Source organism: Lycium barbarum, chromosome 12 (assembly GCF_019175385.1).
Source record: "Lycium barbarum isolate Lr01 chromosome 12, ASM1917538v2, whole genome shotgun sequence".
In the NCBI taxonomy this organism is placed as follows: Eukaryota; Viridiplantae; Streptophyta; class Magnoliopsida; order Solanales; family Solanaceae; genus Lycium; species Lycium barbarum.
The window spans coordinates 70,659,401-70,803,579 of record NC_083348.1 but is presented as its reverse complement, the minus strand read 5'-3'; the positions used below and the strand labels follow the sequence as shown (position 1 = coordinate 70,803,579).

The 144,179-nt window shown below is 36.1% G+C and overlaps 9 protein-coding genes, 1 long non-coding RNA gene and 1 other non-coding gene across 15 annotated transcripts; 5 read left to right on the top strand and 6 right to left on the bottom strand.

Moving 5' to 3' along the window:
• Window positions 1–22,880: 22,880 nt before the first annotated feature.
• On the bottom strand, window positions 22,881–27,483 carry LOC132624019 (importin subunit alpha-1a-like). The gene is made up of 10 exons (XM_060338839.1): window positions 27,283–27,483; window positions 26,899–26,995; window positions 26,729–26,817; window positions 26,503–26,649; window positions 26,229–26,414; window positions 25,922–26,085; window positions 25,768–25,846; window positions 24,308–24,517; window positions 23,446–23,579; window positions 22,881–23,355 (listed from the first exon to the last, which is right to left on the bottom strand). The coding sequence occupies exons 1-10, from the start codon at window positions 27,466–27,468 to the stop codon at window positions 23,076–23,078; spliced, it is 1,572 nt and encodes a 523-aa protein (XP_060194822.1). The 5' UTR covers window positions 27,469–27,483; the 3' UTR covers window positions 22,881–23,075.
• Window positions 27,484–34,191: 6,708 nt separating this feature from the next.
• Window positions 34,192–39,590, bottom strand: LOC132622305 (protein DJ-1 homolog D). Its single transcript, XM_060336890.1, has 5 exons — window positions 39,420–39,590; window positions 39,186–39,302; window positions 37,746–38,186; window positions 34,770–35,132; window positions 34,192–34,549 (listed from the first exon to the last, which is right to left on the bottom strand). The coding sequence occupies exons 1-5, from the start codon at window positions 39,474–39,476 to the stop codon at window positions 34,361–34,363; spliced, it is 1,167 nt and encodes a 388-aa protein (XP_060192873.1). The 5' UTR covers window positions 39,477–39,590; the 3' UTR covers window positions 34,192–34,360.
• A 50-nt stretch (window positions 39,591–39,640) lies between these two features.
• Window positions 39,641–39,722, top strand: TRNAS-AGA (transfer RNA serine (anticodon AGA)). Its single transcript has one exon. It is a non-coding gene; the product is annotated as a tRNA-Ser (tRNA).
• Window positions 39,723–41,001: 1,279 nt separating this feature from the next.
• LOC132623416 (uncharacterized) lies at window positions 41,002–45,452 on the top strand. The gene is made up of 9 exons (XM_060338166.1): window positions 41,002–41,621; window positions 41,919–42,533; window positions 43,264–43,345; window positions 43,828–43,924; window positions 44,055–44,118; window positions 44,210–44,266; window positions 44,381–44,418; window positions 44,502–44,583; window positions 45,116–45,452. Exons 1-9 carry the CDS (start codon window positions 41,172–41,174, stop codon window positions 45,203–45,205), a joined length of 1,575 nt encoding a protein of 524 aa, XP_060194149.1. The 5' UTR covers window positions 41,002–41,171; the 3' UTR covers window positions 45,206–45,452.
• Window positions 45,453–46,918: 1,466 nt separating this feature from the next.
• LOC132623414 (uncharacterized) lies at window positions 46,919–56,198 on the bottom strand. Of its 4 annotated transcripts, none has more exons than XM_060338163.1 (9): window positions 55,999–56,198; window positions 53,477–53,599; window positions 51,927–52,487; window positions 50,342–51,736; window positions 49,938–50,262; window positions 49,587–49,848; window positions 49,286–49,502; window positions 47,605–48,004; window positions 46,919–47,261 (listed from the first exon to the last, which is right to left on the bottom strand). In XM_060338163.1, exons 2-8 carry the CDS (start codon window positions 53,594–53,596, stop codon window positions 47,639–47,641), a joined length of 3,246 nt encoding a protein of 1,081 aa, XP_060194146.1. In that variant the 5' UTR covers window positions 53,597–53,599; window positions 55,999–56,198; the 3' UTR covers window positions 46,919–47,261; window positions 47,605–47,638. The 4 variants fall into 4 exon arrangements, with proteins under 4 accessions (XP_060194146.1, XP_060194147.1, XP_060194145.1 ...); XM_060338164.1 differs by lacking the exon at window positions 55,999–56,198 and adding an exon at window positions 55,844–55,979; XM_060338162.1 differs by lacking the exon at window positions 55,999–56,198 and adding an exon at window positions 53,883–55,821.
• A 5,784-nt stretch (window positions 56,199–61,982) lies between these two features.
• LOC132622900 (uncharacterized) lies at window positions 61,983–65,735 on the top strand. Its single transcript, XM_060337581.1, has 4 exons — window positions 61,983–62,263; window positions 62,560–62,635; window positions 62,901–63,073; window positions 65,405–65,735. The coding sequence occupies exons 1-4, from the start codon at window positions 62,151–62,153 to the stop codon at window positions 65,478–65,480; spliced, it is 438 nt and encodes a 145-aa protein (XP_060193564.1). The 5' UTR covers window positions 61,983–62,150; the 3' UTR covers window positions 65,481–65,735.
• Window positions 65,736–67,452: 1,717 nt separating this feature from the next.
• Window positions 67,453–70,029, top strand: LOC132623020 (uncharacterized). The gene is made up of 2 exons (XR_009576076.1): window positions 67,453–67,859; window positions 69,686–70,029. It is a non-coding gene; the product is annotated as an uncharacterized LOC132623020 (long non-coding RNA).
• Window positions 70,030–77,323: 7,294 nt separating this feature from the next.
• On the top strand, window positions 77,324–80,159 carry LOC132623889 (uncharacterized protein At1g65710-like). The gene is made up of 2 exons (XM_060338698.1): window positions 77,324–78,638; window positions 79,087–80,159. The coding sequence occupies exons 1-2, from the start codon at window positions 77,535–77,537 to the stop codon at window positions 79,981–79,983; spliced, it is 2,001 nt and encodes a 666-aa protein (XP_060194681.1). The 5' UTR covers window positions 77,324–77,534; the 3' UTR covers window positions 79,984–80,159.
• Window positions 80,160–80,827: 668 nt separating this feature from the next.
• LOC132623448 (NDR1/HIN1-like protein 6) lies at window positions 80,828–81,990 on the bottom strand. The gene has a single exon (XM_060338203.1). The coding sequence runs from the start codon at window positions 81,787–81,789 to the stop codon at window positions 81,004–81,006; it is 786 nt and encodes a 261-aa protein (XP_060194186.1). The 5' UTR covers window positions 81,790–81,990; the 3' UTR covers window positions 80,828–81,003.
• A 4,947-nt stretch (window positions 81,991–86,937) lies between these two features.
• LOC132621870 (gamma-tubulin complex component 2) lies at window positions 86,938–99,306 on the bottom strand. 2 transcript variants are annotated; one of them, XM_060336338.1, is made up of 21 exons: window positions 98,965–99,303; window positions 97,953–98,008; window positions 97,753–97,798; window positions 97,217–97,351; window positions 95,275–95,406; window positions 94,329–94,412; window positions 94,135–94,233; window positions 93,010–93,101; window positions 92,404–92,476; window positions 92,177–92,329; window positions 91,939–92,058; window positions 91,766–91,819; window positions 91,167–91,250; window positions 90,993–91,067; window positions 90,772–90,903; window positions 88,892–89,017; window positions 88,686–88,793; window positions 88,128–88,190; window positions 87,911–87,985; window positions 87,424–87,626; window positions 86,938–87,347 (listed from the first exon to the last, which is right to left on the bottom strand). In XM_060336338.1, the coding sequence occupies exons 1-21, from the start codon at window positions 99,025–99,027 to the stop codon at window positions 87,221–87,223; spliced, it is 2,100 nt and encodes a 699-aa protein (XP_060192321.1). In that variant the 5' UTR covers window positions 99,028–99,303; the 3' UTR covers window positions 86,938–87,220. The 2 variants fall into 2 exon arrangements, with proteins under 2 accessions (XP_060192321.1, XP_060192322.1); XM_060336339.1 differs by lacking the exon at window positions 86,938–87,347 and adding an exon at window positions 87,794–87,840 and having other exon boundaries at window positions 87,484–87,626; window positions 98,965–99,306.
• Window positions 99,307–117,630: 18,324 nt separating this feature from the next.
• Window positions 117,631–120,305, bottom strand: LOC132624912 (rust resistance kinase Lr10-like). Its single transcript, XM_060339672.1, has 3 exons — window positions 119,482–120,305; window positions 119,338–119,379; window positions 117,631–118,912 (listed from the first exon to the last, which is right to left on the bottom strand). The coding sequence occupies exons 1-3, from the start codon at window positions 120,182–120,184 to the stop codon at window positions 117,777–117,779; spliced, it is 1,881 nt and encodes a 626-aa protein (XP_060195655.1). The 5' UTR covers window positions 120,185–120,305; the 3' UTR covers window positions 117,631–117,776.
• Between the last annotated feature and the right edge of the window lie 23,874 nt (window positions 120,306–144,179).

Here is a 144,179-nt window from a genome sequence, read left to right as displayed (position 1 = left end):
AAATCCACCTGCAGCCAATAGGCTTCTTTCCTGGAGGTAAATCTACCAAAATCCAAGTTTTGTTGTCCTCTAAAGTAGAAATCCCTAACTGCATTCTTACACCCATTGAGGGTCAGCAGAGGCTTTTTTAAAAGAAGAAGGTTCAGTATGAGCTGAATAGGCAGACAAGGTATGCTTATAAGAGGGAGAGAGATGGTCATATGACACATGATTCGATAAGGAGTATAGACAAGAGTTGCTTGTGGATGTGGTTATATAGTCTTGCATCCATAGTGTTGGTTTGACAGTTCTAGAAGGCTTTCTGGTTGCTATAGGTAAAGGTGGTGAGATAGGATTTTGAGCTGGTTCTTTATGTGAAGGTAAGAGCGGATCAGGTTCTGTAGTTTGAGGAGAATTTGGTTCAAAAGGGTCTGTAGGACTAGGAGAGGGTTGATCTTGGTGTGATATAAGACTGGAAGACTCAAATAGGCTAGGTGATGGTTGAGGTGATTTAGATAGAGTGGAAGACAAGAGGTTTGAGACAGGAAAAATTGGATTGGATGAGCTTTGCATGTGTTTGAAAGGAAACAGTTCTTCATGAAATACAACATGCCTATTAACAAACAAGTTTTTATTATGAAGATCATATATGAGGTAACCCTTTTGAGTTAATGAATAGCCAAGTAGAACAGGTGGTATAGCTTTGGATGAGAACTTGTCAAGGATTTTGGGACAGGAAGCATATCATAGACATCTAAAGACTCTGAGGTGGCTTAGTGATGGAGGATGTGAATACAGTAGCTCAAAAGGAGATTTGAATTTAAGTAGTTTAGAAGGAAGTCTATTGATAAAATAGACAGCAGTTAAGATACACTCACCCCAAAAATTCAAGGTAACAGAAGCCTAAAACCTATGAGCTCTAGCCATATCAAGAATTGTTCTGTGTTTCTTCTCAGCAATACCATTCTGCTGAGGTGTGTACACACATGATGACTGATGGATTATCCCTCATAACTAAAAAATTCTCCCCCATTATCAGTCCTAAGAGTTTTCACAGAAGTAGAAAACACATTTTTAACTTGAGTTAAAAACTGTCTCAGAACCACAATAGTATCAGATTTTGAGGTTATCAAGAAAATCCAAGTATATCTAGAGAAATCATCCACAATGATTACGAAGTACCTTTTATTATTATGAGTAGGAACTCTATAAGGTCCCCAAATGTCACAATGCACCATCCCCAAATGTCACAATGCACCATTTCAAACACAAAATGTGAAACATGAGTAATCATTAGAAATGACAACTTTGGCTGTTTTGCTATAGGAGAAATAGTACAATGAGAGTGATTTGCAGATAGTGAACTTCTAAAGAGCGCATGCTTCTTTATTATATCAACTGGAGCATGTCCTAATCTCTTATGCCATAAAGAACTAGGCTCAAATATACCAGCAGTATTAGCAACTTCCCTTATTGGTTGAACTTGAGACTAATGAGATACTCCTTCCCTTAGTATGTGAAGTTCACATTCTTCTTTACTAATCCTCTTGACCTGTCCAGTATAATGATCCTAAAAAAATGCAAAAATTAGGAAAGAAAAATGCTGAGCACTTTAGTTCTTTTGTGAGTTGAGATGCAGATAGAAGACTGTATTTGAACTCTGGAACAAACAGAACATTGGTGATGAGATGATCTTTAAATATCTTTGATTCTCCAACAGGAGACACTGGCACCACACTATCATTAAGTAAGTGAACTGTATTCCTATTAGTCTTTGGAACATGTTTACATTTATCTAGCATTCCAACTTTTGATATCATGTGATTAGAGGCTCCAGTATCAAATATCCACTATTTTTTCACATATTTTGACGCCAAAGTAGTTAAAATACTACCTGTTGCTGCTTTATCATATGTTTCTAGTGAAGCACTATCACTTCCCTTTGACACCATCTGCAAAATCTGCTTGTATTCCTCCTGAGTGATAAATGCAGCAGGTGGAGCCTGTGCTGAACTTGCAGCCATGTGTTCCATTCTTCCTCTTTGTTTTCCAACTTGGTGGATATCCAACTATTTTGAAGCATTGCTCCTTAGTGTGTCCTTTATAACCACACATTTCACATATCATGAACTGTTTCTGTAACTTTTTCAAATGGTTTCCATAGTGACCATTGCCTGGTGCACCACCACCTTTTCCTAGACTAGTACCACCTACATGACCACCTCCAATCCCACTCCCTTTGTGACTAAAAAATGTTGTTCCTTCAATATTACCATATCTCAGACTTACATGAGAATCACTAGCCAGACTTGTTACACCTTAAAAAATTTCTCTATCTTGTGACGTAAGCAAGCTGGTATGAGTGGGACAAGTTTCAAGAATTTCCAGAGTTAAGAAAAGATAAGATCTTGCTTCATTCCTTTCCCGTACTTTGAGGTTCCATAATGATCTTAATGATTTAGACTCGTGCTGAAAACCTGTTGGGGAAATTGTACAAGTAGCTTACGAGCGTGTCTTAAAGGAAAATATAATCATCAACTTATCTCTTGAGAATGTGAGAGTTGGGAGCTAAGTGAATCAAGAAAGAATACGCTACGCCTCTCATTTGTTCCATTGTTGTATATGGTACACTAGTCATTTTGGTCTCGAGTGTTAGCCTTCGAGGTTACGAGATATTGGACATGTTATCCCTCTTATATAAAGGTTTGAGTTCATGGGTAACAAGTATTGGAAGTTTGGAGGTTAAATGAATCAAAGGAATTTAGTTGTCGAGACTTTGGAAGAACTTGGCAGATTTTCGGAAAAGATTTTTGGGCCCACTTGTGAGGGGTATATCTCTTAGAAAACGAGGAGTTACAAAATCCATAAACTATGTAAACGTAAGTTCAGAGATTCTTCTTTCCAATTCAACTAATAGATCGCAATTTGAAAATGTATGGTGGAAGTTATGAACCGTCGAAGATCGATGGTCCGTAAATGCACAAAGATGAACCGTCAATGTACATTGACGGTGGTGTCAATGTGCAGGATTGTCCTGTGTGGTTGTATATATATGTGCATCACGTTTATCTCCTTCATTTTCATATCCCTCTACTTCAGAAACATTCCCAAACCCTCTCTAAACACTTCCAAGCTAAAATTATAGAACTTAGTCAAGAAATCATCGTAGGGACGTGAATTAGAAAGTGATAGTGACGTGCTAGTGATGTTCATTGCGTGGCTGCTTGTTTGAGTTGAAAGCTGGGGATTTTATTTGGTGATTCTGAATATTCAAGGTAAGAACATTAATTTAACCTTGTTATTAGGTTGTTTACGGATGGATTTTCTAGTTTAAGTGAAGGAAAAAACATATTATGAAGCTTATAAAACAAGTTGTTGAGATGGGTACTTTGTGGACTGATTTTGAATGGAACTTGGAGGAGATTTGCACTTGTTATTAATGTTGTATGTTTTTTTCGTTGTTGTTGATGATGTTGTGGATATTGTGGCTTTTTAGAGTTGAATTGGAGTAAGGATTATAGAGGAAATGCTGCCCAAGTTTCATTAAATCACCTACATGCTTAGAATAGATTGTAAGGATTGAATATGATCTGATTATGGTGTATATTGCCTTATTTGTAGAGTTACAAGCTCGGGAAGGGTTAGCTCTAGTACTCAAAATGCTCAATGAATTTCTTTGATTCAGGACAAGGACAACCAGGAAAAGGCATGATTGCATCAAATTCATTCTACAAATCACTTTGTTTTGAGAAATAATATGAAACTTAGATAGTTCCTTGTGTGCAGGTGTGGATTTCTTTATGCAGATAAAAAACTTGAGATCCATTGACCTAATCAAATCTTTCGTTCAACTCACACCGGACCTTGTGAGCATCAAATGCATATACAACACTACTAAGCAAACAAGGTTTGACAACACTCATGATCCATGAGAGTACTACAACATTACACTTCTTCCACAGATTATGCAGTTCTGCATAGAAACTGCTTTTTGGATATCTACCATCAACAATGTCACGCCCCGAACCATGACCTGGACGTAACACAACACTCGGGCCTTGCTTGTATGTGTCCGAGCGAACCTCATGGCTTGCTTGTCAACATGGGCATCAAAACAATATAATCTATATGATGCAATTTAAATAAATCATGAAAATGTAATTTGCGGAATAAAGTCTTGAAATTATCTCATAGCATGAAATATCATGAAAACACAATAGTTTGCAAACATAAAAGCATAACTGACTCTGTGAACTAACATCTGTCTATGAAACCTCTAAAACATGTCTGAATACTAACTACCAGGACATGGCCCTGGACTACCATAAACTGAATACTAATGCAGACTCCATGTTGAACCCGAGAGAAGTGGGGCTCACCAATAAGCTGATAACTGAAGTGATCCTACTGCGCAGGTGTATGCTGCTGAAAACCGGTATCTGTACCGTGAAGTGCAGGCCCCGGGCAAAAAGGACGTTAGTACATCGTGAATAGTACTAGTATGTAAAACCTGCTGAAATGAAGAACATAGCACAACATAGGTATAGGACATGAACTGAAACTGAATGTAACTTGAACATGAGCATGAAACGTGAGTAAAGTCTGAAAACAGTAAATCAATGGAAATACATGTATGAAAAAAAACTGCTTGTAACGTGGGGAACGCTATAGTATAACCGACAACATGATCTGGTACTTGCGTCCTACCAGCAGAACACTCACACCTTGCCAGGGATATGAGATTTAAGTAATAATAAGCATGTAAGGATCCAAACTGCATAATGAAGGTGTTGCCTCCTTGCTGACAACCCTTATCCTACGGTGGCAACGTAGTTTCAGGCTATCTGAGCCTTCTCGGTTAACTAAGCAATTCCCAAAAACATGAACATGATATAGTTGGCTAAGAAGCCCATGATTTTCATGAAATAACTTGTAATCATGGTTTCACGAAATAACTTGTAACATGATTTCTTGAGATAAGTTGTCAAAGTCTTGCAAACATGTTCTTGATTCATGAGTAATAACAATAATTCATAATTATATATATAATTGACTTGAAAACATGTTTGGAACTTGCTAGGGAAAAATCATTAAGTTTCATATAACCATAATGAGAACACATGAGGAAGAATTCATGATTCATGGATTAAGCTAGGGTTCCTAATAACCGTAATGGAAGATTAGGAATACAACAACGAATATAGATACAAAATTCATGTACATAAATACATAAATACGGGCTACCAATATGTTGGGTTTAATGCCCTAGGATTTGAACTTCATGGATATCAAGAAACGGAGCATGGAGAAGAACGTAGAGGTTCCCACATGTGGATGGAAGTTCTACATACCTTAATTGCTCCAAAACTTGAATTAAAGACTTGAATTTTGGAGAAGATTTCCTAAATCTTGATTCTTGAATCTTGAGATGGGTTTTCTTGAAAAACCCTTGATTAGGAAGAATAATTTCTTGTTTATATTACAAGGATATATGTTAGAATTGAGTTGGAATAATTAAAGTGAGCTTACCTTGATGTTCTTGATGATGGAGGAGAGTAGGAGGTCGTTCTAGGGTTTGAAGGAATGAAAAATAATGAGTTGAATTGATATGGACGAATATATACTGTCCTATGAAATTGCAGTTTACGTCCTGAATAGTGCTGGCCGTATTTCAGTTTACGGGTCGTAAACTGAAATACGGTCCGTATTTTACAATACGAACTGCACTGCTTCTCTTCAGTAAAATGGCCATAAATCTTTGCATAAATGCCCGTTTGACCCTATAATATACCGTTGGAAAGGTATTTCAAAGCTCTATAACTTTCATCAAGGAAGTTTTCCCAAATTCCAAATACGTTTTGAAATACGGGCCGTAAATCAAAATACGGTCCGTATTTAATCATGTGACATCAAAATGCCAAATTCCAGAATGTTCAGAAATTCTTGGTTTCAGTTTACGATCACTGTTCATGAGCGTAAACTACCATCTTACAACTTAACAGAGAAATTCTAACTCTCACATTCTTTATCTGATATTCTAAGTCTAGGATCATGATCAAAGTTTAAGTTAAAGGTACGGGGTGTTACAATATCTCCCCCTTGGGATCATTCGTCCCCGAATGATGGGTCATGGTTAAGAATATGGCTGGATATGGCTTGAATACATGAACATGAATGAAACATAACATAAAACATTACATAAAACATAACATAAAACATAAGAGCTTGACATGGATACGTGGGAGCATGATCATGGATCATGAGAACTGAATGTGTGATTACATGGAAACATAGATACTGAAGCATGAGACATGAAACATGAGCGTTGGATACATGACAGGAGCGTGAAACATGAGACATAACATGACATGGACTACGGAAAGTTACCTTGAAAGTTCTCTGCTTGCTGTTCAAACAAAAATGGTACTTGGATTTCATATCCTCCTCGGCTTCCCATGTAGCTTCCTCAATTTTCTGGCTCCTCCACAAGACTTTCACTGAGGCTACTTCCTTCGTTCTCAACTTGTGAACTTGACGGTCAAGAATGGCTACGGGGATCTCCTCATAAGTCAACCCATCCTTAACTGTTATAGTATCAGCAGGAACAACCAATGACGGGTCTCCTACACACTTCCTCAACATGGACACATGAAACACGGGATGTACAGCAGCCAAATCTTGTGGCAACTCCAGTTCATAAGCTACTAGACCAACCTTTCGTAGAATTCTGTAAGGTCTAATATATCTGGGACTGAGCTTCCCTTTCTTGCCAAATCTCATGACACCCTTCATAGGTGAGACTTTAAGGAACGCCCAATCATCAACTGAAAATTCTAAATCCCTTCGTCTCACATTTGTATAAGACTTCTGGCGACTCTGAGCCGTTTTCAAACGCTCCTGTATTAACTTGACTTTCTCCATAGCCTGATAAACCAAATCTGGTCCTAACAACTCTGCTTGACCAACTTCGAACCAACCAATTGATGATCTACACCTTCGCCCATACAGAACTTCAAACGGTGCCATTCCAATGCTAGCATGATAACTGTTATTATAGGAAAACTCAATAAGAGGCAAGTGATCATCCCAATTACCTTTGAAATCCAAGACACATTCTCTCAACATGTCCTCAAGGGTCTGAATAGTACGCTCTGCCTGGCCATCTGTCTATGGATGAAAAGTTGTGCTGAGGTTCACCTTGGTACCCAATCCTTTCTAGAAGGATTTCCAGAAGTTCGCTGTGAACTGAGCACCACGGTCTGAAATAATGGACACTGGGGTCCCATGTAATCTGAAAATCTCATTAACATACAACTTGGCATAATCTTCTGCTGAATCTGTGGTCTTGACTGGTAAAAAGTGCGCCGACTTAGTAAGCCTGCCAATGATCACCCAAATAGAGTCATGTCTCCTGGCTGAGCGAGGTAGACCTGATACAAAATCCATATTGATCATTTTCCATTTCCAGACAGGAATATCAATATTCTGAGCCAAGCCATCAGGCCTTTTGTTACATCCCGTGTTCTCATGCGTTGGAAAGTGTACGAGTTCAATGATATTAGTAATGGACACGAGGTTATCCCCCAAGGTTATAGGTGGTTAGATTGATGGTACAGATGTGTTGTAAATATCAGAAGTTAAACAAATAGAAGAAAATAAGTTTCGTCGAGGTTTACAATTTATTTGAGTGAAATACGGTCCAAGCTATGATATTCCGTATTTTTGGACTAGGAAAGTGAACCGTCCAACATGAGGAAATTTATCCGAATCCGGAGAATTTGGTTATATTTAAGCATGAAAAACAAGAACTTGGTATATGTGAGGAATGAAGTCCAAAAATAATTTGGGCCTTAACAAGTGTAACGACGGTGATTGAAAATTATATTTTATGTATGGCAAACGAGGCTATGGACTAGTGTTATATTACATGGTCATGATAATGGGTATATGAAGTATATAAAAAAAAAATGAATGATTACTATTTAAGTAAACTGAGATCAAGAAATTAATCATGCGGATAAATTATTAAGTGTTGGATTTTAACGGAATATTATTAAGTTGACTATCAAATTATGGATGGGCATGGGAAATGGGCATCCACGTAGGGGCCATGGAAATGGGGTACTGGTGACTAATACATATTATGAGGAAGTAGGTGGCATCTTTATCAAAGAATGTATTTTTTATACAATATATGTAATGATTAAGGTTTGACTCCATTATTATCCAAAAAAAAAAAAGGGATGGTGCATTTAAGATCTGACTTGGGGGACAAAATGGAATTAAGTAGACATTAAATTGGACAAGTATTAAAGTACACCTTTCCACGTGGGCTCATTTCATGAAATAAAGGAGATGACTAATATATATGGCTGTACACACGGATGAAAATATTTTGTTTCCTTTAGAATTAAAATGGCACCATTGAGTGTAATAATTAAGGTGGGCCCAATTTGATTTAAAAGTGGTCACATTGATGTCTTATGTAAATTTAAAAGACACGTACCAGCAAGAAACAAATACAAAACTTTTACATTTCAGATGGTTCTTTCTTCCACTTTGGGAAATTTTACATGAACTTTAAGTAAATTCCTTGAGCATGAACGTTTCCAGCAATTTAACCTTGGGGAGAGGTTGTTTTGAAGAGGAAACGTGACTAGCAATATAAGGTAAGAATTTTCCTATTCTTGATATATTTAAATTCATCTTGGTCATAGCTATATTATGAGATGAGAATTACGAAATTAATTGCGAAAAATCGGATAAATTATTATTGTTATGATGTGGACTGTTTGGTGGTTGTTATAAATTGTTTGGTGTGCTGGAATATCGTGGGATTGGCTGTAGTTGTTGTTGTTGTGTTTATTGTTATACTATGGATTACGGAAATAAAAAAAAAGTGTATACAAGCACTGGCACCCGAATGTATTTTGGAAGTAATTTAAGAATGGATTTAATTCTAGTTTGATATGAAATTGTTGGTATTGTCGTTGTTGGTATTTTTATTGATGTTTGGCTAAGTTGGAATTTCGAGGATTGTTAAGTTTACAGGGGAAATGCTGCCCAATTTTCTCTAGAATTTACGACGCGTTCTTATAATCGATTAACTAATGTTAATACGAATTCTCCCGTGAAGGTAACGACGTGACATTGGGGGAGAGCAAGTGAACAATAATATAGCTAAACGACAAAGGTATGTGAGGCTAGTCCTTTCTTTCTAATGGCATGAATCCTATAGCATAAGTTCTTTTCCTCTTCATGAGTTCCTATTTTCCGGAAAGCTAGAAGCCTAAGTCCATAAATGTCTATATAAGATAAGAGATATGATATGATGATGCCAAATTGATAATGATGCTATTTATTGCTTACACTCACCTTATGTACTAATTCCTTCAAGGTGAGGCAGAATGACAATAATTGCTCCACAATGAAATCAGGGGATCACGACCTTACACCACCCCGATAGAGTATAGTTGATCTTGAGTCTTATGCATGTACTATGATAAGCATACTATGATAAGCATATTATTACAAGTATTTTTGATGAGCATGTCATGATCATATTACACCGCGCCTAGTTGGCCGGGCAGTCACCGCCAAGGCGGGCAGCTATACGGATACACCATGACCTTTTGTCATGGGCAGACACCACTAGTGGGCGGCATGAGATGGTACCCCGGGCGCGGGAGGCCTGGACGTGGGCAAATGTTATTGATTATCACACCGTTCCGATATGGACGGGCAGCTTGCATATTATACATATATGAGATTATGATGAGTATGAGTAAGACAACATACATTACTTCTTTTATGATTGTCATTCAGATTCAGATGTTTCATATTGATGTTCACATTATATTATCACTGTCTTTCTTCATTGTTTATGCCTCTCATACTCAGTACAATATTCGTACTGACGTCCGTTTTCTTTGGACGTTGTGTTTATGCCCACAGGTAGACAGGGAGGTGAGCTTGGTCCAGACCCTTAGTAGCTGTCAGCTGATTGAGAGCACTCCATTGTCCGGAGGTGCTTATGATTCTTCTTTTGGTATATAAGTATATTTTGGGCACGACGGAGTCTTGTTCCGTCTATATGTTTAGTATGTTAGTAGAGGCTCGTAGATACGCAGTGTGGGTCAGATGGTCTCACAAGATGTTATTATTATGTATAAATTATTTTGATGGCCGAGAGGCAAATGCATATAAGTATTTATGTTTCTATATAAAATATGATTTTCCTACAATTCGTGTATAAAAATGGTAAAAGAGCATTAAATGAGTAAGATGAGTATTAGAGCGAGTGGTGCTCGGTGGCTAGCCCCGGGTACCCGTCACGGCCCCTAGCTGGATCGTGACACCTTTGATGTTCGGCTTTCACTTGCTGACAATTCGGGCACTTAGCTACAAAATCTGCCACATTCTTCTTCATATCGTTCCACCAGTAAATCTCCTTAAGATCATGATACATCTTAGTGGAACCTGGGTGAATGGAATACCTGGAATTGTGAGCTTCTGACATGATTCGCTCTCTGAGCCCATCTACATCTGGAACACACAATCTACCTCGGTACCTCAAGGTACCATCATCTCCCCCATGTTCGAAAGCCGTCGTCTTATGCTTGTGAATCCCCTTTTTCAGCTACAACAAGTAGGGATCATTAAACTGTTTCTCCTTGACTTCCACGATTAAAGAGGAAAGAGCCCTATTCTGAACAACCACACTACCATCCTCGGAGTCCAAAAGTCGAACTCCAAGATTGACCAAACGGTGAACTTCCTTTGTCATAACTCTCTTATCCATGTCCACGAGGGCTAAACTTCCCATAGAACGCCGACTAAGAGCATCAGCTACAACATTGGCTTTCCCCGGATGATAAAGAATGTCCACATCGTAATCCTTAAGCAATTCGAGCCATCTCCTTTGCCTAAGATTCAGCTCCCTCTGCTTGAAGATATACTTCAAGCTTTTATGATCTGTGAAAATATCAACATGCACTCCATACAAATAATGACGCCATATCTTAAGTGCAAAAACTACAGCTGCCAACTCAAGGTCATAAGTCGGATAATTCTTTTCGTGAACCTTAAGCTGACGAGATGCATAAGCTACAACCTTACCATGTTGCATTAAGATACATCCGAGACCAACTCCTAAAGCATCACAATAAACCACGAACCCTTCAGTTCCCTCTGGCAGTGTCAAAACTGGAGCAGAAGTCAATCTCTTCTTCAACTCTTCAAAGCTTCGCTCACAAGCATCTGACCATTGGAACTTAACTTTCTTCTGAGTCAACTTAGTCAACGGAGCAGAGATAGAAGAAAATCCTTCTACGAAGCGTCGATAATAGCCTGCCAAACCCAAGAAACTTCTTATATCAGAAACTGAGGTGGGTCTGGGCCAACTCCTTACGGCATCAATTTTCTGAGAATCAACTTTAACACCTTCACCTGAGATCACATAGCCTAAGAATGCCACTGATTTAAGCCAAAACTCACACTTTGAGAATTTTGCAAAAAGCTCGCGATCTTTAAGAGTCTGCAACACTATTCTGAGATGTTCTGCATGATCAGCCTCATTACGGGAATACACCAAAATATCGTCAATGAAGACAATGACGAATAAGTCGAGATAAGGCTTGAAAACCCTGTTCATAAGATCCATGAAAGCAGCTGGCGCATTTGTCAACCAAAATGACATAACAAGAAATTCAAAATGGCCATAACGGGTTCTGAAAGCTGTCTTCGGAATATCAACTTCCTTAACCTTTAACTGATGATAGCCTGATCTGAGGTCAATCTTGGAATAACATTGGGCACCCTGCAGTTGGTCAAATAAGTCATCTATTCTAGGAAGAGGGTACCTGTTCTTAATGGTGATCTTGTTCAGCTGACGGTAGTCTATACACATACGTAAGGAACCATCCTTCTTTCGGACGAATAAGACTGGCGCACCCCAAGGCGAAACATTGGGCCTAATAAACCCCTTATCAAGAAGATCAACTGGGATTTTAACTCTTTTAACTCAGCTGGAGCCATTCTGTATGGCGGAATAGATATTGGCTGAGTATCGGGAAGTAGATCAATTCCAAATTCAATCTCCCTGTCACGAGGGACTCCTGGGAGATCTTCGGGAAAGACTTCTGGAAACTCATTAACAACAGAGACTGTCTGAAGAGTTGGGGTCTGGGAAGCTGAATCCCTAACTCGAACGAGATGATAAATATAACCCTTAGACACCATTTTTCTTGCCTTGAGGTAAGAAATAAACCTACCCTTAGGACTCACTGAATTACCCTTCCACTCTAAGACTGGCTCATTAGGAAACTTGAAATTTACAATTTTGGTTCTATAGTCAACTGACGCATAACATGAATATAACCAGTACATGACCATGATTACATCAAAATCTACCATTTCTAACTCATATAGGTCAGCTGGAACAACATGGTGATAGACTCTAACTGGACAGCCCTTATAGACATGTCGGGCTATGACTGACTCACCAACTGGAGTTGACACTTCAAAAGGTTCTTTTAGCTTTTCAGGTTCAATACCAAATTTCCTAGCAACATAAGGGGTGACATAGGATAGGGTGGATCCAGGGTCCATGAGAGCGTAAACATCGAAACTGAAAACGGTGAGTATACGTGTGACAACATCAGTACGGGCATCGATATCCTGGCGCCCGGTTAAAGCATACAAACGGTTTGGGCCACCGCTTGTGTTACCGGATATAGCTGGTACACGTCCTACCTGAGTCTGGTTATTATGAGGAACTGATGAATTTATTGACTGAGTCCGATTACCTCCTGTGCCCTATCTGATTGAAGGGCAATTTCGCTGAATATGGCCCGGCTAGCCACACCCATAGCAAATATTCGATCCAGAGCGGCACTCCCTAGGATGCCTCTTCCCACACTAGCACAAATCGGATTGGTGAAGTTACTCTGTGTCACACTGGCCTGAGACTAGAAGCCTGACGACCTGAAATTCTGTTGACGGTTATCTTTCCTGAACTTGGAAACTGGAGCACTTTCCGCGGACAGAGTAGGTCCTGCTGGCTTGTTCTTAAAGAATTTCCTGTTACCATTCCCGCTGAACTGTCCGGTAGACTTGACTCTCTTATTGAACTCCTTGTCTTTCTCTTTCTGCAAGGCTTCCTCCTCCTTTAGCCTTGTCTCATTGCCCTGTACGAAAGCAACTATCTTGGAGATGGTCATTCCCCCACTCTGTGCAACAATGTTGTCCCCATCATACAAATGAGAATCAAGTCCTCCAATAAACCTCCTCACTCTTGCCCTCATATCTGGTACCATATGTGGAGCATGTTTAGCCAGACTGCCAAATTCCAGATAGTAGTCCTGAACTGACCTGCTATTCTGCTTAAGCTTCAGAAATTGCTCAGCCTTAGCCTCTCTGACTTCTATTGGCATGAAATGGTCCGGAAATGCGCTTGTAAATTCATCCTATGTAGCATCAGGTGCATCCTCACCTCGGGATAATTCCCAAGATTCATACCAAGTGTTAGCAATGCCCTGTAGCTGATGAGCTCCAAAAGTAGCTGCTTCGATTTCTGTAACTGTCATAATCCTGAAGATCTTTTGGAGTGCATCCATGTAGTCCTGAGGGTCCTCATCTTTCTTTGTCCCCATAAAGACTGGGGGATTCATCCTGAGAAAGTCCTTAGTCTTAGAAGACTCTACATTACCTCCTGAACTTGAGCATGTTGATAGCACTTCTAACATCTGTCGCACCCCATTTTAACCGGGAAGTTAAATTTAGGGGTATGACGTATTGGTGATTCCTATTTATTTTATTTTAAGGAGTCGCCACCTAATTAATTTAACGGTGAATTAGGACACCTAGAGGTTAACTAAGGCAAAGTTAAAACTAAACCTCAATTAATAGTCTGCTTAACCAGTGTGATTCTAGGTAAGGGCTCTATATTATCCTAAAGGGAAGGGATTAGGCATCCTTTAGAATTCGTTAACTTACGGTTATCCGACCAAACTTAGGTTAATTAATTAAGATTAAAGACGCAAATATAATATTTAAAATTTAAGAAAATGGCTTGTAAATATGAAAAGTTTTGAAAGAAAATGTAATAATGTTGTTTAAAAACAGGACTAACAGATGATAATAGTTTTCATAAAAGATGTCTTTAAATACTATTTAAAATAAGATTTAGAAAGGTTGTTAAGGCTTTAAATGAGAATATATAATAATAATACTATATAAAATGAGATTTGCAAAATATGATAATTTGTATATAAGCAGGAAAAAAAAATGCAAGTTTGTGCAATATTTTAATAAATATCTGAAACAACCCAAACGATGAGATATTAATTGCGTTTTAGGAGTATATAAAAATAGCTAATGTGAATTTTATCTATCACTTTTATTATTTCTTATTAAATATGCTTAGCTAAAAATATGTGTGATTGATTCAAACTTGAAGAGTTATTTATAAAATATACTAGAGTTTATATTTGCATATTAATGACGTTTGAAATTTTAAAGTAGTAAGGATAAAATATGATTCCCTTTACTTAAAATATATAGTCAAGTTGTTTTGCAAATCAATTGTTCCAAATAAAAATAAATATTAGACATTATAAATAGTTTTAACATGAAAAGAAGAGAATAAAACTTATGAAATTAATTGTTAGTTTCCTTGGATTAACTACCCATTACTAAACTAACCCCACTAATTTTGCTAAGGTTCATCTAAGTTAAGGAAATAACAAAGTATTAGTTGCACAAATACAAATCAAATGCATAAAAATGAATAAAGGAGCAAGTGATATTAAATGGGCTCAGCCCATTTTAGGACTGCTGATGCTGTTTTTCTTTTTATTTGGGCTTTAACCTAGAACTCCATTTTTATTCCCTTGGCTGCGGACAGAACTGGACACGGAGGAGACGTCGTTGGGCTTTTAGCCCAACACAGAATGCAGGAGAAGAACGAGTCCCTCGGACTCGTATGCGATGGTCATGCAGAAAACGAAAGGAAAAGGATTAGTATATAATCAACAAATGAGGTTAAACATATAAAATATAAACTCAAAACAGATGGGTAGATTACGTATATGCTGTGTACATTTAAGTATATCTCATGTATACACATTCGTAGGGATGTATAGAAGAGGTGAAAAACAGATTTTTAGTAATTCAGGCCGAACAAACTTACGTTTACTATCATACCAGAATGGAAATGAACCAACAAATTCATGCTTGGCATACATGTACAGTAATAGATAAAACCAAGACCTAAACTTATAAAAATGGAAGCTCGGTCGTGCTAAGAGAATAAATGTTAAACCTTCTACACCAATCAATCCAATGGCAGTTAACAACATTGTTCTATATCTCACATTAAAGTTAAGAACTTTCTATTTGAAATGCTGCGGTTTAGCCATAAAAAAAGGAAGAAGCAAACTTACTCAAATGGAATATAAAAACATTACTATACTAAACTCAATATATGGATTGAAGGGAAAACGAGAGAATAACTCATACATGCCGAAAATTAGAAGAAAAAAGTAAATATCTAAACTCGACCATGCTCAATTAATACCAGATTTTAATAAACAAACAAGGCTAGAGATTAAACACAACATACGAACCGAACTAGAAGTAAGCAAATCATCCTACAGTTGGCGCAAAGAGAAACCAGATCATAATTTATGCAGAACCAAAATCAGAGAAAATATAGAGGAAAATTACCCTTTGAGACAGCAAACAACAAATCAGCCAACATAGGTTTCGCAGGGAATGCACTCAGTTTCCCTACTTCAACTAAACATATCTAGATCATTATGAACAACCTTTAATACTAGAGCCTTTTCAAACATATAGCAGGAGCAGATCTGTCTTTTTGGTTCCGAAGTTAACCAACACATATAATTAATGAGCAAGTTATCCTATGCCTCAAACACATAGTTATTCTACTGATTTATACTTCTTTGATCAAGTCATATCCAACCATGTTCAAACAGGCTAACAAGCAGCCTAAGCAATCATAAACAAGCTTAAATTAAACCAGACCATGCCAAGAGTGAAATTATTTAAACACATCAGTTTCATTTCATTTACTTTATTCACCCATTCAACTTCAATATTTCCTTATTCCATCGAAATATCCTAGATTCATGGATCATAATTCACAATCACGAAGGCGACAGTAATGACTATTCTTTCGATACTTCTTCCAGTATCTCATTTTCTTCAGCATTTAAAACTCAAATGATTACCCAAAACTAATACCAAAGTAGTAATCTTTTAGCTAATAACGTTTCAACACAAGAAAAACATTTTAAACACGACAAGACAGCTTTATACTGATGCTTCAAAGTACTAAACAAGAACACGCACGGCCATAAACTTGTCTAATGGTAAGGGTATACATCAAGTAAAGTAACAGGGCACTTCAATTTTCAGAGGAACCCTTTTTTAAAACAGAGGAAAACAACGTGGTCCTGGGCTTCAACGTACTCGAATAGCACACACGTATACATACATGCTTGCTTAATTATAAGAGTGTAAATATGATTAAGCAGTGATCATTTTTGGAACTTAAATCACCTAGTCTCTTGATTATGTTCATATAAACATAATAATCCAAAACTAGACATATGATATACTAATTGCTTTACTAAGCCAATACGTAAGCTTGAAACTATACTTTAATCTCTAATCTCGAATTACTTGACATTACACCACTTTAGACTAATCTAGTTCGAACTGAACAAAACAACAAGGAGACTTGACATATGAGAGTAGAATAAATTAATTACTTAACTGTAATAAGATTACAACTAAACATTCCGCACATATTGATAAATACAGAATTAAAATGATAAACACAATGTTAAGACGAAGAAGAGAATCACACACTACAAATCAGCAACCCAACATTAAATCAAACTAAATTAATCTAGACAAGTAAAATTAAGACGAAAGGGAAGTTACCTTTTTCGAGTGCAGCGAAGTGGGTACGGGGCCTCGATATCCACTCGAACACTCTCGAAAGCAATACCAATGCAAACGAAAGCAGAGAAAACTAATTTCGTGTTCTTAACTCGATATTCAGAACTATTATCAATACAGATTCAGAATCCCCTTTTTTTAGGGGGATTTTTGGCCACTGGAAACTTGTCTTTTTCAGAGAATAAACGGGGGTTTTTAGATCTGTTTCCCAGACTTTTCATTTTTTTCAACAGATTTTTGATCACTCGAAAACTTGTCCTATTCTAGGGATTTCGGGTTCAAGATTCGTCCTTTTGCAAGGGGATTTTTTTAGGGGTTTCCAAAACCTCCCCCTAAACGATTCAACGCGCCACCATTTATAGGGTTTTGGCTCTTTTGAGTTGAAGAAAAAGGAGAGTGGAGCGGGGGGACAAGACGAAGCTGGGGAACAGAGGGAAGTGGGAGCGGGGCAGAGGCGGCGGTGGTGGGGAACAGGGACGAGTGGGGGGAGCGGAGAAGAGGGGAGAAGAGAGAGGGAAAGAAGGAGAGAGAAGGGAGCGGGAGAGGGAGGCCTGGAGAAAAAAATGAAGAAGGGAACCCTAGTGGTTCCCTTATTTGGGACGGGAATTGGGCTTCCGGGTCGGGTTGAAAAATGGGCTGGTTTGGCTAAAATATGGGCTGGGCAAAATTAAAAGAGTGGGCTGGTCCGAAAATGGTGGTTAATTATTTGGGCTGGGGTGAATTAAATGATATTAGGTAAATTAAAATGTGGACTGGTTTTGTGAATTGGTCCGAAAATAGTATGAGTTGATTGGGCTACTACATTTAAATAAAAGACCTATTTAATAACTTGTGTTAAAAATATTACTTAATATAAAATATGCAATTATTAGTGCTCAGATAAAAAATGGCGTTGTAATAGCCATGCAATAATATTTCGAAAATCCACAGTAAATAAACACTATTATTTAATTATGCAAATATAAATGCGATGCGTGTGCGTAAGCTGGTAAAAGATGCTAAAATGATAAAGATGTGAATAATAATAATAATAATAATAATAATAATAATAATAATAATAATAATAATAATAATAATAATAATAATAATAATAATAATGATAATGATGGCTGGTAACTGTAATAGAATAATGAAATGCCGGTATTGATAAGAGGCTAATAATTATAGTAAAAATATAAATATATATTTTTTAATTTTCCAAAAATATTAGAAGCGTAAATAGGTATTTCGGAGGAGAGGCGGGACAAAATTGGGTGTCAACAACATCCCCATCTGAAGCACTAGGAGGTGTAACGGTAGGGGCAGTTGGAGTTGTTGCCTGAGTCGGAACGGTCTCTTCGTGAGCTGCTTCCACGGTAGCCCTTTGGCTGGTGGCTGTGTTCCTCTTCTTGTAATTTATTTTGTAAGGCATTTTCTGAAAACACGTACACGCACGAATTAGGAAGCCATCCTAAAACTACTGCTCTAACTGCACGATCTAGAATATGAAAGAAGTGAGACAATCCTAAATGTCTTGGTGGTCAACTATTTATATGTATGGGGCCCTCACACATATAAAAGTGACCCCACTGGAAACGGTTTCATAGACTCCCTAAAGACACTTGAACCTAGGGCTCTAATACCAAGCTTTCTCACGCCCCGAACCATGGCCTGGACGTAACACGGCACTCGGGTCTTGCTTGCATGTGTCCGAGCGAACCTCATGGCTTGCTTGTCAACATGGGCATCAAAACAATATAATATATATGATGCAATTTAAATAAATCATGAAAATGTAATTTGCGGAATAAAGTCTTGAAATTATCTCATAGCATGAAATATCATGAAAACACAATAGTTTGCAAACATAAAAGCATAACTGACTCTGTGAACTAACATCTGTCTATGAAACCTCTAAAACATGTCTGAATACTAACTACCAGGACATGGCCCTGGACTACCATAAACTGAATACTAATGCAGACTCCATGTTGAACCCGAGAGAAGTGGGGCTCACCAATAAGCTGATAACTGAAGTGATCCTACTGCGCAGGTGTATGCTGCTGAAAACCGGTATCTGCACCGTGAAGTGCAGGCCCCGGGCAAAAGGGACGTTGGTACATCGTGAATAGTACTAGTATGTAAAACCTGCTGAAATGAAGAACATGGCACAACATAGGTATAGGACATGAACTGAAACTGAATGTAACTTGAACATGAGCATGAAACGTGAGTAAAGTCTGAAAACAGTAAATCAATGGAAATACATGTATGAAAAAAACCTGCTTGTAACGTGGGGAACGCTATAGTATAACCGACAACATGATCTGGTACTTGCGTCCTACCAGCAGAACACTCACACTTTGCCAGGGATATGAGATTTAAGTAATAATAAGCATGTAAGGATCCAAACTGCATAATGAAGGTGTTGCCTCCTTGCTGACAACCCTTATCCTACGGTGGCAACGTAGTTTCAGGCTATCTGAGCCTTCTCGATTAACTAAGCAATTTCCAAAAACATGAACATGATATAGTTGGCTAAGAAGCCCATGATTTTCATGAAATAACTTGTAAATAACTTGTAATCATGGTTTCACGAAATAACTTGTAACATGGTTTCTTGAGATAAGTTGTCAAAGTCTTGCAAACATGTTCTTGATTCATGAGTAATAACAATAATTCATAATTATATATATAATTGACTTGAAAACATGCTTGTAACTTGCTAGGGAAAAATCATAAAGTTTCATATAACCATAATGAGAACACATGAGGAAGAATTCATGATTCATGGATTAAGCTAGGGTTCCTAATAACCGTAATGGAAGATTAGGAATACAACAACGAATATAGATACAAAATTCATGTACATAAATACATAAATACGGGCTACCAATATGTTGGGTTTAATGCCCTAGGATTTGAACTTCATGGATATCAAGAAACGGAGCATGGGGAAGAACGTAGAGGTTCCCACATGTGGATGGAAGTTCTACATACCTTAATTGCTCCAAAACTTGAATTAAAGACTTGAATTTTGGAGAAGATTTCCTAAATCTTGATTCTTGAATCTTGAGATGGGTTTTCTTGAAAAACCCTTGATTAGGAAGAATAATTTCTTGTTTAGATTACAAGGATATATGTTAGAATTGAGTTGAAATAATTAAAGTGAGCTTACCTTGATGTTCTTGATGATGGAGGAGAGTAGGAGGTCGTTCTAGGGTTTGAAGGAATGAAAAATAATGAGTTGAACTGATATGGACGAATATATACTGTCCTGTGAAATTGCAGTTTACGTCCTGAATAGTGCTGGCCGTATTTCAGTTTACGGGTCGTAAACTGAAATATGATCCGTATTTCAGTTTACGGGTCGTAAACTGAAATACGATCCGTATTTTACAATACGGACTGCACTGCTTCTCTTCAGTAAAATGGCCATAACTCTTTGCACAGATGCCTGTTTGACCCCTATAATATACCGTTGGAAAGGTATTTCAAAGCTCTACAACTTTCATCAAGGAAGTTTTCCCAAATTACAAATATGTTTTGAAATACGGGCCGTAAATCAAAATACGGTCCGTATTTAACCATGTGACATCAAAATGCCAAATTCCAGAATGTTCAGAAATTCTTGGTTTCAGTTTACGATCACTGTTCATGGGCGTAAACCACCATCTTACAACTTAATAGAGAAATTCTAACTCTCACATTCTTTATCTGATATTCTAAGTCTAGGATCATGATCAAAGTTTAAGTTAAAGGTACGGGGTGTTACAAACAAATCCTAGTATTCCTTTTCCTACCAATCCAATCCTCACATATACACTCTATAAAGCATAGTTTCTGAACCAATTAACTGCATAGTAATTAGAGAACTACCTAGTGTACCTGTTGACTACAAATACAAAGGATAAGTGTGATGTATCACTGGAATTGATGCAGCTGTTGCTCCAGTGCTTGTAATTCCATTTGTTTCATTTGTAGTTTTGTTCATATTATTGTTTCTAGTTTCCAGAGTTTGTGATCCTTCTATAGTTACATTTGTCATGATTTTCTCCTTCGAATGAACTTGAAATCAACAATTCTAACTGTTTTATGCTTGTTCTTTGACTCGACTCAATTTGCTTCGAATCTAAGCAATTTTGGAAACTATGAACAACGATTTTAACTTGATCTAATCTACAATCACGAATAGGCTGTGATACCATGATAACTCCATTGAAGGAGCTTTAGTTACTAAGATGAAATGTAAAGGAAGCTTAAGGAAGAAGGAAGCTTGAAGAGGAACCTACTGTACAAAAATGAATGAGAAGAGGAGAGGAGAGAATTCTGTTATAGAGAAAGAATTTTTACACCTTACATTGATCTCGATTTAACTTGACTTGAATATACTCAACTTACATGTATATATTCACTTTCCACTTGGCTTGAACTACCTTGAGTTAGTTAACTCTAACTACCTAATCATCTAGTGTAGCTAGTTCTAACCACCTAACCATGATAGCTTGCCCAATGTATGCTCGTGTTAACAGCAACAACTTGACTCTGTCAAATGATTAGAAAACTGGAACAGGAACTTCACTGTGAAAGTTTGCTAGACGGACTTCTTTTCACCTCTTAGCAGCAACCAATAACCATAGAAGAAGTTGTGGAAAACAAATGCTCTCGCTAAAGTATTAGCTCAGACTAATTCACAAAGGATCTGTGTAACGCCTTGCGCCAAACGTTAGCTATGCTGCGAGGCTATGGAGGAGAGTGTGATGGGATTTATGTTTGCAAGACAATGGCTGGAATTTATATTTGTTTTGTCATGTACTGTCGCAGTAGTGGGATTTTTTTTCGAACACTTCAAAATTTCGTTAAACTCTGCCGAAGTCAGTCAAAGATCTTTCTTCACGGGGGAACATGAGAAAATTGGACAGAGAGAAGATGATGATCTGGACAATCATTGCACTCAACATTTGTGGTGCAACTTCAAGAATGCATATGATAGACATTTTTTTCAATTTCCAAGCACCTATACAGGAACAATGTGATACAACCGGACAAACTTTTGTATCCCCTGAACTATCTCAGTGTTTTTTTTTTTTCATTAATAAAAGCTTTACTTATCCAATAAAGAACGAAAGAGAAGATTCTCGCCTTTACTTTTTGTTCTTATTTAGTCGTCATAGTTAGTATTATGTTGTGATTAAGAGTTCTTACGCTCATAGTAATGTCTAGTCTATTAAAATTTCATTACACGACTTCTTGTTGGTGGCAATGCAATGATTCCTTGGTGTCAGAATGTTCGTTACAGTAAAGTTTCAACAATTGACGTTAGTTAGCACCTCTATTGAGCCACCAAAATTCATTAAAATTCAATTTCAAGTTTTGTCCAATTCCAACTTGTAGTAGCTTGTGTATGACTAAAGCACCATCTTGGTATCTCATTTAACTCTATCTTCTGATATTTCATTGCTCTTAGGTTTAATTCATCTATCTTAGTTGAGAAAGAACAAAAAAAATTTATGTAAATAGTTGAAATTGCATGTTTATGTGAGTGTTCCTTTATAATATCTAATTACTAACCCCAATAACCGTGAAAAAATGGTTGAAACGGTTGCTAGGTAAATTGTATAATAGTTGACAACCAAAATTACATCCTAGACTAGAAACTTCTTGTTAAAGATAACAAAGGAATGTGAATACTTGCCGGGCCAGAAATTACAAAAAATAACGCATTAATGAAATTGCACGTTTTTCCCTTCAAAGGGGCTGGGTCTCTAATTTTTGCCCTTTAAATGTGCTGATCTTTAGCGAAGCATGAGGGCATACCTGGTAACAAGAGATACTACGATGCGAAATATAACCTATGCCCCGCAAAAATATTGTTCGTTATGAGAGACAAAATATTGAAGACCAAAACAAAATAGGGGCATAAAGTGCCAATGAATCATAAAGAATAGCATAAAATAGATTGTTCAAACTTCAAACTACTAAGGTCCGCTTAGAAATTAGAGAAATACAATTATCAACAAATGTAGGGCCCAGGCTCTAGCATGGGCCTACGTCTATATAAGAGCAAAAGAAACTATAAATAAAGTTATGCCTGTGATAGGATGATGGACGGTACATCAAGGAACAGGCTATTTAACATCATATTTGTGCTTGTAACCATACCTCTGCAAGTTAGCCATTAAGGTGCAAGCCTTCTCACATAGGTTAACGTTAACAAAATAACAACTAGTCTTATAAAACTTCCCAAAATCACATTCTAGGAACTTGTCGGCACAAGAAAAATTAGAGCGTTTTGCAGACTCCATCACTTTAACCAATCCTTCTAGAGCGACACTGATAGTCATTAAACAATCCAAATTGAGCAAATCACACATAGGCTTTAAGCAGTCCTCCATTGTCACTAGGTGCCTAAATAAAAAAGCACAAGAACACACCGAATTCAGTAAAACATATCAGCAATATCAGAGAGGTGATTAACCCGAAAAAGAAGTTACATACTTAATATGTTCATCAGTCCCATCGGTAATAGCAATTGAAATTGCCCAGGCAGCCATATGCTTTACACGAGGTTCGGTGTCTCCAGTGCTAATCAATTCGACCAGAGGAGCTATTAATCCAGCATCAATTACAGCCTGGTGGAAATTTACAAACTATTTAGCTAGCCACTGTTAAAAAAAAAGGGCAAATCAGATGCCACGAATCTACTCTTATTTTTCAATTAAAGATTATGATCTCATATTTCTCCAGAGTGAATGTGTATTTTTAACCAAACACCATGTCCCGCAATCTGGATTTCAGATTAATAGCCTGTTTGGCCAAGCTTTTAAAATTTGCTTATTTTAAAAAGTATTTTTTTTTAAAAGTACTTTTCAAAAAAGCACTTTTAGCGAAAATGTTTGGCCAATTAATTAAAAAAGTACCTTTGAGCATTCATTAGTGTTTGGCCAAGCTTTTAAAAAGTGCTTTTATTTGTATTTTTCTCAAAAGTACTTTTCAAAAAAATGCTTTCGAGCAAAAGCTGTTTTTTTTAGCTTCTGAAAAACTGCTTCTGCTACTCCCCAAAAACACTTATTTTCTCCCAAAAACTTGGCCAAACACTTCACTTTTTTTCAAATAAGCACTTATTAAAAAAATAAGTACTTTTGAGGGAAAAATAAGTTTGGCCAAACAGGCTATAAATTGATCATATGACTCATTCAAAATTTCCTGTTCTATTTCCAACACACCGGCTATTTAACTCTCTCATATTCACCTACTCAACCCCCTCACGAACCATAAATCTGTTAACTTGGAAGACATGCAGATAATGTACGCAAGAGCTCAATATAGTTTGCTTTTCTTTTAAATCATGAAGACATACCTGTATGTGCTTGCTGTTCCCTTTATTAATAATCGCTATTATCCGGCAGGCATCGTATTGTATCTTCTCAACAACATCAAACTCCTCACCGTTCCGAGCGATAATATGCTTTGTAGTCTTGCAGATCTCAATTTTCGGTCTTTTTTTCTCAAGGTTCTTTCTTAGCAAGAACTCCGACACACGATGAAGGACGCCACGGTCAATAATTTGCTGGGTTGCGAAGATAGTTGACATTAAATCAAAAATAAAGTAAAATGCATGGTTGACACAACATTTTAACAGAAGATTGAAAGAAAAACCTAGGAAAAAATATCCATTTTTCAATTGTGTCCTTTGCACAATGCACTTGCCCGACCAATTTAGTGCGTTGAAGGAAGGACGATGTTATGGGTAGCTTAACAGGTTTATAGCAAAGGAAGCCAAATAATTGACTGTCTCCAGCAAACCAATCCTAAGACACTGACAATTTTACAATAACGAGTCGAACTCTTTCCATTTCCACACCTGAGAAGTGCAAGAAAACTTGAGGCGTAGAGCATCAAACGAGGTTCAATCAATCAAGATTGCATTAAAAAGTCAAGCAGCTAGTGCTTCATACTAGGGAATTTGGTGATAAATCGATAAAATAATGCACCTCAACTATGAGGTTATTCAATACTACTCAATGGCACCCAGTGGTGGAGCTAGTATTTTCATTTAGGGGGTTCAACATCTATTATATATACATAATAAAATAATTTTAACTTTGAAAATACACTGTAATTTTTCGCCAAGAGGGTTCGAATGAACTCCCTGGAGCTAACGTGGCTCCGCCCCTGGGCAAACCAGTGGGATTAGACAGCAGGACCCTCCTCTCTCACCTTTTCTTTACATTATTGCCATGGAGGGATTAAGCAAGTTGGTGGACCTTGCAGTTCAGAGACAACGGATTAAGGGTTTCAGTGTTGGGAATAGAGCAAACAATATCATTTCTGTTACACATTTGCTCAATGTGGATGGTGCATTAATATTCTGTGGGGCACATCATGAGCAGATGCTATATTTAAGAGTGATTCTCCCTATATTCGAAGCACCAGAATTAGGTCAAGATATTCCAGGCTTACAGCTTGATAATCTATTTTCCCCTATATTACATCCACCGTAAACACATGCCTTTTGTTTCTGCCTTGCTGGCAATCTTTTTGATTTAGTGTGTAATACAGAATAAAATGATAATGGCTCATATGTCTTGCTGCACAAACAATAACGGTAAATTTTAAATACGCTATAAATAATAATAAATAGAAGAGTATTAATCTTGCCCATTAATCTGTAAGCTAAGCATAGCTGTGTAGGAAATAGAAGTGTTAGCTACCAGTGTAGCATGCTACTAGATGGCTCAGATGCGTAGAAGAACAAGACTAAATTTAATTCCTCAAGAGTTTGGATTCAACCACAAAAGCACCATAAGTCCAACATACCTGTTTAAGGATGCAGCAACTGAAAACAATATTTCCAATTGCACGGAGGGCAAGTATGAATACTGAAGAAGACGGATACCTGAAACATCAACTGACATATATATGAATATACGAAAAAGAAGGTTACGTGGGGAAACTAAAGCATTCCACTCACGTGAGGAGATCAAGCAGCCGCTGACAAACATCTGCATCAATGACGTCTTGAATATTGTCATTTTTACCCCGAAAAAGGATACAAAGTACTCCGCATGCATTTATTAGCACTTCATCTTCATTTGAACAAACAAGGGTACGAAGAGCTGTGAGTGCTGGCTTCACCTGACAAATGAGTTGTATTTGGTATATGTAAGTCCTTTCTTTCATTTTACCAAATCAGGTGACCCACAGTAAGAACTTCAATAACTTAAGAAAATAAATATTATGAATTAAAGAACTGCAGGCATAAAGACTTTTCAACCAACCTGCTCAAATGCAGGTTGTAGCTTGTCCTTGTAAAACATCAATAGAGTCCACGAGGTTGATCTCAGCATGGAAAGCTCCTCATTCCCCTTCAAGCCACCCAGGAAAGAAAGCAAATCCTTCTGGTGAAGAACATGGTCACGGCAATCATTATCGCGAGCAGCAAAATGTCCTAGTGCCAAGAGAGCCTGTAGTAGGAAAGAAAACACGATCGTCCTGTTAATCAACATGGCTTCAGTCTATACAGCATAGACGTTTGCCAATTTTAAAACACACCTGAGCACGAATATCATCATCTGGAGAGTTCAGAAAATCTACAAATTTTTCCACCAGGTCGTATTCAATCACCACCTCAGTAACCAAACGAGGATACCACGACATACAATGAGAACCAAGATTTGTGAGAACCCTAGCAGCTTCAAGCTATGAAGGCCAAACCAAAAGAATAAAGCGAGTGTTAGCTAAAGAAGGCACAAAAGTTAATCAACACATCACACTGTACCTGGAGCTGCACAGAATGTCCCGCCTCTAGAAACTTAACAACTTGACTAACAACACCACATTTTATGAATGCTTTAAGAGGAAAGCCTCCTGTGAATCAAAATACTTATGAGTAAGTGATACAAAAATTGACTAAAGTCAGCAGAAATGAAGCTGGAGTAGGCTCAGTACTTTCGTCACGGAACAATTCCCCGAGAGCTTTGGTCGCCTTCAGCTGCTCCTCGACATCACGTGAACTAACCCGCACAACCATTGTTTTATGACATTCCTGTATACCAACAATTAATTATCAAACCAAACCACATTCACAAGTAAATGTGCACAAAGTAGAGTACTGCACGACCACAAACCCAAAGAATGACGTCCCAACTATGACACAAGTAATGGATTTTGGTTGAAAAAGGGGTCATTTAGTACACGATCAAAAGAGCTTTATTTCTGATAAAAATTAATTTAAGAAATCCAGCCTGAAATAAGAATAAGAGAGCTTCTTTTCTCCTGATATAGACATATATATGCACACATTCATACACCAGAAGATAGTCGGCCTTAAACCTCTAACTGCTTAATAACGTATTGAAGGGATAAAGCAAGCTCCCCCTTTCGGGCGCTGATGGCACTCTCCTCCTGCGGCAAACTCCCTGCCAGTTTGCGGATTCGGCTGGAGCGCCGCAGCACTCCTCGGGTGCTGATGGCATCCTTCCTTGGTCTCCTATGACTTGGTGCCCGAGCACTCTTCATAGAAATACTTTTAAAAAGCGAAAACTGCAACAAACAAAAAAATATAAGAAAATTAATAATAGATATTACTGATTGAACCGAGAGAGAGGAAGTAACAACAACAACATACCCAGTATATTCCCACAAGGTGGGGTCTGGGGAGAGTAAAATGTACGCATACCTTACTCCTTATCCCTACCTTGGGAGATAGGAAGACTTGTTTCCAATAATCGAGAGAGAAAGTAGATAGAGAAAATAAATGTACTGTACTATACTAGTAAATATTTTGGAGAGAAGACCTTGAACAACCGTCACTTAAACAGTTTATGTACTTACTTTCACTTGCATAGTCATAATCTAAACACTAACATATTTGGGAGAATAAATTCAGCGTGTACACAGTTTTATTAACTCGATCTAAATCTGGTTTAAGCACGGAAAGTATTCATAGATATTACTCGGGCATGGATGGAATTTAAAGGTATTGCTTCATACAAGACAGATAATCTAATGGTTAAACAAGTAACTTGTGAAATTAACAAGCATGCATGCATGTAACCTAAAATGATGATATCTAGAACGCATTGACGGACAAATCAGTATCGCAGGGGACATGATGATTTCTTAGTATATGAACAGAGGTCTAAAAGTGCAGTGAACAGATGTCTAATAACCGACCTCCAAAAGTGCAGTGAACAGAGGTCTTTTCGTTCACACCAAAATTCTAGTATATGAAAACAAAAGAGGTTCTGCAAAGGACGGATATTAGGATTGGGGTTTAACTTGGATTTCTTTCCGAGTTATATAGAAAATTCGAATAAGGTGGGGAATACTCTCGAATGTTTTGTTTTAGTTTTGGGCTCAATTCTTGGGCTGCTGAAAACGGGGATAACACATGGGAAAAATTTCGCGTACATGTGTTTATTTTTTCGGGAAAGGACACATATAGCCGGTTGGGTAAAACTAATTCCACTTGGTGACCTAAACTCAAATTATACCCACTAAAGTAATTTCATCCATTAGCCAAAATTTAAATAAGACAATTTTCAAATAAAAACTCAAACACAAAAATGTTTGAGGCGATTTTTATATATGTGTCATTTGTGTATAAAATATGTATCAGTATCTATCTGTAATGTATAGAAACTGTATAAAATATGAATCACTAAGGTATGTATCATTTTTGTATATAATATGTATCATTTGTGTATATAATGTATATCAGCACAGTGCAACTGCCCTGTATAGAATAGAAAATTGTATCATTTTTGTATAGAAAGTGTATATATATAATTCCAGCATGTGTATATAAACTGTATCAGTCTTGTATAGAAAGTGTACCATACGTATAAAAAATGTATTATAGAAACTGTATCATTATGGTATACAATATGAATCATTATTGTATAATATGTGTATAATAAATGTATAATTAACGTATAATTTATATATAATAAATATATGATTAATTCCAGCATATGTATATAAACTGTACAATTCTTGTATATAAAGTGTATATATAATTCCAACATATGTATATATGCTGTAGCAACCCGTCGCCACAAAAAGTCTTTTTTTTAAGCGCCTGGGCCGTTGGGCCGGCTAGCCTTGGCATTATTTTGGGCCAACCGGTCATTTTTTGGCATTAATTTGGGCCAACCGGACACCTAGTGGTATTAAGCCCAAACAATAGTTAAATGTGGGATTTGTTTGGCTGAGTGGACACACAGTGTCATTTTCCCTTAATTCTACACTTTCTAAGACATTTTGTTTTTGGGAAAAGGTTCAAAAATGTCCCTTAAGGCTAAAAATATCATCTATTATAATTTTGGATCATTTATGTCCCTGACGTTATAAAAATTATTCGTTCTGGATAAAAAAAAAAAGTCCACTTAGCCATTTACACACCACTTAAGAAAATATTAACTCCTAGGCAAAAATAGGTAATTTGACTAAACCACCCCTAATTAAATACATTGGGATTTGATCATATAACACTTAATAGAGGCAAATATGAAAAAACAAGGTTAATTCTTTCTTGATTTGCTAAGTGAACTCTTTTTTTTATTCAAGAAAAAAAAAGCTAAGTGGACTCTTTTTTTTATCCGGAGGGAGTAAACATACCCTTCATTTGACGAAAATTCCCAATTTGATCTAAATAACCCGATTTTACACACACAAAAAAAAAAAAAAAAAACTCATTCCCATATTTTACCCGTCCCGACCTACCTCCTAAAATAACTCATTCTTCCTATGAAGGGTAAAATAGGGGAGTGATTAACTTTTTATGAAATCGAGTTATTTGAATTAATTTGGGGATTTTCATCAAATGAAGGATATATTTGCTAACTTTCATAAAGATGGGGTATAAATAACTCAAATTATAACGGAGAATATTTTTAATCATTAAAATAAAGTATAGGGATATTTTTAACCCTTTTTTTTAATATCAAGATAATACGTGCAGATACATCATTGGAACTTCTGAAGACAATTTCATTGGCATAACAACAAAATTAAAACTTCAACTCCATAAAAAATTACTCCCTTTATTTCAAAAAGATTGTGTTCCTTTCCTTTTTAGTCTGTCCTAAAAAGATTGGCACCTTTCTATATTTAGAAATAATTTAATTTTATGAGATAATTTACAGTTACACAAATATCTAAGGCTTGTTTTGAATCACATATTTTAAAAGTCTTTTTTTTATTTTTTAAATTTTATATCAAGTCAAATTAAAATAATCTTTTTAGGACGAAGGAATTATAAACCATTGAACGGAGTGCAATACCCATGAAAAGATCATTAATCAGCACTCACTGCGCAAAGCATTTTTCGAGAGTTTGGAGAAAATATGGGGCCACTTGAGATGTCCCATCAATTGGACCCACTCGTCATTTAGGAAAAGATGCCTGGTTATTTTGTCATTAGACCATTTATTATGACTAAAGCTTTGAAACTGTAGCAATATAAGTAACCCATGCAGGAATATTTATGAAATGTCTATAATGTCCTTGGTTGCAAGTAGACGAAACTGCCACTGAACACGTGAGGCAGAGGCAGAGCACTTTTCTAATTGATTGAAATCGACCTACATTTCTCCCTTGGACGACCATCTTCACCTTTCTATATAATAGAAAAAAAATAGTAGAATCTAAACAAGCTCGTGAGATAAGAAAAAAGATTCGTCATCACTTTCTTTCTTAACTTCCCTTCAAGTATTATAAGTTGTCAACAGAGAATTCCTTTGCACAAGTTGGAAATCGATATATACTTAATTACATGAATCGTCCTCGTATGTATAAAAACTCTCAAAAAATTACGCATTGTTTTTTTTCCGATTAGCATATTGAAATCTTTTGATAGTGTAAAAAAAATCGTCTTGACAGCTATTATCAAATCAATATAACAAGAATTAACTCCGCAGTAATTCTCATTACCAGCTTGCCAAATTGACTCACACTATCAAAAGTTTTGCTGACAACTTGTAACAGGCTCACGTTCTCCATTATGTAGTATATCTCTTTTAGGAGCTCATCTTCTTGGAGTCTAGCTAATTAGAATACCCATGACTTTGGCCAATTTTCTTGAAATTGTTTTCTTAAAAAAAATAATTTGGTACTTAAGGTAGGACAAGCAGAACATAGAATATAATTGCTCAGTTGTGGCATTATATTATAATAAAAGTTAAAAACGTCTTAATAATATCCAATTATCTTTGACTACACTCAATGGATTAAGTGCGTGAATGCATATTTGCTTGGAAATCACAAAGAACCTTCTCCTCGTTATCAATTTTATTGTCTCGGCATATTGTTAATAATTAAATGATCCTTTTTTAGAGATGACGTAATGATTTACTTTATGGACGAGGTATTTGATTCAACTATTCTGAAAATTCTACTAACATGTAAGAGCCAATTTGGATAGGCTTATAACTTACTGCTTATAATATAAAAATAAGTCATAAGTTAGGAATCCTAGCTTATAGCTTTTGACTTATTTTTGTGATTTGAACTTAAAAGTAAAGGGCTTAAAAACACTTTTTAATCTTTATTCAAACACTATAAAAGTGTTTAAAAGCACCCGAAATAAGTCATTCCAAACAGGCTCTAAGTGGACAAAGTTATGCTGAAGTAACTCTTTTTTGGATTCTAAAGGAGTTAATATTCCTCTATTATGTATCCCTTATGTTTCTAATTATATGATGTAATTAACTCGCAGGATATGTGAAAAGAAAGGAAAACTTTAAAAAACGGTGATGAGACTTCTATATATACTTGCATTGTAATCTTGAACATGTTATAACATTTATTGTCTCGACAGTTCTTCTTATGTATAATTAACCATATGTATGGTATTGCTACCGAATGAGAGTAATGAAACATATCTCACAAAGAGGACTGGGATTCACAATTTCATGTAATCTATATATAATATAAAGCTAGACATAGACAATCCTATGTGGCACCTCTCTATGACCTCCATTGACATTTATCATATGTAATAATGACTATGCTTTTCATCTTCTCTTCATGTCCTACGGATTTTTGGGTTTTCCCCATTTATTTGCATTGAAAAGAAAAAAAAACTGTATCATTTGTTTGTTTGTCTTTATGGTTATGAGTCATAATTTATGAGTTATGACCTTTCCAAATCCATTCAACAATTAAATATTAATTCCCCGTAAACAAAAGGTATTTTGGTGCCGGAGTAATCTACTTGCTCCTCCTGTCCTTTTTTTGGTGGATAATGCTCCTCCTCTCTTTCAACTACAAATGTTTATAATTGTACTATCATTGTGCTTTGGATGTTTGTTAGGCTTTCTGTTAGTTTGTGATAATTCTTTTACCTTTTTTGTTATAACAATTTTCACATTTTATTGACTTTAGATTTTTCTTTTTGTAGCTTGACTTCCTAACTTTTTGCAACTTGGTGATAATTGATGCATCAACCATAACTTTTTGAGAAGAGCAATTTGTTTCTTATTTCTCCTCGGTTTTTGTTTTTATTTTTCCTTTCTTATTTCTTTCTTAATTTCCAAGCAATAGAGTTTTTGTGTATAAAGTAATATTTTAGGTGATGCATAGTTTGAAAGAAGAGAACCATTGAATGATTGCTTATTGTGAATTATGGTCAATTGTTGTAGCTTATGCAAAATAATAGAATATTAATAGAAAAATAAAATTGATAATTAATCATAATTTATTTATTTTATAATCGTTTCTTTTCACTCATTAAACTCTTGATGTCCCCCTGTATTCAAGAACTATATGTGAGAGATTTATAGATAGTATCATTAAAGAATTTTTTTTTTCAAGTTTTATTATAATGTGGTACTTTTGATTTTGGAAGTATGTTTTTGTTGAAAGCCTTGAAATATTTATTTCTTTTGCTGCTAGAGACTTTAACATTGCTATAATAATATTGAGCTCTATATTTATGAATTCAGGGAATTTGAAATAATAACGTTTACTTCTTTAATAATGATGTGCATGTGCTAGAAAAAATTACTTGAAGGTGGATAATACTAAAAAAAAAAAATTAAGCGGGAGGACTTTTATAGATTTTTTTGCAAATAACTTCCTATTTTTTTTATTTTATTTGTGGGGGGGGGGGGGGGGGTTTCCTATCCGGAGGCCTGATTGTATCCAGTCTCCCTACTAAGGATTTTTTTTATATATACACAGGGCTCGAACCCGAAACGTTAAGAAAGAGCAACCTCATCCGCTGCACCACATTCTTTGAGGGTTCTATCTTCTTCTTATAGCAAAAGTAAAACTACATGTTTGTTATTTTAACGTTTAGCGTGCAATAGCATGACACTAAAACTTATTCATCATTTCTTTTGTATTTATTGGTTGAAAATTTTAGGCAAGTAAATAGGTTTAGTCGCTGGTTATGTTATTTGATATAAAATATATTATTTATGCTCCATTAATGTTTCATTCTTTGAAAAACGATGTATATTTGTCTAAACGGATTATCCTTCAAATCTAGCATTTTTTTTCCTGATGAAAATTATAGCCATTTGAGATTATTAGAATTTAATTTATTCAAGAATTATTATGGACGTTCTTGAAAAATTAGGATCTTCCTCCATGAATTTTAGTTATTGACTTTGAAATGTTTATATATAATAATAACAAGGGCATCGGAGCTAGATTATACGCAATTTCTTTAAATGTGTATGTAATTTAATTAACATCTAAAAATACTTTCATATTGCTTATTCAATCTCCAATTTTTTATATAGTAATGACTTTCTTTTCATGAATGAATGACATTTGTGTATGAAATATCATTGGTTCTCAATCTAAAACACTAATTATTTTTCCTTTTGATCAATTTCTAGGGTCTTAACTCATTGTGAGAACTCCTTTTTATTTTATTTTAATTAACTCTATTATTGGTAAAACATGTCTAGGGGCTAAGCAAAAAAATTATCATTTTATCCCCAATTAATTTATAAAAAGTTCATTCTAAATTTATTATTATGCCGCACGAAGCGCGGTCAAATTCACTAGTTATACATAAAAAATGCCCCTCAAGTGACGTTGTACTAGAAGAAAAAACTGAAATTATGTCAAGAAACATATATGCAAAGCTGCAAAATTACCACTTCCTTTCTTACCATAGATGGTATGGTTTAAATAGTTTCTACAAGCGCTTAAATACTATTAAAGGCCTAAGAGAGGTTTTATTAAAGCTAAAAGAACTAAAAGAATCTAATTCAGAATACACAATGTCAAAAGTTCCTTACAGTTCGTGCTTCAAAGCAGAGAACCATAAGTAGTTTTATTGATTCTTTTACAGGCAAACGTTAAGGTACATTAGAAAAGCACTTCTTGTTCTGTTATCTGGATACATCTGAACTCACAGAACATAACATGCTAGACATATCAAACATGTAGTCTAAAATTTTACATGCACTCCAAGCAATGCCATAAACTGAGAAACAAACTCAGGATGACCTGGCCAAGCTGCCCCTGTCACGAGATTTCCGTCTGTGAAGCAACGATCTATCGGTTCTGGTTCTAACCATGTCCCCCCTCCTAGTACCACGTTAAGTTTCACAGCAGGGTATGCAGTACACTTCTTACCCTGTAGTTGTTTAATGAGATACATATTAGAGTATGTACACACCCGTGAACAATGCATGTTTCTATTTTGTTAACATGCTTTAGTTAGTGCATAAGATTATTGAGATGAAATTTCTCATAGTATCAGTATCCTTGTCTTTGGTCGAAAGGGGGAATAACTGAAACACCATGCAAGCACCAAGCTTTTTAACTGCAATTCTAAATGATGTTAAGAGAGTTACCTTGAGAACACCAGCAGCAGATAAAATCTGTTGGCCATGGCAAATTGACGCAACTGGTCTCTTGGATTCCATAAATTCCTTTACCAACTTAATAACACTGTCATCCAGGGCAAGATACTCTGGAGCTCGGCCTCCAGGAATAACGAGCCCATCGTAGGTTGAAGGATCCACACTTTCAAAATCGGCATTTAGGGTAAAATCATGACCTGGCTTCTCACTATAAGTCTGGTCACCTTCAAAATCATGCACAGCCGTGGGGCATTTCTCACCGACTTTCTTCTTGGGGCAAACAGCATCAACATGGCATTCAAGAGCTTGGAGGGACTGAAAAGGAACCATCACTTCATAGTCTTCCATGAAATCCTACACCCCAAAGAAAGTAGACACAACGGCGTACAAATTAGTTGCTAAACAAGATGTCATCAAATACAAGTTTGACAGCCTTAGACCAGGAGAGAAAAGAACTCAAAATATGAAATCTACACATATCCGTGATACTGGTCGCTGACTCAAATGAAAAAAATAAGCCTCTCGTATGGTAGTTTCAAGCCTTCGGTTCATGGAACATCTTTCAGGACATCCAACTCCCAGACCACACCACAGACCCACGGATTCAATTAGATAAAGTAACAGGAAGCATGAAAACATGATCCATAAAGTCGGGAAGAGTGACTCAAGGGAGATAAGAAGATAGAAATCAAGCAGTACACCTAATCTGATAGTGCAAATAGTTTGGCAGAGGAGTACAGGTAAGATAAGGGAGTTCTGAATTGAATTTTTTTTTTTTTAAAATTTTATATCCTGTTAAAAGCAAACCTCACAACTTCTGGAAGGAATAGGCTTTCAGAAAAATAATCTCAAGGAGTCAAGGGCCCAACTATCAGTGATTTGCATAGATTCAAAAGGTGGAGGAAGAGAGAGTCGAGGCTTTCCTTTCTTTTTATTTTCTACTTGAAGGACGCATTTACCAAAATGTGCTATCTCAGGAGCCAAAAGTACAATCCCCGAGAGAATGACAAGAACTGTCACCCATGTCCATACAGAAAATGGAGGACAGAGTATCCAGAAATAATAAATATTGTACTCTAACAGTTAGACACCTCTAATACCATGTTCCTTAAAAGAATGAGTTAGGTAATCCTATACGATAAGCTAGGTAATCCTATACGATAAGCTGTACAAATGGTTAAACTTTTCTTTATAGAGGTAAAAGGTGCTTTGCAATTGCTTAAAAAGAAAAAAACACATTTAGGATATGGCAGAAGGAAGAGATTATCCTAAAACTGTGCTATGAAAGTTACTAAGCTCCCTGGGTGAATTTTTAATATGAAATACTGCTTTTTTTGTTTTTTGTTTTTGAAAATATTGTTTGTTTTTAACAACAGAGAGATACACCACTTCCTATTATGGAGGATATGTAGCGCTTTGAAAGAGCAGCCAGTTGGGAATAAGAGCCATTTGCCTCTACCTTTGCCAGCTCAATCATAGGTTAACGTGGACCTAGCCAGGGACATAAATAGAATATAATTCCTAGGAAATTTGATGAGTCGCTTCTGGTGGAACCAGTACAAACAAAGAGCACCAAGCAGGCAACACAGCCTCTGCCATCCTCCTGACATCACGACCGTACAGCTGACCAAACCGAGAGCATCTTCTTTTTCTTTTCCCTTTAAGTAAACCAAACCAAGAACATCTAATTCTTAAGAATTTACATTGAGTAAATTATGGAGAAGAGAAATAACACACAGTCCAAGTAGGAATTGAAGGGAGCTATTGGCTGTATCATCCTACCTAACTCCAACCTTCACACGCGCGCACACACGCACACACAAAGAGAGCAGTAGGAATCAGGTCAGATTATGCCTACTTGCTACCTCCCACCAGCACACGGGGTAAACGGGTAACTCTATCCACCAAGGCTTATAGGTTCTCTTTTAAAAGGATTGAAGTTGTTGTTTGCCTTTTGCACCTTGATCTGTCTAGCTCTGTTTTGACTAATCCGAATCTGTTTACTGGGTAAAAACGAAATATCTTCTCTCAATTCTTGGCAGAGGGAAGCCCCCATGACCACCGAACCCCATGACCCACCGAACCAGGCTGGGGTAGATAGAGGAAGAGAAGATTTATTGAATGCTCTCGGGCATTTATTGAGGTAGTAAAATATCATGTTTCAGAAGGATCGGGAAGAAATTAGCTACCTTTTTTGCCTCTACTGATATTTGAACCTAGTCTCACATGGTACATTCCAACTTCATTGACTGCACCCTTTTTTTTTTTTGGGAAACTGGTAAATTTGACCACACCCTTAGGTTCACCTACTTAGCTTCACTCTTACAATTCCTAAATGTTGATTACACCAGAAAGTGGTACATTCTACTTTTTACAATACTCTGACAACTACATGTATCTCTTACACAGTCATACATCATGGAAAGCTCTTATCAATCTCTAGAATCTATGACAGTCAAATCTCCTCTTCTTCAACAAATCCTCCATGGGACTAGGAGCACACAGTACCAGAACTAAGTAACAGCTTGATAAGTGATCAATCCATATTGTCGAACTGAAGATGACAGATTAAACTGGAGGCTCTTTCTTATCTATGCAGGCATGGCATGCCAAACAATATCAGGTGATTATCTGATGCCTCACCAGCATGTGGCAAGCAAAATATGACACAACCTTGCGAATAAACATAATGAGAGAATCTTTTTATGGCACATATCGGAAGTTCAATAGGGAGAAAAATTTCTGTCACCTTTATACCAACAGAACCAGCTATATTTAGGAGGATTACATATGTCTGTTGATCTGTTCTACCATAATTGGGAAGAGCAGTTGTTTCAAAGGTCATAAGTCATACCACAATCATTACAACTAATTCATATACAAACATTTACCAGTAAAATGCAATTTAAAAATAAGCATTTCAAATTCTCTCAGCTTAAAAAAATAATGCTACAAGTCATTACTTACCCCACATAGAAATAGGACTCTTTTGCCAGAACCAGTTATGCTGCCACCAAGTGCCTTGACAAAGAGTCGGATGAATTCGGGATGCCCGTCATAAGTAGGTCCAGTGATGAGATTACCGTCGACGGTACATGAGGCCATCGTTTCTGGTTCTACCCAATGGGCACCAGCAGCAAGAAGTACTGGCTTCACAGCAGGAATAGCTGTGCACTTTCGACCTCTGACCACATCTGCAGCAGCCAGGATCAATTGCCCATGACAGATAGAGGCAATTGGCTTTTTCGCGTTGGCAAAGATTTTCACCAAGTCCAAGACAGATTCATTCAAGGCCAGATATTCTGGAGCACGTCCTCCTGGTATGACCAAGCCATCATATTTTGTAGCCTCGATTTCATCAAAAGTTGCATTAAGAGCAAAATTGTGTCCGCGAGACTCTGAATAGGTCTGAAACAATTTTGAATTAAATAAGACTCTGATGCCACAAAAACATTAATACCATCAAAATTTCAAATTCTATAATAAAACAACAGGAGAGTACTAGTGTGTTGCTTAAAGACATTTAAAAAGAGGGTATAGACATAGCAATTTGGTTAAGGAATGTTTAAGGATCACACTCCTTGATTAAGAACTCATCCACCGCATCTCTTGCCCTCAGCTGTAAATTATCCTGATTTAAGTGGTCTGTATATAGAGACACATCATCCAATCGCTTAAAGCTAAAAAAACTGCAATTAAAGATCCCAGTATCATAGCTTCTATGCCCACCAGCAATGAAAGCTCCTTTATTTCCTTGATTTCTAACTCACAATTCATAAAGCACGAACCTTTTGAGATTTGGATTAATGGGTATCCATTCTTTAAACAGAAAACATTGAGTAAAGCTCAGAAAAATAAAAGAACACAATTATCTAACAAGTTTCAATCTTTAACCACAAACCAATACTAATCAGTGAAGCACACACAGAAGGATAAGTTCTAATAGGTAAACATCTAAAAGTCCACCCAAAAGCTACTAAAGAAATATACTACTATGAATAACAACTTTGCAAATTCAAAAAATCATACTCTAGTAATTCATAAAGCAAGAACCTTTGTGGGTATCAAATCTTCAAACAGATAACATAGAGTGAGCTCAGCACAGTGAAATAAAACATTACAATCAATCCAATCCAGCACGAGTCAACTCGATACACACATAACAACAAAATTACAATCATTTCTCAAACTATACTCAACTCCACTTCAACCCCAAACAAGGTGGAATCCACTATATAAATCATCTTTATCCCTCTCTAATTATGTTTTAGGGTGACAGTTGACCAACTTCAACCCTCTCTTCACCAAGAATCTACTCTAAAATACTAGTAAATAATCACATTACATGCCAATTATAAGAACTATTCAGATTAAAATTAACATGAAAGATAGAGAAAAGAAAAGGACCTGATGACCAGAAAGCTGATGGATAGCAGTGCGGCAAATGTCACCTGCTTTCTTTCCAGGACAAACTGCATCAACAGCTACTCCATAAGCTAGTAGAGCTTGAAATGGTACCATCACCTGAAAAAATAACAAATAAAAAGTAAATTCAGTGACCCATAAATCATTGTTAACATGTATACACAGAGACTTGAAATCAAGAATGTGAAAAAATGTTATAAAAAAAAAAATGAGAACCTCGTAGTCTTCAACGTAATCTCCACATAGTAAGAGAACCCTTTTCTGATTCGCCATTTTTCAATGTGTGCGGAAGAGGTTCAGGAATTGATCCGAATATAAGAACACAAGAAGCTGACGAAATGTTGCTCTAGAAACGACAAGTAGAATTGTAGAAGGTTATCCACAAAAATACTCCTATTACTGTTAACTAAAAGAAGGAGAGTTCGGTATCAAAGAAGGTGGACGTGCCGGAGTGGTTATCGGGCATGACTAGAAATCATGTGGGCTCTGCCCGCGCAGGTTCGAATCCTGCCGTCCACGTTTTATGTTTTTCTCTATTTCTTTTGGTGACAAATCTGCAAAAATTGAAATTTGAGAGACTTTTTATGGTTAAACTTCTTTTTTTTCCTCTTTAAAAGGTTGAGTTTTTTTTTAATATTAACCGCCATTTTTTCGTTAAGAGATGTCATTAGCTTATTACAGCCTTATTCTTTTATCCCAAATATGGCTTGCAAACATTAGTGGAGTTCTAATCTTCAATTTAACCATGTTTTTCTTTTTTATTTCTCACCTAATACCTTATACTAAACTCACGTTTTATGTTTTTCTCTATTTCTTTTGGTGACAAATCTGCAAAAATTGAAATTTGAGAGACTTCTTTATGGTTAAACTTCTTTTTTTTCCTCTTTAAAAGGTTGAGTTTTTTTTTTAATATTAACCGCCATTTTTTCGTTAAGAGATGTCATTAGCTTATTACAGCCTTATTCTTTATCCCAAATATGGCTTGCAAACATTAGTGGAGTTCTAATCTTCAATTTAACCATGTTTTTCTTTTTTATTTCTCACCTAATACCTTATACTAAACTGAAATGCCGATTAAATTTAGATACACACCGGGAATTTTAACCATAGAAAAATAAAATGGACACTTCGCCACGCAAAAAAAAAAAAAAAAAAAAAAGAGGGGTTAGGAAACAACAACTTGCTGCGAACAATCACATTTTACCGTCATGTTCAAATAGCTGTGCACTTACACTATAAGATTAATAGTAACTCTATATCAAGGAAAGTTAAGAATCCGCAACTCAAAATCTTGAATCCGCCACTGGTGATATACATGTATGATTTTATGTTATACTCAACCTTGTCGTCTTATTTGGACTATAATTTGTTTAGGATGCTTTAAATATCGTTGAGTTGAACAATAGGAAGTATTTAGATAAAAACATCAAATATGATATTTTGATAAAAATAATTAACAGAAGGAATTTATTATTATAAAGGGGCAGATTTGTCATAAGTATGTGGAGGTCTCTATAATTATTTTTAAAGAAGTTCGAGGGTATTTTGTAAACAAACAATTTTTTAAAAAAAATTGTGCAATGCAAATCATTTTTAATACACCAAATCAAACAGTTAATAAAAAATAATCTCAGCATAACTAATAAAAGCATAGTAATACACACTATTCAGCCATGTTCTTACACACCACCGAATGCCCCGAAGCCCGAAGGGGCAAAAAGGTTAATCGGAGTTCTATTTTTGCAAGGTATTCTGAAACTGAGATACCCCTGGGGACTCCCCGAGCAATTTCCACGGATTAGAGGTGTAGAAGTATCAACCAAAAACATAAAGGGACTGCAAAGTGTTAAACCAGAATTAAAGAAGGGTGAAAAGCCCAAAAAAACAATTTGTGTGAGACTTCGAACAAGCTCTTCTACTGCTTACTGGTGAGCTAAGCCAAGGGTTTTACCTGAAGAAAAAAAGCTAATGGAACCACCAAAACGCAAACGAAACGACGACGACAATGACTACAACACCTTCAAACCACAACCAAACGGCAACATCGACTTATCCCTACTCGAAGCCATAGAAAAATCACAACAAAACCCCGTAGAATCACTCGACATCAAAACAGTCAAAAAACACATCCTCTCATTCGAACGTCGTTTAAGAGAAAACATCTCATCACGTCTTAAATACCCAGACCAACCCGAAAAATTCGCTGATTCTGAAGTGGAGCTCCATGAAGAAATCGAAAAGCTTAAAATCCTCGCTGGTGGACCCGAATTCTACCCGGAACTTGTTAATCTCGGTACAATCGCGTCGATTACAAGTCTCCTTAATCATGAAAACACAGACATTGCTATTGATGTTGTTGGATTATTACAAGACCTAACTGATGAGGATGTTCTCGAAGATAACGATGAACCTGCACAGGTATTCAAGGAAAAAATGTTTTAGGAATAATTTCAATAATATACAATCCAGGATAAAGTATTACATCTACGTAGCCGTATTTTTAATTTACATCCGCATTGCCAACTTACTGTAGACAATGTATAAACCTTGTATAAAAGTGTATAATAATGTATAAAAGGGCCATTTTGGGTAATATTAGAAATATGGGCTATTTCGGGTAAATAGTTTATCCAAATAGACATACGATGTTATTTTCCAAATGTTACCCTAACCTATTTTGGTTTCTGACAACTTTGAGTTATTTTTTTTCAACAGGTATTAGTTGATGCGTTAGTTGAGAACAATGCGTTAGAATTGCTCATTCAGTTACTAGGAAAATTGTCTGATTCGGATCCGGATGAGTCAGCTGCGATTTATAGTATACTTGCGACTATTGAGAATTTCATTGAAGTGAAACCCTCGGTTTCGGAGCTTGTGTGTGAAAGGACTAAGTTGATGAAGTGGTTGTTGACTAGGATTAAAGTTAGAGAATTCGATGGAAATAAACAGTATGCGTCGGAGATTTTGGCGATTTTGTTGCAGAGTAGTACGGTGAATCAGAAGAGATTAGGGCAGTTGAATGGGGTGGATGCGTTGTTACAAGCCGTAGCTATGTATAAATCGAAGGATCCTAAGACGCCGGATGAGGAGGAGATGGTGGAGAATTTGTTCGATGCGTTGTGCTGTTTGTTAATGCCGTTGGAGAATAAGGAGAGGTTTGTGAAATCTGAAGGAGTAGAATTGATGATTATTATAATGAATCAGAAGAAAATGTGCTATGGATCAGCTATAAGGGCGTTGGATTTTGCAATGACTAATTATCCTCCAGCATGTGAGAGGTTTGTGGATGTAATGGGATTAAAGACTGCTTTTCCTGCTTTCATGGGTAAGGCAAGTCATGTTCCCTTTTACTTTAACTTTTGTTACATTTGATGTCTAGCAGAATTATATAGAGGATACATGTAGTCACCCGCAATTTTGATTTGGGGCTGAGATATAGTTTTTTATTGACTAATATGTTAATTTTTTTAGTTGAATGCATATAGAGGACTCATATAGTAGACCATAGCTGGTTTATGACTGAGACATAGTTGATTGCGCTTTCAATGATTGGCTAATTTCTTTAATTTTTCGAGCAAAATGGATGTAAAAGATTCATACAGTGGTTCCCAACTGATTTGGAACTGAGACATACTTGTTGATTGGCTAATTTGTTAATTTTCTCAAAGATTGTCTCATAAACAACTCTTATGGTAGGATTAAATTTCTGTATGAATGGAGTATGATGTTAATTCTTCTTTATAGATATCATGTTTTGATATCTAAATAAGGACATGTTGTTGTTTGTATTCTTCCCCTATCAAGTTGTGACTTAGCTAATAACTTGGCTGTTGGTTGCATAACACCAACTCTGGTATCATCTTTATGGTAATAGCAGCAGTTTTTTATGAGATATAGTAGTTAAAAGTTAAAACATAACTGAAAAAAGTATCACAAGTTCTCAAAATGGACGAGTTTCCATTGCTTGATTTCAGTGAGCTGTTTGGATGGTATGGTGTTTGTACACCTTCTTCTATCATTGACTCATATAACTTATTATGCTAACATGTTTTGTTGTCAGCTTCCTCTGAGCAAAAAGAACAAGAAACGCTACAAAGAAGAACTGGAAGAGCGTCTCGTATCACTAGTTGCTTCGTTATTTGGTAAGGAGGCTTAGTTAACTGAGAACAATCTATTTGAGAAGACACAATTTTGCTATTGTTGACTTACTGAATGTGGAATTTGTGTGCCTGCATATGTGGTAAAAGAGAGATATTATTTCCTTCGTGATGCCAATTTCCTTTCAGATTTCTACCCAACTCCCTGCCATGGCCCAAAACCATTTCTTTTAGCACCTTCGGGTAGTCCAAGGTATGTAGTGGGAAAATTTTACATATGACTGCTCAAAATAGCAAATCTGTAATGTGCATGGGGTGAAACAATAGTTTAGTTGATGCATCCCTAAGCTGTATATAACACAGTATCATCATCTCTTGTGGGGTTCTTTGGGGGTGGGGAGAAAAAGAAAAAAATGCTGCCTTATATTAATATGTGACTGCATTTTTTTAGGGTAATTCTATCAATAATGGGGAAATCTCCCGTATACCTTGGATGTGACTGCCTTAATTTCAGTTTGCTGTTACAGGAGGAATCTTAAGAGGTTCTAGAAGGGATAGATTGTTGAGTAAGTTCGTGGAGAACGAATGCGAAAAAATTGACAGGCTAATGGAGCTCTACATGAGGTGATTGTTCAGGCAACATATGCCTAAGTACCCACTCCCTTTCCTTCTGCTAGGCAAAAAAAGAGTGCTGATAGTTCTATTTTATTACCTTGTGCTGGTTTTCAATATTTTATCCTTGGGGCGATTGCAGATATTCCAATAGAGTAAAACTTGAGGCTGAGCGGTTTGACCAACTTGAACTTGATGATTTGGAGGTCTATTTACTTCTTAGATTTCTCTCATCATTATGTCTTTCACTATAGCATTTTTTTTTTATATTGCCATTATGTTTTAACATGTTTGTAGATGGATGAAGACGAGAAGTACAATAGGAAGTTAGAAGCTGGACTTTACACTCTTCAGGTCAAAGATCTGTTGCATTTTAATTTTTCTACTTTCCATCTCTTTTTCGTGCACATTTCCACTTCAGATCTTGAATATTCTTATCGTCATTTCTTTTTCTCTCTGATCCTGCAGTTGATAGCTGTTATTCTGGGTCATCTTTGGACCTCTGAGTAAGTTCTGGCACCTGGCATACTTTTCTGTTCAGGTGGGATGTATCTAAGTTGCTCCCGCTTAATTGCTCTTCTTAATGCAGGCATCCTCGAATCAGAGCAAGGATTGAACTTCTGCTAAAGCAACAAAAGCTGACTAATCAAGATGTAAAAGATGTTCTTCAGGTTTCTGCTCATGACCCTTTTTTTACCAGCACCATTCTCTCCTTTTCAATTGCTTGGGTTTGCTTTGAATTTTGTTATTATATTATGCATCAAGTTTTCCTGGATTCTTCTGCTTCTCCTGAAAAAAAGTGAAAATTCTTTTATACATTTGGAGACACAGTTAACTTGCGAGAAACAATACCTTTAGGACTTGTAGCCCATTAATGCAAAATCTAATTATAGCAGCATTTTATTATCTTTCACTTTTGATTTTCTTTTCATCCTTGGTTTATTGGAATGTAACACTTTGGTGTTGTTGTGGTAATTTCTGAAGATAGATCTGGGAGGAAGAACTCCTTGAGGACTTTCCTTATCCCTCTTCTTGAGTAGTCTGTGTCGATCTCCTTGATGAAATTCATACTAGTTTTATGTGAAGCGTTTTCCTTCCCATTGCATAGTTCACTTTTTCATCGTCCTGGCCTAGTCTTTCCCTTATTCTGAATAATACTCGATTAAGTCTGTTATGATATTGAAGTTTATTCTTGCGTCGCAGGAATATCATGACAACATAGGAGATCTGGAAGGGCCTGAAGAGAAGGAGAGAGGACAATCAAAGATTCAAAGGTTCATTTCGGCTTTTTGACCGTAATGTAGTTAAAAAATACAGGCCATATCCTTAGAATGCTATGTCAACTTTGGCTATTTAAAACGTGTATTGAGATGATGTCCTCAGTTGTCTACAGTTAGTCATGTCATTGTATTCGTTGATGTAGTGTGTAAGAGCTCAGAGCTACCACCAGTTATTGAGGGTTTACATTTTGACTGAAAATTTGTTGGTACTGAATGCAATTCAGTGTAATTTGCAATGCTTTAATTAGTAGTTTTACCCAGTGTAAGTGCAGTATTTTGTGGAGCATGTCCACATGTCATGTGAGCTTTCACCATCCCAAACCCCTCACTGCCGATGGTTATGCTATTCACTTTAGAAAATGCCTTCAGTTTTAGTTTAGACTGTTTGTTCGAGGTGAATGAGCTTTGCCTAGTGGTGAAAGGCTATTACAAAATGCTCATTTCCATCATGAAGTTTGTTGCTACTTTTACCAACTTGTGCATCATTCACGCAAACCACAAATATTGCAATAGGAAAAAGCAGACGTGAATGAAGCTCAGAACTATGGGTTGATGTTTTTGAATAAAATATAATGACTGAAATAGTACCAGTTTTTAAACTTGAAGCTATGATTTGTTAGGTATTGAATTTTGTACAGTCTAGTGCTTGTTTAGCAATTTATCAAATTCAAGAGCTTATTAATATTAGAAATCCTGTATTCTTTTGGATCTTTTTTGATGCAAGAACAAAGTCAAACCAGATGTCAAACCAGATGGTTCTCATTTGTCGTTGAAGTTCATACCCATTCGATATTTACAGTCTGAAATACATGATATATATGTCACAATACTTGGCACTACTGCATCTCTTTTTGGAAAAATTAATTCTAAGGGATAAATTTGGCCAAAAAGGTCTACGAATATCCTTAATTTACATCTATATTTACAAAACAAGAGTTCAAATACAAATTCGACTCAACTAAATTTAGACTAGTTAACCATCATTTTGTAATGGTTTCCATGACCCCTTGGCCATATGTATATGCAATAATGCAAACAAGAAAAAGCTTCAAAATTATATACCGTATACAACATCCACTTGACTCTAAATCCTAAATGTTGAGTTGTATTAAAATGATATAGCAAGTAGAATGAACATTTACGGACTAAAGACGGTTAACAAGAATGTGTGTGAATCAATTAAATAAGAACGCACTCTTATTTGCTTTAATTTCCCAAACATAAGAATAGCATTAGTCACTCAGGATATATCGAAAAGGCTTCCAAGGAAGAACCAATTTGACACGACTTACAATGTTTTTAGTAAGATTAATCTTTAGGTCTATCATATTTCCAGTGTTTGGGTTGAAGAAAAAAATATTTCTAGCGTTTGGGTTCAAAAAAAGAATCCAGTGTTTGGGTTGAAAAAAAAAAATCACTGTTTGGTAGATAAATTTGTGTAGGTCCTATAATTGGGTTGCACTTGTAATAATGTATTTTGAAAATGTATAAATGTTATCCATCAGTTGTACATATGTCTCCTACGAGATTTATAATGTTCAGAGTAAAACCATCCATTACATAACTGTTTGGGTTTGAATCTCATGTGCTTTGTCTCTTCTAAGTTCTAAATAACTTTGCTTCTAGATATGTTCAAAGATATGACAACACATATTAGCAGAAGCTCGAGCTATTTTGGCTGGAAAGGGAAATATAAATGAGTACAAATGGTGAGATCATTGAAAAATGACATAAATGCAAAACCAAAGACTTGGTTAATTCCATTAATGGGATAGCTTCAAACTGAAAGTATACTACAAAACATTCTAGCCCCTCAAAAAGATTTCCCCTATTAACATTTTCCCATTCTATAATTGCATGAAATCCTATCTATGCACATTAAGAAAATCCTTCCCCATTCTATAACTGCATGAGACTAATCCTACCTATGCACAATTACAAAAGAAAGTCTCAAAAAGTTGTATCATTTCCACATCTCTACAAAAAAAAGCTCTTCCAATCTTGATATATCATGTATGCACACTTCAATGACTTCAAGCCATCAGATGCTCTTACCTCAAGATTGTTACCTGCATAAAAAGGTCATTAAATAGCTAATTCAGCTTTTAGGCAATCAAAAGATCAATTCGGATTCAATATACTTAGAGTTGTCGCATGCACTGTCTTTGGTGGTCAAACACCTACATTATCAACTTTTTTTTTTTTTTTTTTTTTGTAGCACGTTCATTCTCAAGCTTTTCTTATGTTATCATTTAGCAGTATAGTGTGTTCCATAATCAAAAGATTTAATATATTTCATCATAAACAAAATGTATGGACATTAACATAGATTTGGGCTGAGAAGGGAATTGGGGTCTCATAAACACATGCTCCGACATATGCGAACACACGCACTCTTCAAGATAAACATACCTGATGAACTTTCAGCAGATGGCTATGACTCATCCTACAAATGAAAAGCATCAAGCTGCTTGCACAAGATAAACATAGGATCTAGGTCTGGTATCTCTGTCAGTGGTCGAATATCCCAAACCCGAATGACGTCTACATAGCTTGAGGTCTCCATAATCGTCTCAAGAGTCAGAACAATATGAAGTATCCCATCAACAGGACAGAGCTCAAAGGGTTGATTAGACATCCCACTTGAGACAGCAATATGTTCAGTGCGAGGCCATTGCCAATCACTAGAAAGCTTCATCAATACAGAAATTGCTTTCTTACGGATTTCTATGCTTTTAATTCTCCCCATTGCTTTCCAAAAATTATCATCAACACTTACCTGTAATGAAACAGATGAAGCCTCAATTAGTCCCTGCAACACATCAGGGATGTCAACTTCACCAATGGGAGACAGATCAAGAATAGGTGAACAGCAGAGATCAAACAACTCCCTTCCCTCTGTCTGTCCTAATTACTGGACCCAGTTCCTCAAAACGAAAACATCTTGTCTCGATGAATTCAAACTTGGACAAACACCACCTTATATCAATTCAATTTTTAAGTAAGTCCTTGATAAATCTACTTCGCTATCCCACAACATGCAATTACAACAAGGTGGTGTTTATAATTCAGTCAATTGTTTGTTAATGCAATATGATGCAATAACAAACAAAAAGAAATTATAACTTAACTCGATGTAATTACTCAATTCTTCTTCGTATAGAGAAAGGGATTGCTTTCACTGGTCTTTATCTATTACCTTGGCTCTAATCCCAATGGAGGGACACATTTTGTTAAAAGAAATTACAAAAGTAAAAAAGGCCTACTAACCTCCACCTCTTTTGATATTGCATTCTTTATACAGTTTCCATTATTCCAGTATTAATTTACATCTAAAAATGTTGGACATTATTCCAGTGAGAGCTTATTTTATACAGTTTCCACAAAGTTTTAAGAACGTACTCTATTTAGTAATCAAGTTTAAAATTGATGCAGTTTTTTCTCAATTAAACTAACTTCCATTGAAATATTTCCCTATCAGATTTTCAAATATTACTATATATTTTCTGCTACTCTTATTTTTTGATGACAAGGGAACCCGCAGCCCCTTTGGGTGCGCACAAGGTAAACCCCGCTCCTGTGCAATAGCCCGCAAAGCACACAGGAGAGATAACCCGCACTAGGCAAGCCATCTGCGACGAACTCGACCCAGAAGGCAAATCCCCTACTTTCTGTAGGCAGGGGGTTTCGAGCCTGAGACCTCCATTATGAAAGCCCCATGCTCAACCAACTGGGCTGGGAGAGTCCAGCCTAGTAGTTGTAACTTCACTCTACATTACTTAGGTTAGGGGCTCCATTCAAGGCTTCCTTCTTCTGCCTTTCCTGCCCCACTATACATGGGCATACCCATCCCTAAAAATTATATATAAAAGAAATAAACTTCATGCAACGTCAAATTGGACTTAGTATATACTCATGCTCTGTGAGAATTCTGTACAAAGAGAGGTTAGGAAAGTAGCACTGATAGGAAAAGCTTGCTTTAGCATATCCAGAGACAATGAGTAGAAATACATTTTTTAATGAATATAAAATAAGTAGAAAGGCATTGCCAGTTGATTTAAGAGAATTTCTGCTTTAAACTCAAGGAGCATACCTTCCACCTTGTTCCTTGAAAAAGTACAGAATAAAGGTGTATTTTAATGTCAAGGAGATCAATATCTATCAAAGCAGCTGCCATAGCTTTCACCAAGTCCTTGTCATTCTGAGCATCATGGCAGCAGCCCCTAACCCTGGCATCATGTACAAGTATCTTCCAAACAGAACCACTGCTTTTTAGGGTTGGTTCATTGCCGAATATCCAGAGGCAGTGCCTGCAAAAAGCAAGAATTGTTACAGAACCACAGAAAATTCCCTGGAGAGTGGAGACTTAGAAAGTATCTTGAAAAACAGCATACCTTGCTCTAGTTAGTGCTACATTAACCCTTTGACTGTTAGAAAGGAAACCAATTGATCTGTTTGCATTGGAGCGCACCGCTGAGATTATTATTACATCCTTCTCACCTCCTTGAAAACCATCCACAGATCGGACATCCACAGAGAAGTCACTCTCATCATCAGTGCTATACTTAGTTCCAAGGTTCTCTTTAATTGCAGCAATTTGAGCATTGTACGGTGATATAATACCAATACTGATCTTTTCTCCCGAGGAAGTGCATCCTGTAACAGGAAATAAAATCAGAAATTTCGGAAAAATGATATAATGTTCATCTTCACTTGATAATGCCGTTAAATCAATCTTAGTGTACCTTTGAAGAGGTTGGCAACTACCTCACAAACCACTGCTACCTCTACCATGTTCCGGATGCTATGCCCATCAACGACTTCCTCATTTCCACATGCTACATTGATAAAAGAATAAGCACCATAAATTTCACCTTGAAGGTAATGCTTCTGATATCCTGTACTTCTGACATTTGGAGCATCTGTAATCTGATTCTGGTAGAATTCCCTGTTCGGAAATGAGGTTATTGAGGGGTGCATCCTATACTGAAGATTAAGAAGATGTTTCTTGAATCGCAGAAGTGCCAGCCTCTCAAACAAGCTCCGCCCAAACTTGGCCTCCTCGCAAACCTAATTAGAAAAGGACATCTTACTTTCTAACTGTGCAGAATTTTAAAATTAGGTATCATTTAGAGTAGCACATGACAACCTTGCTTTTAACCATGGCAGGCAGTTGCCACTCGTCCCCTATGAGTATGGCATGACGGAGACCAGGAATCTGTAAGGGGATAGTTGACTCGCATTCTTTAAGCTGAGCAGCTTCATCAATAACCAGCAATTCAGCATCTGTCTCATGCAATTTGAAGGAGCTTGAAGCAGTACAGAAAAGCAGGTATGCATTTTTCAAAATTTGATTTTTTATTGAATACTCATCTTCAGGTTCAAAAAAGTTGTTAGGAAGGGATTTGAGTATCTTAAGACACTCTTTTTTGGCCAATTCTATATCAAAAGAGCTGTCAATCACTCGCATCTCTGCTTCTTTGTTTTTAACAAAGACTTCTTTCAAACTTCTACCATTAGAGATAACACTTTGCAATAAACTACTAAGTGAATGTAGTAAGTTTACAGCTCTGATCATGTCTCTTGCCACCACCACAGACAGGAGTGAAGTTGGCAAGTGCATGACAAAGTTAACAACATAGAAAGTAAAAGCCTCCAGTTTGCAGTTTAATCTGCTTGTCACAAAGTCGTCAAAATTTAACCTTGCTTTAGTTTGATGAGAATCATTACAACCCTTTCTTGGAACAGGCCTTGAATGTTTCTTGTCCCGCCCAAACCCTCTGCCACGTCGACTTTCATCATTCAACTTTATTGTTTTGGCAATTACTTGCCCAATTCTCTTGTTCCACTCGTCCTTGAAGCCTTGAGCATACAACCTTTGCGTTTTGTCCTCCTTGTTTCTCAGGCTTTCTTTGCGAAGAACTGCATTCCCTGAATCATTATCATAATTAGTATTATTATCAGATTTCTGATAAAGTTCGGCATCAGCATCTTCCACTTGACCATTCATGGTATAGAGCTGGTACAGCAGTTCAGTGTCTTCAAGTAGTGTTATTAAATACTGCAACGCGTATTTCCAGCCAGAGGCAGGAGTAAAGCACCTTGCTAGAATTTTAGCACGATGATCAAGAAAAATATGAAGTAGCTCGTCTTGGTTATCGATATTCATTCGTTTTCTGTTTCCAAACAAAACTAAATCTCCTAGACCATAAGTCAAAAATTCACATGATTCCAGCACAAGCTTCAAAGCTCGTCCAGAAACTTCTAGGACTGCAATATTAGTTGGAGCACAAGTTACTGTTCTACAATTGAGGCTCAGAAGTAGAAACAACAGTGCACTAACTGTCTTCGTTTTCCCTGTTCCAGGAGGACCCCAGATTAGCTTAGTCGTCTTGTCGTGATGGCAATACTTTGTCGCGAGACAGTTCAGAACTGCTTCTTGTTGGGAATCATTAAGATTGATTAACCAATTAGACGCAAGGATCTTTGATCTGCAAACTCTATACACTTCCCCTTGCAAACAGAGATTACACTTTTCCTTACCCTGCAGAAACAATAGACAAAGTCAAATATTTCAAGTTATGATATACAGAATGAAAAAGTAACAACTTGAAGAATTTGGCGATAAAAGGTAATCTAATAGTAACGTGAAAATTCAGAAGGAAATGTGAAGATTTATCATTCTGGTAAGACTGTTTGAGCAGAATAACAAATGAGAAAAGTACGAAGCTTACAGTCACATAAAAATCAGGTTCCAGTATTTTCTGAATTACTTGGGAGTTTTGCTTTTCCACCCCAAAGCTCAATGAATTCCAGATGCGTGTATTTGTTGTCGTATTTATAAGAGAAACCAAGAACAAAGAGTCCTTTATATGACCTTCCTGAATGTCTTGTTCCACCAAGAAGGGTCTCGATAAGAAGGCCTGGATCTTGATATAATCTTTCTCATCTGTCACTCGCTGAACCAGAGCAATTATATAGGACGTTATGGGTCTGTTTAGATCATCGACGCATGTTGGTTTTACATCTGTAATGGCCAAAAGATCTCCCGGCTCAGGTTCATATGCTCTGCCATCACTACTAATCTCTTTCTTTTCCACCTCAATAATGTATAAGCATTTAGCAGATGGCTTATTGCTCTCCTTTTCCTCAATAGACGATATTTTGCATGTAGATGCACGTGCCACTTTATCAAAGCTAGAAGACAAATCAGCATGTGTTTCCTCTATAAGAGGGAAGACGAATGACTTCATATACAAAGGGATGGACTGAAATGTCGAAGGGATGTTCTTCACCTAAAAAATAACTCAAGATCAGACAACTAGAATATACTTGAGATAGAGATCCAAAACAAATATGCTCAAACATCACGGAAGCTAAGTATATGAAATCTTCATCTTCTACATTCAATGTGCAAAATTAATAACATCAGTTATTACGAGCAATGCTACCTCAATCACACATTGATAGACAGGTTTTTATTTCATCAAATGCAGCCCATTGTCCACATTCATGACTAACAAGTACTATAAGTACCAAAAATGTTAATTCCCATATAGCTGCTCTATGCGCCAACCTCCATCATAAAAAATGCACAACATAACTTGTGAAAAATAAAAAGAACAACTGAAACGTCAAAACGAGATACCTATCCAGTCTAACAAACAACCAAATTACAACAAGTATCATGTAGCAGTTACGAAATTTACAAAATAAAAAGGAAATGATGTTAACTTGAAGTCAGGGTTGGATGTAGTATGAACATTCCACACATACATACACGACACGTAGATACAAGGGCGGATTTAAGTGGAGGTAAGGGTGTTCGCCTCGGCAAAAAATTACAGTGTATAAATAGCATAGATTTTCTGTGTCTATGTACATATATTACCTTTTGAACACCCTGAACATCCGCACAAGGTTAGCTCAAGCGGTCCAAGGTGTTCAAAATTGTCTCTAGCATCCTAGGTTCAATTCCCATCAACAACATTATTTTTTATATTTAGCTTTTGTTGTTTTTTTCAAACAACTGAATGAAAATCCTGAATCCGCCACTGCGTAGATACATATATGGATGCATTCACTGCCACAAAGCATGGTGGATGCAATGATACTCCACACCTACTGACTTAAAATCTGGATAATACTAAGTAAAGAGTGAAAACCCTGGTAACAAATGCCACCAAATGAAACAGGCAAGACATAGAATTAATAACTACAAAAAAACCAAACACCGACAAAATTAGACAATGAAAGACAAGGGCAAAATAGAAGTAAAACAAACCTTGTCCTTGTAAAGGTCTTTGTTAAGGACATCCTTAAAAGACCAAGAAAAAACAACGTCTATAAGTCTCTTTTCAAGAAGAATGGCTTCACTTTCGTCGTCAGTTTCCATTTCTGTCATATTCTGCAAAACCCCATTTCATGATCACAACAAATAATTCAAACTAGAAACATTCTAAGCATATAAAACCATTTCTATCATATTCCACAAGACCCCATTTCATTTTTTTTCCCCTTTTTCTTGCAAAACCCCATTCCAAAAAACAAAAAAATCTTGCAAGACCCCATTTCATTTTTTTTTTCTTTTTCTTGCAAGACCCCATTTCATGATCACACATTCTCAATATATGAAACAAACTAGCAATGTTGTAAAATAGACAAATATAAAGAGAGATGAAGTAGTTTACTGTAAAGTTCGAATGATAACTGCTCCGTCCAAATAGGGGTTTAGCAGTGATTCTTGGAAGAAAGGAAAGCGCTTTGCCAGTAAAGCGGCCAAGGCACAAATTATAAAAAGGTTTTCTGGCCTTCTTGGATAAAGTGCAAACTAGTCCTTAACTTTTACCACAAACTTTTACCACAATTGCGATTTTATCGTCAAACTGTAATGTCCGGTCTAACACAGGCGCACATAAGAAAATTAAGATGGGGCATGTCCATATAATGGAATATGGATATATGTGTATATGACTCTGCGTAGAGTATGAGAGCAATTATGAGCCTAAAGTTGGAAAATAATCACAATTCTGTTGAATAATTATACTGAAGAGTAAATATAACTTATTTGTGTTGTTACAGGGGAAATCTGACCTTTTTCCGTATGTAAAATGTATTAAAATATCTTTTAATCTTGTAGTTTTAATCATGTCACGTAAAAAGTTTAAATTAAAGAGTTGATAAAAATAGAAAGAGACATTCTTTTTTAAACGGATATAAAACTAAGTGTTATTCCTATTAAATCCTTAAACTCGTCCTCAAGTGTGTCTATCAAACACAATCTGACTTATATAGTATTCTATCTTTAATGTAGCAACATACTAATATATATTCTAATTTAATTATGTCATTTTTTAGCTAAGATTAGCAGCAATTTAGAGGGAAAAAAAGAGTAATCTCTTAATTAAGCTGACAGTAGGCGAGCAGAACCAGCAAAAGCTGATACATCCATGACCTAAAGAATAGCTTACCACACGTCTAAAACATTACTTCACCTTCATTACCACAGTTTAATTTTTACTTCTAATAAAAATCAGATTTAGAGGGTTTGATGACGAATTCAGGGGTTCAATAGGAACAACACTTTGTTGAGGTGCCAAAATAAAAAAATAAAAATAAGTTTAGGGGCTGCATATGCATTAAGCCAAAAGAAAAATAAGACTAATAAATTAAAACGCAGAGTATCGTTTAAGATCATGTTGGAGTTACACATTGTCAAAATATCTTTGTACGATTATCAATTCTGCTACATTGGCAAAATCAAGAACAAAACAAGTAGGAGTATTTAATTTAATACTTCATATAACTTGTAGAATTCACCCTTCTCATAACAAAATACTTCTCCGGTTGGATTGATATGTATACTCCACAAACTTCAACAAAAGTCATTGAATTAAGCGTAAGGTTTCTCGGTTAAATTATGCAACATAACAAATGTAATCGAAAATTAAACATAATTTTAAGATCGTGGAACTTAATGATTTTCACAAGATATAATACAATATTAATTTAATCCAATGTTTTAAAAGGCGAGACGTTTTGCACAGTATGGGGCGAGACATAAGCCCCGAAACACTTATCGTAAGTCCCATGAGTCTACGGGACGTAAGTCTCATGTATCTTCAATTTTATAATTTTAGACTAAGAAAATAAGTACAAATAAAATTTTCATTAAAATTATGCGAATAATTCACCAATAATATAGAAAAAATTATTATAATTATTATTTGAGAAAAGTAACAACACAAAATGATCATCGCTGAGATAATCTTTAAAATGAAATCATCATCCAGTTCATCATCGATCTCCATATCTACTAGTTCTTCCCACCCTCAACTAATATTTGCACTGACTTTCGTTTATATATTTCAGAAAAGGAGAAGGGTAAAAGTGTAAGACCAATTACAAAAATGGATAAAGTTGCCTAAGACAATGTTATCAATTTCAGGCATAATCATCTAAAAAACTATTTATGGCAGTGTTATTTTCTATAAGAGTTGTTTTCTTTATTTATATATTTTAGGAAAATTCACTACCACATGAAAACATGATAGTATAAAGTATAAATATCATTACACCAATAATAAAAACGTGATCTATAGCAAAAATACTTTTAAAACAATAAAAATAAAATTTAAGGCTCGGGGCATACACTTTTACGCTCGGGGATTATGCTTTTGGGTCTAGAGCTTACGCCCCAAATTCTAGGGTGTACGTTCTATGGAACTACGCCTTTCATTTGCTTCTCGGAGCGTTTTTTGTACGCCCGTTGCAAAACTCGCCTCAAAAACGCTTTTGAAAACATACCTGAATTCATAACGTTTTCTTGAATTATCTTAGCAGAAGTGATTGATCTTTTTGAAAAAATGATTTATCTCCTTTGCACGGTGCTCTTTCTCACGTTACTTGATGGAAATAATTGTGAATCGCAGTTGAGAGAGGATTAGTTTCTTAAGGCTACTTTGTACTTCAATAACACATAGAGTAGATGTATATGACTAAGATGCTTTTTCTTGATGCATAACAATAAAACATTTAATGAGTTATTTATAGATGGAGAATGATTGCACAAGCATTACACAAGCGCGGCACAGGCTCAAAAGGAAGATTGCCACTAGATTACCACCTCTCATGCATGTTTGACAAATGTCAAACATGCAAAGCTACACCTTTTAATGCATGTTTGACAAGTGTCATTCATGCAAACCCTTCTAATGAATATGTGACACATGTCAGCACAGAGATAGATTCATGATTTAAATTATATGGGATCTATCTTAAGATTGTAGGTATTAAACTCATTATATTTTTAAAGTTATGAATTCATATTTACTATTTAATATAATTTTAGTAATTTTTTTATGTTTCGCGTTGAAAGTCAGGGTTTCAATTGAACCCTGCCTACAAGGCAAGATACGCCTCTGGCCAGACATGCGTTACACGTGTCATGTGGGCTGGCACGTGTTGTGCTGATCAACATGTTTCACATTTCTCAATTACTTTTATCATATATGAATATCTCTTGATCATGAAATTGCCAATTAATTCTCCACTTTCCATCAAGTGGAAAGTTACTTAATTGTCTCAAAAATTACCCCATAAATTCTGATCAATAGTTTTTAATTAGATTTTTTATTTATTAAACCCGACTAATCACCCAGGACATATATCTTATGTGAAGTACAAGCTCACTGATAGAAAATGGAAACTGAAAAGCAAATGAAATATCAATTGCATTTTTATTTAATGCTTGGAATTTTGTAGGAAATATGGAAATCCTCTTTGTTTCATTAAAATAGCTCAATTTGGAGCTGCCTGCATTTGCTTTGTAGAAGCCGCTTGCATTGTCCCTTCTATTTGTTGTCCATCAAGTTATACATTGTTTGAGAATTTGGGTGCTAAATTGTTTTTCAAGTTGAGGCAATGTATTTACCAACTTAAAAGGGCAGCCCGGTGCACTAAGCTCCCGCTATGCGCGGGGTCCGGGGAAGGGCCAGACCACAAGGGTTTATTGTACGCAGCCTTACCTTGCATTTCTGCAAGAGGCTGTTTCCACGGCTCGAACCCGTGACCTCCTGGTCAACTTCTGATAGAAATTTGGTTAGTATGGCCAGAGTATTAATATACTTGATGTCAAATGGACAGGTAATCCGCCCAAAAGTTATTTGGATTGTCATGGACTGAGTTAAAACGGGCTAAATAATAAGTTAATACTCAATTCGTGTAGCATTTACATAATTTTAATATCTTTATTTATTATAATTTTTTTAACTACCTAATAATTTTTTTAATAGGCTATATATAGCATATGCAACAAAAAAAAATATTATCAAAAATATTGGAATAAATTTTCTCATGAGTCAATTTAGACTACACATTTAGCCTAACTTTTAACGGTGACTCACTTTACTCGGTTAAAATGAATTACGCTAATAAATGAGTGGGTCACAAACCCACCCAAACTCAAACGATTTGGATGAATCATGTTTTCATAAGCTATTTTTATCATCCCCATTATTATCTATAAAATCGTTGTCATAATGCTACTTACCGACATGTATTTGGATGACATTTTTCTTTTAGTTTGATTAGTGTACAAATTGTAATAACAAATTTGATTATGATATTTTGTGAACAGAAAAGGAGAAACCGGATTAGGTAATAGCGAGCGCCGAATTCATTTATCTTACGTGATAGACCGTCAGTATCTTTTTTTTTTGTTTTGACGAAGAAGATAATCAAATTCTCATATAAGGTAAACCAGTCCCGGTAGTCGACTTACATAGCATAGTTGGAGCATATTTAATATGAATATTTACAACAGGAGCATAGATAGTTAGACACTGATTATTACAAAAAAGAACATTTTTCCTTCCTTTAGCCTTTCTACGGAAGGATGTCCATATTTTATTAGCTTCAAGTATATCAGCTGCAAACAACGGAGGTTATTCAAAAAGTTGTAGCGTAGTTGCAGTAGTGCATGCTGAATCCATTCCTATTTGCGCTAGTTTGTCAGCCAAAAAGTTCTGCTCGCAATATACATGCATATTGAATTTGTGGATCATTTAGCAACGTGATCAAGTACCTGCAATCATTTAGAAGTGTTAGTAAAGATCATTATCAGTTGTAAGCAGTTGAATTACCTACATTGAATCTGTTTCAATTTCAAGGGGAGACAATCCATATTTGTAAGCTATATATATATATATATTAAGACCTTGCAGCAGTGTTCTTAACTCAACTACTACTATTGAGTGACATTGAATAGATTATGTAAATCCCAATAGCCAATTACCTTGATTGTTTCGAAATACCCCACCAATCCACAAGAACCGGAGGCAGTGAATAATGAACCATCAACATTCAGTTTAATAGATGTACCAGCCGGCGGATGCCATTTAACACAAGTTGTATGCTTTGGAATACAATTATGAGCATTAGTTTTTAAATAAAAGAATTCTGCAGCTTGCTTATAAACGTGGGAGAATTCGACGACCTTGTCTTGATTTTCAAAGATGTTTTTGTTTTGCACACACCAAATATTTCAAAGACAAACAAAGATGAATAGTTTGTGAGGTATTATAAGAAGCAGGTAGTTTCAATTTACGACCTATAACGTCCTCCAAGAACTTTTAGCCCTGAATGCTACAACAGCCTCTTCAGGATCTTGGATTTGAAAAAGTATAGTTTGGGGCCGCGAATTATTAGAAAAAGAGCTACGATGGAGCAGTGGCGGAGCCAGGAATTTAGTGAAGGGTATGCAAATTTTCTTCTTACTTGTGTTAAGGGTGTGCAAAATTAAATATATACGCATTGTAGCTAACATTTAACCTATGTACACCGCGTAATTTTCCGACGAAGGGTGTGCACCTGACCACCCTTCGCCAAAGGTGGCTCCGCCCATGCGATGGAGAGTTGCGATTAGTGAGGAAGTTTATGTTTGGAAAGATCCCTGAATTGCTAATGTCACTGGTTTTAAAACTCATAGAACTATTGTTTCAAATTATTTTAGATTTAAAAATGTTTGATCTTATTGATGTAGAATCCAAGACTTGGAAGATGGATGAATTAGATTTGAATGATGTTAATATTGTTTTGACTATTCCTTTATCTACTAAGGTTCTAGGAATAAATTAATTTGGCTCTTTACTAAATTAGGTACTTAGATTAGATCGGATTATCAGCGAAATATTTAAGCAAGCAGGGGTTACTAGTGGTAATATTGCTCAATCTAGTAGTTATGCTTTTTCTAAAGCTTTTTGAGATTTAGGGAAATGAATATAAAAATAAATATAAATATTTTCTAAGAAGGTGTGTGCTTAATACCTCACCAGTAAACAATTTTAGTGGAAAACGAATGTATCATGTGAGAAGTATTTGTAAGAGACATAGTTTAGAAGATGAAACTGTGGAACGCATGCATTTTAAGAGCCAAGATTCTCAAATAATTTAAAAAATGAGCCCTATTAATTGGAATGATCTTGACAATATTACTGACTTTTTTTTGTGGTGGAATGATAAGATTACTATGGCAAAAAAATGTTCTAATTCTGCTAGTATTCTGAATTTGATAGTAATAATAATGTGGCATATAAGAAAGTCTAAGAATGCTTGGTGTTTCAATAATAAATCAACTGATCCTCCAGACATAATGACCAAAGCTTTATTTGAGTATAATGAGTTTCTTGAAATAACGCATGGTGACTGCTCAAATGGTAACTTACAAGAGAACTATGAATATCAACTAATAGTGTCCGAATATGGAATTTGTTTATTTGTTAATGCAGGGTTACAAGTTAGTTCGAAGAAGGCGAACATTGGTTTGGTTGCTACGGATAGCAAGTGTGTATTGCTTCATTTCCCTGGATCCCCACTTTGGTTTGTTGGGAAGTTCATGATTGTTGAAGCGTTTGCAATTAGAAAAGTTGTGGAACAAGCGTTACAACATGGATGGCGGAAACTTTATCTCTTCTCTGATGGTAAAGATGTAGTGATTTTGGGAAAAAAATGTGAAGGCTACTTGGGACGTGAATGTAGCTTGTGAAGATATTTGAAACATGTCTTTATGTCTAGATCGTGTTGTGTTTTCACATATCCTTAGAAGGTTTAATATTGTTGCTTATAACTTAGCTAAGTTTGCAATTTCTTTATTACACGAATTTCCTTGGCAAAGAATATTCTCAAGTTAAATTGTGAATGATGATGTATGCTATTTTGGACATATCATCTCCTTGATGAATTAATAGATGAAGATTTCTGCTGAAAAAAATAATTATATTTGTACTCACTGTCTTCGATTTTTTATATACGACCTTAAAGTTAGTACTAGAAACTAGAATATGATATTCTAAGGCCCAAGCTCATATTCTTTTAGTCTTTTACAAAAAATAGTCTGTACTGATTGACTAATTCAAAAGCTTTTGGTAGTTGATTCGGAGGTGAGTTATACAAGTATTAAAATCTGTATAAGTAATATCATGTTTGATAGTTCGTTAGGAGGTAAGTAATTCATTTATAAAATTAATACGATGTTTGGTTTATAATTTAGAAACCCACATAACTATTATGTGTTGTGTATAAGTTATAAGAGAATCTATGTATTATTCTATGCAAGAAAGAATGTGGAATAACTAATACGTGAATAACCATACCCTACATAAGATATTACCTAAATTTCCTCATAACTAATTCATATATTATGATTACATGCAAAACTCTAACCAACTACCAAACAACCCCTAAATTCCACCAGTACATCCGATCACAAATCACATTTTCAACTTTTGCATTCTCACGAAAAAGGAGTCCGCAACTTAAATGATCCTAAAAGTGGGATTTTGATCCAAAATAACCCACAAAAAAAAAAAGTTACAAAAGTACCTCTTGGGCACAAAATTAGTGCGCAATAGGAGTTAATTGTGACGGCCACCGTTAACTCCTATTGCGCACCAATTTTGTGCGCAATAGGGGTTACCATTTCTTGACAAGAGTTTAACTTTGTCGAGAGGTATACTTGATGTTAATATCAAAAAGTTAACCCCACGTCCTAAATTAATATTTTAACAAAATTTACGAAAGATTTAGCTACCTATAATCACGCTTGAGCTTTCAAGTCCACCCAAACTCTTCCTATTTTCTCGTTTAATAATATGACGTACTCGGATAATTATGGTATGTAGCATATTTAAGTAGCAATATTTATTATGTAAAGGTACAATAATGGAATATAATTAATTAAAATAACTCTAGTATAACAAATATTATAATTATCTAGTACTTTGCCGTACTAGAGTTATTTTAATCAATTATATTCCATTATTGTACCTTTATATAATAAATATTGCACTTAAATATGCTACATACCATAATTATCCGAGTAAGTCATATTATCAAACGAGAAAATAGGAAGAGTTTGGGTGGACTTGAAAGCTCAAGCGTGATTATAGGTAGCTAAATCTTTTGTAAATTTTGTTAAAATATTAATTTAGGACGTGGGGTTAACTTTTTAGTATTAACATCAAGTATATCTCTCGATAAAATTAAACTCTTGTCAAGAAATGATAACCCTCGTTGCGCACCAATTGCACAATAGGAGTTAATGGTAGCCGTCATAGTTAACTCCTATTGTGCACTAATTTTGTATGCAAAAGATATTTTTGTAACTTTTATTTTTATGAGTTATTTTGAATCAAAATTTCACTTTTTGAGATATTTTTAGAAGGGAGCGGCCGTGCAGGCTAATTACTCCCATAATAAAAATGTAGGGATACAAATATACAAAGTCAAAATCCATTGGAGCAGTCTTGGCAAACAAGACAAGAATTAAGTACATTCTTATTTTTTCCAATCTAGAGAGATCTTGAACAAGTCAATATAAACCCGAACCCCAGCACAAACCAAAGTATTATCATTCACCAAAATATCCCACTCTCTCAAAACCCAAATCAGAAAAAAAAGCCATGGCTGGAGTTGAATTGCTCCCAAAAGAATATGGATATGTAGTTCTTGTTCTTGTTTTCTACTGTTTTCTCAACTTCTGGATGTCCTTTCAAGTGGGCAAAGCTCGCAAACAGTAAGTTTTTTCACTTCAAATTGTCAAAATCTCTTCATATTTCTTGATTTTCCCTTATTCTACCCAACCCCATTTGTGATTTAAAGCTAAAGATTCGTTTTTTAAAAGAATTATCCCCAACCCCTTGTGTTATTTTGAGATTTGGAGATAAAGATTGGTTTTTTTAAAGAATTATGCTCAACCCCTTTTGTGATTTGGAGATAAAGATTGGTTTTTTTAAAGAATTATCTCAAACCCCTTTTGTGATTTTGTGATTTTAAACTAGAGATACTGATGAATAATGGAAATGTTAACAGGTACAAGGTTTCTTATCCAACAATGTATGCTATTGAAGCTGAAAATAAGAATGCAAAGCAATTTAACTGTGTTCAGGTTTGCTCTCTATTTCTTTACTACTAGTATTTGCTTTTTGTTTTGACAAAGAAGTAAAATTAGTTCCCTTTTTTTAGGTGATGACATAGTTTATGGTAATGCTTTTTGTGTGTGTATATATATTCTTGATGTTGTTTGGTAATAGATTAGGAAATGATATGAAATTATAACTATGGTAATGTTTTTTGTGTGTGTATATATATTCTTGACGTTGTTTGGTAATAGATTAGGAAATGATATGAAATTATTGGTGTCTTAATTGCAGAGGGGTCATCAGAATTCATTAGAAATGATGCCAATGTTTTTCATGCTGATGATTGTTGGAGGAATTAGGCACCCTTTGATTTGTGCATCTCTGGGAGCTGTTTATATTGTGTCTCGTTATTTCTACTTCACTGGCTATGCCACCGGTGATCCCCAAAATCGTCTTACTCTTGGGTTAGTCTCTCTCTTCCTTGAATGATTTGCTTAATTTTCCAATTACCAACTATCATTTAGATTGAATTTCACTAACAATTTTGAGTATGCAAAAATGTCAAAGTAAGAAAAGAACAGTGTTTTGTGTATGAACCTTTTGACCTTTGACAAGTGAAGTGAGTCTTTTACTAGCTCTTGCCTAATGCCCAGACTAAGAACATTAATTGAATTATTATGATCTTGTTACGATGGTGGGCTAAAATTTATCCCGTTGTTTACACCAGATCAATGAATGGAAGTCAAGTGTCTTTCATACATACATTTATCACTTTCATGGTTAATATTTTACTGGTACTGGCCGTTGGTTCAAGGTATTGGGTGTGTTATCCCGATATAAATTTTGTTTGGAGGTATTACGTCACCCCCCCAAACTAGGGTCGGACGTGATTGATACCCAACTCTTATTACCCGTTGAGTGATCCCTGTACTAACTAATTGAAGGTCTGAACTGAACTAGTAGTAGAAAGAAAACCAACGTCTTGATTAAACATTTTCTAGCAAACTAAATAAGGAACATAATTTCAAAGTGTCTATAAAGCTAACCCACTGTCAAGTCATGAGCCTCTAACTTATATACGAATACATACAGCTTCGAGGCATTCCTCGGGATAATGTAAATGGCTAAAAGTAAATAAAAGACTGGGAAGAATTTTCTACCGCTGGGATGAATCAACAGAGCTTGCTAATTGAGTCTAGAACGTCTGCCTCTAGCCATGTGATTTGTTACCTGCATACTCAACATCTGCCACACGACGTGGCAGGCCCAAACAAGCTAAGTATCTCCAGGGTGCCCAATAAGTCTCATAGACTACCTCCTAAAAGGGTGGATCTAGATTTTTTTGGGATAAGAGCGTAATAAACAAGGACAAAACATGTTTCACAAGAAAGTGTGAAAATCATATAAAGTCTGAAAACTAACATAAGCTGATACTTCAGGTTGAGGTTGACGTTGTAAGCTGAAAAACTAAGTTATTTTAAAATAGAAATAACTTTTTTGGGTAAAAAGGTATTTTCCACATAATGGCCCTATGTGGGTAAAAAGGTATTTTTCACATAATGGCCCTATGTGCGTGAGGATCTGGCAACACGCACGGGGTAAGTGTCGGCCTATTTCCCCAACAAACAATTGGCACCAGTGAGCGTGTGGTAGCTAACCCTACCTTCATGGCACTAACGCAAGGGGAGTTTGGCCACTTCTCCCAAACTGAATGGAGTTTGGCCACTTCTCTCAAACTGAATGTGATCACATTAATGCATGAAATGAATACTGGTGTTGAATGCTGAACTGAACGTAACATAAGTATCACAAATACAGGCACATAACAAGTTGTGATACACATAAAACATATAATGTTGTTATAATTTAATATAAAGTCATACTGAATAAAGATGGAGTAAACTGAGTACCTATGACAAGAATTCTTCCTAGGGCATTCTGTCAAACATATAGAGTACATAAGTAATACTAGATTTCCTATTGGAAGAGTAAGCCTTAACTTACCTTGAATCGCAAGCTTAAGTTCAACTTCATGTATCCTCCAAGCAATCCCGAATCATAATTTCTGAATCTACATGTTTAACCAGGTTCAATTTACGTCCACACAAGCCCAACGAATATAACTTTCACTTTAATTTAGAAACATTAGCTCGGGTCCTCTCTGAACTGTGAGTTTTTTCACCAATACAGGAACTAAATTACCCGCTCAAATTTTATTATCCAAACTAAATACTTAATTTTACTTATCATATATTGGTACCCAGGCCAAGAGATAATTTTCATAGCTCGAATATGAATTCGTAGCAGTTTATGGTTTGCGGTTCTTGGACCACTTCTTGATTTGTATCACATAAATCGTGATTGTAAACTCTTTTGCTCTAATCTGAACTCACATTACTGAGGGGAGAACCCAAAATATGTGCTCATCTATCTTGGATGTTCACTGTAAAAGTGCAATGCCAATGAACTTGGTTGAATCCAAAATCCCACAAACTCTATCTCGGGTAACTTGAAAACATAGAAATTTAGCTTTTTACAACAACAACAACAACATCCTATAATTCTGTGATATCCTTGTTTTGAACCAGACAACCCCTTAAGGTTAAATAAATTGGTTTGCTATGAACCAGACAACCCCTTAAGGTTAAATAAATTGGTTTGCTATGAACCAGGTGCAGATAAGTAGTTATCCGGTTAATCGGGGTGGAGTGGGGTTGGGATATAATGGAGACGTGCAAGAAATGGTGTGTGATGTTCTGAATGCTACTACTTATTATTGTTTTACCTCTCTGCAGGAAATACAACTTCTTGGCAATAATGGGACTGATGGTTTGCTCAATATCTTGTGGAGTTAATTTCCTTATGTCATGATTCATGAATAATAATCTCAAATGGAGCAACCTCCTTGTAACTCCATTTATTCCAGTAAAGGCTGTCTTTTAGGTCTTTCCTTGTTGCATTAGACATTGACTTTTGTTTTTTGGTTCTCTTGTTTTCCTGGTTGCTCCTAATTTCAAGCTCTTGTAATGTGATCTAGGTCTTTTTAAGTTGTACCTTTCACTGCCTTCTTGTGGAATTGTCAATAATATGAATTGAATTGGTACTTTTTGTATCAAGTTAACCTCATCTGCATACTGTTTTAGTGTGTATTTTAGTTGCAGTGAATTTATGATGATTTGGACCTCATGGATTGTTTGATCTTAAGTTCTTAACTAGGTCTTGTTGCATCTTAGTAAATATGACTAAGTATAAAGTGTTGAGTTATGTGACCAGCTCATTTATAGGTATAAACTGTCCTAGAGGGAACACATTTTATTAGGGTATTTTATATATGTATCATGCTCTTTGAAGTTTGATTCACGGGCTTGATTCCTTTTTAGGTCGAGTATATGTAAATGTTTTGAATTAACTAAGAGCAAAATTGGATGGTTCAAGAAATGAAAAGTGGCATGCTTGGATTACTTCTATCCAGAAGCTGATTTAGTAAAAATAATGTACACACACCAGAGAAGTTAGCACAAGATAGTTCCTTTTATTCTTGGCACCTGCTTTTTCCTTTTAGGGGTAAGCTTTATTTCAAAACATGCCATAATGTATAATGTATTAATGTTTAGATCAATTGTTCTTTTGAACTTGTGCTCCAAAAAAAGTTTTTGGCAGAGCGGAGCTAGAGTGTAGAAAGCGGGTTTAGCTCAATTCAGTAATTTTTGTTCAAATTGTGTATTTGTTTTAAAAAAAATCATTGAATATGTGTACAAATTATTAATTTAGAACATAAAAACTCCAAAGGACTAAAATTCCTAACTTATAAGCTTCAAATACTAGGCTTCGCCTTTGATCTGGACAAAGTAATTGGGGGACGCGCTAGCGTATACACCCCGTTAAATTGCTAAATCGGGTGGGGGGAGGGGGAGAATTTCGATTGAACAATTTAGTTATCTCGTTCATTCTAATTTTCCAAACTTATACAGGGAATTCTAACTTTAATAAGACTTCCAAAAAGGAAAAAAGAGAAAGGAGGGCAATCGTGTCTTACTTGTGGAGAGACTTAAATTACAGTTTCATGGTTGTTTATTTTCTCATAGAGTTATCTTTAGGCCTCATTTATTTTTATTAAGATTAAAACGTCTGAATCTGAATGCACATCTGAATGATTAGGATGTTGTCTCTTGATCTGAACACTGAATGATTAAGACTGGTTGTTTTTCAATATCTGAATGTGCATACTGTATTTATTTAAGCATAATAAATATACAATTCAAATAAAAAGATAACTGAATATTAAAAAATAAATACAAATTTAATAAAAAAAAAATTATTTGATAAACAAATTAAACATTTATATTCTCTAGTAATGGCGGTGGGGAGGGGGGGGGGTTGGTAGGTGGGGGTGTTGGAAGGGTTGTGGGGGTGGTGGTGATGCCGTGGGTCTGGGGGTAGGGTGGGGGTAGGTGGTGGTGGGTGGTGGTGAGGGGGTGGATAGGGTACTATAAGTGGGTGGTGGGTGGTGGGTGTTGAGTCGTGGTGATGGTGAGTTGTGCGGATAGGGGTGGGTAGTGGTGGGTAGGTAGGGGTTGGGGTGTTATTGTTGGTTGTGGTGAGAGGGGGTAGGGTTGGGGGTGGGTGAGCGGGGGTCGGTATATGAGGTGGGATAGTGGAGGGTTGGGGTGGGTGGTGGGAGTCAGGGGTGGGGTGGAGTTGGTGTTAAAACTTATCTATACAAAGTACCTTTTAATGATATTAAGACTTTGTTCAAGTTCTTAATAATTAAAACCTATTCAGACCAATAAATGCTTAGATCTTAATGTAAACAAATGCAATTAATGACCTATGGTCTGAACCATTCAGATTCAGACCTCCACTAAGGCCCCATTTGTTTGCACTTAATGGGGGTCTGAATCTGAATGGTTAAGATTTCAGCCCATTAAGTGCATTAGTTTTTCTTTTTTTTTTATAAAAAAAGTAGTCTCTTAATACTTTTGGAAACATCTGACTCGGTCAGATTTAAAAAAGAATCTTAATGGGATTCAGACTCTTAAAAATGCCTAATTTATTTGCTTAAAAAGCTCACACGTATGTTTTTTTCTCTCTCTTTATAATTTACGCTTCTCTCTCTCTCTCTCTCTCTCTCTCTCTCTCTCTCTCTCTCTCTTTATAATTTATCCTTCTCTCTTTATCCACAAGTATTAATGAGGCTCTATCTCACTCTTTATCAGTAAGCTATTCATCAAATTCTTTCTTCTCGAACAGGTAAGATGTCGGATTTTTTACAAGTATTCACCTATCTAACAGAAATTAATTCGTTAGTTAATACATAATTGGAGTGTTCTTTTTCCTCTCTTAAGTTTGGAATTCGATTGTTTGGTGTTGTTTTTCCTGTCTTAAGTTTGGAATTCGATTGCTAATTTTTGTATTAGAGTTGTGCATTATTTAGTTTCAACCAAGAAAACCTACCTTATCTATTTTTTATTTTTATTTTCAAGATTATTATCTGTACACATTTTGGCTGATGTACATGTTCTTCCTAGTGCTATTGAATCTTGTGCAGGGGCGGATCCACCTTGAAGAGTGGGGGGACACGTGCCCCCGTAATTTTGCAAAAAACCCTATATATATATATATATATATATATATACACCTTGAAAAAGTATCATATATTTTAAAATGACCCCTCAAACATAATTGCTAAAGTAGTTCAGTTGGTAGGAGTGCCCCTGCGTTGATGTTCACTGGTGGTGATTCGAGTTTGAATCTCGGCTCCTACATTTTTTTTTAAAAAAAATTGTGCGGTTAAACTGCTGTACAAACCTGCATTTAATGCAGATTTTTTTATATCTTTTTATTATTTAGTCCCCCTCTCATTTTACTTTTTCATTAAAACCCTCCCCCACAAAAGCCCCAAATTCTAAAAGATCTTTTCTCGCTTCCCACTTATCTTTTCCCAACTTAATAAGCAAAAAGAAACTCCTTTGGCTCTCTCCATTCTCAAACCCTTCTTCCATTATCAAGTTTTCTCACAAATCACTAAGTTAGGAACGTCACCCATAGTCGAATCTATTGTCGATATTCATTAATTTCTCCGGCAATCGAATTCGAGTCAATGATCGTACTTCTCTTACGGTAAAGCTTTCCCTTCCTTTTTAGTGATTAATATAGATTACTAATTATATAAGTATATAATATTATTTAATTACTAGGGATTGAGGAATACAAAACTTTATAAATTTAATTTAATTAAAAATTGTATTATCTTATACTAAGCCTCAAAATCTTATCATATCCTTAAATTTGGGATTTTGTACAATCAACTTAAGGTCTTAAAAAGTCAAGTTTGTTTTTATTTTTCAAATGAAAACGCGTGGGGTTCAAGTATGAATCGATGATGTACTTTTGTTATATTAGTACTAAATTAATTATATTTGATAATATTGAAGTTTGTACTTTGCTATTGTAATCGATAAGTTTTTTAAGAGTCGCGCACGCCTAACTGTGTCGCTAGTAATTGGCGTACTAAAGATAATGGTGCTCCTGTTGCCCTCAAATCGTAGGTCCGCCTCTGATCTTGTGTAGTGCTAGGTGCGTTAAAATTGGGAAACAAGTCCATGAGTATGGTTTAACAACTGGGTTAGCGTTAGATTCGTTTGTTGAAGCTTCTTTAGTTTATATGTATGTGAAATGTAATAAGTTGGGATGTGCATGTAAGGTGTTTGATATGATCGCCTAACTTATTTTATTTTAAAAAATTAAAATGCTTATTTAGCTTTTCGATATGATTGCCTAACTTATTTTATTTTAATGAAGATAAATACTATCTATGTGATGCGGCATATCCTAATACTCGAGGATTTCTAGTACCGTATCGTAATATTCGATATTGTTAGGAGATTATCATCGTAGGCGTGCCAAAACGAAGGAGGAAAGTTTAATCATGCTCATGCACAACTTAGAAATGTTATCGAATGTTCCTATGGAGTACTGAAAGCAAGATTTCCTATATTTGACAAGATGGCTCCATATCCTATTAATATCCAAAGAGATGTTGTTATTGAATGTTTTGCTGTTAATAATTTTATCAGGAAGGAGCGCATCAATGATGACTTGTTTAATCATATTTTGATACGCCTCGAGTGATATTTGATGAAGAAGGACAACAAGAAGAAGCATTCAAATGGACCTAGTTGGACAGTTGAAGATTCTCGGATAATGACCGATATGCGGGAGCAACTTGCACTCCGACTAATGCAAAGAAGATGAAATACTTGAGAGTTCTATACCTTAGTTATTTGATTTTTTTTCCAGTGTTGGAGTGTTACAATTTGATGATTGTTAGTTAATTATTCAAATACTCGAATATTTATGTGTCTAAATCAGAACTGTATTTGAGGTATTGTTTTACTTTGTTGGATAAGTTTGATTTATAGATTAATTTGTGTTGAATTTAAATTTTATGATTGCATTTATTGCAACAATTTATTTTTAAGGATATATCATTTTTTTGAATAATTCAGATAGTTCAGTAATTGTATCAAACATAAAATATTCATAAAATATTCATTTCTATCTTTAAATACTTTAATTTATCTCTCAAATAATATTTTTTTTGTTTATGTTAATATTTTTTTGATATAATTTTTAATTTGAATTATATATTTATGTTTAAATATTGATATATTATACACATTCAGATGATGAAAAACAAATAGTCTTAATCATTTAGTGTTCAGATCTACATACAACATCTTAATATTTAGATGTGTATTCAGATTCAAACGTCTTAATTAAAAAAAAATGCAGCTTAAGTGCAACAAATGGAAAAACTTTACAATGGGTGAGACATAAATATGACATGGTGTGAGAGTATTTTATTATAATTATTTTTTGGGCCCCACCACTTTATGCTCTTCCTTCTCTTCCTTTATTCTTCCACGTTTTTTGTCATTTCTCTCTCCTCTTTCCTATTTTTTCTCATTTTCTTTTTTTTCATCAATTTTAAAACCAATTCTATTATACGCAGATCATTTTTTTTTTTTAAAGATATTCTTCCGTTTCATTATTTAGCTTTTCAATTTTTCTTAAAAAACCAGTTAAACTTCGTACAAGTTTAAAAGAAAATAATTGGCACTCCTAAAGTGTTTTTACTTTTAAAAGTATCCTACATTCATTTTTGGAAAAAATTGAAAGGCTAAATAATAAAACGGAAGAATATCTTTAAAAAAATTGGATCCGCGTATAATAGAATTGGTTTTAAAATTGATGAAAAAAAAAAAGAAAATGAGAAAAAATAGGAAAGAGGATAGAGAAATGACAAAAAACGTGGAAGAATAAAGGAAGAGAAGGAAGTGGTGGAGCCCATAATAAAATTGTAATAAAATACTCCCTCACACACCAAATCATATTTATACCTCATCAATTGTAAAATTTTTCCAACAATGAGGCCTTAGTCAAACAGTAATTTGAAAATCAGTCAAAGTCAAAAATAGGGGAGCCTTATTTTCTTGCAAAGCGTCCTTCCCTTAACTAAGGGTGTCAACCGGTTTGAATCGGATCGGACCAGCAACCGGTTATAAAATCGACTGGTTTCCGATCTAAAAATCAGAACCTGCCACCGGTTTCCGGTCTAAAAACCGGAACCTGCTACTGGTTTCGATTTACCGGTTAGAAATCCGAAACTGGAACTGGTCTGGTTCAAAACGTCCAAAACCTCTTTTTTGTTTTTATTTTTTGTATAGTATATATATATATATATATATATATATATATATATATATATATATATATATTATAGTATTTATTAGTATATTGTAGGTATATTTACATATGTTATATAAGTTTATAAGTAAAGTTTATATATTTACTGACTAACAAGCTAACAGCAAGTCAGCAATACAACATATACGTGTATATATATATATATATATATATATTAAGTTATATGCTTAAGTTATACTACATATACCTAAAATATAGTAAGAATATACTTATATATATCAATATACTTAGGTTATATAACACTTATGTATATATATACATATAACTTATATATAACTTTTTTTTTTATATATATATATATATATATGTTTAAGTTATATGTATAATATATATTATAAGTATATTCTTAGTATATTTTAGTTATTTTTCAAGTATATAACTTTTTAGTTTTTAATTTAAGTAGATGTATCATGTATATTATAAGTATGTTCTTAGTATATTTTAGGTATATTCCTAACTTAATATAAGTAAAAATATGAACACAAGTAAATAGAAGAAAGCTCAATGAGCCATATATTTTATTCATTCTTGGATAACATTTATTTGCAAGTTGTAATTTTTTTAACTTGCAAATAATACATGAGTTGCAAAGAAATAGTAGAATAATAAAATCACCAATTCTCAATCATTTGGTTAATTTCCCCCATATCATATTCGGCCATGGAGATATCTTCAAAGTCTTTCATTTGGCCCGGTCCACTTGCTATCAAATCTTCAATCTCTTCCTCTTCGCCTTTCTCCGCTTCTAAGTTTTGGTTGCGTCGTTGCGATCTAATCCAATCGCGAATGCACACTAGTACTTGCAAGCTAAAGCCGGATAATGAGTGTTTATGGTCTTCAATTTGTTGTCTTCCTTAGCTAAATGCACTCTCCGAAGCCACTGTTGATACTTGAACCGTAAGGATATCTCGAGCCATTCTCGAAAGTATCGGATGACTTGTCTTGTATTTCTTCCACCATGCTAAGACGTCCAGCTCATCTAGTTCCTTGATATCCACATTTGGCTACATCAAATAAAAGTGATATTCATCAAAGTTTGCATTATAAGAAGGAGTTGGATGTGAATATAAAACTTTTAAGCCCGACAAGCCTTTTTTGCTACTTTGAGAAGTAGTAGGGCGTGGAGCAACGGGTGTAGTATGTTCTTTCAAATTAGAATAATGAGTAAAAAATTTTCTAAACTCGTCATCAATAGCGGTTTCGGCTTCAGCTAAAGATGGTTGAACTCCCTCTTCAATTTCTAAAAATGTATAAATTTGACCAACCAATGCTTTAGTATAAGACACTTTTAAATAAGGATTTAAAAGAGAACCCAATATAAATAAAGTTGGGATGGGAAAAAAATACTTCTTAAATTTTGTTATCATATCAAAAATAGCCGCTTGATAACCGAGTTTATATTTATACTCTTGTAAAACTCTAGCTATTTCCGCTAAGTAAGCTAAAATTCCGGTTACCGTGGGATAGAATTGTCTAGAAAAATCAAGAGTTACATTATAAAAAATTTCTAAGAGTTCAACACATTCCTTAACATCTTTCCAATCCGTAAAATTTAACCAATCATCACTATTAATATTATATTTGTTGTGAACTTGTTGTATGGGAATCCTATACTCATATGCTTATTGTAGCATAATGTAAGTGTAGTTCCACCTAGTCTCAATTTCTACTTGAATTTTCTTAGGTCTAAGGTTATTTTCCATACAAGCATTCTTAAAATCTGTAATTCTTCCCCTATTAGCATTACAAAAAAGAAACGCAACCGCATCTCGTACTTTTTAAATAGAATCGTCAAAACGTACAAGACCATCTTTAACAATTAAGTTTAAAATGCGATAACTACATCTTACATGAAAAATATTTCTTAGCGGAGGGTTTAGTTCTCTTTTTAAAAGACCAATCGCTTTTGTATTATTAGAAGCATTATCTAAAGCAATACAAAGTGTTTTTCTATAAATGTTAAAAAATCTCATAATAGTAGACATTGAATCCGCTAAATTTTTTTCATTGTGACGACCTTTCCTTCATCATATAAAAAAGCTATAATTCTTTTTTGCATAACCCAGTTGTCATCAACCCAATGACATGTAATAGCAAAAAAATCTAACATATTAAGACTAAGACCCAAATCAGCGATAAGAGAAACATTACAGTTTAAAGAATTAAATACATGGCGCAAATAAAATCTATATTTTTTATACAAATCTATAACATCTGCTCTACAAGAACTTTTAGGAATACCCTCAAATAACGAATTATAACAACGTGAATGTAAGTAACAAACCCCAAACCCGAAAGAAAGGAAAATGATAAACAATCATAAGCTACCATTTTAGCTATTTTTACACGCTCTTTTTTCTTGTCATACTTAAAATTTTTACCTGTTCGTGGGTCTATCGTCATTTGAATACCCCCCACATTTGAACCTGTTTGCTCTCCCCAAACATCCATATGTTTCTTTCTCATATGACCGTTTAGTGTACCCGTTCCACCATCCTTACTAGTTTCTTGCTTAAAAGTAAATATTTGTCCACATAGGGTACATTTAGCTGTTTGGCTTTCCCTATCCTTAGTCATAAATTTTCAAATTTTAGCGGTTGACTTACGAGTTCTAGGCGATTTGTCTTGTGTATGTGATTGTGCAGGACATGTATCTCCTATGGGATTTTCGGGGGATTGTGTTTCATCATCATCATCATCAATTTCATTAAAAGTGTCGGTATAATGTTGTTGCATTGCCTCATGACCTAAAAGTGGATTATTTCCACCAATATCAATACCTAAATTAGGTGTTTCTTCCACAAATGTTTCCTCATTAAGCCCACGCCTAACAATACCACTACTACCGGCACCACGTCTAAATCTCTTCGCCATTATTAAATAGAATTAATTTAAATCACACTCAAATAAATCACAAGAAAATGAATTGCAACAAATTAAGTTGCTAGAATTAAATTGCGAAAAATAAAGATAGAGTTGGAATGAAGGTACCAAATTGACGGACTAATTTCCAACAAAGTGAAGGCGGTTATAATTGCAAATCCACCAAAGCTACTTCGGATTGTTGCAAAATCACCAACTCCACCAACAATATTATAATTGCAAAATTAATAATTGAAACTATAATAAGACTTTATAATATTTATTTGAGAGAAATTTAAAGTGGGCTAATTGTTGCAAAGTAACTATAATTGAGAGATTGAGATTTGAGAGAAAGAGAAAAGTGAATTGGTGTAGATTAAAATGGAAATGGAGAGGGGTTTATATAGGGGTGGGGATGGGTTAAAGTGTTTAAAAAAAAGTTTGGGGGGTTTGGGGGGAAAAAAAATAGTTGGGGACCGTTTGGCAACGACCATTTTTGCAAATGGACCGTTGCCCAACGGTCCAATTTGGGCCCAAGCCGCAACGACTACAAATTAAAAAAAAAAAAAAATTAAATTTCACCGGTTTACTGGTTAAACGGTACCGGTTTAACCGGTTCCGATTTCAAAAAAATTGAAACCGGATCGGTATAAAATATACGGTTAACCGGAACCGGTAAACCGGTTCAACCAGTTCCGGTTCCGGTTACCGGTTTGAACCGGTAAAACCGGACCGGTTGATGGGTTTACCCTTAACCCCTTAACATTGGCATTCAAGAGCATCGTAGGCACAAAAATCATCATTTGGCTATTGTATAACCAACTTTTGGGACACTAACTTGACTAGTGTAAGATATAAGTAGTGGAGTTGAGGAAAATACATTAAAACATGGTTAAGAGATTAATTTGTGAAAAAACATTTTTACTTATAGAAAAACGTGACACAACAGTAAAAAAAAATTGAATATTTAATGAAATTAAGTTGTTGAAGGTTGTGGAAATTGAACAAAATAACAGTACGTGATATACAACTAGAATTAATTTCAAATATTATGGTGATTCTCAAAACTGAAAATGTTAACCCATTTGGCCACGAGAATTATTCATTTTTTTTTCGGATTTTTTCCACTTTTTTTACTTTATGGTTTTTGGCCATAAAAAGGTTGTATTTGAAATTTGAAAAACAACAAAAACCTTGTTTTTCACTTTTCCTAATATTTTTTTGGACCATTACTTTTGTTTTTCTGTTTTCAATTTTTACGCTAAAAGTTTATACAACTCTTTTTCACCGGTCAAAGACAAATTATGTTCCTCAGTTGCTCTCCACTCCAACAACATTCAACATCATGTGCTAAAAAGTTTCTAACAAAGTTATATTTAGAGATGCTATATTTTCTGTGTACACCAGTAAGCCTTCCAGTTTCAACCTTTTGATGGAAATAAACCATCAGTTTTGAGCACTCCTTAAGCTAATCTCGATTATAGTTGCTATATTTCTCGTACTGATTATGTTTATTAATTGCTTTTTGTGGTTTTGCTAGTTTTTAGAAATTTGGGATATAAATCATATTTCATATTTTTTAGAAAAAACACATTTCAACAATCAAATATTATTTTCAAAAATTATGGCCAAACACAACTCTAACTCCAACTTAAAAAAAAAAAAAAAAATCTATGGCCCAACGCCTACTAAATGTATTGGTACGGAAAACGGGAAAAGTAACAAAATTTGAACGATGTTCCAAAAGAATACCTACTTTTAATGTCTTTTATAATGTTCAATCATTTAAACGCACGTAAAGAAACCAATTGCAAAACTGAAATACGACTGCCACTAGGAGAAATATTATCAACTATAGGCAAATTTCTTCAGTTTCAAATTGATCTTAGAATAGGAAAAATATAACCAATATGCTTAGCAATATGATATGCCATTGTAACTTGAAATCAACTCTCATATCTGTGAACTAAGCAAAAATATAGTAATAAAAAATAAGCAACGGTGCGTTCTCTTAAATACCATCTTAGGCCTTTGTGAGAATCTTATTTATTTAAGGGAACTAGAGCAGCAAAATTGTTCAACTACGAATCTTCAAATTTGACCACTCATCAAACCATTTTCATAGAGTTTCACATTACATCCTTTAAAAAGAAGTCCGCAATAATTTATTTGCCACAATTTTTATTACCGGAAACTCAAACGAGCATAATAAAGGACCAAATAACCGGATTTTAGTATGCTTAGGGTTGCTACAATACTTACTCCCCCTTGAAAACATGTTCCACCCAAAGAATTATGAATAACCCAACAAGCTTACTTTTTTTTTTTTTTTTTTTTATGTTTCTTTTGTAATCAATCTTATTCGATTTTGAAAAAATGATCATATTTGTCCCTGTATCATTCGAAATTGAGTAACTTTGTCATTTTCAAGACTTTTGATGTCTCATTTTTGTCTTTGACCCTTAAAGGAGCTTCAACCTGAGAGCAATTTTAAATCATATTAAAAGTATAGGGGTAAATTTGAATTTTTTTTCAAAAATTTAAATACACGGAGTCCACTAGTTTCATAATGAAACTCCGTTAAAAGAAACGATAAATACGAGATGTTTTGCTAAAAGCAAGAATATGAATAAACTAAAAATTAAATAAATGGTAAAATCGAGTAATTTCGAATTATACCTTTGCATTACGTTAACTTTGTGTCCCATTATTGTAGGTTAGTTTAATTGTTGCCGTAATTACTTAATTAGTCCCTAGTGAAATCCATCAACTAAGTCAGAAAAATTCAATTTCAGAAAACTAGTGTAACCCACATGACCACTTATCAAAATCAAACGACCGTTAAAGGATTCCCTAATCCAAAAACTGGATCAAGATTCCCATCATTCCCCAAACCTACTTCATAAAAATAGCATTACAAAACAGCAAGTTTTGTATTTATTCCTTCAACAACATAAAATTCCCAGAGTACGTGACAACATTAATTATTTTATATTTTGAAAAAAATATTAAAGAGCCCTTTTAACGGCTCTATTGATAGACTGCAACCCCACCCCCACGCCACTTACCCCGCCTCAGTCAAAATTTGAAATGCCTGTTCTGCATCTATTTCTATTACCCCATAAAGTTGCCATTTTTAATTGAGTAGTTTTCTTGAACTTTGAACCACTTTTCCCCTTTTCCTCTTATCTTTTTCTCTTCACCTGACCGTTACAAAATCTTCAATCTTTCTTTGTTCTTCTTCTCACTGTAATTTTTGAAAAAAAAAAAACAAATCCATTCTTGGGAAAAAAAATGGGAAGTTGTTTGAGCAAGAAGAACACTTCTTGTTCTTCTTCTAAATCTACTTCTACATCAAATGATGTAGTTTCAAACACAAATCAAGAAATCACAAAAACTAGCACTACCCAAGTGGACACCAAGAAAGAGGTAGAGGTAGAAAATGTGAAAAAGGAAATCTTTGTTATCAAACACAGAAAAAGCCATGAAGTTGATAGGAAGATTGAAGAAGAAAAGGGTATTGTTAAAAAGGCAAATGAAGCAGTTGAGTCTGCTAAAAATGGTACTACTACTAATAACAAAGAGAATGTTGGTATTGTTGTATCAGCTCCTGTTAGGACTTCAAGTTGTACTAAAGAAGAGGTTGATGCTATTTTGATACAATGTGGTAGGCTTAGTAGGAGTTCATCTCTTGGAAAGACAGGACTTAGTGGATCTACTGATGGGAATCCACAAAGGAGTAGAAAGTATTCTGGTTCAAAGAGGAGTTTTGATTTTGAAAATGAGAATGGAAATGAGGGGTTGCAAGAAAATGTTGTGGATTGTGAGGATGATAATGGGGTTCGTAGGCATAGGCAACGTCAACGCCAGCCTAGAACCCCTAATTCTTCGTCTCAAGGACGAAGGAGAACCCCGAGTAGGGAGAGAGATCAGGCACAACAACAACGGTCGGGTAGTAGCAGAGAAAGAGGTAGTAGTAGTGGAGGGGGTAGAAGGGTGAGTAGATCTCCTGGTAGAAGATCTGAATCACCAATTACTACAACCTTAAATGGTGCTAATGTGGCTTCTGTTAGGCCAGGAAAGATGGTATCTGTACCTGCTACTGATAAGAGTATTGATGCTGGTGGAGCTGATAATATTTCTGCTGCTGCTGTTAAGAGGATTCAAGTGAAGAGAAATAATGCAGGTGGTGGTGAAGGTCCAAGAACTGCTGCATCTCCGCGTGCTCGGTCACCAGCAAGGGTGAATGCAAAGGTGTTGAATGAGAGAGACCAAAATCAACAGCAGCCAATGTCTCTGAGTCGAAGCAATTCGAGGAAACAAGAACAATCTCCTTACAGAAGAAATCCTCTCAGTGAGATTGACACCAATGTTTTAAACAATAACATCCCTTCTCAGGTTGGCTCCTTTTATTAGTTTGTAGAATTTTTCTGAAAAAAATCATGTTCTAGTTAGCCTGTCTATAGACTGACTGATAATTGCTTGTGCTAGCCAACCTTTGATGCAATGGTTTGTGTTAGAAAAAGAACTGATTATATGTCTGATATGAGTAATAGTTTTGTACGTCTGGTGTAGGTATAAGTGTGAAATTAGAGAATGGAAACTGATTTTAGTCTTGTTAGAAACTTGTATATCCATGTAGGAATAAATGTGAAATTTTAAAGAACCCTAATTTGAATTAAAAGATGACTAATTTACCTAACATAGACCTCTTTAGAGCCGTGAAATAGACCTCTTTAGAGCCGAAAGATGAATATAGAAGCTTCATATAACCGACCCAATTAGTTTGGGATTTTGATTGATCAACTGATATAGTATCAATATTGATGTGCTTCTCTCTATGCAGAAGGTGAATGCGGAAACTGTGAGCAATGGCAAAGTTGTTCAGCAAGGAATTGAGAACAAACTTGGCAGCAGCAAAGGGACTTTGGATGGAAAAGTCAAGGAGCAGCAGCAGAATGTTGCAATGAATGTGATTGTTTCAGGACCCGAAAACCATAATAAACCCCAGAGAAGCAGGTCACTAAGGCTATCTAGGGACCTAGACATCAATCCTGAAGCTCTCACAAATCCTCCTCAATCATATACTGCATTATTACTTGAGGACATCCAAAACTTCCATCAAAAGACCAATACTACCACACCTGCATATTCCCTACCAGCTTGTGTAACAAAGGCTTGCTCAATTCTTGATGCAGTTGCTGACCTTAACTCAACCACCAGCTCCAATCTTTCCAGTGCTTTCTCCGATGATAGGAGAAGAAACCCCACAACTGAGAAATTTAACCAGAATGATAATGCTTCGAAGAGGCTAGGGAATAAGGAACCGTTCGTGGAGTCTGAAGTTACTGTGAGTGATGACTTAATGGAGCCAAGCATACAGAAGTATGTAACATTCAGAAGGGGAACTGATATGGAAGAGCAAGAATCCTCGGGAAGCAACAGTGTTGTTGGTGGGCAGCAAAACTGGCTTTCCTCTTCCTCATGGGAGCCAAATTCGGCTGATTCAACCGACTGTTGGACTTCTTCAAAATCTTCCTACAGTAGAGATGATAACAAGAGTCCTCTAGGCTTTCAAAGGCATGCAGTATCTGAGATTGGCCATGACATGGAAGAAGGCAAAAGACGAGTGAATGTGAAGAGGAGGGATTCTTCTGACAAACAGCAAACAGGAATAGGCCGTGGCAGAGTTGGAACTGGAGGAGGTGGTCTTCACCCAATTTCTATGGCTGCTTCTACTTAAAAACATCGAACAGTTTGCTAGGATTGTATGCGAGTTTGTCTTAGAGCAGATTTTCTAGTTGTGGTTGCACGCTTTGCAGCCTTTTGTTTTTGTTGAAGATTGTACGCTTTGCAACCTTTCGCTTCATTGAACATTGTCTACAAACCATTTACTAGAAGCAAATGTTATTCATCTAACCCTAGTGCTATAATTGGAGTTTCACTTTAATGCAGGGAACAAAAAGTTATATTCTCTGCAAAAATATGAGAATATCTTTTATTCTATAAATGACCAACTTCCCTGCACCTGATATGTAGATTACAATTTTGATATCTTTGGCTCATTCTTGACAATTTATAGCAAATAGTTGGATTTTGGAACGGCCATTAAGTTAATTCCAATTTGCATATCATTCTTGATAGGACCTAGTGTAAACTTGAGCACTTTTATATAAATGGATCTGAACAAGCTTGATAAATTATTTGTTCTCTTTGGACAGGAGGAGGATCCAACTATTCATCTAGTCTCACTTTTATACTTAAACCATGTAAATTGCAACCATGTCATAGTTGCTCTTATTAACTGCACAGGCACGGAACCAAAATACAGCTACCTGCAGAATTAGTAAACTAGGCAAAATATTGAAGAAGTAAGAACTTATACATGAAAGTTGGAAGATAGAGGGAAAGTAGATCAAAATATTGAACATCTTTGGACTACAGAAGTCATAACTCATAGCACGCAGCTGAAAGTGATTGTAAATCATAGCAGAGCAAAGTATGCTCTATAGGTGCTCATATAAGGGAAAAAGATGATACTGATAATTCTGTTCTTTTAACATCAAACCAGTAAGACCAAAATAAGATAAGGGGAAACAGATTATTTATTTATATCAATGCAAAATAGTGTGATACAACAGTGTCTACAGATATTGAAAAAAATCTGTAAGAAAAGGAAGACAAAATAATTATAAAGAAAAAGAATCAACAAAAAAAATTAAAAAATCCAAGAGAATAGTGGTGGACTATAATGGAATATGAATTAAAGACTAAAACCAAACTTGCAATCACTATTCCTAATCCTGATAGCATTATTTGCAGATAAGCTATCCACACCCAGTCTACACTTAACCAAAAACTTCCATTTCATAAGCTTTAATTTCCCAATCTTAAGCTTCACTGGAACTTTTGCCTTGATATTCAATGGAATACTTCCTTTCTGTTGATCAACCTGCAGTGCCTGCACCAAATCACTAGGATTCTGTGTTTGTCCTGATAAATCCAAGCTTAATTCAGTAGTATTCTGATGACCCTGATAAAATATTGGCAATGACCCTTCACAAAGCTTAACACCTGTGTACCAAACACTCAACTGGCTACCACTTTCATAGTAAATTCCTATTTTCTTGTTGGGATTTCTTGCAGTAATGTTCACATTGAAAGTAGCAAATAATGAGCTCATGTCAGTGTTGAAATTGAACTGTGTGATTCTCATGCTGTCAACAGAGTAGTTTGGTATTTTTGGCTGGAAGACAAAGTAAAAAGCAGCAGCTAAAGCAGCAATGATTATGATGAGGAGGAATAAAAGACAACATGTGCAACACAAACATCTTTTGCAAGAACAACATCTTCTCTTAGGTGGTTTTAATGGAGGGTAATATGGGATTGTTCTTCTTCTCAAAGGCGGTTGTTGTTCTTGTTGTTGTTTCTCAGGGTCACCTTTTTCTGATCTGAAAGAACCCTTTGGAACTAAAGGAACAGTGGGTTTTGGTACTGGTGGTTCTTGTTCTGGTTCACGTACTGGATGGATTCTTTGATGATCTGCCATAGGAGAAAAATTGTTTAGGTGCAATAGCAAGAAGAAGAAGTGGATATAAGAAAGAGTGTAGTATGAGGTTTTCTCCTTAGACCTGACTAAGATTTTTGATATATATATAGAAATTTTGAATCTTGGAAGAGGTTTGAACTTTTCCTTTTTCTTTATGTATTTGGTATCCCAAATTCACTATGATTTCGACCCACACAAGAAAAGGATGCAGTTACCTAAAAAATAATTCACTTATAATATCATGAATAAATTGCTTAATCATCTACACATTAGAAAACAGGTAGTAGCAATAACCTTATTTATAATAGTACAAAACCTATTTTAATTAGAACTTGAAAAACTTGTTCTAATATTTTTTTGACTACAAATCCTATTTAGACATTAATTAAAGAAATTAAATACTAAACAATTTAGGTTTCATACTCCAACTTTGAATTAGTCTTTGAACACGGGATTCACTAAAGAAGTAACACTTTCTTCGGAAGTTTTTACATTTTCAGGTTTGAATCGTATTAAAGGTGAAGAGATCTTATCCATGCCATCGTGCTCCTCGATTATAAAATATAGAAGACCAAGGGGCTTAATTATTATTTCAGCATTTTGGAAATAAAATAGGACTAGTTTCATGTGTCGAGATCTATAATGTATATGTTGAAGCTTCCTTGTTTTGACTTTAATGAAGAGAGGTTGATGTGTCCCCATCTTATGAATTTGCTATTGTAAAAGTACACACATTGCTTTAATGAGTACATATTTGCTGACTGCTTAGTGGGAAAAAAAAAAGAAAGAAGAGGTAGGACTGAGGAGGGTGCATTTTTATGGGACAAAGAGGTGACGCGTTAATGTTATCCAAAGTCAGTGTTTGGTGTGTGTGGAATTATTAAACTCGTTTTGGTAAGTAAGCAGTTTTCCGAATTTATTGGGAGGTGATGTTTTTTTTCAAAAATTTTAATCTTTTTAGTCTAAAGAGTTTGAAAATTAGAGTCTATCATAGTTGATAGTTGAATTAGCTTCAATTCCAATATGACCAAAATGTTGGATCATGTTGTGATGTACGATCCAATCTGTTGATGTATTTATACATTTATCTCTCTTTTATCCTGCTTATATTCTTCTTTTTTTGGTGCAAACGAGAATTAGATTTTGCAATTTCACGAAATGCAATTGATTAATATATAAGAATACATTAGATCTGAATATAACGTTATCGAAAAAGTAATTTTTTAAGGGCTATACTTACATAAAATTTACAAATAGGAACAAAATCAAAATAATAACCTAAAAAAAAAAGATAGTTGCGTGAATTAACCTAAAATGATATTATTAACGTGTATAATTTAAATTCCTAAAAAACAAAATCTTTCATGCTACACGTACACGCTACCACGGGAAAAGTGAAAACCTTCTTTTAGATGTTTCTTCCACCTTTGCTTCAGCAGTGATTCTTAGGTGCCGTTTGGCCATAAAAATTATTTACTTTTTTTCGGAATTTTTTTTTCATTTTTTTTACTTTTGGGCGTTTGGCCATAAATATTTGGAATACAACTTCATCTTCCGGAGTACCAAAAACAAGAAAAACTTATTTTTCAATTTTTTTTCACTTTTTTCAACTTTTATAATTACATTTTACCAAAAACTACAATTTTAAAAACTATGGTCAAACACAACTCCAACTCCAACTCCAACTCCAACTCCAACTTCAAAAATTCCAAAAAAAGTGAATTTGTTTTTGATATCTATGGCTAAACGCCTACTTATAGTCATATGAAGAAGTCTTAGGTACCAAGAAAAATAAGAAGAAAGAAGTTGAGCAACAAACAAAGTTTTTGGAAGCTTCCATTAAACTAACACTCTCTCTGCCTTTCTATACGTCCTTTATATAGGAAATAAATTTTAGTTTTACTTGTTCGTTCTAACAAATCAAGATAAATTTATTATTTTCTTCTAATATTAATCTTATCATTAAGTAATCACATACCCGCAAAATACTAGTTGTTAAACTTAGATCTCCAAAATATAATTAATAAAGATAACTTAAACAAACCTCTAAACAATTTCTTATGAAAATGTCAAGGCAACAAGGAACAAGTAAGAATAGACGGAGGGGTATGTGAGCCTGTTTGGATGGGTTTAAAAAAAACAGCTTTTTCAGCTTATAAGAAAAAAAAAAAAGTTGGGGTTTTTGCTTATAAGCCGTTTTAAACTTATAAGCTGCTTTTTTTTTAAGTTAAGTCAAACGGGCTTAATTATTTTTTTGGACTTATTTTAAGCACAAAATGACTTATAAGCTGACCAGCTAAACGCTCAAAAAAACTGAAATCAACAACTTATAAGCTAAGCCATACGGGCTCTTGAAAGTTACCACATTTCCAAAGCCCAAAACGTGTGACATATTCATGCCTATTCTTTAAGGAAGAAAAGAAAAAGAACTCTATTAGAGGGGTGGAGTAGGTCCCCGTGATACTTGCGTCCGAAAGGTACTTAAGATTTATGCTTCACGATATGGATACTATATTTTCGTCAGTTCGCAGCAGCATGTCTTTATCTTATAACTTAAGGAAGGAAAAAAAGAAATCGGAAGGGTGGAGTAGGTTCCATGATATTTATGACCAAAAAATTGAGAGTTACGCTACATATATTCGTTTTCGTCAATTTGCTCCAATAGGTCTTTAGGGCTTGTTTGGATGGTTGTTACCTATTGTATTGTTTTGTGTTGTTAGTTTAAATACAATGTTTGTTTTGATTGTTGTTTTAATTTTATCGTATTGTACCATTAAATCCATCGTTATGACTTACGTAACGATGACAAGTCTCATTTTATGTAATGACCGATTTGATGACACGTCGTTACTTTATTTATTTTTTCTCATTTTGTCTTTACTTATTATCTAATAGTTATATTTTATCCTTTATCATAACTTTTTATGATAGCTCTACACTATACCCTACTTTTCTTGTAGGTTTATCATTCAAATTGTTGATGTCTAACATTATGTAACTACGAAAAACGATACAATCAATTCAAACGTTGTATTTATCAAAACAATACAGTACAATATCATACAACACAATACGATACATGATGAAACAATATGTAACGGCCATCCAAACAAAGTGTAATCTATCTCTTGTTCATAAAACGCTTTTTTAAAACTGTCTTGTTGCAGAAAACTAAAATTCAGCTCTTTCAATTCAATTTTTCTTTTACTATTGCATTTTAATGACCGCGAATACCAAAACCTCTTTGACTTTAAGTTCAAAAGAGCGGCTGATATTGGACCCTAGCCATTTATTAGTGACAAACCTAATAGCCATCGGTTCTTGTATTTATTGAATCAGCACAAATGTTAGGATTAGTTCAACCCTAGTTACTACTGCATCAATGTATAATCAAATAATTGAAAGGGATTGCTATTTTTATTTAACCGTTATTTAGGTTGTCTATTACTTTTCCTTTTTTTCTAGTGGTTTAGGTGGTTGAACAAGTTGCCTTCTATTTTATACTTGCACTAAAATCTGGAAGAGAATAAGAATTATTCAACGGGCATCAAGAGTGAAATTCTTCATATTTTGTACATATTAGTTTGGAGTTTTATCTTATCTTACTAGCTCAATTACTTTATCCCCCATCCCCAATGTAACATTAAGTAGATATCTCCTTTCATCTGAAAAAATTATCAGGTATCTCATTTTAGGAATAAGTGTTAGGATACCGAATTGTAGCACTTTGATAAGTGTGGACACAATGCTAAGCTACTACCTTCATACAGTAAGTTATATTCAATTTTTTTGAATGTGCGTTGTGGTTAACCACTTCGACATTCTTTCGTTTCAGACACGTGTTACTGAGAGAATGTAATATTACCCCATAGTAGTGAGAAAATACGAAAGAAAATTGTTGGTTGGATACTTGGATTTACTTAAAAGTACTACCAGTATTAGTTTAGAGTGCATAATGTTGGACATATTCTTATTCTACGTTAGGTTCATGGGACACAAGGTATTTCTTTTCGAGGAATAAGAAGTATACAAATTAGAAGCGTAATAAAAATAAAAAATTTACATTCTTATACAATCTAAATATAATTCAAGAGAATTTAGCAGGGTTGGGCGGTGATATATACATAATACTCTTGTTAAGAATACTCTTTGTTTTAAAGTTATGGTGAACTTGCTATGAAAGTAAGGATTTCTCTCCTTTAATGAACCAATTTTACTTTAGTTAGGTTATTTATTCAATCGTGTTCCTAATTGTTGGATGTTTGCACACCATATGTGCGAATTATAAATTGAACTTGAAAAAGGGAATTCAAGGTTACTATAGGAATGAATAATGTAAGTTCTTGAATCCATAGAACTATTAAGGAATAGATTCGAGGGTAAGATAAAATATACCTGCCTTAACCAATATATAGGGAAATTGTACTTCGTACATCTCACATAAACAGAGTGAAATATGGGTTCAATTTGTAACAGAGACTCGGATTCATTTGAGTAATGAACTTGTAGGTTAATAATCCATGTAAATCAATTTACTTGAAGAAGATAGGATCATAAGTGAAATGTAAAGGAAGCCGTTAACTCTTTTTTTTTTTTTTAATGGCATGGGAACCCACAGCCCCTACCCTTCGGGTGCGCACAGGGTAAATCCAGCTCCTGTGCAATAGCTCACAAACCACATAGGAGAGATAACCCGCACTAGGCAAGTTTCGTGCGACGAGCTCGGCCGCAAATCTCATGCTGTCGTAGGCAGGGGATGGGGATTGCGAACCTGAAACCTCCATTATAAAAGCTCCATGCTCAACCAACTGAGCAACCCTTACGGGTAGGAAGCCGTTAACTCTAGTCCTGTTAATAATCATATTCCTCAGAAGTTTGACCAATCAATTGTTTTCTTCACAGTCGCTTTACTTCAAAGTTCTAATTTAGTTAATCATTCAGCCAACTTCCACACTTGTTTATTGCTTGACAATTAGGCATGGCTTGAACGGCAGTTTACCAGTTAATCGCTAGTCCTCGAAGTAATGATTCTTGATTCACTCCATATACATTTGTGTGCGCTTTTTGGAGGTAACACTAAGCTCTCGGAGAAAAAAAAAAAAAAAGGGGGGGGGGGGGGGGGGGGTAAATTATTAAGCTAAAGGGAAATAGGCCACAAAAGCATTTGATTTCACAATGATCACACTCTACAAGCTCAACCGAGTTTAAAAAGAGAGAAATGATCTTGAAGGAGGTAAATTTCCCACTCCATGGCATGACACCTTTCGCTCATCTTTTTCGATTTCTTATCCCAGGAAAAAAAAAAAAAAAAAAAACTTATCTTAAATACTGCGCGCACATGAAAAGGCTTAACCCCAGACATACATAAAAAGAAAGATTTCTAAAACTGCAATTTTTAAAACTGAGTTTGTTGGCAACAAATAGAATCAGCTTACTGGTCTTTTCCCACACCAAGAATCCACTGTGCAAGATGAGTCAAGTACGGTTCTGCCCTAGAGCCACTGCTTAATATCGGTCCCAGGCTATGAAGCTCAAAGGTAAATTCCCTTTCAAATTTCCTGCAGATGAATAGTTAACTATGAGAGACAGAGATAGAGAGATTAAATACAAAAGTACAAATTCATTGTAACATACAGAACGGATTCAAATACTGTGACGTTTTCAGGAGCTAGTCTCCGCATCTGATATGGGGTCCTTAGTTTGACGTTCTTATATTTTTCTATACTGGGAGAATCATTAGACAAGGTGTCGGTATCAGCAATATCCAATGAGGAGGTAATCAACCGTTGGGTTGCAGCTGCATATTGCAAACATATCAATTTCAACCTCTCCACCTTCTGCATTTAGAAAAACATTCATGAGAAAATCAGGAAAGAAAAAATAGTTACAAAAACAAAATACCAAAATTAATCCCCTGAAAAAGAAACTTCAGCTAACAGTTATATTATCAGACCAAAAACCTAAAACGTAATCTGCCAGTTGATATTGAAATGTGTCCACTAACAGGTTCTTGAACATTGCAGAAAGGCTAGTCATCATCCATATCAGCACCTTTGGTGAAAATTTTCAAATTAGAAAAAAAGTAACTGAAGGCCATCAATAACCAGAAATCATAAATAACCTTAAGAAGGGCTGGTGACAGAAGCAAACATTTCCTCAAGCACTTATCAAGAAAAAAGTCATGGTATTGGATAACCTGCCCCAAAGATGAATCAAAGAACTAATCAGACCATACATTCAGAAACCAACAGGACCATCCCTGTTCTATAAATGTGTTTAGACACAGAGTTTCCTTTGTAGTGTATACAGAAGCACGAATTTAACATAAATCAATTTACCTCGTCAATGCTTTTCGCTGTTTGAAGTCTACTGAGCATTACATGCCAGTTAGGTTCAAGAACCTGAAGACACAATAAGAAACTGGTTCAATCTAACTAGCAATACACTTCAGAAATTTTACAGTCAACGGTCTTGTATATCAACCAATAGAATATCAAAAGTTTTACAGTCAACCGTCTTGTACATCAACCAATAAAATCCGGTCATTTAACATTCTAACAAGAGAACAAAAGTAACAGCTGTCTTCACTAGTTTAATAGATGTACTAAAGCACATGTCTATGATAAATGAAAAAGAAACGCGAAAGAGAAGGATACATTAGTGGTGCTGGCGTGCTGCAATGACAGTAATGAAAAGAACAACGAGAAACTCAAAGTATGCAACCAGAAATTAAAATAACAAAGGAAGAATAGCTTGTCAAGAAAATAATAAAGGAAGAATAACAAATAGAACTGGGGAACACAAAGCATGCAAGCAGAAATTAATGTACCAAAGGCAGGCAGACACAGCAAAGATATTACAGAAACTGCAGTTCCCTGAGAACGGGTGAAACTTGCCTCAAATGTCAAATAGTGTAAGAGGCTATTTATGAACTTTAGCATATTGCGACATAACAAAGATGATACAGAAACTGTAGTTCCTTGCATGTCGAGCTTGCGGAGACCCTATAAAAACAAAACAAGCGAATGAGTAAATCTATCAGAAGTCAAGGAAAACGGAAGCTATTTTACTATTGCTAGTAGAAGTAATCAAAAGGTCATACCTGATGTACTTGCCATGCCCCAGAGAGTTGCCTATCAACATGCTTACAGTGAAATAGAAATCTGAAAATCAACTGGTATTTTGTCAAGGCTTTCCGTGATATTACAAGAGATAACGGCCATCGAACCTGAAACAATAAAATGCAACCATGATCAGGAGACAATAATACAATGATCGAGCAGAAATAATACCATGACCTTTAAGATACATTACTCCATGCTACAACCAACATTGTCATTCTCGCCAAAACAGATAAAGAAAAGAAGAAACAAGATGCTCTCCCTCAGCTTCAGCTAAATATGGTTGTTGCTAGGTGGCGCTCAATGAATACATTTAAGTATAACAGGTATAAGACAATGTGAACTTACCTAAAGAGGGAGAATTTAGTACTTTTTATTCACCACTCTATTGTGACTTAGCTAAAAGTATCGAAAAATTTCCTGCTAAATACGATTTTTTAGATTAGCCAGCTATTGAACAGCCAAACTGTGGCAGACTGTTTTCTCTTACATAAGTACAAGTACTGAAAATACCCAAACTGCTGTTCAATAGGAAAACCTTAAAGGCAAAGAACAAATGCAAACACAGTAAAAAGACAAAATATAAAAATAGCAAAGCGAATGAAATAGCATGCTTAAGGTCGGCAATGGCCAATTGGACTTTTTGACTAGGAATTTTTACAGAAGATAGGAAAACATGCTTTCCAGCCAACCCATCCAAGGAGGTGATGTAGGTTGGTAAAAACAGAAATATGAGGCAAGACAAAGAAGCCAAGAGAAAGCACAAAGGAGGCAAGAAAAGCATAGGACCAAGAGATGGTGGAGGCTACTTTAGTGCCTCACCCCAGAAGCAGACAGCACACTTGTTGTGGAATTATGGTGATAGCTCATCTAGACTTACCCTATAAAACCATAGTAGCATGCAATCAAAGAACCTATTGCTACCCTCGTGACGTCGTCCAGCTGAATGCTATTTAATATATTGCAGCTGGTTGGAACTTGGAACCCGTTCAGTGTTACAACAAACTTTTAGAATATACTTCCTTTCAACGTAGTGGCAGAATCTCTCTCCCCCTTATGGGAACAGATCAGAACGGCCATAGATGCATTTCTCTCTAGATATCCAGATCAAGATGATTAGCATGTGCACTGGAATGTTAGTTGTCTTTCTAGATAACTGGGACAAATGAGGAGTTACTAATATGTTGGCAAAGACATCGAAAACGAGAATTAGATATGTTCTCCCTTGGATAATAATCCCCTCTCAAGGCAATTGATCACTTTGATTGCATAACTGCGGAAGTAGCTGGCTTTGATTCGCAGGACAGGTTCTGCGCTTGGACTAAGAAGGAAGGTTTTTGTCCTTGCTTCCTTTGGGAATTTGCAGTTGCTTTATTTCAACATCTTTGAAATCCGACATCCACTCTTATTTTCTTGCTACATATTTTACTTTATATGCACCAACCCTTTTTAACTTTTTATTTCTTAGTAGCCTATTTCTTTCCAAATTTCATGGTCTTTTATCCTACCTGTTTTCTTAGTGTCTTTGCATTGTTAGCTGTTTTCATTTGATATGATTAAGTTTCTCTTTTGCACTCTTTGATTGCTCAAAGAAGGAAGGGAACAGGGGACAACAGCCAAGATCTGGATATGCAGCATATGCTTAACATTTTGAGCCTAAAATTGGGCCCCTTTTTAATTACAATCCAATGCTCTGAAGCAACCACAGTCTGGATCTCTGTTCGATATAGAAGGCACACAGACCTGCTTTCATGAAGCAATTTTCTGCTCTTTCTTTTCTTCTCTTTTTTTTCTTTTTGTTGTGTGGGAGCTGTGGTGTAGTTTCTTTTAAAAAGAAGAAAAGAGACATTAGAATACAAACCTTGTAATTCAAAGAAAAAGTTTCCAAGCCAGTAATGCTTAGTGGTTCCTCTAAATCATTGCTATCTGGAGCAGACCGGCTGATTTCAAGATCTTTCAGTGTACTCAATCTTTTCAATAAGGTAGTCCTCTCCTGAGAAAAGATGGACCATTTTTTACATAAATGCAGCAGATCATCCCCGTGTCTTGAAGATTAAACAAGGCAAAGTACTAATAACTCACCACACAACACAATAAGTCCTCATGGCAAGGATCAGCGGCAGCTGCAGTAGATCGCAAAGCAAGGTCTAGAAGAGACTACTCAGAAGAAAAAAAAGAAGGTGAACACCACGTTACAAGGAGCTTCAAATGTTCTCTGTTTAACAGAAAGCAGAAAACTTTAAACTATGTATAAACCTGTAGCTTCTCCACAGAGATCTCATCAGGCTTCTTCATGAGCTCCTCTCTAGCTGTATCCATGAAGTGGACTAAGAAATCGCCCTGCATGACCAGTTGCAGTGAGTACAAAGATAAATTTCTTAATGGCCAGAATGCGTCTAACCAGAAACATACAAAAACCAGCAACAGAATCAGGCAAAATACTTTTAATTCCATCTGCAGAGAGCACTTATAAAGACAATAAAGAATGAAACGAAAAAAGAAAAGAAAAAACTCAAAAACCAGGCCCAGATAGCAGAGAGCTTAAGTATACAATAGCTCTGAATTTGCAATTTAATTGACTGATTTGCTTGTTTGGAAAAGACAGGGATAACCATGTTTAGTATCTTCTTCCTGCAACTCATTTTGATGCCAGCTACTAGCCCAAGAAATATCTTCTATCTACAGAAAGATAATACTAAGGGGCTGACGATTAATAAAAAAACAAAGTTATTGCAGCATACGTCTGCATGTAGCTTTTAAATTCCAAGTTTACCAGGTATTTTCCCCATATCCAACCCCCAATTCCCAAACTATCATAGGCTTAAAAATATCATCTGCTAACAGCTAGCTGGTACCTGATCAAGAAGAAGATAATGCTTGATAGATTGCAGTTTTCCCATAAGGTCATACTGCCAAAAAGGAGAAAGGTTTCATCAGAGAGGAATTTATGTAAAATAAAAGCACTTGCTTTCACGATCAAGAAACATGGAAAAAGCCGTCAAGAAATAACTTTCTTGCGTCAGCACACCTTGTTTTTAACAAGATTTAATAGTTCGCCACTGGCAAAATCATAAGCAGACTTGATGCACTCCAGATAATGATGATTTGAGCCTACACTTGTTAACTTTGACTTTTCTGCCACAGGGATCTAACAAAACAATTAGTTCATGAGCTTCTGCTAATAATACTAATGGAATTGTAAAGCAAAGAAATTTGGAATAACTTTATTGGGCGAAGATTGAACAGCAATGAAATATTGTAAAAACCTGAATACTATGACCGCACTCTCTCATGACATTTAAATATTTTCCAGTGATCAAAATTGTTTCAGCTGCATTTGCAAGGAAACTAGGAATGTCATCCTTCAGGCTGTAACGTTGTTGCCAGTACTTGGCATCATAATCTTGAGTAAGACTCTCCTGTGGTAAATACAGTGAGATTAATGAGATGTCAACAACTAAGTAAAAAAGTGTCATTACTGACAAAGATGTACCTTCTGAAGAGACTTGTTCTCAGCAATAAAAAATTCACCATAAGGATCATCAATCACTCCTTCATACACCCACCTAAAATTTTACAGTAGTTCACATTGAGCAACAATAGTAATTCACAGTAAAAAGAATGGGAAGTTCAGCAGACAGGCGAAAATGAGAAAATGTGACATATATCCTATTCATAATACCTACAAAACACAGTTTAACCTAATATTTACTCTACAGGGGACAAGAAAACCAGTAATTTCCTTACTTATTATCATTGGACAAATATATAGACAAAAAATTGTGCATTTCCAATTTAGCTGAAAGTCATTATTCAAGGAAACATAGACTACTTGTTTAACATGTGTAATTCCATCAGTTGATATCCAAATTAGACACTATCGGCAGAGACCCATCAAGATCAAATAGCAGATTAAGCAATAATCTTTTAACCCTAGCAATTTATGTATCCCCAACTTCTTATACACTTCAAAAAAAGTAGAACCATGTTATTTTCAAACATAAACCGAAATTTGATTAGGCAACTATGCCCAAGCAAGGAGGGGTCAGCCTGACCTTAAGCAAACTTGGATAATCATTGCAGAATCTAGATTAAATACCTCTCTAATATTCCAAGATACGCAGTGCTTGCTGATTGTGACATCTTTTCCAGCAAAGACCTCACTACATGATCACCAGCCATTGCCTTTGCCTAAAACAGAATAATTAATCTGGAAATTAATATTAACCCTCCTCAAATAGAACATATATAGTTTGTGTTAAGAATATTGTAAATGATATTGTGTACCAATTAAGATTAATTAGAGTGATTTGTTCCTATTTTGGTACTCATAGATTCACTTAAACCCAGCAACTTGAGCGAGCAATCAAGCTAAGTTTTCACTCAATTATTCCTTGTCTTATTTTCTCACATGGCATCAGAAGCATTGGTGAGACAATTCTCGTTGTGCAGCCACCAGTGATGGCCGGGAAGGAAAAAGTAGACACCGTGAATCATTCAGGTGACTTTCAGATTTGTTTGCATTAGCTCTCTGTTTCGCGAGTTGTGCGAAAACCAATTATTCCTTCCTTATCTTTTTTATTTGATGACCGAGAAATCCATTTGGAGCCAACCCTTGAGCCAACTGCAGCTTTCGAACCTCGGGGATGATGGGCCCGCCCCTCTACCCTTCTCCACTTAAATACTGGACTTAATTAGCTTGGCAAAGGGCAAAACTTGTGATTTAAGAAACAAGTCCCTTAACCTTTGCCAATTGAGCTAACCCCTTGGGGCTATTCCTTCCTTACCTTATTTTCTCACAGTTCTAAACATCTCAAAACAGAGTCTATCAGTATTACTTAAATTTCTGTTCGACTTTCCATGTTTCTTGTCAATACAAGTCATGAATAACTGAAAAGAAAAACTACTTTTAGATTTTTGTATTTCCAACATTTATGTAACTCGAATTTGAATAAATCCTCACTTTTCTTTCCAATTGGTATTAAGTAACATGCACATTTTCATTACAGAGAAGATTTTCTGAATGAGAAAGACTAATTGACTAAAAGTCTAAAACTACTAAAACACAAATTGTCAGCACTCATTTTGATGACCATGCAAAATCAAACCACATGTTCAAGCAAATATGGAGTTTAAACTATGAGTAGTGAATCTATAGTATTCCGCAATTCTAGTGGAACTCAGACAATAGATCCCTCAAAGTCATGACATTAAGACGCCAGACCTGGCTTTGCAAGAGGTTGAGGACTGCAGAGCCAACACAGTTATTGGCTGCAGCCTTTTTCACCACCATAGACAGAGCCTGCATTGAACCCATCATTGGCTGCAAAAAATAGCTTCACTAAGCACAAAGCACAAATGATGATGAGGCAAAGTAAATGACTACTAAGCAAATTAAACTAGTTTAAGCGGTGTTACCTGGCAGTAAAACCACAATCCTTGTATAGAAAGTTTTCCTAAGCGAAATTGATGTTCAAGCTGTGCCACCATTGCTTGGTAGTCCTGGAAAATATATTCTAGACTTCGATTAGCCCCCCTTTTGTTTTCCTTTCTTAAAGTATTTCTTTCTCTTACTTCTACATTGCACATGTATGGCCAGCATGGGGTAATATATGGAAAGAACTCATGGCACCAAGCAATACAGTATGGAGTATGCCATCCAATTTGTAAATAATCATAGATAATTTCAAAATTAACTCCCTTTTCTTAGTCCAGCTTTTTCCTTATCCAAAAAGAAATCATAAATAATCAGTTGAACTAAAACAAGGTAGCGGATAGGTAACCCTCAGGGGTTGGCCTGGTGGTAATTGGCTTGAGCCTTGGGGTGCTCCCTTTCTAGGTCTCAAGTTCGAAACCCACTGGGTGCAAACAATTTCTGAGGGCCATCGGACTGGGGTAAAACCCTGAATTACCCGTGGTGCACTTGCGGGAAACTCCTTGCCGAGGGCCTGTGCACCCCCGGGATTAGTCAGGGCTCAAAGAGACCCGGACACTCGGTGCTTAATCAAAAAAAAAAAAAAAACAAGGTAGCGGATAGGTTTTCTCAGCTTCTTACGAGATAATTTTCTGATAGTTACATTTATCTAAAAGAAATTTTTATTTTAAAATGTAAATAGTTTTATTGATAATTGTGAAAAATCTACCGTATACAAGCAGCAGGAGTAAAGAATCTACAATATCCGAAAAAGAGATTAAACAAATCATGAAGATGATTCCATGCTCCCAGAAGAGATCTTCTAAAATATAAAATTTATATATCCTCAAGAAGACCTTGTACACAAGATGGATAAATACCAGACAAACGAATAGTGAAAAGAATAATCCACCATGCAACCACAGAAGGATCCATAAATAAGAAACTTACGAGGAGGAGTGCCCTTAGAGCAGCTGCAAATGCATGATTGACTAGGCCCGTCTTGAACTGTGACCTTGTCTCGACAAACTGGTTAATCAAGATATAACTTTCGCATAGCGGGAATAGCCTTTTTGCAAATTCCTACAATAATAATCGAAATTATTTCAAGAAATGTTTTAAACTAGATACAATATGGATTTTCCTTCACGCTTACTCAGCTTTCAGCCTCAATATTTTGTTGTTTTAAGCATATATAGACTTATTTACTTCCTTTTGTCCTTTTGTCCTTCAAAGTGTTGCATTATTACTTCTTGGTGCATAAAATGCTAACCACAGAGCACCCAAGGGTGTAGCCTAGTGGTCAATGAAGTGAGTTGCATGAGGTCTCGGGTTCGAATCCAGCGGAGGGAAAACACTAGGTGATTTTTTTCCATATGTCCAAGCCTTGGTGGAAAGAGTTACTGGGTACATGTACTAGTCGGAGGTAGTAGGTAACCCGCGGAATTAGTCTAGGTGCATGCAAGCTGGCAGTCTGGCACGGACAACACGGTTCTACAAAAATGCTAACCACAGAACAAAAACGTACTTTTTTTTTGTTTTTAAATAACTACCATTTACACTTACATATTTGAATAAAAGAAAAAGACCAGAAAGCTAGAGAGAATCATCTTCAAAGCATTAACCCATACTTTTTTTTGGGAGAAAGGTAAGTATTATAGATGTAGCACGAATTGTGCTTGCAATATTTACAAAAGTGAATTCACATTAAATCATCATTAATTCAAGTGTATCTAAAGGAGATTCTACATCACAAACCATCATCAACCCGTACTCTTTTTAGAAGGAAACTTGCTGAACAGCCGGCTCGACAGTTTCATGCACCGAAAATCTCCGACATCCTCCTCACATTTGAAATTTCCAGGAACACCAAACAAATTGGAGAATAACACTCTTATTAGCTATTTTAAGCATATCAAATTTTGTCAATTAGAGACAGATGAAAGGTATCATTCTCTTTTTTCTTTGCTTAGCTTCACTACTCTTTTCATATACTCCAATTCATTTTTTCAATTAGACACTTTATGCCTATTTATATTTCAGCGCTTTCCTTCAGTAGTAATATTCAGCTATCGTGTAGTTTTCTATTGTTTATTACCATTTATATTGCCACTAGTTGTTTAACATGGATGGATTAAGAGCTTACTTTTACAATTTCATTAGCACATACCAGCCACTACTGGATGAAATATGTTATACTTCTTTTATTAAGAAAATAAGTTGCACTTATAAACATGTATCAGTAATTCAGAAGAAAGATAATAGCTTAAGTTTGAAGATTGAACATGCTTTGTCTAATTAACTTTGGAACATTATCTCAGGGATAAAATGTACTGAAAACATATCTCCCCGACTTCTCTCTTTTTACTTTATGTTCTTTACTTATATACTTTTTACAGAATACACTCTAGCAACATCATTGCTACCTTTATCTAAATACTAAACCTGGCGGTCTAATCCAAAAATAATGGCTCATTGCACAATAATGCCGTGCAATATCAAATCTTCGGCTCCAATCGCTCCACTAAAGCAATATCTTAGAAACATTATGTGACCACTTTCTGCTATTATGTTCTGATAAAATTATGATCAAGGCTGGCTTTCAAAAAAATATGCTCAAACCCACTTGCTCAAGTTCTTTATTTGGTCCCCGGATATTGACATCTGACATTCACAGAAGGTTAAGAGTCTCCAATTCTTCATTCTTCACATTCTCCTGAAGTATCCTATTCTTTTAACTTTCGCACGGATTCTTCGATGGAACCCAAACTAAACTAGGCATAACAAAAACAATCTAGATCTTGACTTCATTCCAATCATCTATGAGAGTTCTTTTGCTCATAACAGATTCAAGATGGTGACATAGCCACTTAATGAAAACCAAAATATGTACCTGAAGAGCTAAATCCATAGATGCATCAACCTGGAAGGTTATAGCATCCTCCTTCCCTCGGACTTTCTTTATTGAAATATAGCGTCCTTCAATTCCAACCAAGGTGGAAAGAAGATCATCAATAACAATCAACTCCTGCATAAGATTTTAATAGATGATTATGACCCTGATCAAACTACAAACCAAAATCGTCAAGTTCATATAGGACAAACCATATTAACAAGAAAATCCTTTTAGATGCGCCACAACATAATATTCCTCATTTGCCTTAAAACTTTAAACAAAAAAATATGCAAATGTTCACAGGACATTAAATTGCAAACAAGATCAACACAAGCTCAAGATAAGGACATGACATATATTTGACTACTACAGTTTTGTTAAATCTTATGATCCAAGATTATACCTTCAGAGTCAAATATATATAACATCTTCTTTACTGGCATTATACTCAATAATAACAATAAGAGCAACAACTAACGATAATAAGAGAAAGACGGACGAGGAACTATTTAGTTGAATCAACAGATGCATACCTGAATGGTGGCATGATAGCAACCTATGGCTTTATCCGCTCCGGCACTGAATAAAAAATTCCAGACAGAAACAATAAAATAAGTAGAAATTCAGCAGCTTGGTTTAGGAAAAACAAATCAAACACACCAAGGTAAAGTAAAACACATTCACAAAAAATCAAAGATACATGACAACAGAAAGCCAAGGACAAGTAGGATACCTTGAGTCCACAGAAACCCCCTTGAATTCAGTAGTCCCAGGTGTAGCCTTTGTTTCCTGCATGAATTTTCAAGGGCCAAAATAGTTTCAAATAAACATAGGAAACTAACACCCTGTTTGGATGGTTGTTTGCCATGGTTCATTATTGTATTGTTTTCACTGATATCATGTTTGTTTCCATTGTTCTTAAAACTATATTGAGCCCGTTTGGATTGGCTTACAGCTTAAAGCTGTTTGCAGCTCATAAGCTGAAAAAAATAAGTTGTTTTTTTTGGCTTATAAGCTATTTTCAGCTTATAAGCTGCTTTAGATAAACTAAGTCAAATGGGTCCAATTATTTTTTTGAGCTTATTTTAAGCATAAAATGACTTTAAGCTGGCCGGCCAAACACTCAAAAAAGCTGAAAACAGCTTATAAGCCAACTTATAAGCCAATCCAAACGGGCTCATTGTATGGTGTTGTAAACCCATTGTAACTCCGTTGTTGTATAACCATGAAAAAATTCCATTTTTTTAACCACGGATTTGGTGGTTTTTCCGTGGTTACTTATTTTTATGTTATTACTCCCTCTGCCCAATTTATGTGGCACACTTTCCTTTTTAGTCTGTCCCAAAGAGAATGTCACCTTTCTATATTTAAAAACAATTTAACTTTATGTACGATTTACATTTGTTTGTTTTGGACCACTTCAAAACTGTTCCTTTCTTTCTTAATATCCGTGCCTAGTCAAATGGTGCCGCATAAATTGAGACGGAAGGAATAAACATAACAAACAATACAGTCTATCGAAACATTGTATTCATTAATACAATACTGTACATTATGAAACCATGGGTAACCACCATCCAAACAGAGTGCGAGCAAACGAAGAAAAGAAAGGTGGAAAACCCCCAAAAAAAAAACAGCATTCTTGGAGAGACAAAAAAAGGCGAAAAAAATGAAAATTTGAGTAAATTTAATTGAAATGAAACTGTCAAACTGAGAAGAAGTGTAAGGTAATTAGTGAGTATTACCTGATAAAATTGGGCAGTAAGAAAAGGACGATCTAAATTCCAACTAGGAGTTGATGGGTCCATGTTATGTAATTCCTCTCAAATCTTGAACTCAGTTTCAGTAGGCTGCCAAAAGGGAAATTACTGAGAATTGCTTCATAATAACACTTACAAAACAACCACAATGTCACAACAGTTCACTTCTCAACTCAAAGGGACAGACTTTAGAGATTTCAAAAATGTATTTTTTTGGATTTGATGTTTAGATGAAATTTTTTGGGGGAAGCAAAGCTGGTGCACTGTGTTTTCGGGAGAGGCTTATGGACGAAATATAATCAAAATGAAAATTGTGCCAAAGATTTTTTTTTTTTTTTTTTTTTTTTTTTTTGTACTTGCTAAAAAATAAGGAAACATTTTTATCATTTTCTCCCCAAATATTTCACCCAAAAAAGTGTTCGGACACCAGTTTCGTAATTTCAACTCCCCAAAAACTGATCTACTCATATTTTAAACCCTAAGGAGCCGTTTTGAAATCATGAGATAAAATTATATTTGGACATGTAATTTGGATTTCTTATAGACCCAAAAGTTGTGTGAAACCACCAGAACTTTCTCAATTTTTATATTGGTAAATATACCTACCAACTTATGGGTCTTTTTTTACAAAATATAAACTTATGAATCAAGTTTTACATGTAAAAATTTTGAAATCATGATTTAAAATTCCAAATCAAGCCTTTTTTGATGATTATGAATTTCATCTCTGATGTGTCCAAACGCTGATTTCGTCTCCAAACGTCTACTAAAGCAACTGTTAACTCTAATTTTCTATCCAGAATCAATTTTTTATGTTATATGTGACTTCTCTATAACAACATTTCTACCTATAACATCAGTACCATTCATCATAGCGGTACACTTTGTAAAATTACCTCTCCATAACAGTCACACTCAAATATTATGTAATAATATTGTGTAATAAATATATTATGCATAAAAGTAAAATATTAAAATCTTTATAGTAATCTTCATTAAATTTCAAAGTATAAATATCTAAAAGGAAAAATTTCAAGTACAATTTAAGTCGCCCATTATCTAATGACAAGAAGTTTAACTTATGGTAAGCAATTAACACTATTGTTGAAGCAATCATGAAATGATGTTATGGCCTCTACCATTCTCCATCGTTGGAGAAATACCAAAATTCTACCTACAAATGACAACCCCAACGTTAATAATGAAAATCTAGAACTTGTTAAGGGTGTTGGTAGTGTGTCGCCACTTATAGCACAACTCCCATCTTATAACACCAATCAAGCAATGTATGCTACCACTTATATAGAGTTTGATACAACACTTTCAATTCTTGAAATTTACACTGATGAAGAGATTATTCCACAAGTCATTGGAGTGGAAATAGACAGCTGATGCTGAAGGTGACAAGAAAGTGCTGACAAAGAGCCTCAACATATTGCTATTGGGGTGATAGAAGAGTCAATTGTTAAGTTGTTAAGCTCTTTGACAGCTTTCAAGACAGAGTTATTGAATTCCCTTTTGTAAAATTTTGGACAAAAATCTTTGTCAATTTAAGTTTTACATTATCACGAAGATTAAAATTTATGCAACAACCTACAATTGTAGAAATTTTTATGACAACTTGAAATATTTAAATTTTCAATTAGTTTTAAATGCATATGTTCTTTAGCTTTTAATTTTTATCTGTATGGTACTAGTAATTTATTGGTCTTTTCAATTTTTATTTAATGAAATATGAAAATCAATTGGGATTTTAAAATCAACAAGTATTTTGTTTTCGTTTATAACATAAAAAGTACAAAAAAAATATTTTTTTTTGTCTAATTTTGATTATAACAACTAAATGAGATCTAAATATCAAATGTCGATGTATCACATCACTATAGCAACCATGAATTCAGACAAGCGCTAGCCATTATAGAGAGACTTGTTTGTAGTACAGTTTTTTGAAAAGCCCAAAAACTAATATAACATATTTGGCTAAAGTTTTAAACCTACTTATTTTAAAGTGTTTTTTGTCCGAAGTATTTTTTGAAAAAGTACTTTTAGTAATAAATTTTTTTATCTTCCTAATCAATTTGAAAAATATTGTTAACAATATTATAGCAAAAATTTGTACTTGATCAAGATTCCAAAAGTGCTTTCTGCAAAAATACTATTTTCTCGACTTCTACTACTTCTCTGAAGTACTCTGTTTTTCTAAGGGCCTATTTGGAAAGCCACCCAGGTAATTGAAATTGGGTGTAATTGGATGTAATTACATAGTTTGGTCTGTTTGTTTGATAAGGTAATTACACAATTAGGTGGGAATTGAGTGTAATTGAGAGGATGTAATTACACTCTTTAATTCTCAAAGGGAGGCTGAGAATTGGGTGTAATTACACTCTGTAATTACAGAGTTACTTTTTAGTTTATTTCTTTTTATTTTATTTTAATTTCTTTTCTTTTTTAATTTCTTTTTTATTTATATTATTTAATTTATTTTTTATTTTATTTTAATTTCTTTTATTTTCTAATTTATTTTTTATTTCTACTAACTAATTTATTTATTAATTTTATTTTTTAATTATTTTTATTTTTATTTTTTAAATATATTTTTCTTTTTATATTATTTATATTTCATTTCCTTTCTTCTCATTAGCAACCTTTACTTCTTGTGGTTCCATGTAGTTGCTCGTATTTTTTTATTTTATTCATTTAGCATAACCGTATTGTTATTCTAATTTTTGAAACTACACATCTTAATATTAAAACGAATGAGTCATTAACAAACTTGACATATAATGAGTGACGTTATTAAAGTAGAATTTCGTTGTGAATATGGTTATAGACATATATTTTTCCTTTCTTTTGAACTATAGGAGTATTTACTTATGTTACGTTGGAACTTACTTATGTAATGTTGGAATTTGACAAAAGAGTATTATGTTAAAAAAAATATTCTTTTGGATTTGAATTTGACTTTAATCTATTTGTTTTAGTACTATTGATTTGTTATTTCACATTACTTGCTGTTTATTTTTCATTTACAGTTGATAGAATTGTTCTTAAACATTTGAATAATGTTGTGGCATTATATTTATAAATATTCTTTTTTTGTCAAATATTCAATCTCATGATGTTCTCACAAAAAAAAATATGCTTTTAAGTTTTATAATCAATTAAAATTAAAATATTATTAATTTGAAATTATATATCAACTATTTTTTACAATATTAGTTACAAATATATGATTATTAATTAACATATTTTCAAGAAACAATGTGTTATTAAATAGTTAATTTAATATCATTTCTAAAGGCACACATTTTTTAAATATTAATTTTAATTTTTTTAAAATTAAGTCTTATTTTTAAATTAAATTAACTGTGTAATTACATTTGTGCAACCAAACAACACGCTTGTAATGACAAACAAACAAATCGTTGTAAATACAATACTGTATAATTACTAGGCTGTATAATTACCGGGGTAGTAATTACACCAATTCCAATTACCAGTGGCTTTCCAAACAGACCCTAAAAGTTCAGTCAATTTTTTTTCTAGAAGTTCAGTCAAACACTCTAATTCTCCTAAATAAGCAGAACAAAATATAAGCATTAAAAAAATTAAACACATTTGATTTCCCATAAGCTGGATCAGACAAGCTATAAGTTTTGCAAACTTAGACGCCACTAAAAGTTCAAAGCTTACCTTATTTTACTAGAAATAAAGCTAGCAAAATACAAAGTAAACAAATTTTGAGTGTAATTACACAATGTCATTACCACTAATTTTTACTTTTCCTTGAGAATTGAAGAGTGTAATTACACCAAATTTCCTGATGACCAAGCAATTACTTAGCCAGACAAACCTATCAAACTGCGTAATTACACCAATTACACACAAATCTAATCCTTAAGTGGCTTTCCAAACATGCTCTTAACGGAATATCCTTCATTACTAACTAATAATATGACTTCTTCTTTTTTTTAAAAAAAAAAATTGTTTTTATTACATAAGGGGGTAAGGGAAGGGAAAATAGGGAAGGGGATTACAATGTGGGGATTCGAACCCTCACCTCAAGTAGCCAACCAACTGAGCTACTAGATCCCTACTAATAATATGACTTTTGAAATACATCTCACAATATATTTTTGGATTATTTTCTTCTAAATGATTTTTTTTCCTGTAGTTTAATGCATATCTTACTAAATAAATGTCATCGTGTTACTATTTTTTTAAGTGACACAGAATATTAAATTATCAGTTCTCATAAGTATAAAGTTTATACTCACAATTTAAGATGAAAATAATAGACAACCCATCAACATGATTGTAACGCAAGATTAAACATAATTCATCTTAAATATCGGAATAATATGGTTCCAAACTTCTTATGCTAGGATGTTTTGTATATGTTGAATGGACCATGTGAAGATTAACGTTTTTATACTAACTATATAAAACAAACTAGGAAATTTGTTCGCACTTCGCGCGGTTTACTTTAGAAAGATGAAAATTTGGCTAAAGAATTATTGTTTATTTATTTTTATCGAAATATCTACTTTTCGATCAGTTGTATCTTCTCGAGTTCGGAGCCAAAATGGCTTATTTTTGCAGTCATTAACCCAAAATAGTATGCTTTTTTTTAGACCAAAATGGGTATTTCGTTGGATAACTAACGAAATACCCACATTCACACTGTTCTGGTGCCGAATGAATTGTTGCATTACGCTACACATGTAGCAAAATGCAACAATTTTTTTTTTTTTTGCATTTCGTTGTGAAATTCACGAAATGCAACAACTTTTTTTTTTGCAATTCGTGAAAGAAACTGTTTTTTTTTTTTGGCATTTCGTTGTGCAATTCATGAAATGCAACAATTTTTTTTTTGCAATTCGTGAAACTAATGAAAAAATTGTGTTTTCTTTGCATTTCGTTGTGCAATTCACGAAATATGCTTCTTTTTTTTTGCAATTCGTGAAACTAATGAAATTTTTTTTTTTTTTTTGCATTTCGTTGTGCAATTCACGAAATATGCTTTTTTGTTTTTTTTGCAATTCGTGAAACTAATGAAAAAATTTGTTTTTTTTTGCGCATTTCATGAAATTAATGAAAGAAACTATTTTTTTTTTTTTGCATTTCGTGAAATTAATGAAAGAAACGGTTTTTTTTTTTTGCATTTCGTGAATCAATGAACGAAATAGTTTTATTTTATTTTATTTCGTTCATCTAAAAACGAAATTGGAATATATATATATATATATATATATATATATATATATATATATATATAATCCTATTTCGTTGATCTACCAACGAAATAGGAAATTATATTTTTTTTTTTTGCATTTCGTGTATTAAAAAACGAAATAGGATAAAAACAATTTTTAATTTTTTTTTTGTATTTTGCTAGGTTACTAGCGAAATGTAATTTATTTATTTATTTAAATCCACTTTTTCGTGTGTTTTTTTTTAAGTTTCCTAAAATAAAATTATGAAAATATAAATTTTTTAACTTTATAAAAAGTTATGATAATTTATAAGTGGATTTTTTTAAAACAAGCGTGTTTAATTTTTTTTTTCTAAAATAAAATTATGTTTTGATTAAAAAGTAACACGCTTGTTTTGTTTGGAAATGTTACACCTCGGAAATTTTTCCGTTAGTGTACAGAGAATAGGCTAACAAGGACATAGCGTATGCGGTGTTTTGGGGATAGTGATAAAGTCCCGAAGATTAGTATCGAAGTGTTGAACAATTGTTAAGAAGGTCCCATAAGGATCAGAGATGAAACGAAGTGATAAAAATAAGATTGAGTGAACTGGTGGGTTATACGGTCAATTATACGGACCGTATAATGGTTCTACGGCCATAACGAACCGCAGAAGTGTCACAGAAGAGATTGCTGAAGGGGCAGTTTTACGGTAGATTATACGGACCGTAAAATGGTTTTACGGCCCGTACAATGGACCGTCAAGTTGACACAGAGAAGACTGATCACTGGATCAGTTTTACGGTCAATTATACGGACCATATAAATTTATACGGACCGTATAATGGACCGTAAAATGGCATCAAGAGTGATTTGCATTTTATAAAAATATGATCCAAGTTTCATTTTCTCATTTCCTCTTCTCACTCCACGACCCTCTCTTTCTAGAACCTTCCACACTCTTCCAAAACAAGACTTTAAGTAGAAATTTAGGATCAATATCATCAATCCACAAAAACCTAGTGTAAGAACACATCAAAAGGATCATTTATGGCAAGAAATTCCATAGAAGGTGGAACTAGGATTTGGCCAAAGTGAAGCATTCCAACTCAAGACTTGTTCAACTATTATCTAAGGTATGTTTCATGACTTTATCATGTTATTTAAGGTATTAAGAGACTAAGAAGCTTGAATTGTAGAGAGACATGGAAAATGGGTCTTGAATGGATGAATAGTGTCACCATTGGATAATAGCGGGATTGAATCATGAATGTTGAAGTGTTATGACTATGAATACGTTATAAATGATGTTTATATCATGAAACAAGTATTAAATGTGCGAAAACACAATAATGAGCTGTACGGATAAATGTGGGAAAATTGGAGGAAAATGGTGAAATATGGCGAATAGATATAAATGATGGTTGTTGATTGTAATATTGTGGATGTTATTGTGAACATTGGGAATTGATATAGACGATGGGAGAGGTAGTATAAATAAAGGAAGTGCTGCCCAATTTTCTCTAGAAATAGTAATGTATTCATTTAAGTCGACTAACTAACGTTAATGCGAATTCTTTCGTGAAGGTAGCGACGTGACAGTAAAGGAGAGCAAGTGAACGATATCGTAGCTAAACGATCAAGGTATGTGAGGCTAGTCCTTTTATTTCAAATTGCATGAATCCTATAGCATAAATTCCTTTCCTCTCCATGAGTTATTATATTCCGGCAAGCTAGATGCCTATATCCATAAATGCCTATATAAGATAAGAGATATGATATGATGATGCCATATTTATAATGATGTTATTTATTGCTTACACTCACCTTATGTACTAATCTCTTCAAGGTGAGGCAGAATGTCAATAATTGCTCCATAATGAAATCGGGGGATCACGACCTTATGTCACCCCGATAGAGTAGAGATGATCTTGAGCCTTATGCATGTATTATGATAAGATAAGCATATTATGATAAGCATATGATTATAAGTATCTTATGATGAGCATGTCATGATTGCATCACACCGCGCCTAGTTGGCCGGGCAGTCACCGCTAAGTCGGGCTGCTATACGGATACACCATGACCTTTTGGCATGGGCAGACACCACTAGTAGGCAGCAGGAGATGGTACCCCGGACACCGGAGGCCTGGACGCAGGCTAATATTATTGATTATCACACCGTTCCGATAAGGACGGGCAGCTTGCATGTCATGCATATATGAATGATGATGAGTATGAGTAAGACAGCATGCATTACTTCTCTTATGATTGTCATTCAGATTCAGATGTTCATTTTGATGTTCTCATTATATTATTGTTGTCCCTCTTCATTGTTTATGCCTCTCATACTCAGTACAATATTCGTACTGACGTCCTTTTCTTTGGATGTTGTGTTCATGCCCACAGGTAAACAGGGAGGTGAGCTTGGTCCAGACTCTCAGTAGCCGTCAGCTGATTGAGAGCACTCCATTGTTCGGAGGTGCTTATTATTTCTCTTTTGGTATATATGTATATTTTGGGCATGACGGATTCTTGTTCTGTCTATATGTTTAGTTTGTCAGTAGAGGCTCGTAGATACGCAGTGTGGGTTAGATGGTCTCACAAGATGTTATTATATATATATATATATATATATACATATATATTATTTTGATAGCCGAGAGGCCAATGTATATAAAGCATTTATGTTTCTATTTGAAATATGATTTTCCTACATTTCGTGTATGAAATTGATAAAAGAGCATTAAATGAGTAAGACGAGTATTTGAGCGAGTGGTGCTCGGCGGCTAGCCCCGGGTACCCGTCGCGGCCCCTAGCTGGGTCGTGAGAAAAGTGGTGTCAGAGCGGTTCAGTCCTGGGTCTTGTTTATGGTGTGTAGCGCACCACATCAATAAACAAGAGGCTACACGGCATTTAGGAAAAATGACCATCTTTCTTCTTATGAGATCGTGCGATAGAGCCGTGTATAAGATTTTATCCTCCCCTAAAAGTGTGTTGTGCTTTCAGAATGCCGCCAAACGGAAAAGCTATAGCCGCCCAGAAGGGCAAAACTACGACGAAAAGGCTGGCAGAAAGAGAGCCTCCGGCGAATGTAGAGGAAGGTGAATCACAAAATGAGGCCTCGCCCAATGTAGAAGGGCAAGAAGGAGCCTCAGCTCCGATCCCTCCACCGGTTGCTTCGGGTCAACAAGTGACCGAGGCCATACACTTATTGACACAATTGGTTGCCGCCCAGGCACAGCGGCAGAATGCGGGTCCGAGTGATCATTCAGCTAGTACGAGAGCCCGTGATTTCATGACTCTAAATCCTTCAGAGTTCTTTGGATCGAAGCCGGACGAAGATCCGCAAAACTTCATTTATGAAATGTTGAGGACCTTAAAGATTATTCATGCTTCCAAGATCGAATCCGTAGAGTTGGCCTCTTATAGACTCCGCGATGTGGCGGTATTATGGTACAACAATTGGATGACATCGAGGGGAGAGAATGCATCTCCTCCGGTTTGGCAAGAATTTGTGGATGGCTTTATTCGTCATTACTTGCCACCCGAGACTCGCCGAGCTAGAGTGGACAGGTTTCTGAATTTAAAGCAAGGAAACATGAGTGCCCGAGAGTACAGTATGCAATTCAATTCTCTAGCCAGGTATGCCTCGACTATGGTGGCCGATATGGGCGATCGTGTACACCGATTTGTGAGTGGTTTGGGGGAACATTTGTTTAGAGATTGTTTGACGGCTTCTTTGCAAGACGGGATGGATATTTCTCGAATACAGGACCATGCTCAAAATTTTGAAGAACGACAACAGTCGCAAAGAAGTGATCGTGATAATGACAGAAGACAAGGTAAGAGGGCTAGATATATGGGAGCAAGCAGTGAATATAGAGGGGGACCAAGACAGATGCATTCTAGGCACTCAGGTCAGTCAGCGACTAGTGCACCTCCCAGATTCCCAGATAGGAGGGTTGATCGTTCTTTTTAGTCAGGACAGGGCCAAAGTTCGAGGGCCTCAGATTCTCAATTTAGGGGAGATTTCAGTCAGCGGAGACCTCCAGTACCGCGGTGCAGCCAGTGCGATAGATTGGAATCCGGGCAGTTCCGTCAGGGTTCAGACGCGTGTTATGCCTGTAGGCAGGTTGGCCACATTATGAGAGATTTTCCTTCAGCGAGAGGTAGAGCGGTGACTCAGCCCACAGGTTCAGCAGTGGGTTCTTCATCAGTACGCCTGACAACACAGACTTCTCAAACTACAACAGGTAGAGGCAGAGGGGGAGCATCTACCTCAGGTGCTGTTCAGCCCCGTGTATATGCTTTGTCACAGGTACCTTGACTATATTTTCCTATGACGTATATGCTTTGATTGATACGGGTTCTACTTTCTCTTATGTTACCCCGTATGTTGCCGATTGTATTGGGGTGAAACCCGAGCCAATCAAACCTTTCGAGGTGTTCACTCCGGTTGGTGATCCGGTAATAGCAAGGAAAGTGTACAAAAATTGTGTCATTATGAAATGTGACCGTCAGACCAGAGCCAATTTGATCGAGCTGGAAATGATAGATTTCGATTTAATTATGGGTATGGATTGGTTGGCCTTGTGCTATGCCAATGTCGATTGCCGGATGAAAATGGTTCGATTTCAGTTTCCGGGAGAGCCCGTACTTGAATGGAAGGGTAATACTGCATCCCCAAAGGGTAGGTTTATTTCCTACCTCAAGGCGAAGAATATGATAGCAAAAGGTTATATTTATCATCTAGTTCGGGTTCATGATACCGAGGCAAAGTCACCAACTTTTCAATCGGTTCCGGTGGTAAATGAATTCGCAGATGTATTTCCAGATGAACTCGTAGGCCTTCCTCCAGAAAGGGAAATTGATTTCGCCATCGATGTATTACCAGACACCGAGCCTATTTCTATCCCTTCGTATCGAATAGCTCCAGCAGAATTGAAAGAGCTAAAGGCACAGTTGAAGGATTTACTTGAGAAGGATTTCATTAGGCCTAGTTCATCACCGTGGGGAGCACCGGTCTTGTTCGTGAAAAATAAAGACGGATCTCTACGAATGTGTATCGACTACAGGTAATTGAATAAGGTGACAACAAAGAATAAATACCCTCTTCCCAGAATCGATGATTTATTTGATCAACTGCAAGGTGCTAAATGGTTCTCTAAAATAGACTTGCGATCGGGTTACTATCAAGTGAGGGTTAAAGAAGCGGATATTCCTAAGACTGCCTTCAAGACGAGATATGGCCATTATGAATTTCGAGTAATGTCATTCGGGTTGACAAATGCCCCGACAGTGTTCATGAATTTAATGAATAATGTGTTCAGGCCATTCTTGGATCTCTTCGTGATAGTATTTATCTATGATATCCTGGTATATTCTCGCACAAAATCAGAACATGCAGATCATCTAAGAATTGCCCTTGGCGTTCTCCAAGCTCGGGAATTATATGCAAAGTTCTCAAAGTGCGAGTTTTGGCTAAATTCCGTGACGTTCTTGGGTCATATTATTTCAGATGATGGCATCCGAGTCGACACTCAGAAAATTGAAGCCGTGAAGACTTGGCCAAGGCCTACGACGCCCACAGAAGTTCGTAGTTTCCTGGGTTTGGCAGGATATTATAGAAGGTTCATAGAGGGATTTTCTTCTATCTCAGCCCCATTGACGAAGCTAACTCAGAAGTCCGCTAAATTTCAGTGGAACGATGCTTGTGAGCGTAGTTTCCAAGAACTAAAAGACAGATTGACCTCAGCTCCAGTGCTAACACTCCCAGAAGGACCAGATGGCTACATCGTATATTGTGACGCTTTCGGTGTGGGACTAGGATGTGTATTAATGCAGCATGGCAAGGTTATTGCATATGCCTCGAGACAATTGCAGAAACATGAAAAGAATTATCCAACTCATGATCTCAAATTGGCTGCGATTATTCATGCTTTGAAGATATGGAAGCACTATTTGTACGGTGTGCACGTCGATATCTATACAGATCACAAGAGTCTCCAACATATTTTCAAGCAGAAGGAGTTGAACTTACGGCAGAGGCGGTGGTTAGAACTGTTGAAGGATTATGACGTGAATATTTTGTACCATCCTGGAAAAGCGAATGTGGTAGCCGACGCGCTTAGCCGTCGATCAATGGGTAGTTTATGTGGAGTTCCTTCAGAAAAGAAAGAAATGGTTTATGAGCTTTATCGATTAGCAAAACTTGGAGTGCGAACAATTGATTCGGGTAATACGAGTATCAGCATTAATGACCCCATAGTTTCATCCTTGAATGTAGAATTGAAGGAACAGCAATATGAAGACTCTCAGCTAAGCCGTTACCAAGACCTATCTCGTGAAAAGGAAAAGTCTCCATTCGAAGTTTCCATAGATAGAGTTCTTCGATATCAGGGCAGGCTATGCGTACCGGATGTGGCAAACTTGCGCCAACGGATTTTAGAGGAAGCACACTATTCCCGGTATTCTATTCATCCCGATGCAACCAAAATGTATCATGACCTCAAATTGATATACTGGTGGGATGGCATAAAGAGAAATATAGCAGATTTTGTAGCACAATGTCCAAATTGACAACGAGTAAAAGCAGAACATCAGAAACCAGGAGGCTTATTACAAGCAATGGAAATTCCTACGTGGAAATGAGAAATCATTAATATGGATTTTATGGTGAGATTACCCCGTTCACGGGGGAAGTATGATTCTATATGGGTGATCGTGGACAGACTCACAAAAGCAGCTCATTTCCTCCCAGTCAGAACCACGTATTCGGCAGAAGACTATGCCAGATTGTACCTAAAAGAAATTGTACGACTTCATGGGATTCCTTTGGCCATTATTACAGACAGAGGGGCACAGTTTACAACTAAGTTTTGGAAGTCCTTTCAAGAAGGTCTAGGTACTCAGGTTAAGTTCAGTACGGCATTTCATCCACAAACCGACGGACAAGCCGAGCGTACTATTCAGATCCTGGAAGATAGCTACGAGCATGTGTGCAGGATTTTGGTGGTAGTTGGGATGAGCATTTACCCCTTATTGAATTTGCCTACAACAATAGCTACCATTCCGGTATTCAAATGGCCCCATATGAAGCTTTGTACGGAAGGAAATGTAGATCTCCAATTGGATGGTTTGAAACAGGAGAGGCACAATTAATAGGCCCCGACTTGATTCAACAAGCAGTTGAAAAAGTCAAGATCATCCGAGATCGATTGCTGACAGCCCAGAGTCGTCAAAAGTCCTATACAGACAATCGCCGACGAGACCTGAAATTTCAAGTTGGTGATTGGGTGTTTTTGAAGGTATCACCGATGAAGGGGGTGATGAGATTTGGCAAGAAAGGGAAACTAAGCCCTAGGTGTATCGGACCCTATGAAATCATTAGTAAGATGGGTCAGGTATGTTATGAATTGAATTTGCCTTCGGAGTTTGAATCAGTCCATCCGGTATTCCATGTTCGATGCTCCGCAAGTGTATTGGAGATCCCGCAAGGATTGTCCCGGTAGAGGATGTGCAAGTGAAAGAGAAGCTAACATATGAAGAAGTGCATGTTGCTATTTTAGATCGGCAAGTGCGAAGGCTTCAGAACAAAGAGGTAGCATAAGTCAAAGTTCTATGGCGGAACAACAACCGAGAAGAAATGACTTGGGAAGCGGAAGAGAAGATGAGGTCCAAGTACCCTCATTTACTCCCGCCCTTGGGAGAGATTCAAGTTGAAACATCGACGATATGAGGTATGTATGGTTTATTTTTATGATTTTGGTCGTGCGTGGCCATATATGTATTGATATTGTGGTGTAGCCCTGTGAGGCAATGATATTATGGGTTGCTGTGACAGGTTAGTAGTGCCAGATTACAGGGGAAACTCTGGCGAAATTTCTGTAGAATCTCGAGTATTCAACATTCGAGGACGAATGTTCCAAAAGGGGGGAAGAATGTTACACCTCAGAAATGTTTTCGTTAGTGTACAGAGAATAGGCTAACAAGGACATAACGTATGCGGTGTTTTGGGGATGAGTGATAAGGTCCCGAAGATTGGTATCGAAGTGTTAAACAATTGTTAAGAAGGTCCCATAAGGATCGGAGATAAAACGAAGTGATAAAAATAAGATTCAGTGAACTGGTGGGTTATACGGTCAATTATACAGACCGTATAATGGTTCTACAGCCGTATAACGAACCGCAGAAGTGTCACAGAAGAGATTGCTGAAGGGGCAGTTTTACGGTAGATTATACGGACCGTAAAATGGTTTTACGGCCCGTACAATTGACCGTCAAGTTGACACAGAGAAGACTGATCACTGGATCAGTTTTACGGTCAATTATACGGACCGTATAAATTTATACTGATAGTATAATGGACCGTAAAATGGCATCGGGACTGATTTGCATTTTATAAAAATATGATCCAAGTTTCATTTTCTCATTTCCTCTTCTCACTCCACGACCCTCTCTCTCTAGAACCTTCCACACTCTTCCAAAACAAGACATCAAGTAGAAATTTAGGATCAATATCATCAATCCACAAAAACCTAGTGTAAGAACACATCAAAAGGATCATTTATGGCAAGAAATTCCATAGAAGGTGGAACTAGGGTTTTGCCAAAGTGAAGCATTCCAACTCAAGACTTGTTCAACTATTATCTAAGGTATGTTTCATGACTTTATCATGTTATTTAAGGTATTAAGAGACTAAGAAGCTTGAATTGTAGAGAGACATGGAAAATGGGTCTTGAATGGATGAATAGTGTCACCATTGGATGATAGTGGGATTGAATCATGAATGTTGAAGTGTTATGACTATGAATACGTTATAAATGATGTTTATATCATGAAACAAGTATTAAATGTGCGAAAACACAATAATGAGCTGTACGGATAAATGTGGGAAAATTGGAGGAAAATGGTGAAATATGGTGAATAGATATAAATGATGGTTGTTGATTGTAATATTGTGGATGTTATTGTGAACATTGGGAATTGATATAGACGATGGGAGAGGTAGTATAAATAAAGGAAGTGCTGCCCAATTTTCTCTAGAAATAGTGATATATTCGCTTAAGTCGACTAACTAACGTTAATGCGAATTCTTTCGTGAAGGTAGCGACGTGACAGTAAAGGAGAGCAAGTGAACGATATCTTAGCTAAACGATCAAGGTATGTGAGGCTAGTCCTTTTCTTTCAAATGGCATGAATCCTATAGCATAAATTCCTTTCCTCTCCATGAGTTCTTATATTCCGGAAAGCTAGAAGCCTATATCCATAAATGCCTATATAAGATAAGAGATATGATATGATGATGCCATATTTATAATGATGTTATTTATTGCTTACACTCACCTTATGTACTAATCCCTTCAAGGTGAGGCAGAATGTCAATAATTGCTCCATAATGAAATCGGGGGATCACGACCTTACGTCACCCCGATAGAGTATAGATGATATTGAGCCTTATGCGTGTATTATGATAAGATAAGCATATTATGATAAGCATATGATTATAAGTATTTTATGATGAGCATGTCATGATTGCATCACACCGTGCCTAGTTGGCCGGGCAGTCACCGCTAAGGCGGGCAGCTATACGGATACACCATGACCTTCTGACATAGGCAGACACCACTAGTGGGCGGCAAGAGATGGTACCCCGGAGGCCGGAGGCCTGGACGCGGGCTAATATTATTGATTATCACACCGTTCCGATAAGGACGGGCAGCTTACATGTCATGCATATATGATATGATGATGAGTATGAGTAAGACAACATGCATTACTTCTCTTATGATTGTCATTCAGATTCAGATGTTCATTTTGATGTTCTCATTATATTATTGTTGTCCCTCTTCATTGTTTATGCCTCTCATACTCAGTACAATATTCGTACTGACGTCCTTTTCTTTGGACGCTGTGTTCATGCCCACAGGTAAACAGGGAGGTGAGCTTGATCCAGACTCTTAGTAGCCGTCAGCTGATTGAGAGCACTCCATTGTTCGGAGGTGCTTATTATTTCTCTTTTGGTATATATGTATATTTTGGGCATGATGGAGTCTTGTTCCGTCTATATGTTTAGTTTGTCAGTAGAGGCTCGTAGATACGCAGTGTGGGTTAGATGGTCTCACAAGATGTTGTTATATATATATTATTTTGATAGCCGAGAGGCCAATGTATATAAAACATTTATGTTTCTATTTAAAATATGATTTTCCTACATTTCGTGTATGAAATTGATAAAAGAGCATTAAATGAGTAAGACGAGTATTAGAGTGAGTGGTGCTCGGAGGCTAGCCCCGGATACCCGTCGCGGCCCCTAGCTGGGTCGTGACAGGAAACTTTAGGTTTAAGTGTTTTATTTTTTAATCAAAACATAACTTTATTTTGAATATAAATCTAATTCAATTAGATAAAAACATAGTTAAAAAATATAGGAGAAAGAGTAGTTGTAAATTGGTGAAAGAGTAGTTCTAAATTGGTGAAACTTTAAACAGTCATAACTTTGAGCTCGGATATCCGATTTATGCATTTTTTTTTATTTTGCATATTTTTCCGAGATCTAGCAGCGCCGATTTTCTAGAAAACCTCGTTTTTCCCTTCCAATTTTAATTTTCCCCCAAATTGGCGGGAAATTTTTAGTTTTCTTTACTTATAATATGATGATGCGCAATAGACTTTAACATAAAAATTTCGGAGTAATGTAGCTGTGAATGTCAATTTCACTTATGTGGTTTCAATTTTTGAAAATAAAGCTGACTAATTTTCTCAACATATAGGATAAAACTAATTTTTTTTATCCTATTTCGTTTTTTAATATACGAAATGCAAAAAAATTATAATTATAATTTCTTATTTCGTTGGTAGATCAACGAAATAGGATAATATATATATATTTCCAATTTCGTTTTTAGATGAACGAAATAAAATAAAAAAAAACTATTTCGTTCATTGATTCACGAAATGCAAAAAAAAAAAAAAAAAAAAAAATTCATTAGTTTCACGAATTGCAAAAAAAAAAAAAAATTGTTGCATTTCGTGAATTGCACAACGAAATGCAAAAAAAAAAAAAAAACAGTTTCTTTCACGAATTGCAAAAAAAAAAAAATTGTTGCATTTCGTGAATTGCACAATGAAATGCAAAAAAAATTTGTTACATTTCGCTACATGTGTAGCGAAATGCAACAATTCATTCGGCACTGGAACAGTGTGAGTGTGGGTATTTCGTCGGTTATCCAACGAAATACCCATTTTGGTCTAAAAAAACATACTATTTTGGGCTAATGGCTGCAAAAATAAGTCATTTTGGCCCCGAACTCGTATCTTCTCTATATTCTTGAATCGTAACACTAGGTTCTCAGTATATTATCAAGCTTTGTACATAAATAGGGAATGAAAACATAGCTCAATCAATTCAATATTGAACAAATTAGAGAGTGCATTCTTAAGCAATAGGGCATAACATACACTCTCAATTGGCTGTTGGTTTCTGATAAGGTAAAAGATGTGCAATTTAAACAGGAAAGAAAATGCAGAACAAATAAATCTGTACCTTTTGGGACAGTGTAATTCAAAAGCCATAAACACAAAGGATAATTAACTCACATACACAAATATATCTTCAACCATGATAATAATTCACATAAACAAATATATCTTCAACCATTCTTTCGATGAATGCTTTGGTGAGAGTCCATATATTTTTGTTCTCTGATGTACATGTTGACTTTTTAAATATGCAATTCACATTTGTGTGATTTCTGTGTAGATCATACCTATTGAAACTTTAGGATCTTTAGTTGCATCAATAACAACAGTTAAATGTTAAATTGTTTAAATTTAGCATAACAATATACCTTTACAATTATTCGGAGTAATTTAATGTGCTTGATCTATTTTGTTTTGATCCATAGTCAAAACCCTGTTTGATAAAAGAGAAATTTTGTATGAAGATACATGCATATCGGAATCATGGTTCCTTCTTAGTTGAGTCGTATTTTTTTTTAGTGTTAAAAACCGAAGAAGAAGATGCAGAAAATGCCTGCCCTTCTCTCAAATCCCCTGCCTTCAACCTTATATTTATGCTTTTGTAATATGAAAGATTATACATACGAACAGTCAGAATTGGATCCATTTTCTTTCATTAATGTGTGAATTTTGCGCATTTAACTACATAAAGTAGGCTATAATACGAATCATTCAGTATTGGAGCCATTTTCTCTCATTAATGTGTACATTTTGATCATTTAACTATATTAAGTAGTCAATTTTATGTTTTGAGCATGCAATTGCATTAAAGTGTTCTTTGAATTTCTTCTTCTATTCTAATAACATGAAGACTAAAATATTTTAAACTGAAAAAATATTAATCTAAAGAAATAAATGGTAACACAAGATTAGGTATCTTTCCACTGAATTACTCTGTCTGTTATCCCTTTTTTTGCTTTCAATTATTTTTTTTAAGTTTTTTTTTTTTGTTCCTTTTTTGTGCTCTTCTCTTCCTTAATGCTTGGGAGTAATAAATGCTACACTAATTACTGATTACTACTAATTAAGGTTGAAGTTACGAAGATTGAGGAATATGAGTTATGGAGATAGTTTTTAAAAATAAAATAATTTAGAAAGATGAGGGAGAAAAGCCAAATATAAAAAATAAAAAGATAAATATGATTCTAAGCCGTAAAGAGGTGCCACATCACCTAGTTTATGCTTAGTATATAGGATTTTTGGTCTATTAAATGTACTAAATTATACTGTTAGGGGAAAGGGATAAATATACTCCTCAATTTTGTGATTTAGAGCGGATATACCTCTGTTAAAAAGTAGTGCATATATATCATCGCCGTTACACAAATGGTACATATTTTCCCTTTTTGTTAACAAATGCCTATTCGCCGAATTAAAAATCATTTATCTTGTTTAATCACTCCAGCAGTACCAAGAGCAACATGTTGAAAGCTTGCTTCAGCTCGAGCTCACTGGCAAAATGAACCTTTCAAGTGAGTCATTATCAAAAGCTCGTCTGTATCCATCAGCACAAAAACCAACTAACCGGACCACGTTAACATGGTGAATTCTCCTGTAGTTCCTATTTTATTGACAAATACTTCTCCTTTAGGAATCGCGTAGGATTTCTACTAGAACATAGATTTCACTGGAAAGTCTGCTTTTGTAAACAGTTCCGTATCTTCCTTCTCCTAACTTTTTATTAAAATCATCTGTTATCTTTGTGATATCAGCATAGGAATATCATGTTGTTCTGATGGCCTTGTAGTTTTCCAAAAACTTTTCAAGTCTTGACTCTATCTTTCATTTTTACTTGTAATAGAAATGATAAACAGAGAGAACCATAATTGAAACAAAATTGAATCAGTAACTTTATCTTCTGCATGAGGTAATGGACTACAATTTACCAGCATAAGCAGAAAGGGTGTTAAAGTGGAGAGTCGTTCACTGCAACTATCATGTAGGGTTGGCAACTAGCCCCGGCATTATTAGTACAACAATAACAACGCCCAGTCCCAAACTCGTTTGGTCGGCTATACTTGTCATTTTACATAAACATAACATCAACTATGAATCAATCATAACTTATGTTTAACTATATTAAACGGGATCATTAGCAGAATTTTCTAATAAAGCTATTGAATCAGACGAAAATGTCATGGAACTTTCCATGATCTGATGAGACAATGGAACAACCGGTTGAGATTGAAGAGGCTGAGGAGGTGCTTCTAGAATTTCAACTTCACCTTCAAGCATCTCAACCACTTTACTCATCGAAGGGCGTAGTACGGGATTTGTTTGTATGCACCATAATGCAACTAAAGCCATCTTTCTAGCCATCTTCTTTTCATCATCATTTGCTTCTTCATCTACCACGATCTCTTTCCCCTTGTTGAACTTATCATAAACCCAATAAGGAAAATACTGGCTAGAATTTTCTTCAGTCGTAACTACATTTCTCTTCAAGTCCAGCATTTCCATTAGTAGCATTCCAAAACTATAAACATCAGCTTTATTAGAGATTGCTCCAATGCTTCTACTGATCAACTCTGGAGCTACATATCCAATCGTTCCACGAGCAGCTGTGAGAGTCACAATGCTATTATCTGTTGGATATAATTTCGCAAGCCCAAAGTCGGAAATCTTTGGAATGAAATTCTCATCCAAAAGAATGTTGTGTGGCTTGATGTCAAAGTGCAAAATTTGCATATCACAGCCTCGATGCAAATATTCGATTCCTCTAGCCACTCCAAGAACAATCTCATACTTCCTCTTCCAACTTAACAGATGCCTTTCTTCTTGACTGGAGATGGTGTACTTGTCAAGTGATCCATTGGGCATGAAGTCGTATACAAGAGCACGTTCTGTTCTTTCAACACAATACCCCACGAGTCCGACCACATTGACATGATGAATCCTTCCAATGGTAGCTACTTCATTCATAAAATCTTGACCATCAGCTTTAGGCTTGCTCAACATCTTTACTGCTACATCCCTACCACTTCGAAGCTTTCCTTTATATACACTGCCATATCCTCCCTCACCCAATTTTTCTTTGAACCCTCTGGTCATTCTCTTTATGTTGGAGTAATTATATCTGATTGGCATGAAATTATTTTGTGTTCGTAAAAAGCCTTCAATCATATCAAACATCGACAGATGCCTCCTTTTGAATTTGATCACTAGAAATACAATTATGAATGGTACGCCAATCACAAATCTTAATTCCAAATACCCTGCACGTTTGAGAAGTTATACAAAGGAAACAGAGAGATTATCAGGAAACAGAAAAGCAACTTATGTTAACGATCATTTGGAGACTAAAAGGGAGAAAATAATTAGAATGTCCATACATTCTTTTATGGCTTAAGTTTTCCTGGTTCCTAGTAAACTATATGAAATTTTACTTTGTTTTTTAGTATGTCAAATTAAGCTTATAATAGATAGTTACCTTGTGTTGTAAGTCACTTTAACCTGATGGTGTAAAAAAGTCTTACGCTCACAGTGCAAATTCTAAAAACTCGTTTTCTTTCCACTATTTCCCATCATGAATTCCTAACCAATTGACGCCGGAATGAAGATATGGTGATTGTTCTCACAAACCAATAGATATAATTCTGCCGGCCAAATAATATAGCTTGCTAAAGGGATAAGTGCTTACCTGTGAAAATCTTAAGTTGCATCTCAATACACCCAATACACCCTGGTTAGATTAAGGTCCAAAAATTAGCAGATTTTAAAATGAGAGATCCATGGATAATTTAATAGAGAAAAAAAGATGAAGATTCTTGTAGTGAATCCTTACATATACTTTCTTTAAATCCGATATAATAAAGCTCAAAGCCATAGATGATTGCTTGACGAAAATCAAAAAGGGAAATGTTATTGCCATCTTTAAAATTAGGCCAAGAAGTCATGGCTATGAGTTGCATTCTGCATCCATCACTGACTTCTGATGCATTCATTTCTCCAATCTTCAAATAAGTGTGTTTGCTTAATTCACAGCCACTAATTTCCAGAAATGTATTAGTAACAAATGGACAGGTGAACATGAATATAGGCTCTGCTGCTCTTTTAATACTACGTTCTGATCCATTAATGTAGTTACAATATGGACGAAAATGGTAACTATCGTATTGGTGGAAGGTACGCTGAGGAGGTATTAGAGAGCACATATCTTCTTTTTGTATAGTTGGATCTATCAGGTGAAGTGTCTGGTTATCATAGTTGATGGCTTGCACTTCGAAGTTCTTGGAGAACAGCGATATAACGGCTTTGTTATCTTCACAAGCTAGTTCAGCTTCTGAGAAACCGCAATGTTTTGGATCGGTCTTTAAACGAAAAGGATAGCTTATATTTTGGATATGGCCACAAGTGGAAGGCGCACAGTGTTCGCCACAAGTGGAAGGCTCACAGTGTCTGCTCTTCCTAGCATTGCATGTTTGAGAAATGTGAAGAAAGATGAGGATTGTAAAACATTTTAGCAGAACGTTTGTTCCCCTACACATTTTTTAAGAGAGAGCTCTATCGGAGGAACAGAAAAAAGAGGCGTTAGTGTATATATGGTTGCTAGAGACTCTTGAAGTGTGGACTTTTCTTTAACATTACTCCTCCAGTCCCCAATTACGATAAGTCCGTTTTGAAAAATTGAATTTGTTTCAAAAAACAAAAAACAAAAAGTCATTTATTATGATTTTCCCAATATGCCTTTACTGCTCCAAGTTGTGTTGTAGTGTTATTCAGAGAGACGTGCAAGGACAACATTTCTACGGAAAAGGCTCAAATATGCATCGAACTATCAAAAAAGGTTCATTTATGCCACTCGTTAATAGTTGGGCTCAAAAATGCCACCGTCGTTACCATTTTGGGTCATATATGTCATTACTCACTAACAGAACTCTACAACTACCAGATTTTGCCACATGACATTATCTAAACATTTCATTTCATGAGTGGCATATATGAGTCATTTCGTAGTTCTGTGGCATATTTGAGTCTTTTCACAATTCCTATATAAACTTCAATCTTTTCTAATTCTATGTAACAAGCTCATAAGGGACAATGTAGTTTGTCCCTTATATTAATAACATTATTATTTTACATGAAAAACTATGCTCTCTTATTTAATTAGAAGATTATGAATCTAATCTTATTCTACATCCTTCACAATTTTTACGAATTTTACGGCTCATTAAAAAAAATTAACAAAAATTAACAAACACATAAAATTTATTTAAGGAAAAAAGAGACAGATCTAAAAGAGAATACACTATGAGTTGTAGATAGGTATGACAAGTTACATATGAGTAAAATTTGGGGCGTTAACAGTGGTCGGGAGAACGCTCAAGTGTGTCATACTCATATGTACTTTTCTTACCCATCTACACCTCATTAGTGTACTCTATTTTATACACGTCTTTTTTTTTTTTGTTAAACAAATCCTATGTGTTTTTAAAATATTTTTAAAGATTCATAAAATACATAAAAAATGTGAAAGGTGTAGAATAATATTAGATTCATAATCCAATTAAATAAGAGAACATAATTTTTTCATGTAAAATAATAATTTTATTAATATAGGAGACAGACTTGTCCTTATAACATGTTATATAAGATTAGAAAAGATTGAGGTTTATATTGGAAATGGAAAAATTCTCAAATACGTCACTGAACTACGAAATGGCTCATATATATCACTCGTAAAATGAAGGATTTATATAATGCCTCGCGGCAAAATCTGATAGAAGTAGAGTTTTGTTAGTGAGTAATCACATATATGATTCAAAATGATAATGGCGGTGGCATTTTTGAACCAAACTATTAATGAGTGTTATGAATGAATTTTTTTTAATAGTTGGATGACATATTTAAACCTTTTCCGATATTTCTATAATAAGGCTATTTTTTGAACAATTTCTTAAGAAGAAGACCGCGGAGAATACTTTTCAAAGGTTTGTCCTTCAATTTCAGTCATTGGCGTTTACTTATATAATGAGCTATCAATGATCTCATGGGGTCTTCAATTTTCTTCTCCCCATAATTTCCACTAGCAAACAAGGTAGTGGGACCACCAATTCCTTTGTTTCGAAGAAACAATATGATGCTGGGGAATCATTCCAACTTGGGAGTAATTGGATACATGATGCACTTGATGCATACAGAGATATGCATAATTTTTAGAGTGTAACTTGTATTGATGCATACAGAGATAATAATTCAGGGACGACTCAACACTATTGGTGGCCTAAAGCTAAACTATAATGAGAGGCTTTAGTTTTTTTTTTTTCAAAAAAAAAAGTTTCATATATACTTTTGAAGGATATTTTTCTAGCTTTTTGAGATGCAAATTTATGAATATTATTTTATAATCGATTTCTCCTAATAATCTCTCCGTCCTATAATACTTTTCATGTTTCATTTTTTGAAAGTCAAATTAACCAGATTAACTTTCACTAATATTTTTAGATATATTTTTTTGTCATGTTGATATGAAAAGAATTGTAACTTATAGAACTTTTCATTTAGTTTTTGAATATGTAAATTGTAATTTTAAAATATTGAATTAATCTAATTTAATTTAGCTCCAAATATTAGTCAAATTGACTCTCGAAAAGCGAAACATGACAACTAATATGGGACGGAGGGAGTAATTCTTTTTCAACTGATAACATACTTGATCCATTTAATCTCTCTTGAGACATTTTACTATGATTTTTTTTTACCTTCCTAATAAAAAGTTCCCAATATTTTGTAAAAGAAAATATCTATAAACATATTGTAGCTAAAAAAATATGCCCCCCCCCCCCCCCCCCCCAGCTTCTTGACTTGCTTCACGTTTAAGCCGGCACTAGATACATGGGCAAATTTACAGTAGCAGGTGTGGGTTTCCGGGAACGACCCATGCCCCTTACGGTAGATCTTGTAATTATATTGAAAAATATAATGAGCAGAGAAGTATTTAGAATAGGCAACCCACAATTAAAATGGCAAGATGGTCTAACGACAAGAAAGGGACCCCAGAATTGCGTTTCGCCTATTGTGCGCGGGATTGATTCCTGCTAGACGCGGCATTTAAGGTTAAAATATTGTTTTGGTTCTTCTTCTAGCCACTCCCCTAGGTTCGTCTCCCACATTCTCTTTTTGTTTATTTCTCTCTTATATTTTGTGTTTTTCTATTGTCTTCCACATCCTAATTTCCTCTTATATTGCTTATTTTCTGTGTTACTAGCCCACCCTCTGCGTTGATAATTGATATCATTATCGAATTCTTTGGTTTTCGATATTCTATTTTAGAAGTTAATTTGTTCAGTTTAGTTATTTATTTTAAATTAAAATTTTGTTTTTAAATAGGTTGAACTTGTGAAAATGAGAGTGATATGATTAAAAAAATTCAAGCCTCAAACCACTTCCGGTTCTCCTTTGCTAAGCTCTCCTTTATGTAATTTGTTTGCTTATTATGACATATGAATTTAATTTACTAGGAACCCACAAGCTTAAAATCCTGGATCTGCCTCTGACTTGTAACGACCCGTTTGGTCGTTATAGTTCCGGCGTTTTCGCCCGTTCCCGAGCATTGATTAGCCCATTTTTGACGTGAGGGGACCCGTTGACACGCTTCTCGAGGTGTCTAGACCGTATTCGGGCAACTTTGGTGAAAATATAGGTCTAAAGTGAAAAAGGATTGACCCGAAGTTGACTTTTAGGCAAACGGGCCGTTTTCAGAATTCCATCGATTCCGAGAGGTCTGGATGGTCATTTAGAACCTGAATGTGTATTTGGTTCGGTTCCCAATGCATTCGGATGCATTTCGGGACTTTGGATGGGAAATGGGAATTAAGGCACCAGTGGTTGACTCGGTCAATGAGACCTCCGTTGGAAATTTCGAGACCACGAGGGCGTTCACAACGTATTTTTGTACGGGTTTTAGGTGGTCGGGTTGTGAGCAGTTGGCCTCAGGGATAACCCTAAATTTCAATTGCAGACATAGAAAACTTTGGGAATTCTGATGTCTGGCGCTTGGCAGCACTAGAGCCGCCCCAGCGAGCGGCATTCCAACCGCCGTAACGGCATTCCAACCGCCCTGGCGGTGACGGGCAGTTATATATAATTCATTAAATGTGTTTTAAATAAGTATTAGACCCTCATTATTTCATATCTCGATATTGGAGATTTGGAGCTTGTGAAAACTGTTCTTGGAGATAAATTGAAGAAATTCTTGGAGGTAAACTTTGCTTAATCCTTTACTCTTCCTTAATCACAATCATCTTAGATTCTCTTATTCCCTTTTACAATCCCTTAGAGATGGAATTTAAAGAAGGGTTTTGGGAGACTTTTCCTTAGGGTCATATATGATAACTTGATGATGTTGATGTTAAAATTTGATGAATCTAAACTTAGTAACCTCATATCTTCTACTTTTAACATTGAATTTAAAATTTGGAGAATTAGAGTTCATACCCAATTTGGGGGTTTTTTGTTACACCTCGTAGTCGTGAATGTGGAATCTATTGGGAGTTAGTTGGTTAAGTCTAGACGTGAAACATTCACCTCATGGTTACGAGGGTTTGAGTTCATATAATAATCTATGGAAGACTCGGGGACCAAGCAAATTAAGAAAATTAAATGTGTCGAAAAATTTGAAACAGGATTTTTAGTCAACTTTGGAGGGGCATATATCCATAAATATTAGGAGTTTTAAGGTGTTTCAAAATTCTAAGATGAAGTACGTCGAGTCTAGTTTATAATGCAACAAACCGCTCGTCGATTGGATATCAGAGTAGAGAATTATAGACGTTACAAACTGAACCGACGAACAGAATCAGCACTGCTACAGTACTGCTACAGTAATGTAGCTACAGTGCTGCGGCCAGCCCATATAAAAAGGGTCAAACCCTCATTTTTCTCATCCAAAAGTCTCTAAAATGTTCCAGAAATTTCAGCTCCAAAAAGGCTCTTAAATCTCACATGGAAGTGAAGATTTGAGCAAAATTCTAAGCTCTAGAGTGCCAATCGAAGTCCGGACAACGTATAGTCACGAGTATCATATCGTTTTGTGTTGAAACTAGATTGGAAACAAGTGGGTATTGAAGATCTTTCCACTTTAGTGAATATAAGGTATGAATCCTTGAATCCTTTTCCTTATTAACGTTGATTAAGGAGTAGTTTAAGAATAAAAGTGGTAATTTATTGTATTGATGTTGTTGGTTTATGGATTGAGGTTGGTAGAGGATTTTGGATGAAAATATATATAATTGTCTTGTAGATTGTTAAGGATGTTATTTTTGATGTTGTTGGTGTTGTTTGAGAGTTATTTTGATATTTGGAGGGAGCCGATGATATAAGGGAAATGCTGCCCAAATTTTTGTAAACCCGAATTGGACTTCCATAAATGGGTGCTCATGAAATAGGAAAAAAATTAGTCTTCCACAATTAATACTTATAATTTTATGAATTTATGATGAAGATGTGAATAATGATATCGTTCTCGATATTTAGGCTCGGGTGAAGGGCAAGCGTCGATATAAGGAATTCTTAAGTGGAGGCTCGACGGATAAGGTATGTAAGGTGTTCGTTCCCTCTTTCTTTGGCACGAATCCAATTAATACATAAACACGAGCGTTCCATAACAAATGCCGCTTCATGCCTATGCTTGTATTTCAAATCTTAAGGTCTTGTGGTTTGATTGGTTTTAAGACGTTATTTCACTCGTCGTCATCGATTATTCTTTTGGACTTGAGATGAATTCCATAAATTATTCGGGGGTTAACGACCTTATGTCACCCCGAAAGGCCAAGAATAAGATCCTTGATTTTCTCATGCAAAACCAGCCTCAAAACAGTGCTACGGAAGGAAATAGAGGTCTGCGCAAAAAGCTTCAGGCATTTGCACTTTTCTTCCGCATCGCGGAAGAAAAGCGGAAGGCCTCAGAACCTTGCGCTTTCCTTCCGCTATGCGGAAGGAAAGCGGAACTCTGCACAACTCTTTTTTTTTACCCAATCCAATAATGGTATATACATATATATGCATGTATTGCACTACTTTACTACACCGTGCCGCGCTATAGTCGGCCGGGCATGGCGCGTAGATGCGCACACCACTGCAGTGGGCATGCTATGATATTGCCCCGGACGCGGGAGGCCTGGACGCGGGCTAATGAAGATAACACCGAGCCTTAATGGCCGGGCATGATTTTACATATACGACACCGAGCCTTACGGCCGGGCATGGATACTATTTATTATATACAGATATATACATATGAGCATACAAGTGATTTTATCATGCATTGCATACTTGTGCTACTTCCAAATGTTCGATTTATGTTTTGCTTATACTAATGTTCCATCTTATCTTAGTTATTGTTGTTGCCCTCCTGCCTTACATGCTCAGTACTTTATCCGTACTGACGTCCCTTTATACGGGACGCTGCATTTCGTGCTGCAGGTCCTGACAGATTTGTTGAAGAGCAACCGCAGTAGGACTTCCCAGCTTCAGCGGTGCTAGCAAGTACCTCTACTCCGGGCTTGCTATCTTTTGGTATTTTCTTTTGGTGTAACATATGTTCATATATATACTCTTAGAGGCTCCTGGACATTGTGGGATATGTAAATATTATGTATGGCCTTGTCGGCCTTGTTTTGGTCGTGATATATTTTGATCGCCGTGTCGGTTTTGAGATATACTTGATGTTGTAGCGACCTTGTCGGTCCGCATGTGTATATATATGTGTTGATTTATCGAATTCCTTCATGTTAGCTCCTTTCCCACGAGCATACGTTCTTAAATGTTAGTGTGTGATGTCCAAGTAACAGATAAGCCATGTCACTTCGGCTTACGGGCCGGAGCCTGTCATACTCCTCGTCGGGGTGTGACAAATTGGTATCAGAGCAGTTCAGTCCTAGGGATGCCCATGAGCCGTGTCCAGTAGAGTCCTGGTTATCGATATGTCGTGCACCATATCTATAGCTAGGAGGCTACAAGACATTTAGGAAGATCCTTTTCTTCATTGTTCTAGATCGTGCGATAGAGCCATGTTAAGAATGCAACCATCTAATCTTTCCGTGTTTAATTTTCAGCGATGCCTCAGAGGAAGAAGAAAGTTAGTAAAATACTAGGCGCTGCCGGGGAAGGCCTGAGCCGAGCACCGCCACCTGAGTTAGAGCATGGCGAGGCCCAGAGTGCTTCCCCCTCGCATGCTACTTCTACTTCATCAGGTGCCGGAGACTAAGATAGGGCTCCAGACCTTCCGGCTCCTCAACCCCCAGCTCCTCACCCCGCTGCTACAGAACAGGACTTGCGAGACGCAGTCCAGTTATTGACTAGATTGGTGGCTGCTCAAACTCAACGGCAGGCTTGCCTTCCAGAAAGGGCTGTTAGTTCCCGTGTACGTGATTTTTATACCTTGGACCCTCCGGTGTTCACGGGGACAAACCCGAAGGATGATCCGCAGACTTTTATAGATCGAATGGGCCGCGCTTTGAGGGTAATGCATGCTTCTGACACAGAATCGGTGGAGCTAGCTTCTCATAGACTGTGGGATGTGGCCGCGGTATGGTATGAGACTTGGCAGCAATCAAGAGGGCCGAACGCACCTCCAGCAGTATGGTCAGAATTTACCAGAGCTTTTCTGGATCATTATTTGCCAGCTGAAGTTCGTAGAGCTAGAGTTGATGAATTTCTGTTGCTTCGCCAAAATAATATGAGCGTTCGGGAATATAGTTTGAAGTTTAATTCCTTGGCCAGATACGCCCCGATGATGGTAGCTGAGATGGAAGACAGGGTACATCGTTTTGTGACGGGACTTGGGCCTCACTTGATTAAGGATTGTATAACGGCTTCATTATAGAGTGGTATGGATATTGCTCGTATTCAGGCGTATGCCCAAAATTTGGAGGACCTTGAACGCCGACAGCGGACTCAGCAAGAATCGAGAAGGGGCAGTCATAAGCGGGCCAGATCCGTAGGTTATTCAGGTGCTTACCAGGAAGATTATAGGCCCCATTCTTATAGAAGATCCGATCCTTCAGCAACTAGTGCACCTTCCAGATTCCAGAGGCAGAGTCATGATAGACCCACTTATTCTGGGCCGAGTCGAGACTCGAGGGCATCAGTTCCTTCCTATAGAGGAGAATCTAGCCAGGCAAGACCTCCATTGCCTCGTTGTGACCGGTGTGGTAAAGGCCACTCTGGCCAGTGCCGCCAAGGCATGGGGGTGTGTTACTCTTGTGGGCAGCCTGGTCATGTTATGGGAAACTGTCCATCTCGTGGTAGAGGAGGCCCGGCTCAGCCAACAGGTTCAATCGCAGGTTCTTCATCTTCTGTTCGCCCTCCTGGACAAGGTTCTTCTTCAGCCCCTGCAGGTAGAGGTAGGGGAAGAGGTCAGGTGTCTGCTCCCGGCGGCAACCAGAATCGTATTTATGCACTGACAGGACGGCAAGATCTTGAGTCGTCTCCAGATGTTGTGACAGGTACTCTATCAATTTGTTCTTATGATGTCTATGCATTGATCGATCCGGGTTCCACATTATCTTATATCACACCTTATATTGCTGATAAGTTCGGTATAAAGCCCGAATCCTTGTCCAAGGCTTTCTTAGTTTCTACTCCGGTCGGGGAACCTGTTATTGCAAGGCGAATTTATCGTAAATGTGTGGTTACGGTATGTGGTCGTGAAACAATTGCTGATCTGGTGGAGTTAGAAATGGTGGACTTTGACGCTATTATGGGAATGGATTGGCTAGCCTCTTGCTATGCCAATGTGGAATGTTGGTCCAAAACTGTGAAATTTCAGTTTCCGGGTGAACCAATTCTCGAATGGATGGGCAATACCCTAGCACCAAAGGGTAGGTTTATTTCCTACCTTAAGACATGAAAAATGATTTCTAAAGGGTATATTTATCATTTGGTTCGAGTCAGGAGTACCGAAGCTGAACCGCCAACTTTGCAATCCGTTCCTGTAGTCAATGAATTTCAGGACGTATTCCCCGATGAATTACCAGGTCTCCCTCCCGAAAGGGAAATTGAATTTGCAATTGATGTGTATCCGGACACTCAACCCATCTCTATTCCCCCATATCGTATGTCCGCCCCCCCCCCCGCCCCCCGCCCCCGAGTTGCGCGAATTGAAGGTGCAATTGCAGGATTTATTAGACAAGGGCTTCATTAGGCCCAGTACTTCTCCATGGGGAGCACCGGTGTTATTCGTGCACAAGAAGGATGGCTCACTAAGAATGTGTATCGACTATCGGCAATTGAATAAAGTGACTATCAAGAACAAATATCCATTGCCTAGAATTGATGATTTGTTTGAACAGTTACAGGGTGCTAAATGCTTTTCGAAGATTGACTTAAGGTCAGGGTATCATCAGTTACGAGTAAAAGGGGAAGACATTCCGAAGACAGCTTTTCGAACGAGATATGGGCATTTTGAATTCTTAGTTATGTCTTTCGGATTGACAAATGCTCCTGCGGCGTTTATGGCATTAATGAATACCATATTCCGACCCTTCTTGGATATTTTTGTTATCGTATTCATTGACGATATCTTGGTATATTCTCGTTCGGAGAGGGAACATGCTGATCACCTCCGAAAGGTGTTGCAAACATTGCGAGATCAAAAGTTGTATGCGAAATTTTCCAAATTTGAATTTTGGCTAACTTCAGTGGCTTTTCTCGGCCATATTGTGTCCGATGAAGGTATTAAAGTTGATGATCGAAAGATTGAAGCCGTTAAGAACTGCCTCGACCAACGACTGCTTCGGAAGTCCGAAGTTTCTTAGGTCTTGCTGGGTATTATCGAAGATTTGTAGAGGGATTTTCTTCTATAGCAGCTCCCCTTACAAAATTAACTCAGAAGGGGGCCAAGTTTCAATGGTCAGACGCGTGCGAACGGAGTTTCCAGAAATTGAAAGATAAGTTGATATCTGCTCCTGTCCTCACCCTTCCAGAAGGCACCGAGGGTTACACTGTATATTGTGATGCGTCACGCACTGGTCTGGGATGTGTGTTGATGCAAAATGGTAAGGTGATTGCTTATGCCTCCCGACAACTGCGGAAACATGAGCAAAATTATCCAACCCATGATCTAGAGCTGGCGGTAGTAATTCACGCTCTAAAGATATGGCGGCATTACTTATATGGAGTTCATGTCGATATCTATACGGACCATAAAAGTCTTCAATATATATATTTAGGCAAAAGGAATTGAATTTGAGGCAACGAAGATGGCTCGAATTGCTAAAGGATTACGATGTAGAGATTTTATATCATCCCGGCAAGGCTAATGTTGTAGCTGATGCCCTAAGCTGTAAATCGATGGGAAGTCTATTATATGTGCCAGCAGAAAAATTAGAAATGACTAGAGAACTTCATCGCTTGGCAAATTTGGGAGTTCGCTTACTCGATTCGGAAGACACTGGAATTGCTCTACATAATATCTCACAATCGACTCTTGCCTCGGATGTAAAGACTCAACAATATGAAGATCCAGTTTTAATTAACATTAAAGAAGGAGTGCAACAGAATAGAATCTCAGCCTTCGAACTGGATTCGAATGGGTTTCTCAAATATCGAGGTCGGTTGTGCGTTCCAAATGTAACTGGGCTTCGGTACAGGATCATGTCAGAATTTCATCACTCTCGGTATTCAATTCATCCCGGGTCCACCAAGATGTATCAAGACCTCAAGGGCTTTTACTAGTGGAATGACATGAAGAGAGATATTGCTAACTTTGTAGCTCAATGCCCCACTTGCCAACAGGTGAAGATCGAACATCAGAAACCCAGTGGGTTATTACAAGAAATGGAGATCCCAGCATGGAAGTGGGAAGTGATTAATATGGACTTTGTCGTGGGATTGCCCCGTTCTTGTCGCAAATTTGATTCTATTTGGGTGATTGTCGACAGATTAACTAAGTCAGCTCATTTCTTGCCAGTAAAAACTACCTACACTGCTGAAGACTATGCTAAGCTATATCTTAAAGAGATTGTGCGCCTTCATGGCATTCTGCTGTCAATTATTTCAGACAGGGGCTCACAGTTTACAGCAAAGTTCTGGAAATCTTTTCAGGAAAGTCTTGGTACTCGAGTAAATTTTAGTACGGCTTTCCATCCGCAGTCAGACGGGCAAGCTGAGCGGACTATTCAGACCTTAGAAGACATGTTACGAGCTTGTGTACTGGATTTCCAAGGAAGTTGGGATGATCATTTGCCTTTGATAGAGTTTGCTTACAACAATAGCTATCATGCCAGTATCAAAATGGCCCCATATGAAGCTCTTTATGGTAGGAAGTGTAGGTCTCCTGCTGGTTGGTTCGAAGTTGGAGAAGCGAACTTATTTGGGCCAGACCTTGTTCATCAGGCTATTGAAAAGGTAAAGCTGATTCAGGAACGATTGCGCACAGCGCAGAGTCGTCAGAAATCTTATGCAGATGTACGACGACGAGAATTAGAGTTCCAGGCAGGTGATTGGGTGTTTTTAAAGATATCACCTATGAAAGGCGTCATGCAGTTTGGTAAGAAAGGGAAACTCAGTCCCCGATATGTCGGACCTTATAAGATCATCCGAAAGGTAGGCCGGGTGGCTTATGAATTGGAGCTTCCATCAGAACTGCAAGCGGTTCATCCAGTTTTCCATGTGTCCATGCTTAGGAAGTGTTTTGGAGATCCATCCAGAATCGTACCTGTGGAGGACATACAAGTTACAAAAAATTGGACATATGAGGAAGAACCAATTGCTATTCTTGATAGACAAGTTCGCAGACTCCGAAACAAGGAGGTGGCTTCAGTGAAGGTTCTGTGGAGGTGTAAAGATAGGGAAGAGATGACATGGGAAGGAGAAGCAGAAATGAAGTCCAAGTATCCCCATTTATTCCCCGTCACAGATGATACAACTCCGAAAGAATTCCTACAAGATTCGGCTACATCCGCAAATTACATACAAGGTAAGAGCTATATTTAAACCCTCGTTGTAGCTAATAGGATGAGAAACATTATTCTAATCATCGTATGATCGCACGTCATTAATTACCGTATCAGAAAAGATTGGTGGTTAGGACTTGTGACTTGTAGGAGAGATACCTTACTAACATTCCGTACAAATTATTAACCCTCGGGTACTCCAACATTCGAGGACGAATGTTTTAAAAAGGGGGGGGGAGAATGTTACACCTCGTAGTCGTGAACGTGGAATCTATTGGGCGTTAGTTGGTTAAGTCTAGACGTGAAACATTCACCTCATGGTTACGAGGGTTTGAGTTCATATAATAATCTATGGAAGACTCGGGGACCAAGCAAATTAAGAAAATTAAATGTGTCGAAAAATTTGAAACAGGATTTTTAGTCAACTTTGGAGGGGCATATATCCGTAAATATTAGGAGTTTTAAGGTGTTTCAAAATTCTAAGATGAAGTACGTCGAGTCTAGTTTATAATGCAACAAACCGCTCGTCGATTGGATATCGGAGTAGAGAATTATAGACGTTACAAACTGAACCGACGAACAGAATCAGCACTGCTACAGTACTGCTACAGTAATGTAGCTACAGTGCTGCGGCCAGCCCATATAAAAAGGGTCAAACCCTCATTTTTCTCATCCAAAAGTCTCTAAAATGTTCCAGAAATTTCAGCTCCAAAAAGGCTCTTAAATCTCACATGGAAGTGAAGATTTGAGCAAAATTCTAAGCTCTAGAGTGCCAATCGAAGTCCGGACAACGTATAGTCACGAGTATCATATCGTTTTGTGTTGAAACTAGATTGGAAACAAGTGGGTATTGAAGATCTTTCCACTTTAGTGAATATAAGGTATGAATCCTTGAATCCTTTTCCTTATTAACGTTGATTAAGGAGTAGTTTAAGAATAAAAGTGGTAATTTATTGTATTGATGTTGTTGGTTTATGGATTGAGGTTGGTAGAGGATTTTGGATGAAAATATATATAATTGTCTTGTAGATTATTAAGGATGTTATTTTTGATGTTGTTGGTGTTGTTTGAGAGTTATTTTGATATTTGGAGGGAGCCGATGATATAAGGGAAATGCTGCCCAAATTTTTGTAAACCCGAATTGGACTTCCATAAATGGGTGCTCATGAAATAGGAAAAAAATTAGTCTTCCACAATTAATACTTATAATTTTATGAATTTATGATGAAGATGTGAATAATGATATCGTTCTCGATATTTAGGCTCGGGTGAAGGGCAAGCGTCGATATAAGGAATTCTTAAGTGGAGGCTCGACGGATAAGGTATGTAAGGTGTTCGTTCCCTCTTTCTTTGGCACGAATCCAATTAATACATAAACACGAGCGTTCCATAACAAATGCCGCTTCATGCCTATGCTTGTATTTCAAATCTTAAGGTCTTGTGGTTTGATTGGTTTTAAGACGTTATTTCACTCGTCGTCATCGATTATTCTTTTGGACTTGAGATGAATTCCATAAATTATTCGGGGGTTAACGACCTTATGTCACCCCGAAAGGCCAAGAATAAGATCCTTGATTTTCTCATGCAAAACCAGCCTCAAAACAGTGCTACGGAAGGAAACAGAGGTCTGCGCAAAAAGCTTCAGGCATTTGCGCTTTCCTTCCGCTATGCGGAAGGAAAGCGGAACTCTGCACAACTCTTTTTTTTTACCCAATCCAATAATGGTATATACATATATATGCATGTATTGCACTACTTTACTACACCGTGCCGCGCTATAGTCGGCCGGGCATGGCGCGTAGATGCGCACACCACTGCAGTGGGCATGTTATGATATTGCCCCGGACGCGGGAGGCCTGGACGCGGGCTAATGAAGATAACACCGAGCCTTAATGGCCGGGCATGATTTTACATATACGACACCGAGCCTTACGGCCGGGCATGGATACTATTTATTATATACAGATATATACATATGAGCATACAAGTGATTTTATCATGCATTGCATACTTGTGCTACTTCCAAATGTTCGATTTATCTTTTGCTTATACTAATGTTCCATCTTATCTTAATTATTGTTGTTGCCCTCCTGCCTTACATGCTCAGTACTTTATCCGTACTGACGTCCCTTTATACGGGACGCTGCATTTCGTGCTGCAGGTCCTGACAGATTTGTTGAAGAGCAACCGCAGTAGGACTTCCCAGCTTCAGCGGTGCTAGCAAGTACCTCTACTCCGGGCTTGCTATCTTTTGGTATTTTCTTTTGGTGTAACATATGTTCATATATATACTCTTAGAGGCTCCTGGACATTGTGGGATATGTAAATATTATGTATGGCCTTGTCGGCCTTGTTTTGGTCTTGATATATTTTGATCGCCGTGTCGGTTTTGAGATATACTTGATGTTGTAGCGACCTTGTCGGTCCGCATGTGTATATATATGTGTTGATTTATCGAATTCCTTCATGTTAGCTCCTTTCCCACGAGCATACGTTCTTAAATGTTAGTGTGTGATGTCCAAGTAACAGATAAGCCATGTCACTTCGGCTTACGGGCCGGAGCCTGTCATACCCTTCGTCGGGGTGTGACATTTTTACTTGGATCAGAAATTAGACTAATCCTTAGGCTAATTTGACAATTAATGGTTGAGTTATGATTACCTAGGACCCAATTTGGTATTTTGCTACCGAGTTTCCCGTTTTGCCCTCGTGGGCCCATTTCCCCAATTTATAGGGTTAAAATGGATCAAATTGAAATAGTAACAATATTAGTATCATTCTTCATGATTTATAATATAGAATTCGATTATGCTTAGACTACTTTGGTTCTGAGGTTCAGCGGAAGAGCAAAGCAAAGGAGTGACTTGTTGGTGTTGCGGTTCGGTAATCCAGGTAGGTTATGGCTTACCTCTAGTGAGAATTCACATAGCGAATCACATATTTATAATATAATGTCGGAGACAGCATGCGAACCTTCGCGTTTGAAGTTGGGTTGGGCCCTGTTGTGTGTTGGGACTAGCCACCCTCTTATATGTGTTTATTGTTCCATTTTGATGGTTTGACGCCACGAGTAGTGGTAGATATCAGAATCTGTGTTACTGTCTTGACTGAGATATGATTGATATATCGCTGTTGGTGTAACGACCCGTTTGGTCGTTTAGCACTTTTGAACTCTTTTTCGTTAAAATACTTTTTCCGTAGCTCTAAATGGTATTCTTCACTTGCGGGGATAGGTGGCACGGTTATATAATTGATGGGTAATTTTTGGAATATATTTATTTAATGTGTGTGAATGTATTATTATTAGTAGTAGTAGAAGTAGTATTAATGTGTGTCTATATATATATATATATATATATATATATATATATATATATATATATATATATATATAGTTTGGGGTAGTCAGTTAATTAGTGGATAACGGGCCAATATCATTTTACATAGATTGAATAATTAAGAACTTAAATATTTTTTTTAGAAGGAAAGGAGTGGGCCAAGTCACCCTTATTGCAGGCCACGTTTTGATAGGTTATTAGGGATTGAAAGAATTGTTGGCTTTTCAAATTAATCAATTTTACGAAGAAAACAAAAGTGTGCCCACCGTGAGGAGAATAGGCAGTGCGTTTCCATCAGATTCTAGCTTCAGGTAGTATTTTCTTTCTTAATCCATATCATTGTTTATTAGTTATTAGGAACTGATTTGTGAAGTTACATATGATTAGGGTATAATTATTCAGTGATGAGGGTAATAATTAGGGAACCTAATGATTGAAGTAATTATTAGGGTAATCATGCACTTGCTTATCCCTTTAGAAAATAAGTTGCAGGTTAATGTTTAGCTTTTAAAGGACGTTGGTTTCGGCCATTTGTACATATGCATGCTATAATCATTTAATTTGGGATAATATTGCCTATTCTGACTTCTCAAATTTAAAGATATGAAGGCCGAGATAATTATTAGTAGGTGTGGACTTGGAAGAAGAATGAGATTAAATCTCAATGACACCATGTTTACGGTACAATGATGGAGTAATGATTAACACATCATTTTGGCCAATATTGATAGAATTAGTGTGGAGTTATGTTCCAGTACGTTTGCTTCCATTAGTTGGATTTAAATTCATTGTTGTCTTATTTGGCTTATGGTGTGCAAAATTGTGTTACGCTTACTGTGCATCAATTTCAATTTTTGTATACAATGGATTTATGTGATTGTACTTTAGGTGTATTGGGTCATATGTACAATTTCAAATTCATGCTATTTGAGATGTGTGGAGCTAGATTTTAATTCTAAGTTAAGATTTTGAGGTAATTGATAGTTTTGAATCTTAGTCTTAAGAAATAAGAAATTATGATTTGAGAGTCCATTATGGATGAAATTGACTAATTTTCTGAATATAGGACCCTTAGGTTATGGGCAAAATGATTTTTAAAGAAAATTCCAGTTTTGCCCTTCTGGGCTCGAGGTCACTTTTCGGGGTGCGTTTTTGGGTTTTGAATATAAGTATAGCAATATGGGTGTCCTTAGATTCGTATTCTAATGTAAATCACGTATTTGATAGATTTCGATCACTCAGAGGCTCTACGCAAAGGAAAGGGATTGGTTTGATTGTTTGTGGCACCCGCTCGGCATTGAGGTAGGTTACAGTCTACTTTAGTTAGACTATGATTAGAAAATCTTATGTAGTTGTAGAAATTGACGGATAGCATGTTAGGCCTTCGGGCATGAAGTGCAGATGAATTCTAATTAGGTTGGTTCTGTCAGCTATTAGCTTGTCGCCAAATGTGTTATTTTCTGTGATTATCACCTGTTTGTATCTCCGTCACATACTAGCTCACTCATCACATAAAAAGGAATGGTAATATTGATAATTGAACAGTGGACAGTAGTATGATTTGTACTTGTTAATTTTATATTAGTGATATTGTTGAGACTGATATCATGCATGACATCCTTTCCATATTATTATTGTGATGATTGGTGAGGTGAGTGATTGAGAGACTCCGAGGTCTTTGCCGGAGATTGAGAGTGACAGAGAGACTCCGAGGTCCTTATCAGAGATTGAGAGTTATTGATAGCCTCCGAGATTTCTGCTAGAGAGCACGAGCGGTACATGGACTTTGCAGGTCCCCCATGGGTCATGGCTTTGAGGCACTGACCTTAGCATTTATATACGAGAGTGGACTGAGAGAGGAGACAGTTGCATTGTATTGCATCCATCCACTCATATATTTGACTGGTCATTTGGCGAACTATATCTGTCTTGGTTGATTTCATTAATTCATTACACTTACTTGTATATGATAAGTGGCCATACCTGCTTGCTCTATGTGCTACTTGTTGGTTTCAACTTCTTTATGCGTTATCTAATCATTGTCGGCCTATGATGCTTACCGGTACTAGTGTTGTATTGATACTACTCTTGCTGCACTTTTTGTTGAGTGTAGAGTACGATCCAGGCTCCAGTTCTACGCCCCGTGGCTGATACACGAGGGTGACATCTTTCAGTCATTCAGGGTGAGCTACTTGGTCATCCGTGGCCCCTGAAGGACTCTTATTAAATTCTATTTTTTTGTACGACAAACAGTATGTAGACTTCGGGTATTTTTAGACTTTTATTCCAAACTATGTTAGCGCTCTTGTGCCCTTTGACCAAATTTTGGGGTTGTCATGACATTTCTAGTTATGATAAGTATTTAAGACTTGATAACTTATTCTTATTCAATTTTTCGCTTATTTAACTTGTTAATAGTTATGTGGTTCGCCTACTAGGAGGGATAGTGTAGGTGCCACCACGACTCGCGAATCGGGTCGTGACAGTTGGTATTTGCATTATGATACATTGTTGACGTACCCATTGTTGGTACTAGTGATATCGATATATTGTTGGCACACCATTGTTGGTATTGTGATATAATACATTATTGGCGTACCCCTTCATTGGTACTTGTGATATTGAACTTGATTGCTCATACTTGGTATATGCATTGCACGCATTCTCACCCATTCATGATGCATAGCTGATACCCGGTGATGATTCGGTGTCATTAATTGAGTAAACCGATATTTTGATAAACTCTTTACTTGAGTGATTGTAAAAAGGCCGATGTCCGAAGATCAATTCTGGAATCGTTGATTATATGAAAATGATGTTGATAAACTCTTTTACTTGAGTGATTGTGAGAAGGACGATGTCCGAGGTTCAATTCCGGAATCGTTGATTGTGTGTGAGACTGATCAATGACCGATAATCTATTCTGGCATCGTTGTTGCATGGCTGATTCCGATGATATCCAGGAATCGTTGTCACTGCATGGACTCCGCGGGTCCCCCAGGATGGTGCCGGTGAGACTCCCCCTGTGACCAATTAGCCAGGATCCCGTCTGTCTGTTGGGCAAAGATCTGGGACGGGTGGCACTTAGACTTCGCGAGTCACGTTGGGTTGTCCTACCGAGACATCGATATTTCCGTCCGGAGTACATGTGTACACCTCGTTGCATGGCATTACATTTCATCCATACCATTATTGCATTGCATCATGACTTGATTGACATTCTTGGTGATTGGTTGTGATGATTGGGTTGTATAGAATATATTTCGGACTTGGTGTACTTGGGTTTAGAGGCTTTACATAGGCGATGACGAATACTTGGTTGCGATCTTATTATCTTGTACTTGTTAGACTCCTTGTTATCTGCTTATTTTCTGAATTGTGTTATATATGCTTAGTCGGCCGATGACGCCTACTAGTACTGTGGTTTGTACTGACCTGCACTTGCTGCATTCTTTTATGAATGCAGAGTACCAGGTCGGATCTACTTCTCTGACCCGTGGCTGATCGACTCTTCAGCTTCCGCTCGAGTTTCCAGGGTGAGCATGGCATCCGCTGGCCTTGAAGACTCTTCTATTACTTATGTCTTGCTTTCTATTCTGAGACATGATTTAAGACTACTTATGTATTATTATTCAGACTTTTAGTATTTGGATTTAGATGCTCTTGTATGACTAGACCAGTTATTGAGGTGGATTTCATTTACTTCCGCACTTATTGATATTATATTATAATTGTGAGACTTACGTTATTTTACTTTCTTCTGCTATTTCTATTATTTGTGAATGTTAAGGGTTCGCCTACTGAGGTGGAAAAGGTAGGTGTCCGCACGATTCAGTGAAATTGGGTCGTGACATGACTAGATATGCATAATTTTTAGAGTGTAACTTGTATTGACATTGTAATTTCTTGCATATGGGGATAAAAATTGTAGTGATTCTTACTGTTTTGCTAATTGCTTGATAAAATTCAGAAAAAGAAATGTTGTACTGATGCTTTACTGGGCCAAGAATCCATGACCCTGAGTTCTTTTTGCATCCATTTGACTGACTTGAAATGCTTTCGTTTTGTCCCACCTTCATATTACCAAAAGTCTAGTCTTCCATTAACTAGTGAGATGGGGAATGTCATGGTTCTCTGTTGAAAATTAGTAGTAAACGTTAAGTTTTCCCATGTCTTATCAATCATCTCCTTTAGTCGTGAATATACTGGTGTCAAACGGACTGGTTGATCTACACTTGACGGGTTAAAACAGATCATATAATAACCGTGTTGTATAATTTACACCTTGTTTTGCTTGAATAAAAATGGGCTGGTCAATTCGAGCAAAACTTTACACTCTTTGCACAAAAGTGAAACTCTTTTTCCTTTCCATTATTTCCCATCATGCAACTTCTCAATGCTCTCAGGTTAGATTAAAGTCCAAATTGTTAGTCGAATAACTTTTAGATGTACCATTTTATATTATATTAAAAGTGGGAAACTCCTATCTTCAAAGTTAGATTACCATTTTGCCCCTACACTAAGTTAAAAAATTCTAATTAAATAGTTAATCTAATTAAATAATCATATTTTATTTATGTAAATATACTACCTAAAACAATTTGTAATAAATTGTACGTAAAACTGAAGTATTCTTTATGAGAGTTGAATGTATTTTTAACGTATCATGTTTATTACATTATCTCTTCTTTAATTCATTGTTTATTACACATTAATTGCAGAATTTTATTACAAGTCATGAAATTGTTTTCTTTGATGTTTCTGGACGATTTGTGCAGCCTCTTCCTTTTGTTTTTCTTATTCAATTTAGTTACCTCTTCTTAATTTAAATCATTCACATAATGTTTCATTTATAAAATTAATACTCACGTTTTGGAGTAAATTTTTAGTCATGGATCCATACATGCATGAATCACTTATTAATTGCAGAACCTGAAAGGATTTTTAACCATATTAAATTTCGTAACTATATAAACACAGACATCATATGCATGCACTATCTCATTTTTTCACCAATATCAAACTTTGTGCGATTGATACAAAGATGAATGAGGTTAGAGAACCAAGGTATATAGGAACAATCTAATGCCATTTGTAATTCTAAGAATCATCAACACTATTATACTATCTCGATCTTTTGTTGAATCAACACCATGTTATATAAATAACTTTTCCTTCACTCTTAATTCAGGTCACCAAACATCAGTCATATCACATATGGAGTAAACAAAAGAAATCATAAGGATTTCTGTGAGGGGTTAGAGTTTCATATCATGAGGTGAAGCATGAAGAAGAAAGGAAGCAGGAGTTAGAAGTTTGGCCAGAAACTACCGTTAATTTGATATATTTTTGCAACAAGAAGTCTTGTGTAAATGTAATGTTTTATTCTAGCTTCTGTTATCTCTTCTCTCTCTCTCTCTCTCTCTCTCTCTCTCTCTTTATTTTTTTTTATTTTTTTTATAGAATTTTGCATAAAATCAGGAAGAGATTAAGTGAAAATGAACTCCAACAAATAAGTAGTTAAAAAGTTGGATACTCTTAAAAAAAAAGGATCGTTTTAAAAAACCTAGGGCCTTTCCTCTTGCCTCTCTCTTTTGAGACCATAGAGATATAGGGCAGCCACGGCTGCCAACGTCTTTCCCTAGCCTTTGGCTGCGGGAGAGCCTCCCCAAAACACTACAAACAACACTACAAACACCAACACAAACCCTACTTATGCCGATAAATTGAATCAAACAAAATCAACCGTTAACTTTTCTCAAACTAGTTTGACACCTATTGAAGTTGTTCATGGAATTCCCACATTAAAATTTACGTAGGATGAACGACAAGCTTTCTCTAGGGAGGAGGGACTTCATCAAGCCATCGTGGTTAAACTATCCATGGGATCACTGGATTTGCCAACTTTAAGATCGATTTTGCCTAAGTTCCTTGGCATTAAAGGACATTGTCTCGTTGGATTGCTTTCTCAAAGACAACTTCTTATTCGTATGGATCAATATGATGATTTTGTGGCTGCATTATCAAGAGGCGTGGATTATTTCATGCACAACGGCAAAAAGCATCAAATTAGGATTTTCCCGTGGTCTATTAGATTCAACCCTAAAGAGGAGACTTCACGTGCGGCAGTATGGATTTCGTTTCCAAACCTATCGACTGATTTTTTTGCTAAAAGATCTTTGCTTTCCATTGCTTTAGCAGTCGAGAAACCTATTGCTGTGGATAAGGCCACACAAGTGAGATCAAGACCTAGCACGGCTAGGGTTAGGGTGATCCTTGACTTATTAGACAAACATCCAGATCATATTCGACTTCTAAGTGTGTACAAAGTTACGGGAAGAATTATTGACGAGGTTCAAGAGGTCGTGTGTCACGACCCGACTAGGGGGCCGCGACGAGCACCCGGTGCTAGCCCATCCGGGCACTCTCTTAACTTACTCTTATGCTTACATCTAGGTGAGCCATATAATTAGACATACATTTCCTTTTATTTCATCATACTAGTCCATTTATGACAATAACATCTTTCATATCATCAAGGCACTTATGCCACATCAATGTACATGGGCCACATGGCCGGCAAAATGATATACAAAAACATAGGCTGACGAGGTCAGACGTCTAATCATGCACACGTGGCCACGAGCCTCTAAGAATAGTACGACACATCACATGAGCGGGACAGGACCCCGCTATGCCCATAATTATATACACAAAAGAATCAGTACCCAAAAGATATGGCTCCGAAGGAAATGGAGCTTCTCTAAGAAATCTCAAGATAGCAACTACGGATCAAGTCTGTCTCCCTGTGCACCTGCGGGCATGACGCAGCGTCCACAAACAAAATGACGTCAGTACGAAGAATGTACTGAGTATGTAAAGCATGATCAACATCGGTATTGAAACATAATGACAGCATATGAAGTAGCATAGGAGGGGAGACAATAATATCATCATCATTTCATATTTTGTAATAGTACTTGTACCATATTTTTGCTCGTATTCGTATACATGCCTTTATTTGTATTTATATACATAGTCTTATCACATTCATATTCATAGTATATACATAGTCATTTCATATACATATCGTTCATATAGCATACCCGTCCTCATAGGATCGGTGATTCATACATACTTGGCCAACCAAGGCTCAAGGTTACTCATACCTGGCCCTACCAAGGCGTCAGGGTTATCCGTACCATCTGCAGAGGTGTGCGCGCATTTCGTAATCGTATACATACTCTATACATATATTCATATACATATATTTAACTTACCCTGCATCATAGGCTCGGGGTTCCTTTATAGCCCTTCATAGGCACACATACATATAATAGCCCGTAGGCACCTTTAGCATCATTATTATTATCATCATTACTATCATCATTTTCGTTACTTCTATATTATAGTCTTACTTGTCACATGAGGTGCGTAGTGCGTTCGTGGTACATATCAAGGATAATGAGCTTATGAGCTCGGGAGGTCAATCATTTGTAGTCAACATACTCATATAGAGGAATTAGGAGTTTGGCCAAAGAACCATGCCTTATGAAAGAAGGGCAAGCCTCACATACCTTTTCGTCGAATTATTCTACACTTGCACATACTCCTCTGATGATCACGTGTCTACCTTCAATAAGGGTATACTATCGTTAGGATCGACAACTAGCATACATGACTAAAGCTAAAGAAAGTCGGGCAGCGTCTCCTTTGTTTATACAACATTAGCCCATATCGTAATTCAACTCCCAAACGTCAACAATACATTCACAATGTCATAACAATAGTCATTTATCATTCATATTACCCACATTATCAATATTTCTCAATTTGCCTCTTATTCACCCATTCTCATGGTCATAATATCCCACTTCGTCCATTCGTCGAAAATGTCTAGTTCATGATCTTAACACCATTTATAACACATTCATATCACAATACCACAACATTCATGATTCAATCCAAATTATTCCTTAAAATGTCACTATTCATCATTCATGACCTAGTTGACTATATTTTCTACAATCCACGTATTTTTAATTCTCCAATACCTTAAACATCATGTAAAAATCATGAATCTTACCTTGGAAGTTGTAGGAACAAGTTTTGGTTGATAATACTCCACTTTGAGCAAAACCCTAGTTTTTCTCCATTTGGGTTTCTTGACTTTAGATGGTCCTTGATGGGTTTCTACCTTTGATTCACTTGTTTAATGTTTTTGATGGATTAATATCCTTGAAAACTTGTATAAAAGTTGTAGAGAGATGTTTTAGAGAGAGGAAGGAAATGTGGAAGTGAAATTGTGAACTTGGTCCCTTATTTAATAAATCACAGCTGAACTGTCGGGTTCCATTATACGGTCCGTATAATGGTTATACGGTCCGTATAATAGATCGTGAAATGGACCTGCCTTGCACCCCTTCACTGTGACCATTTTACGGTCCGTTATACGGTCCGTAAAACAGTTTTACGGTCTGTATAATTGACCGTAAAACATCACCAGTGAGCAACCTTCACTGTGACCATTTGACGGTCCATTATACGGTCCGTAAAACATTATATGGTCCGTATAATGGGCCGTATAACCCACCAGTCACTGAACTTAGTTTCGTCGCTTCGTTTGATCTCCGATCCTTATGGAACCTTCCTAACACTTGTTCAACACTTCAATACCAATCTAAGGGACGTTATAACTCTTTTCCAAGACATCATTAAGTGCTCAATAAATCATTACTCGTTTTTCCTTTCCGATACTTATAAAATACTTCCGCCTTCTCTTGGCAATCCTCTTCCCTCATCTCTAACATCTTAAAAATCTTGTCTAGAGTCGTCAAATGCCATCGCTTACTTATGTTCAGTATACTCATACTCCTCACTAGTTCCTTCACTTGCGTACCAACGGAGAATTTTTCGAGGTGTAACATCGTGTATGATAATTTGCCTCAATATTGAGCCCAGTGTAAGCACCAAGTTCATGATGAAAAAAAGTGTTGATTGTTAATTGGAAAAAACGTAGTGTTTCAAAAAGAATATGTTGCTGCAATGGAGATTGAAGGAGCTTCGGTTGAGAAATTGCAAGGAGACGCACGTGATTATCTAAATACTAAGAAGCAACAACAAAAGGGAGCTAACATAGGAGATATTCCAGTCGGTCAAGCATTGGCTAGGGTGTCCGAAAACCTAGCAGAAAGCTCACGGGTTGGAAAGGAAACTGCTCCAAATTTGCGTCCTAATCCAAAAAGGAA

Bases quoted from the DNA above. Each gene is read 5' to 3' on its own strand.
- LOC132624019 (XM_060338839.1), bottom strand. From the start codon at position 27,468: ATGAAGAGTGCTCGGGCACCAAGTCATAGGAGACCAAGGAAGGATGCC. The intron at 26,650-26,728 runs GTACAGTGTGAT...TGGCCTTCATAG, and splicing joins GACATTCTGTGCAGCTCCAG to CTTGAAGCTGCTAGGGTTCT. The intron at 25,847-25,921 runs GTGAGTGGAATG...TTGATGTTTCAG, and splicing joins CGGCTGCTTGATCTCCTCAC to GTATCCGTCTTCTTCAGTAT.
- LOC132622305 (XM_060336890.1), bottom strand. From the start codon at position 39,476: ATGGCGAATCAGAAAAGGGTTCTCTTACTATGTGGAGATTACGTTGAA. The intron at 35,133-37,745 runs GTAAGTAATGAC...TTTGGGGTGTAG, and splicing joins GAGTCCTATTTCTATGTGGG to GATTTCATGGAAGACTATGA. The intron at 34,550-34,769 runs GTAACTCTCTTA...AAACAACTACAG, and splicing joins CTGCTGCTGGTGTTCTCAAG to GGTAAGAAGTGTACTGCATA.
- LOC132623416 (XM_060338166.1), top strand. From the start codon at position 41,172: ATGGAACCACCAAAACGCAAACGAAACGACGACGACAATGACTACAAC. The intron at 41,622-41,918 runs GTATTCAAGGAA...TTTTTTCAACAG, and splicing joins ATAACGATGAACCTGCACAG to GTATTAGTTGATGCGTTAGT. The intron at 43,346-43,827 runs GTAAGGAGGCTT...TTGCTGTTACAG, and splicing joins ACTAGTTGCTTCGTTATTTG to GAGGAATCTTAAGAGGTTCT.
- LOC132623414 (XM_060338163.1), bottom strand. From the start codon at position 53,596: ATGACAGAAATGGAAACTGACGACGAAAGTGAAGCCATTCTTCTTGAA. The intron at 52,488-53,476 runs GTTTGTTTTACT...GTTATTTTTTAG, and splicing joins AAGACCTTTACAAGGACAAG to GTGAAGAACATCCCTTCGAC. The intron at 50,263-50,341 runs GTTGTCATGTGC...TTTTCTAATTAG, and splicing joins CTGCCATGGTTAAAAGCAAG to GTTTGCGAGGAGGCCAAGTT.
- LOC132622900 (XM_060337581.1), top strand. From the start codon at position 62,151: ATGGCTGGAGTTGAATTGCTCCCAAAAGAATATGGATATGTAGTTCTT. The intron at 62,636-62,900 runs GTTTGCTCTCTA...TCTTAATTGCAG, and splicing joins AGCAATTTAACTGTGTTCAG to AGGGGTCATCAGAATTCATT. The intron at 63,074-65,404 runs GTTAGTCTCTCT...ACCTCTCTGCAG, and splicing joins CAAAATCGTCTTACTCTTGG to GAAATACAACTTCTTGGCAA.
- LOC132623889 (XM_060338698.1), top strand. From the start codon at position 77,535: ATGGGAAGTTGTTTGAGCAAGAAGAACACTTCTTGTTCTTCTTCTAAA. The intron at 78,639-79,086 runs GTTGGCTCCTTT...CTCTCTATGCAG, and splicing joins ACAATAACATCCCTTCTCAG to AAGGTGAATGCGGAAACTGT.
- LOC132623448 (XM_060338203.1), bottom strand. From the start codon at position 81,789: ATGGCAGATCATCAAAGAATCCATCCAGTACGTGAACCAGAACAAGAA.
- LOC132621870 (XM_060336338.1), bottom strand. From the start codon at position 99,027: ATGGACCCATCAACTCCTAGTTGGAATTTAGATCGTCCTTTTCTTACT. The intron at 92,477-93,009 runs GTATTTAATCTA...GTAAAATTTTAG, and splicing joins TATCTTGGAATATTAGAGAG to GTGGGTGTATGAAGGAGTGA. The intron at 91,068-91,166 runs GTTTATACATAG...TCTTCTGAGTAG, and splicing joins TCTCTGTGGAGAAGCTACAG to TCTCTTCTAGACCTTGCTTT.
- LOC132624912 (XM_060339672.1), bottom strand. From the start codon at position 120,184: ATGTGTAGGGGAACAAACGTTCTGCTAAAATGTTTTACAATCCTCATC. The intron at 119,380-119,481 runs GTAAGGATTCAC...TAATCTAACCAG, and splicing joins CGGATTTAAAGAAAGTATAT to GGTGTATTGGGTGTATTGAG. The intron at 118,913-119,337 runs GTAAGCACTTAT...TCAAACGTGCAG, and splicing joins GCAACTTAAGATTTTCACAG to GGTATTTGGAATTAAGATTT.